Here is a 139,712-nt window from a genome sequence, read left to right on the forward strand (position 1 = left end):
TCGCGCTGGAGCCTCATTGTAGTAGAAACAGCTTATCAAAGAGCCAAAGACAGCGAATTTTCAAGTGGCAGCACTCAGCAAACGTCTACGCTGCAGGCTTTCATGCGAACACCGTGAGAACAGGAGCCCCATTTCTCTAGCTGGAGATTACTCGATGCACAGATTACTCGATGCGCCAGAAACCGGATCTAGTCGCCGGGCGTCGTGTAATCCCGCCTGGTGAAAGGATATCCAGCGACCAAAGCTGCAGGCAATTTCGGAGTTCGAAGCCTGCAACTTTGGTCGCTGGAAATCCTTTCACCAGTCAGGTTGCCCGACGTCCCGCAATCTCCATACATGACCACTTCGAAGACAACGCCACAACCGCGCCTCAGCACAGTATGCTGCCCTCGATCCTGTCCAGCGGTGTCCATTGTACCCACAATACAGTTTCCGTCCTCTCTTTATGTGCCACGACGGAGCGGCAAGAAGCACGTGTGGAATGCGATTGCCTCTGTCCAAGAAATATCTTGCCTTTATTATGCTTTGCAATGCGTTTGTCGTTTTCACCTAGTGTTTTGCCCGAGTTATAATATCTGGCGCCCGATATAGAAACAGATGGAACCAAGTTATTTTCACCAGCCTCGATATCGATCTCGATTTACGCTATCTGTGGTCGAATTGCCGATCCAAAAACGCAATTCGGGCCGATTTATTTTAAATCGCGATGGCTGTGTACGGATTATAATGCCGTGCTTTATATATATAAAATATGCAATTGGACACTTACATCTGGACACTTGACGAGTGGTCGGCAGATCGCGCTGCCGATCTGTCGAAGCACCGCAGTTTCCGAAAACCTTCATCGTGCACAAGTGCAGCATGCACTCTCCCGACTACCGTTGACGAGCTGTTTTTCTTATGCATGTGTATGGAATCTGTATGCAGTATGTTAGCGATATATTTTGGCCTAACGTGCGAACACTGCAACATTGGTACAAGTTGTTTTTGACCGATGGTGTGGTTGATGAAGGAGATCGAACTAACAGCTCGTCGCGTTGGCCGAGTGCCGTGGTTACCCGTGTTCGAAAGTACGTGAAAGCCCACCCTACATTTTATTTAGAGGAGCTACAGTGGTTCATACGAAACGCTTTTCCTAAAGTAAATGGTAGCGTAGTATCAACATGTGGTCTTACATCGCGGGGAGCTGCTCGCGCCACAGAGAAGCGGAAAGCCCAGTGTTGCAGGAGCCGCTCGTGCACTCACAGACGGAGCTAACGAGCCGTTAAACACGTCCAACAGAGCCGTACCGGAGTAGCAGTAGCCGGCGGCGTTACCTCGGTGTCTTGAGAACCAACGATGCGCCCGTTCTGTTAAGTAGGAAGAGGTGGTGCGACTTACCTACGGCTGGAGGTCGATTTACTACCGTCTCGCATTTTTATGTCTTCGAATTATTTTATCTCAGAGATCGATCTAAGCCTAAATCCGAGCGACAAAATATCTGCAAACCACAATAGTATGTGCGCGAACACATGCTTGGCACTACACTATAATTTCTGGTAAGTGCGATTATTGACGTATAAACCTATACCGACGACCCTTATGTAATTATAAAGGCTATCAGCTTACCTGTCAGAGGATGGCTACGTATAACACGTCGTCCGTCGGCGTGCTTTGTGTCTTGCTGGTCGTCTTAGACATTTGTTGCTTCCGCGACTTTTCCTAGGCGCATGGCTGGTGTCGAACATCTCACGTGTCAGTGTTCTGCCGGCTTCGGTTGTTGTCTTTCTCTTCCTTGCCGAGCTGGTGGTAGCGTGAGAATATCTTGTTGAACTACTTCGTCTGCGCTGGCTCGTACACGTGGCAAGGACAATGCACGCGGAGACGGAGGGCTACTACACCTTCTCGTTCGCGCGTGCATCCCGAAGTGGGAGAACCACACGAATCCGGACTACGGTTCGATCTTCGCTACCGGCACGTTCAGCATTAACGGAACCGAGGTTGGCGAAGGCCACCGTCTGTATGGCGACGGTGGCTTCAAGCCGTGGAGTAACTCGATCGCCACGCGCGACAACTGGGAGATCATCAAGTCGTACATGTACCTGGAGGATGACCTGGAGGCGTACATCGTGCGTCTCATTGATGAGCCGACGTCCGAGCGTCTGAGCTGGGTGACCCTACGCAGCGCTCGGCCAACATCCAGCTAGCTGTCGATGTCGCCAAGGAGGTCGACATGCCCACCGTGTTCGCGTTCGCTAACAGCCCCGCCGAGACGCGAACCCGAACATCGTCGTGGTGCTGAACAACGCGGAGCTCGTGCTGATGCTGTGGTTGGACGACGTGGCCGCCGTGCTGGAGATGCTGTACCCGAGCCAGGAGGGCGGATGGACCACGGCCGACCTGCTGCTCGGCAACAGCGTGCCTCTAGACCGCCTGTCCGTGACGTACCCGGCGAGCCTGGACTCGACCATGACCAGCAACCCGGACTACCCGGAGCGTGTGGCCACGGACAGCGGCAACGAGACGTTCAGCGAGAGCCTGAACAACGGATACCGCTGGTCCGTGCACACGAACACGAGCGTGCTGTTCCCGTTCGGCTATTGTGAACAACAGCAACCGCTTCTCGCTTCTCGGACACCGTGTTGGTCTTGCGTTCCTCGGCCACTCTGGTAATGAGATCTTAAGGCGCTTGAAGTTGATAAGACTTCGAAGGTTCCATTCCAAAACATATGAAAACCTATTATAGCCAACAGAAGTGCTCTATTCTTATCCCGAGCTCACGATTGGATGTATATGTGCGGCCTTAAATACGTACATTGGCCTTAAACTCATGACTTACCTTATGCGCCGAGGTGTATCGGCCAGTTGGACGAGATGGCGTCCATCTGGTAGTTAAATGGGCTATGGCGCTCGACTTGGGCGTTGAAGAACTCCGAGGACTCGCACACTTCGAGTTCGTGTTGTCGGGGTCACACAGATAAGCACCCATGTACGAGTTGGTCACAGGGAGCGGGTTAGAGACACTATCGAGAAGGAGTACCGTAGTTTATGAAGGGGGGCAAAATGGCTGCCTGGATGGGGAATTATGTTAATTTTGTATACCATATAGATTCAAGTCAATAAACTCTGTTCACGAAAGGGTTAATAAACTTTTCCTTTTGGAAACACCCCGGGTTTCGCAACACTGTTGCAGCCGCCTAAGAAAGAAAGATATTATTTCTATTTTCCGATATACTAATCCCTCAAGTGATCGCAATTGACGGCGGGGGCGATTGGTATGTGATTAATAAATATATATCGGGAATGAAGTCGTATCGTTAGCTCGCACCTCGGTGGTGGTGGGTCTCGAGTAGAACTATTTACTACTTTTGACATATTACGTGAAGAGTATCATTAATAATACATGTAGAAGAGTACTTGATAGTTCGATTCGGGTGTATGACCGAAGAACGTATTAGTACAAGCTAAACTTATGCACAGGCCTCTTGCATGATCAGTTAGACGCACCGCTGGCAGCGTAGGTCAGAGTGAATTCAGCTCCGTGAGCAACAATTACTTACTTAGTATTGCTTCGCAAACGTTTTGTCGATTTCACTTGGCGTTCTTCTCCAGTTATAATAAATCGAGGTCGATTTAATAAAACGAGGTCAATAGAAGGACAAATCGATCTATTTAGGCCGGCTAATAAATCGAGCTGCATCTGCACCAACAAATTGGACAGCATCGTACTGTTCATAGTACAATTCTGAGGAACTCTACCTTCTTACCTCTTCTTCTTCTCAGTTGATAAAACATGCTCAACGAGTGCAGCGCGTAGCAGATATTCGTCGCAACAAATGAATTTTAGTCTTCATTTGCTTTTGTGGAACCTCACTGATAACGACCTCCTTTCTCTCTCCAGGCTTTGCCGAAGTCAAGGTATAACTTGAACCCCGGTTGCGACTCAACTAGCGCTAGCTCTTTTCCTGTGTACCCGAGCTCCCTGTACACGTCCTTGGGGTTCATCCCTGCCTTTAGCCACGCCTTGATCTGCAGTTTGTTGGAGAAGCTTTTCAGTTTGACCGTCTTCATCAACTTGCTGAGAGCGGAGTAAAGAGTAGACTGAATTCCTCTTTCTTTAAACTTGGTGAGAGCGGAAGAAAGAGCAGGCGGAATTCCTCTTTCTTCGCCCGCAGCATCAGTCGTGTCGACAGTCCTCAGCGAGCGTTTGGCCAAGTTGTCGCTGTTATCGAGCTTGAGAGAGCGAGACCAGGGTGCAGCATGAAGCGAAGCTAGTTCAGTGCCCTCAACTTGATCGGCGGCCTTGGTCAAATGCGCGCCGGTGGTTGCCAGAAGGGCAACAGCACTCACAAGCAAAGCGCACAACCTTGTCATGCTTCCTGTCGGTGGCACGTACGGAGAATTTGAGAGCTGACGAGTCAAATTGCGCTGAATGGAGAAGGGAGGTGGCGTCGACTTTCATCCGGCAGGCGAAATCCGCGTATGGACGTGAAAAGCAAATCCCAAGATAAAAAACTCAACTGCGGCGTGCTTCTTCTCAATTACAACTGGCGAGTGAGGCCCGATCCGTCACGACAAATAAGGACGTTGCGTCACGCGAACCGGCAGCAGCAAAACACGATTACAAACAGTACTTACAGTTAGTTAGTGTGTTGTGAGATTCATGTTGGCGGAGTACACTACTTGAGGCATGACACCAAATTGCTGTGGGGTTTGACGCCTGGAGCTTGAGGGCCGTTCTTACCAGAGGTAGTTTGATAGATTTTGGTACAGCATCATCCCTGCGAGCATAATCGTTGCGGACAGGGCCAGGCGCAGAATAGCCAGTTACGAGGTGTCGCACGAAAGGAGCATATGCGAGGAATTTTATCAAAAGAATCACTAACGTGTTTTTGAGTTTGCTTTTGTAATTAGCCTTGAAAGTTGGTAAGTGGTGAGGAGTCCAGTTTCTGCGGAGCCGAAAAAACGAGCAAAAACAAAACGAACTCCTGTGAAAGCATGTCTGACAGCAGTGACGCAGACTGGATCGATGGCCCAGGAGGCGACAGCAGCTCGAGTGAAGATGAAACTGCGCCTCCCGTGTGTGCAGTTCATGCTCCTCCTGTCCCCGAGGGCGGTTCTCTTCTTGAGGAGCTGAAAGACGTCGCTGCTCACGCAGAGAAACTGAAATCTGTTGATTGGTAACATTTTCATAAAGGTAATCTAGGATCTTCTAGGAATATTTTTAGAATGTTATAGCTCGATTCAGAGGTCACTGATTGGTCTATCGGACAGCCCAGGATTTTAGCTTTCTGAAACACATGTTTTTAGGTTTTGGTCGCCGGGTCTTGTTGCCTCGGGCAATCGGCCGTAACTACTCTTCCACTTCGAGTTTAGATGTGGTGAATAGCGCTAGAGGAAGCCAAGACGCCGCGCTTTCGCCCTGTACTCGTCACAGAACACCTCAAAAACACGATAGTGATACTTTTGATAAGATTCCTCTCGGTGATACCGTTTCAGGCCCTGGTCCAAGTGAAGAACGTGTGCCAATGAAACGAGGGTTAGGTGAATAGTTGATATTCTTGGTCACGACTGGCACATGTGCTGTGGCTAGTCCAAGTGTGCACCGCCAACCACCACGGCTACCGTCCATCGTGCCGCCCTGAGCTAAGTACATCATCGTCAAGGCGACACCCTTGATTAGCTTGTGCTTGGCGTTGGTTCGGGATGGCGAGTGGTTACACTGTAGATTGCTCTGTAGATAAACAGAAATGAAGCCTTGCCACACCACAGCTTCTTGTGCCTGTGTGTATGGGTGGCATGCAAAGCCTGCTCGAAGGTCGTCGAGCTAAATGTTGAGGTGTGCGTTAGATCCCACGAAGGCTGCGCTGGTCCGCAACCGAGATGGTAGCAGCAGCACAGGCAATAACAATTGCACATATTGCAGCAGTTTCACTATCCATATTGCTAGCACAAAAATTCTCTGGCTGGCAAACGTCGTGTTGGCGTTCCAGGAAGTTGTGTTCCTGGTCCAAATGAGTATAGTGTACCAAAACTGTTAGCCAATTGAAAGGCTTGAAATTGCCCAGCTTGGAACACTTTCTTCACTTGGACCAGGGCCTCACGGTATCACGGAGGCAAAGCCGGAATTGTGTCGTTGAGTTCCCTCGATGCAGATCCCAGTACCGCCATCATTTCACGCGCTATCTAGTATGAACTCTTCTTCCGAAGCGCTGTCACTCCAGGGAAAGAGTTCGTCCTCTGAATGCCGCCACTCGTTGACGAGGTCACTATCACCACCAAAGAGCGTCTGCTCATCTGACGCAGCATCGCTATCCAGGCCCATGCTTGAGCGCGCGCGAGCGCAATGAGGGAGAGAAGTAGGGGGGGGGGGGGCTTGAGAGGTGAGAAGTAACCGGAAAATGACAACTGAAAAAATCAGGTGAACCAGTGAATTTCATTCTCATCAGAACTGTAGATCGGACACATGTACTCGTCTGTTTCTTGCACAATTGGGCCTTGGTATCACGATCTGCCTCAGTTAATAACGCCCCTGAAGCTCATACTCGTGCGTGCTTGAATTTCTTGGACACATGAGAGTCCACCTGCATCCCCCATGCAGTAAGTCCTTCCTTGTTTTCCTCTCCGCAAAAGCATTTTGAAGTCGACAAGAGCCTACTTTATCGACAACCGCCGCCATCTTCCAAGTTTTCGCCAATACGCCGCATGTAGTCGGTGGGATCGTTCGTGCCCAGGAGAGCGATATCCATGTAGGGGAATACGAGTTGTTCCACCTTTCCTGTTGACAACCGCTTCCGTCGATTGGACCAAACAAACGCGAACGCACTCCACACACACTGCGCTGTCGCCGGTGATGTCGGAGCCGTGAAAAGACAAGTACCGATTGGGGCCAACAGAGGAAACTCCGTGTCGCCGTGGCCCAGCCAGTACTATGACGACCAACCTCGCTGAAAAGCTCCAATTCAGCTTGATAACAAGAAATCTGCATCGCCGAGAACCCATTTGAACGCACTCGCTACCTACTGAGTAGCCATGCATGTGCTTCCGTTGCTGCACATTTGTGTGTACTTTGTCGCTCGGAAACACGTCGAAGCGGTGCCGGATGAACGCCAGCCCCAACGAGAGTTCTCGGGTTTCTTGCAGCACACCGCCACGAAAGACTGTCTTCGTAGACACAAAGCTTCAAGGGACGAGCGGTTGTGTTGGCAGCGAGAGATGTGGCGGGGCCTAGTTCGCCAGATTTGCAACACACTAGCAAACAGTTTGCAAACACTAGCGGTTGCAATAAAGCCAATGTCTGTGCGAACGCTAGCCTCAAGGCTATTCCAGAGAAAAAACAAAAAACAGTCAGTCGTGGCCAACTGCTAGTGTTAAGTACATGACGCGTCAGTCGGATTTAGTCGCTCGTCCGTGACGGGCGAACTTGGTGTAGACCGATATGGCCCCAGCTCGCTGTCCGAAGCTGGATGGTGATGTAAGCTATTCCGCACCAGCCGGCAAACTTCCTGCCGAGGTTGTTGAAGTTGCTGGGTCGGCATCATGCAGGCTGAAAGTCGAGTTACGTGTTACGATTACGCAATTAATCCGTTGCCCCCCCCCCCACACACACCGTTCTGTCATTTTAGACCAGGAAACCCTGAAGACGGACACGCAGCGCGTGTTTAGTTTGAGCCGGTTTAGTTGGTGTAGTGCGTCGCTGAAGTGCAGGTACTCGTCGGGCGTGGCGCTGTTGGTGGAGGCGCCGCTTGCCGCACTGGAGTTGGAGCTCCCGCAGATCGTGCAGCCTTTAGTGTGTCTAGGGCGTATGACCCGCCCTAAAACGATTGACAAACAGCATTCGAATGATGTTAGACTAGTAACACCTTAGGGAACAAGTTGAATTCCGCGTCGATTTCGATGAATTCTTAGTGGACACATTTCAAATAGAGGAATTCTGAGCGGGGACTTCATCACAAGTTTAGCTATCGTAGAAATGCGAAGAATTACATCCAAAGCTGAGGGTAGTGATCACGGAGATATACTGCTAGGGCTTCAACTGACCTCTCTAAGTTGTAAACTCGATAAGAGCGCTGCCGTCTTCTTGCAAATCATTTCGCCGCCTCCCACGTCAAACGTTTGAGCGGGTTGTGGCAGCGTACCAATAAATGGTGTGACCTAGAATTTGACCCGGCCAACTTTTGAATAAAGACATAGTTGAGCATAAATCTAATGGAAGCTCGGTGCAAGTACACTTATTGGAAATCCACTCAGGATTCGTCTTCTTGGCACTCAGGATTAAACCGCACTCATACCTTAGCATCGTGCAATCTGTACATGCAGGCTTTGCTATCCACATTCATTTGGCTCGAAGTTCACGGTACGACACCCTACTTTGTTAATGATTGTCCGCTTTGATACAGGAAAAAAGTCGATCCATGACCAGAAAATTTTATCGGGAACTACACGAAGTTCTGACGGTAGTTGTCTTTCAGCTGCAACTCGTTGCTATTGTGGCTCTGCGATTCTTGCGCTAGGTGCTGGCTGTGCTGCACTGCGGTGCTATTGCTGCTCGCATCCCCAACCGATTTCTCAGTCGACTTCACAGCGTTTTCTCTCTCGACCGCCATCATCTTTTCTCTTGCCATGTTGGTGTATACAGAAACACAGGACAATACGAACACCACCACGGCCACCGCAATTGAAAGCCCAGTCGGCGGACCGTATGAGTGGCGTGAAAAATAACTTCCGCTAGAGTTTGAAGAACTTGATACCGCCGTGGTACAGCGTGGCCCACCCCATGAACTCGGGTGTGAGCACACGCAGCGCGAGCTCCGACATTTGCCCGTTTTCAAAGCCGTCGTTCCAAAATGGCCACCAATCGTGCAGTCATCACTCGTGTTACAGAAAGCCTTTCCTGCTACTTCCTTCCACTTGTTGTCGTTGTCCTCGTACTCGTCGATGTGCCCTTCGATCCACTTCTTGGTCGGATGACTTTTGGATCGCACCCAACCTGCATGTAATTATCCGCGTCAAGGCCGTCCCCATGATCCTGGTACAGTCGGATATAGTCAACTTTCATGAACATCGGGAAGGAGTCACAAATTTTGTTCACTGCTTCATCTTTGCCGTCGCCACGGCATTCCTGTCCAGGGTTGGGAGGTTTCGCGCCCCAGGTAGCAGAGAGCGCCACGTTGAAAATCACATACATGGGTTCCTCCAGCATCAACTTTTCCGGATTGGTTTTGCCAGCGTTCTGTGGCACATCAATGATAGAAGTGGTCGAAACCTCAAAAGCGGGCTCCCGTGAAGCATCCAACGCACATAGCCCTTCTTTCCAGTAACCCATTCAAGTTGATAGACGACAAAATCCACGTATGCGCCGAGGTGTATCGGCCAGTTGGACGAGATGGCGTCCATCTGGTAGTTAAATGGGCTCATGGCGCTCGACTTGGGCGTTGAAGAACTCCGAGGACTCGCACACTTCGAGTTCGTGTTGTCGGGGTCACACAGGTAAGCACCCATGTACGAGTTGATCACAGGGAAGCAAGTTCCATTCGAATTGATCCCCCAGTGATCATTTTCGGTTCCGTCGATGAGACTGACGTCCGTGTGCACATCAAAGGAAGCCGGGCAGGTCTGGAGAGAGCACGAATTCTCCGTAATGCCAGCCTTCATCGACGAGGCAATTGTGTTGTAACTCTGCTTCAAACTGCTGCTTTGCATGCATTCGTTGTTGGAAGCGTAACGAAGGCCTTGGTACCACGACTTGTGACCGCGCTGTCGTTGGTAGTAGGCTGTTGGAACGTCGATATTGTTCGCGCCAGGGGTTTGGCACCCGTAGCTGTAAAAGCAAGAGTAGTAGTCCCCGTCGAGGTGTTCGCTGAAATCAGGCGATAGTCGTCGGGCATGCCAGGGGCAATCTGGAGGGAAGAGGATATGGCAAGGCCGCCACCTTCCAGCACGTCGATCTCCGGCGCACCGCGACCTTGGTTCGGGTTGAGGCCGTATCCTGGATTTGCATCGCAGGCACTGATGCGTTGGTTGCTCGAATTGAAGACATCAGGATCACACTTGTTGTATGAGAATGGCCACATGCGGTTGGTCGACGCCGAGAAGATAGCGCGCCCTAGGTTTCCTGGTAACATATTATGCTAAGTAATCCAAGCATTGTCATCTCAAACAAAAAGAAAAACTTACCCATCATCCAGATTCCTGGCCAGGTCGGATAGTAATTGGAGGTGGCAACCTTGCCTGACTTCCCAAGGGCGAGGTCGGGGTTGCCCGACGCCTTTGACACGGCCCCAGGGAGCTGAGCCCTCACCTCAAGCATTCCTCCTTGGTAGCAAAATTTATTCCACGACTGGACCATTGCTGAGCGATAGAAGAAGTTGGCGTCGGTGAAGCCGGGAGGGTGCGTGTACATGTTGTAGACGTGAATCACGTTGACTTCGTCCACAGACTTGATGTAGAAGTAGCAGGTGCCGTCGTCGTCACACTTGGTGGAGGTCATGTTGTGGGAATACAGCTCTAAAGCTCCGTTGACCCCGTCGGGTTTTTTCCAGCGACGTCCACATGTGGTCATCGCCAGGTCGGAAACTGCGGTTCGCCACGTTAAACTCATCACTCATGACGAGATCCCATTGTCTGCCACGGGAGCTCGTGTACGTCCGCCGGTCTGTCGGCGTGTCTGGGTCGACCCACGGCTTGATGCCCGACTTGGTCGGAAACGTCCTCCCCGACAAGGTGTTGTTCTTGCCCAAAGCGCTTGTGACGGCGATGGCTACCCAAAGCAGAACTAACAACGATTCGCGCTGGAGCCTCATTGTAGTAGAAACAGCTTATCAAAGAGCCAAAGACAGCGAATTTTCAAGTGGCAGCACTCAGCAAACGTCTACGCTGCAGGCTTTCATGCGAACACCGTGAGAACAGGAGCCCCATTTCTCTAGCTGGAGATTACTCGATGCACAGATTACTCGATGCGCCAGAAACCGGATCTAGTCGCCGGGCGTCGTGTAATCCCGCCTGGTGAAAGGATATCCAGCGACCAAAGCTGCAGGCAATTTCGGAGTTCGAAGCCTGCAACTTTGGTCGCTGGAAATCCTTTCACCAGTCAGGTTGCCCGACGTCCCGCAATCTCCATACATGACCACTTCGAAGACAACGCCACAACCACGCCTCAGCGCAGTATGCCGCCCTCGATCCTGTCCAGCGGTGTCCATTGTACCCACAATACAGTTTCCGTCCTCTCTTTATGTGCCACGACGGAGCGGCAAGAAGCACGTGTGGAATGCGATTGCCTGTGTCCAAGAAATATCTTGCCTTTATTATGCTTTGCAATGCGTTTGTCGTTTTCACCTAGTGTTTTGCCCGAGTTATAATATCTGGCGCCCGATATAGAAACAGATGGAACCAAGTTATTTTCACCAGCCTCGATATCGATCTCGATTTACGCTATCTGTGGTCGAATTGCCGATCCAAAAACGCAATTCGGGCCGATTTATTTTAAATCGCGATGGCTGTGTACGGATTATAATGCCGTGCTTTATATATATAAAATATGCAATTGGACACTTACATCTGGACACTTGACGAGTGGTCTGTCGAAGCACCGCAGTTTCCGAAAACCTTCATCGTGCACAAGTGCAGCATGCACTCTCCCGACTACCGTTGACGAGCTGTTTTTCTTATGCATGTGTATGGAATCTGTATGCAGTATGTTAGCGATATATTTTGGCCTAACGTGCGAACACTGCAACATTGGTACAAGTTGTTTTTGACCGATGGTGTGGTTGATGAAGGAGATCGAACTAACAGCTCGTCGCGTTGGCCGAGTGCCGTGGTTACCCGTGTTCGAAAGTACGTGAAAGCCCACCCTACATTTTATTTAGAGGAGCTACAGCGGTTCATACGAAACGCTTTTCCTAAAGTAAATGGTAGCGTAGTATCAACATGTGGTCTTACATCGCGGGGAGCTGCTCGCGCCACAGAGAAGCGGAAAGCCCAGTGTTGCAGGAGCCGCTCGTGCACTCACAGACGGAGCTAACGAGCCGTTAAACACGTCCAACAGAGCCGTACCGGAGTAGCAGTAGCCGGCGGCGTTACCTCGGTGTCTTGAGAACCAACGATGCGCCCGTTCTGTTAAGTAGGAAGAGGTGGTGCGACTTACCTACGGCTGGAGGTCGATTTACTACCGTCTCGCATTTTTATGTCTTCGAATTATTTTATCTCAGAGATCGATCTAAGCCTAAATCCGAGCGACAAAATATCTGCAAACCACAATAGTATGTGCGCGAACACATGCTTGGCACTACACTATAATTTCTGGTAAGTGCGATTATTGACGTATAAACCTATACCGACGACCCTTATGTAATTATAAAGGCTATCAGCTTACCTGTCAGAGGATGGCTACGTATAACACGTCGTCCGTCGGCGTGCTTTGTGTCTTGCTGGTCGTCTTAGACATTTGTTGCTTCCGCGACTTTTCCTAGGCGCATGGCTGGTGTCGAACATCTCACGTGTCAGTGTTCTGCCGGCTTCGGTTGTTGTCTTTCTCTTCCTTGCCGAGCTGGTGGTAGCGTGAGAATATCTTGTTGAACTACTTCGTCTGCGCTGGCTCGTACACGTGGCAAGGACAATGCACGCGGAGACGGAGGGCTACTACACCTTCTCGTTCGCGCGTGCATCCCGAAGTGGGAGAACCACACGAATCCGGACTACGGTTCGATCTTCGCTACCGGCACGTTCAGCATTAACGGAACCGAGGTTGGCGAAGGCCACCGTCTGTATGGCGACGGTGGCTTCAAGCCGTGGAGTAACTCGATCGCCACGCGCGACAACTGGGAGATCATCAAGTCGTACATGTACCTGGAGGATGACCTGGAGGCGTACATCGTGCGTCTCATTGATGAGCCGACGTCCGAGCGTCTGAGCTGGGTGACCCTACGCAGCGCTCGGCCAACATCCAGCTAGCTGTCGATGTCGCCAAGGAGGTCGACATGCCCACCGTGTTCGCGTTCGCTAACAGCCCCGCCGAGACGCGAACCCGAACATCGTCGTGGTGCTGAACAACGCGGAGCTCGTGCTGATGCTGTGGTTGGACGACGTGGCCGCCGTGCTGGAGATGCTGTACCCGAGCCAGGAGGGCGGATGGACCACGGCCGACCTGCTGCTCGGCAACAGCGTGCCTCTAGACCGCCTGTCCGTGACGTACCCGGCGAGCCTGGACTCGACCATGACCAGCAACCCGGACTACCCGGAGCGTGTGGCCACGGACAGCGGCAACGAGACGTTCAGCGAGAGCCTGAACAACGGATACCGCTGGTCCGTGCACACGAACACGAGCGTGCTGTTCCCGTTCGGCTATTGTGAACAACAGCAACCGCTTCTCGCTTCTCGGACACCGTGTTGGTCTTGCGTTCCTCGGCCACTCTGGTAATGAGATCTTAAGGCGCTTGAAGTTGATAAGACTTCGAAGGTTCCATTCCAAAACATATGAAAACCTATTATAGCCAACAGAAGTGCGCTATTCTTATCCCGAGCTCACGATTGGATGTATATGTGCGGCCTTAAATACGTACATTGGCCTTAAACTCATGACTTACCTTATGCGCCGAGGTGTATCGGCCAGTTGGACGAGATGGCGTCCATCTGGTAGTTAAATGGGCTATGGCGCTCGACTTGGGCGTTGAAGAACTCCGAGGACTCGCACACTTCGAGTTCGTGTTGTCGGGGTCACACAGATAAGCACCCATGTACGAGTTGGTCACAGGGAGCGGGTTAGAGACACCATCGAGAAGGAGTACCGTAGTTTATGAAGGGGGGCAAAATGGCTGCCTGGATGGGGAATTATGTTAATTTTGTATACCATATAGATTCAAGTCAATAAACTCTGTTCACGAAAGGGTTAATAAACTTTTCCTTTTGGAAACACCCCGGGTTTCGCAACACTGTTGCAGCCGCCTAAGAAAGAAAGATATTATTTCTATTTTCCGATATACTAATCCCTCAAGTGATCGCAATTGACGGCGGGGGCGATTGGTATGTGATTAATAAATATATATCGGGAATGAAGTCGTATCGTTAGCTCGCACCTCGGTGGTGGTGGGTCTCGAGTAGAACTATTTACTACTTTTGACATATTACGTGAAGAGTATCATTAATAATACATGTAGAAGAGTACTTGATAGTTCGATTCGGGTGTATGACCGAAGAACGTATTAGTACAAGCTAAACTTATGCACAGGCCTCTTGCATGATCAGTTAGACGCACCGCTGGCAGCGTAGGTCAGAGTGAATTCAGCTCCGTGAGCAACAATTACTTACTTAGTATTGCTTCGCAAACGTTTTGTCGATTTCACTTGGCGTTCTTCTCCAGTTATAATAAATCGAGGTCGATTTAATAAAACGAGGTCAATAGAAGGACAAATCGATCTATTTAGGCCGGCTAATAAATCGAGCTGCATCTGCACCCACAAATTGGACAGCATCGTACTGTTCATAGTACAATTCTTAGGAACTCAACCTTCTTGCCTCTTCTCCTTCTCAGTTGATAAAACATGCTCAACGAGTGCAGCGCGTAGCAGATATTCGTCGCAACAAATGAATTTTAGTCTTCATTTGCTTTTGTGGAACCTCACTGATAACGACCTCATTTCTCTCTCCAGGCTTTGCTGAAGTCAAGGTATAACTTGAACCCCGGTTGCGACTCAACTAGCGCTAGCTCTTTTCCTGTGTACCCGAGCTCCCTGTACACGTCCTTGGGGTTCATCCCTGCCTTTAGCCACGCCTTGATCTGCAATTTGTTGGAGAAGCTTTTCAGTTTGACCGTCTTCATCAACTTGCTGAGAGCGGAGTAAAGAGTAGACTGAATTCCTCTTTCTTTAAACTTGGTGAGAGCGGAAGAAAGAGCAGGCGGAATTCCTCTTTCTTCGCCCGCAGCATCAGTCGTGTCGACAGTCCTCAGCGAGCGTTTGGCCAAGTTGTCGCTGTTATCGAGCTTGAGAGAGCGAGACCAGGGTGCAGCATGAAGCGAAGCTAGTTCAGTGCCCTCAACTTGATCGGCGGCCTTGGTCAAATGCGCGCCGGTGGTTGCCAGAAGGGCAACAGCACTCACAAGCAAAGCGCACAACCTTGTCATGCTTCCTGTCGGTGGCACGTACGGAGAATTTGAGAACTGACGAGTCAAATTGCGCTGAATGGAGAAGGGAGGTGGCGTCGACTTTCATCCGGCAGGCGAAATCCGCGTATGGACGTGAAAAGCAAATCCCAAGATAAAAAACTCAACTGCGGCGTGCTTCTTCTCAATTACAACTGGCGAGTGAGGCCCGATCCGTCACGACAAATAAGGACGTTGCGTCACGCGAACCGGCAGCAGCAAAACACGATTACAAACAGTACTTACAGCTAGTTAGTGTGTTGTGAGATTCATGTTGGCGGAGTACACTACTTGAGGCATGACACCAAATTGCTGTGGGGTTTGACGCCTGGAGCTTGAGGGCCGTTCTTACCAGAGGTAGTTTGATAGATTTTGGTACAGCATCATCCCTGCGAGCATAATCGTTGCGGACAGGGCCAGGCGCAGAATAGCCAGTAACGAGGTGTCGCACGACAGGAGCATATGCGAGGAATTTTATCAAAAGTATCACTAACGTGTTTTTGAGGTTTTTCAACGTAGGACACAGGGCGGAAGCACGGCGTATTGGCTTCCTCTAGCGCTATTTAGCTCCTCTAAACTCGAAGAGGAAGCGAAGTTATGGCCGAGTGCCAGAGGCAACAAGTCCCGACGACCAAAAATTCGAAAAACAAATTTTTGTAGTTTCAGAAAGCTAAGATCCTGGGCTATCCGATAGACCAATCAACAACCTTCGAATTGAGCCAGAACACTCTGAAAACATTTCTAAGAGATGCTGGATTGACTTTATGAAAATGTTCTCAATAAAACATAAGTATCACAGATTATGTAGCCATGTCCTAGAGAATAGCCTGCTTACCCTCGTCGTCGTCGTCTTCTCTCTGCTTCCGTTTCTTATCTGCTTTTTTACGTCTTGCACGCTTTATTTCCAGCGCAGTTTCGGTCAACTGCTCAGACGGTTTCTGGTAGATCGAATCGTCGCGAAATCGAGCTGGAACAAAGGGCAGCACTTTCTTGTAGATGTCTGAAACTTTTTCTGCGTTGAGAGGCAAAACCTCAGCCTTCGGTATGGTATTCCAGGCACTTGAAAAGTCAGCAAGTACTCTAGGCACCGTTTTTTTTCTTTGTGCAGCTTGATCCAGTCGCCAGATGACGTAGGGGTCTGCTTGCACTCCACATATCCCGGTCTTTCCCGAGTGAACCGGAACATGTGGTATTGTTGAATTCCCACTAATTTTCTGTACCTCGATGCAAAGAAATCTTTAGATGCCCAGAACGGGTTCTTTTCTTCCTCCAAATTGACAACACTAACGCTTTCTGTGGCCCGGTTCACAGCTTCCTCGAGCGTGGGTATTGTCCAGCAGGACTTGCGCCTCATGTGGCGTTTTATAATTCCAAATCCCTGATCACATGCATTTTTTGTATGGCCTTTCGCAAAGAACTTTGGATGCGCTTCACTTAGCACTCCAAATTCAACTAGAAACATAAGATACCATACCACTTGAGAATTCTTATTCCGCCCGCCGCAATTGTCAGCCCACACAGTGACACGACCAGGAGATTCAGTTTTCTCCACGACATCGGCAGTGGCAGCGCTAAGAACTCCACAGAGATCGAGCGTATGATGCAGCATGCTTGTTACCTCGTTTGCTCTTTTGCCACCTTTTCTCTCTGAGTACGTGAAGTGGTTGTAACTGGAGTCGTTGGCGCAAAACACACCAAATAACGAAACCGAGATCAGGGATAAAAAGTACCAGCTAAGTTTTGGGCGTAGTCCATAATCAAAACAATGTTATCTTTGTCGCTTTTGCAAACATCCAGTTGATACGCAACTCTGGTCAACACGTAGTAGAAAATTAGCATAGGATACGTCAGCAACTATTCAAAAGTATCACTACTCACCTCATGGCTTTTGCTGTCGTGTGATGCTCACCAAACGTCTCTGTCTCGATAGCATCCGTGTCGGCGCCCATCCTGTTGTGGTAAATAGCACAGACATCACAGACTTGGTCTCTACCGGAGCGGATTCTTATAGTCGGGCATCGTTTGTGTAGGATCCGCAAGAATGCACTTTGTGAAGGACGCGGCGTGTCTTCATAAAGATCATCAAGGTGTTTCTTGTACTCTTCACATAGCATTTCCCACGTGAAAACTGGTGGCAACAAAGTATGGTTGGCGTAGGAAAAGTAGCGACGCTGTTTAGCTTCACCCTTTGGTTTCCTCTTGTAGTGGGTCTAACTTGACTCACTACTTTAGCTTACACGTTGCGCAACGTGTATGAGGAAGCGTAAGTACTTAGTAATTACTTAGGTTAATTATATTTGAATACACAAATATAATTTAAATCAGATAAGACTCCAAGTGACTTAGATTAGGTAAAATGAGAACTGTATTGTTTGTAAATTGATCTTCCTCTAAAATCTGCTAAAAACTGTTTATCATCTATGAAAGGGTTGGCAGCGGCTGGCTGTCAGAGCCCCGCTAATATGCATGTCTCTGATTGGTAGAAAGATGCTGCTTTCTACCAATAAGATCTTTGGGTATGTGTGGACCACTCACTGTGGTGGTTCACTTCAATGTATCCATCGGTGTGTCTTACACCAATGTGAGGAAGTATCCAAAACGTTTAACAGATAACCTATCTGTTAAATTCACAAGTGGCTTGCAGCCACTTGTACGTGTAACCCCGTTACACCATCCCCCCCTTAAGGTTAGACGCGCGGGGTCCCCGCACGTCAATCTTTTGGAATTGACCGTTCGTCAATTCTCCGCGTTTGGAGAAGAAACCCGCGCTCATTCAACGATGAGCGCGCCTCAGAAGAAGTCCGCAAAGTCGGTGGGGAGTCATCTCTCCATCGACGACTACTTCGAACGCCAGAAGGCGAAGTACGGCGACGTCGTCGACTTCGACGACGACGATGAAGACATGGAGGGCGAGGAGGACTCGCCCTCAAAGCGTAAAGACTCAGTGTCGAGCGAATCGCTCGACCCTCACGCCAAGAACGTTCGCCCGCGTGAAGGGGACGAATCGGACGCTTCGAGTTCGAAGCGTTCGCGTACTGAGAGCGATACCCCACTCGCTTCAGCTGGGGCTCTCAGTACTCCGCGCGCTGCACCTGCAGCGCGTGATGTTAAAGCTCAAGGCTCTCCGCGCGCTGCGCCTGCAGCGCGCGATCCATGGATGCCGTCCGCGTCCGAGATCGCGGACCGATTTGGGAACTCGGTACCTCCGAATGAGGTGCCGCTGTACGTATGCAGCGCCATCAAAGATGACGCTGTGGCTGCCGAGCTGCACTTTGATGCGGAAACGCATCAAAGGCGCGATTACTACATCGGACTCTTTCATGAGCTCCGATGGTTTCAAAGCAAGAAGACCTCTTCTCGCAGCAAAGTGCCCGAATGGCAGGCACTTTGTCAAAGCTGGAATGCCTTTGTTGAGAACTTCAACAAGAGGCCGAGTGCTTACCGTGATCGGATTAAGCAAGCGCGTGATCGCTTCGAGACGTACTCGAAGCGTGGAAAGCTGGAGCAACTCCACGTTGCTGCTGAGGAGGCAAATGTGCCGTGCGCTGTGCCCGAGGGCTTTCAGTGCACGAAGTGCTTTCCAGGCGCGGTCCGCTTGAGCGACCGCGACCTGAACGGGTACACGTCGTTCCGTGTGCCCGAGAGTCTCAAGAGCTCCGTGCTAAGTTCTTAGCACGTGAGGGTTCGGGCGCTAGCGATGATCGCAGCGCTCGTGTTACTTCCGCTGCGCCAGCGCGTACTGCTCCTCGTACGCCCTCACCATTTCCGGAACGTCCTCCAGCAAGACGTTCCGCGGCTCCTATGTATCTCGATGGGGAGGAAATCCTCTCCAACGAATACGAAAACGAGCCCCTTGAGGGTTCGTTCTCGGGATACTATGGTCAACAATCCGCTCAACAATCCAGCGGGTTGAGCCGCGGGCGTCACGGATCGGCGGTGGCGGGGGTGGGAACACGCCCGGGTATGATCAGTCCCGGGCTGATCTAGTATGCGCCTCTCCACGACCGGGTGACCGTCGTGGAGCGTCTTCAGGGCGCTGAGTTCGCCGCCCTGAAACAGGAGCTGGCGAACCAGAAGGCCCAAGTCGCGGCGGTCTCGCAGACCGCCTCGAACATCCAGGTCGAGCTGGGGACCCAGATGAAGGGGTTGCTCCAGCGCGTCCGCGCGCTGGAGGAGAGGTTGCTCGTCGCCGAGGCCAAGTCCTCCGCTTCTGCCTCGGCTCCTGCCGAGTTTCGGGTCAGCCGAGCTAGATGGTTCGTGCTGCCGGTATGGCTTCAGCCGTCCGACGTAAAAGGTCGGATGGAGGCGCATGCTAGACGGTATGTCTAGCGTGTATGCGTTGCCGTGCCGTGCCAACACCGTGAACGGCCCGATGAAGCGCGGAGCAAGCTTGCTTGCTCCGAAATCCGAAACTGCATGTCTAGGCAGGTTTTGTGTAGCTAACAAAACTAATGAACAAACTTTGAATTCATTTGTGTTGCCTCTGCCCGCATTGTCTGCGTTCAGCTTCTGTTGATCAACAGAAGCTGCTATAGTGTCTTGGACAAACCGAATCACGGCTTGTCTTTTGGTGATGAAACTGATTGCATCCGAGCTGAAGTCATTCAGCTCGCTCTCCGCTAGAGGCCCGGCCTCTGCGTGGTTCTTGCGGTGTCTGCGCCCTGCGCAGACCCGTGGTCGTTAAGCCATGTTGTTGGGGGAGTCTGCGCCCTGCGCAGACTCATATGGTTTGTCCATTGTTGCAGCTGACACTGTGCAAGTGTCAGCGGTTTTCTGCGGCTGCTGTATTGCAGTCGTAGATCCTCCCCCACTTAAAGTGGGAGTCATCACTCCGAGTAAACTCGGTAGACGTGGATGCCGCATGGCATTCACGTAGAACGGTGTATGCCCGGTCGAGGCATGCACTGAGTTATTGATGGCAAACTCTGCCATCGATAAGCACTCGCTCCAGTATTGGAACGAGTGAGCGTAGCTCTTCAACATATCGACGAGCACGCGATTCACGCGCTTGGTTTGACCGTCCGTCTGCGGATGATCCGCAGTCGACATGGAAAGCTGGCTCCCAAGAAGTGTAAACACTTCTTGCCACAGGTGCGCTGTGAAGCGCGGGTCTCTGTCCGACACGATGTCGGACGGCATGCCATGGTGTTTGAACACCATGTCGACGAGCAGACGGGCCGTCTGCTTCGCGGTCACCTCTGCTGGCACCGCAGCAAGATGTACCATCTTGCTGAAACGGTCTACAAAGACCACAACACCGGTGTTCCCTCCGCTGTCCGGGGGAAGACCAAAGATGAAGTCCAAAGACATGGACTTCCAACACTCCGACGGAGTCGGTAGTGATTGCAGTGGAGCTTGCGCGAATGGCGCAGGCTTCACGCGTTGGCATACCTCGCAAGCACGGATGTACTTGCGCACCCACTTATGCTGGTGGTGCCAGTAGAAGTCGCGCGTGAGAAGGACGTAAGTCTTCTCACGTCCGAGATGTCCCGCAGTCGGGGCATCATGATACTCGTACATGATCCTGAGTCGCAGGTCATGGTCATTTGGCACGACAACGCGATCCGCGTTGTCGTCGACTGCGTTGTAAAGTAGCAGTCCTTCGTGCACACGAAAACGGTGTGCACGCGCTCGAAGGTGCTTGGGCAGCTTCTGACGGGACTTGTCAGAAGGCGCTGTGCCATAAGCCAGCAAGAGCTTCGCGTCCGCGTCGTGCGCGTACGCGGCCTTCACATCATCCAACAGAGATGATGTGGGTTTGCTCGATCGCATGGCGTCAATGGCATTGACGTCAACAGCTTCTGCATAGTCCGGCCGACGTGATAACGCGTCGGCCACCACGTTCAATCTTCCGGGTTTGTATTCGACCCGGAAGTTATACTCCGCAAAGAATGAGAGCCATCTCGCCATTCTTTGTGAAATGTGTGGCGACTTCACTGCGGTGCGCAGTGAAGCATGGTCGGTGTAGACCACAAATGGTCTACTCCCAAACAAGTACACTCGGAACTTTGCGAGTGCATACTTCATGGCAAGGAGTTCCTTGTCATGCACCGGATAGTTGCGCTCAGCTGGCTTCAGCTGACGCGATTGGTAGTAGACGACACGATCACGGCCCTCGTGATCGTGCTGCATTAACGCGCATCCGATCGCGAAATCGGATGCGTCACACACTACGTGAAATGGCGATCTTGGTCAGCCACTGCCAAGCTCGGCGCCTCAGTCAAGCCCCGCTTGACTGCATCGAATGCCTTTTGGCAATCGGGTGCCCAATTCCACACAGCTTCTTTCTTAAGAAGCTGTGACAGCGGGCGGATCTTGCCCGCACAATCCTCCACGTACTTGCACAAGTACGTGGCCAAGCCAAGGAACTGCCTCAGTTCCTTGACACTTGAAGGCGTTGGCCATTCGTTAATCACTCTGACCTTTTCTGGGTCAGGGCGAACACCATTCTTCCCTACGAGACACCCGAGGACGGGTATCTCGCTCGCCCCGAAGATACACTTCTTCAGGTTCGCGTAGAGCTTATGCTTTCGCATAAGCTCAAGTAGCTTCCGGAGATGCACCCTGTGCATCTCTACGTCGGTATTTCCGTCCACAGCCCGGCTGTGGATGAATACATCATCGAAGTAGCTCGGTGCGAAGTCGCTCACCGATCGCAACAAGTGCGTCACGCACCTGTTGAAAGTCGCAGGGGCATTTTTAAGCCCCTGTGGCATTACTAGCCATTCCCAGAGCATGCCGCTTGGCGTGCTCACTGCCGTGAGAGGGATATCGCTCTCACGCATTAGGATTTGATAAAATCCATCTCGCAAGTCGAGAGCACTGTAAACGGTGCTCCCGGCCATCGAATCGATGATAACATCTTTTCGCGGTATCGGCGTCTGCGCCGGTACCGTCGCATCGTTCAGCTTGTTGTAGGCATGAACGATGCGCCATCCGCCCTGTGGCTTCTTGACACAGAACGTCGGAGCACTGTGCGGGGACTTTGATTCCCGCACTTGTCCTGCTTTACGACGACTTTCAAAGAAGTCGTCGATCGCTTTCACTTGCTCTCGCGGCAGTGGCCACTGCCGCGTGACACAGTACTTCGTGCCCGGCACGAGATCAATCTCGTGCTGAATGCCCTTATCCTGCGGAAGCTCCGCAGGAATGTCTTCCGGGAGTACGTCTTTGTACTCCCTCAACAATTCGTAATAGGGACTCGACTTCAGCGAGTCCCAACCTTGTTCCTCGAAGCGCTCTCGCTTCGTCTTCGCACTGAGAGTGTCTTCACTCTCAGTGGTACTTCCCATGAAGAGCTGCCTCAGCTCTTCGCTCTCGCTCTCCGTTCTTTCGCTGTCCGAAAGAACGCAGACTTGCTCGATGCGTCCATCGTGCAAGTCGCGCGTGAAGCGATTCCAGCTCATGGCTGGAAGCGAAGTCAACTCCGACGCCGTCGTCGGAGGACTAGCGAGTTCCATGTCACGATACTGGAATCCAGTATCGGTGCGCGTCAAGACGCTTAGCGTCTTGACATTCGGCGTCACCGCCGCAGTCTGCCCAGCAGACTGCTCTTGTTGCGTCTCGGTCCCGGACCGAGACTTGCGCAGCGTTTTCCGCTTGCGCCGTCTTCTTGTTGTGCGGAGCCCGGCTCCGCACAGTTGTTCTTCTGGTCCAGGCCCGGCCGTGGACTGTCGTTCGCCGGCGGACCCTGTCTGCGGGCGCGCGATATCAAGCCCGGCTTGATCGCATGGCGCTTCGTCGTGCAGCCCGGCTGCACGACAGCATGCAAATTGCGTCAGTGCGGTACGTTTGCAACCGTCCGCACTGTTTGCAGCGTCAACTCCCGGAGTTGACACGCCTTCGTCACCTCGACGCCATTCATTGGCGGAGCCCCTCATGACCGAGGGTGTGTCGGCTCCCGGAGCCGATGCGTCGTTGTCGACCTGACCGCTTCGGGTCAGGGACTGTCCCTTACACGCTTGAACGTGGGTGTTGGTTCCCGGAACCAACACATCTTTTTCTTCCGACGTCTGCAGCATTACCGACGTGGGTCTCACTTGTGCGCGCCCTCGCGCACTTCTTGGGCACTCCGGGACAGCAGCATAAAGCGCTGTCTCGACTGGTGAGCCGCGCGCACCTGCTGGTGCGCGCGCTGCGGTAACAGGGCCATCGCTCTCTGTTCCGCTGTCGCGTCCGAAGCGCACGAGCGTGCGCTTCTTCCAGTCTATCACCGGGTCATGCCGTGCAAGCCACGGCATGCCCATTACTACGTCGAACTTATCGTCCAGGTCCAGGACGATAAAGTGTTCGACAAACACTCGTTGTTTGTACGAGAAGCGCACGTTCACGACGCGCTTCTCGGTCTTCACGATGGCACCTGTTGCCAGTCGTACCTCCAGAAGACTTCGAGGTGTATCTACCTCCTCGAAGTCAAGTCTCGGCAGGCTTCGTAGTCGAACAAAGTTGTTCGACGCGCCTGAATCTACCAAAGCTCGAAGAGAGTCACTCGCTCTCTTCGAGTAAACCTCCAAGATGACTAGGTTCGGCCTGTCATCTTGTTTCTTGCAGTGAGAGCTGGTCTCACTGGGGGCTGCAGTCCTCAGTGTCGCGTGCCCGATGTCGGCACGCGCGACTGCATTACCAGTAGGGCGCCCCGCGCCTACTGGATGTTCGCGTTTTTTGCTGGTCCGCGGCGATGCCTACCATCGCCACGACGGCCACCTCCAGGGGGCATGGGAGCTGTGCACTCCCGTGCAAAGTGACCGATCCTTCCGCAACGGAAGCATCGCACGTTACCTCCCTGCTGCTGGTAACCAGCAGTTGTTGCGCTCGAGAGGTCCATTGGTTCCGGACCTCCCGTCCTCGCTACCGGGCGTGGTTGCGGCCTCGGCACGTTCACATGCAGTTTAGCCTGCCGCAGGCTAAACTCTTCTTGCATGGCAAGAGTGATCGCAGCTTCGAGAGTACTCGGGTACTCTCGGAAGAGATAGGTCTTCACAGGCCCATCTCTAAGCTCCTTTCATGAACGTGACGACCTTGGTCGCCTCGTCAATCGGAGTTAGTCACGATATTTGATACCAAATATCGTGCGCGCTGCGCGTAAGAATGGACGTCATGCTTACCCTGCTGAAGGTCGAGGAACTCCGCCCTCGACCGGAACTCGTTTTGCGGGGGCTCAAACGCTTGTTTGAGCTCCTCTTTGAACACTTCGTACGTGCTGAAGCACGTAGGATCGGAGAGTCGGCGTCCATACGCCCAACTCCTTGCGCGTCCGCCAAGGCAGGACATGGCGAACGCGACCTTCGACAGCGGGTCGACGATGCGTCGAGCCGCTATGGCTGTCTCGAGTTCGACAAGCCATCGGAGGAGAGGCTCGCCCTCTCTTCCCACGTAATTGCTTACGCTCAACTTAATGGTTGAGCACGCGGTGTCGTCCCTGACGACGCCGTCACTGAGGAAGCAGCGTCACGCTGCTCCTTCATGATGAACCCCAGAGCAACACCATGTTGCTCCGTCGGCGATAGTGTACGCAGCATTGTAGCTATCGCCGCTTCTCCAATGACTGTTGACAGTCGTTGGAGGGCCTCCCACTCTGGGTCAGACAGGTGGGGGCAGTCAGCGCGTGCAACATGCGTTGCAGGCGTGTTGGAGCTCTCCATGGGCACCTCCGTGCTCATGTGGTTCTCGGCTCCGCGTTCGTACACCGCGTACGAACGTCAAGCAGTCGGTCGTTGGACGGACTACAAAGTGCTACCAGGTGTAGTGGGTCTAACTTGACTCACTACTTTAGCTTACACGTTGCGCAACGTGTATGAGGAAGCGTAAGTACTTAGTAATTACTTAGGTTAATTATATTTGAATACACAAATATAAGTTAACTTAGACAGGACTCCAAGTAGCTAGTTTAGGTAAATTGAGAACTGTATTGTTTGTAAATTGATCTTCCTCTAAAATCTGCTAAAAACTGTTTATCATCTATGAAAGGGTTGGCAGCGGCTGGCTGTCAGAGCCCCGCTAATATGCATGTCTCTGATTGGTAGAAAGATGCTGCTTTCTACCAATAAGATCTTTTGGGTATGTGTGGACCACTCACTGTGGTGGTCCACTTCAATGTATCCATCGGTGTGTCTTACACCAATGTGAGGAAGTATCCAAAACGTTTAACAGATAACCTATCTGTTAAATTCACAAGTGGCTTGCAGCCACTTGTACGTGTAACCCCGTTACACCTCTGCACGCGAACAGGAACAACTTCTCCGAATAATTCTGCTATCGATTCAAACCAAGCCGCAAGCAAGTCTTCGTCAATTACTGCCGCATGCTTGTTCTCGCTGTTTCCATGCTCCTTCGCGGAAATCCAGCCTTCTCTCAGCCTTTTGCGATAGATGTGAAGCGTCCTATGACTGACGCCATAGGCATTTTCAAACGCAAACTTGCACACCTTACCAATAAATGGTAAATAATACGAGAAGCGTTCGCGCTCACTCTCGCTGTAGTCTTTGCTGGCGAATGCTGCCGACATCCCCAGAGCAGTCAACAACGACACCTGGCGCACGCTCCTGGTCATCCTTGACAATCACATGAAGAAACTGATTGCAGCATCTCGTTTTCCTGTGAAGCAATGTTTCGTACAGCATGCAACAGCTTCCACTTTCTTCACGTGAGCAGCGACGTCTATCAGCTCCTCAAGAAGAAGACCGCCCTCCGGGATAGGAGGAGCGTCACCAACTCTTTCGGGAGGCGCGGTTCCGTCTTCGCTCGAGCTGCTGCCGCCTCCTGGGTCATCAATCCAGTCTTCGTTGCTGCTGTCAGACATGCTTTCGCAGGAGTTCGTTTTGTTTTTGCTTGTTTTCTCAGCTCCTAGAAAACTGGACTCCTCACCACTCACCAACTTTCAAGGCCAATTACAAAAAAACTCAAAAACACGTTAGTGATACTTTTGATAAGATTCCTCTCGGTGATACCGTTTCAGGCCCTGGTCCAAGTGAAGAACGTGTGCCAATGAAACGAGGGTTAGGTGAATAGTTGATATTCTTGGTCACGACTGGCACATGTGCTGTGGCTAGTCCAAGTGTGCACCGCCAACCACCACGGCTACCGTCCATCGTGCCGCCCTGAGCTAAGTACATCATCGTCAAGGCGACACCCTTGATTAGCTTGTGCTTGGCGTTGGTTCGGGATGGCGAGTGGTTACACTGTAGATTGCTCTGTAGATAAACAGAAATGAAGCCTTGCCACACCACAGCTTCTTGTGCCTGTGTGTATGGGTGGCATGCAAAGCCTGCTCGAAGGTCGTCGAGCTAAATGTTGAGGTGTGCGTTAGATCCCACGAAGGCTGCGCTGGTCCGCAACCGAGATGGTAGCAGCAGCGGCACAGGCAATAACAATTGCACATATTGCAGCAGTTTCACTATCCATATTGCTAGCACAAAAATTCTCTGGCTGGCAAACGTCGTGTTGGCGTTCCAGGAAGTTGTGTTCCTGGTCCAAATGAGTATAGTGTACCAAAACTGTTAGCCAATTGAAAGGCTTGAAATTGCCCAGCTTGGAACACGTTCTTCACTTGGACCAGGGCCTCACGGTATCACGGAGGCAAAGCCGGAATTGTGTCGTTGAGTTCCCTCGATGCAGATCCCAGTACCGCCATCATTTCACGCGCTATCTAGTATGAACTCTTCTTCCGAAGCGCTGTCACTCCAGGGAAAGAGTTCGTCCTCTGAATGCCGCCACTCGTTGACGAGGTCACTATCACCACCAAAGAGCGTCTGCTCATCTGACGCAGCATCGCTATCCAGGCCCATGCTTGAGCGCGCGCGAGCGCAATGAGGGAGAGAAGTAGGGGGGGGGCTTGAGAGGTGAGAAGTAACCGGAAAATGACAACTGAAAAAATCAGGTGAACCAGTGAATTTCATTCTCATCAGAACTGTAGATCGGACACATGTACTCGTCTGTTTCTTGCACAATTGGGCCTTGGTATCACGATCTGCCTCAGTTAATAACGCCCCTGAAGCTCATACTCGTGCGTGCTTGAATTTCTTGGACACATGAGAGTCCACCTGCATCCCCCATGCAGTAAGTCCTTCCTTGTTTTCCTCTCCGCAAAAGCATTTTGAAGTCGACAAGAGCCTACTTTATCGACAACCGCCGCCATCTTCCAAGTTTTCGCCAATACGCCGCATGTAGTCGGTGGGATCGTTCGTGCCCAGGAGAGCGATATCCATGTAGGGGAATACGAGTTGTTCCACCTTTCCTGTTGACAACCGCTTCCGTCGATTGGACCAAACAAACGCGAACGCACTCCACACACACTGCGCTGTCGCCGGTGATGTCGGAGCCGTGAAAAGACAAGTACCGATTGGGGCCAACAGAGGAAACTCCGTGTCGCCGTGGCCCAGCCAGTACTATGACGACCAACCTCGCTGAAAAGCTCCAATTCAGCTTGATAACAAGAAATCTGCATCGCCGAGAACCCATTTGAACGCACTCGCTACCTACTGAGTAGCCATGCATGTGCTTCCGTTGCTGCACATTTGTGTGTACTTTGTCGCTCGGAAACACGTCGAAGCGGTGCCGGATGAACGCCAGCCCCAACGAGAGTTCTCGGGTTTCTTGCAGCACACCGCCACGAAAGACTGTCTTCGTAGACACAAAGCTTCAAGGGACGAGCGGTTGTGTTGGCAGCGAGAGATGTGGCGGGGCCTAGTTCGCCAGATTTGCAACACACTAGCAAACAGTTTGCAAACACTAGCGGTTGCAATAAAGCCAATGTCTGTGCGAACGCTAGCCTCAAGGCTATTCCAGAGAAAAAACAAAAAACAGTCAGTCGTGGCCAACTGCTAGTGTTAAGTACATGACGCGTCAGTCGGATTTAGTCGCTCGTCCGTGACGGGCGAACTTGGTGTAGACCGATATGGCCCCAGCTCGCTGTCCGAAGCTGGATGGTGATGTAAGCTATTCCGCACCAGCCGGCAAACTTCCTGCCGATGTTGTTGAAGTTGCTGGGTCGGCATCATGCAGGCTGAAAGTCGAGTTACGTGTTACGATTACGCAATTAATCCGTTGCCCCCCCCCACACACACACCGTTCTGTCATTTTTGGCGTTAGCACAAGGTGAATCAAATATATAATGCCTCATAAATTATAAGTCGCCACCAGGAGTGTGAGCTCGAAGCGATAGCACGAGACGCAGAAAAACACTGCATTGAAATAGACCAGGAAACCCTGAAGACGGACACGCAGTGCGTGTTTAGTTTGAGCCGGTTTAGTTGGTGTAGTGCGTCGCTGAAGTGCAGGTACTCGTCGGGCGTGGCGCTGTTGGTGAAGGCGCCGCTTGCCGCACTGGAGTTGGAGCTCCCGCAGATCGTGCAGCCTTTAGTGTGTCTAGGACGTATGACCCGCCCTAAAACGATTGACAAACAGCATTCGAATGATGTTAGATTAGTAACACCTTAGGGAACAAGTTGAATTCCGCGTCGATTTCGATGAATTCTTAGTGGACACATTTCAAATAGAGGAATTCTGAGCGGGGAGTTCATCACACGTTTAGCTATCGTGGAAACGCGAAGAATTACATCCAAAGCTGAGGGTAGTGATCACGGAGATATACTGCTAGGGCTTCAACTGACCTCTCTAAGTTGTAAACTCGATAAGAGCGCTGCCGTCTTCGTGCAAATCATTTCGCCGCCTCCCACGTCAAACGTTTGAGCGGGTTGTGGCAGCGTACCAATAAATGGTGTGACCTAGAATTTGACCCGGCCAACTTTTGAATAAAGACATAGTTGAGCATAAATCTAATGGAAGCTCGGTGCAAGTACACTTATTGGAAATCCACTCAGGATTCGTCTTCTTGGCACTCAGGATTAAACCGCACTCATACCTTAGCATCGTGCAATCTGTACATGCAGGCTTTGCTATCCACATTCATTTGGCTCGAAGTTCACGGTACGACACCCTACTTTGTTAATGATTGTCCGCTTTGATACAGGAAAAAGTCGATCCATGACCAGAAAATTTTATCGGGAACTACACGAAGTTCTGACGGTAGTTGTCTTTCAGCTGCAACTCGTTGCTATTGTGGCTCTGCGATTCTTGCGCTAGGTGCTGGCTGTGCTGCACTGCGGTGCTATTGCTGCTCGCATCCCCAACCGATTTCTCAGTCGACTTCACAGCGTTTTCTCTCTCGACCGCCATCATCTTTTCTCTTGCCATGTTGGTGTATACAGAAACACAGGACAATACGAACACCACCACGGCCACCGCAATTGAAAGCCCAGTCGGCGGACCGTATGAGTGGCGTGAAAAATAACTTCCGCTAGAGTTTGAAGAACTTGATACCGCCGTGGTACAGCGTGGCCCACCCCATGAACTCGGGTGTGAGCACACGCAGCGCGAGCTCCGACATTTGCCCGTTTTCAAAGCCGTCGTTCCAAAATGGCCACCAATCGTGCAGTCATCACTCGTGTTACAGAAAGCCTTTCCTGCTACTTCCTTCCACTTGTTGTCGTTGTCCTCGTACTCGTCGATGTGCCCTTCGATCCACTTCTTGGTCGGATGACTTTTTGGATCGCACCCAACCTGCATGTAATTATCCGCGTCAAGGCCGTCCCCATGATCCTGGTACAGTCGGATATAGTCAACTTTCATGAACATCGGGAAGGAGTCACAAATTTTGTTCACTGCTTCATCTTTGCCGTCGCCACGGCATTCCTGTCCAGGGTTGGGAGGTTTCGCGCCCCAGGTAGCAGAGAGCGCCACGTTGAAAATCACATACATGGGTTCCTCCAGCATCAACTTTTCCGGATTGGTTTTGCCAGCGTTCTGTGGCACATCAATGATAGAAGTGGTCGAAACCTCAAAAAGCGGGCTCCCGTGAAGCATCCAACGCACATAGCCCTTCTTTCCAGTAACCCATTCAAGTTGATAGACGACAAAATCCACGTATGCGCCGAGGTGTATCGGCCAGTTGGACGAGATGGCGTCCATCTGGTAGTTAAATGGGCTCATGGCGCTCGACTTGGGCGTTGAAGAACTCCGAGGACTCGCACACTTCGAGTTCGTGTTGTCGGGGTCACACAGGTAAGCACCCATGTACGAGTTGATCACAGGGAAGCAAGTTCCATTCGAATTGATCCCCCAGTGATCATTTTCGGTTCCGTCGATGAGACTGACGTCCGTGTGCACATCAAAGGAAGCCGGGCAGGTCTGGAGAGAGCACGAATTCTCCGTAATGCCAGCCTTCATCGACGAGGCAATTGTGTTGTAACTCTGCTTCAAACTGCTGCTTTGCATGCATTCGTTGTTGGAAGCGTAACGAAGGCCTTGGTACCACGACTTGTGACCGCGCTGTCGTTGGTAGTAGGCTGTTGGAACGTCGATATTGTTCGCGCCAGGGGTTTGGCACCCGTAGCTGTAAAAGCAAGAGTAGTAGTCCCCCGTCGAGGTGTTCGCTGAAATCAGGCGATAGTCGTCGGGCATGCCAGGGGCAATCTGGAGGGAAGAGGATATGGCAAGGCCGCCACCTTCCAGCACGTCGATCTCCGGCGCACCGCGACCTTGGTTCGGGTTGAGGCCGTATCCTGGATTTGCATCGCAGGCACTGATGCGTTGGTTGCTCGAATTGAAGACATCAGGATCACACTTGTTGTATGAGAATGGCCACATGCGGTTGGTCGACGCCGAGAAGATAGCGCGCCCTAGGTTTCCTGGTAACATATTATGCTAAGTAATCCAAGCATTGTCATCTCAAACAAAAAGAAAAACTTACCCATCATCCAGATTCCTGGCCAGGTCGGATAGTAATTGGAGGTGGCAACCTTGCCTGACTTCCCAAGGGCGAGGTCGGGGTTGCCCGACGCCTTTGACACGGCCCCAGGGAGCTGAGCCCTCACCTCAAGCATTCCTCCTTGGTAGCAAAATTTATTCCACGACTGGACCATTGCTGAGCGATAGAAGAAGTTGGCGTCGGTGAAGCCGGGAGGGTGCGTGTACATGTTGTAGACGTGAATCACGTTGACTTCGTCCACAGACTTGATGTAGAAGTAGCAGGTGCCGTCGTCGTCACACTTGGTGGAGGTCATGTTGTGGGAATACAGCTCTAAAGCTCCGTTGACCCCGTCGGGTTTTTCCAGCGACGTCCACATGTGGTCATCGCCAGGTCGGAAACTGCGGTTCGCCACGTTAAACTCATCACTCATGACGAGATCCCATTGTCTGCCACGGGAGCTCGTGTACGTCCGCCGGTCTGTCGGCGTGTCTGGGTCGACCCACGGCTTGATGCCCGACTTGGTCGGAAACGTCCTCCCCGACAAGGTGTTGTTCTTGCCCAAAGCGCTTGTGACGGCGATGGCTACCCAAAGCAGAACTAACAACGATTCGCGCTGGAGCCTCATTGTAGTAGAAACAGCTTATCAAAGAGCCAAAGACAGCGAATTTTCAAGTGGCAGCACTCAGCAAACGTCTACGCTGCAGGCTTTCATGCGAACACCGTGAGAACAGGAGCCCCATTTCTCTAGCTGGAGATTACTCGATGCACAGATTACTCGATGCGCCAGAAACCGGATCTAGTCGCCGGGCGTCGTGTAATCCCGCCTGGTGAAAGGATATCCAGCGACCAAAGCTGCAGGCAATTTCGGAGTTCGAAGCCTGCAGCTTTGGTCGCTGGAAATCCTTTCACCAGTCAGGTTGCCCGACGTCCCGCAATCTCCATACATGACCACTTCGAAGACAATGCCACAACCGCGCCTCAGCACAGTATGCCGCCCTCGATCCTGTCCAGCGGTGTCCATTGTACCCACAATACAGTTTCCGTCCTCTCTTTATGTGCCACGACGGAGCGGCAGCAAGCACGTGTGGAATGCGATTGCCTCTGTCCGTGGAGTCCACCGCCTTCAGACGCCTTACGCCAAGTGGAGACATGCCCACCCGACGGCGCGTAGTCCAAGTTCAGTTGATCACGCGCCCACTGCGACTGGCTCGTCCTCGTCCTCGTCCGCTCCCCGCTTACGTCCGAATGTTAAAACCCTTCATCCTCCATCATATAAATTCCGCTCCATATTCAGCTTCCACAGTCATCTTTCCCCGCCCATCCATCCACATACAAACTCTCTGCGACCGTGATTCACCCGTCTCAGCTGGACCTCCTCGCCGTCGCAGGTTCAACGGCGACATAGAGCTCCTCCACATACAAAGTCCAAGTCATTCGTCGATCTGCTCCCAGGAGCTCATTTCGCCGTAATGGAGAGCTTGTTCGCGCTGCCCGAGGCGGCGGTGGGCGCCGCTGCGTCTCCCCCGCGCAGCTTCTCCTTCGCTCCGGCCTACACGTGCGCGTCTCCTCCCCCTCCGTCCGCCTCGCAGGCCTGGAGCTCGCCGTCCGCCTGCAGCAGCGAAGGCGCGGCGTCGCCCGCGTCCGACGACGCGTCGGCGCGACTGTCGGCCGCTGCGCCGCCTCTGGACCGCGACTGGGAGATCCTGAGCGACCTGCTGATCGACGAGGCGCTGAGCGCGCTGCCGGGCGTCGGTCTGAGCCCCAGCGCGGCCCCGAACTCGGCGCAGAGCGCGCAGCTGCGGCAGAGCGAGGCGTCGCCGGCCTCGCCCTTCGCCGGCGCGCTGCCCGCGGGCTACAGCAGCTCCAGCAGCAGCGTGGGCGTGGCCAAGACGCAGACAGCCAAGAAGGCGCCCAGAGGACGCGGCAGGGGCAGGAAAGTGGCCGACGCCGGCGTCAAGAAGGAGCCGCTCACGCTGGAGGAGCAGAAGAAGCAGCGCCGCAGGTCCCAGATCGCCTCCAGCGTGCAGCGCCACCGCGAGAAGAAGAAGTGCCTCGTGGAGTCGCTGCAGGCCGACATGGGGCGGCTCTCGGCCCAGCTGGCCCAGCTGCGCGCGCAGCGGAGGGCGCAGCTGGCCGACAACGACCAGCTCGTGGCCTACGAGGAGGAGGCCATGACCCAGCGCCGCAAGCGGAAGCAGGCCGAGCACAAGAACCAGGTGCTCAAGCAGGCGCTGTTCCAGCAGACGGCCTTCCTGGGCGGCATGCGCGCGCTCATGGGCGGCAGCGGCATGCCCCACGCCCGCACCATGGAGTTCCACGACTGGGTGCACTCGTACACGGCGCTGGCGTCCAGGGACGCGCTGGCCCGGAGGAAGGAGTACGTGGCCCACTTCCCGCAGAGCAAGATGGAGCTGGCCAACAAGCTCGTGCTCAAGGACACGGAGGAGGACACCCAGAGACTGCTGGCCACGGGCCGGGTGTTCTCGGGCAAGGTCAAGATGCTGCACGACGGGACGAGGGACGCCCTGGAGCTGGACGGCGGGTACACGGACGTCGTGATGCGGGAGCTCTTCGGACAACCGAATGGCGACTGCAACACGGACGATGCCGGCGACGGCCGTGTGATCAAGGAGTTTTCGTCCGTGTTCCTGTTCCGCGAGTCGCCCGAGTGCACGCTGGACACTCTGACGGACCTGGTGTTCACGAGCATGAGGTCCATCGGCGTGTACTATCCGGGCTCTGTGTACCAATCTCGCTCCGTGGACGAGGTGTACCAAGACGAGGAGGATGGAGTGACCAAGTCGCGCGTGTTCTACACGGACCTGGCCGCCTCGATGGAGCCGATTCTGGAGATCGTGGACGAAACGCGTGAAGCTGACGATATCAAGGTGGAGGCCCGAGTGCTCACCCGCGAGTCACGCAGCAAGGACGAGGGTATGATCTTGTGGGACTACGTGGACGACGACTCGCTGCACCCGATGCCAGTGGACACCGGTTCCAGGACGATCCGCCGTAATGTATGCGGCGGCATGGTAATTCGGCGCGAGCCTGGCACTGGCATGCTGTCCGTCCGACATGTGTCCATCAAGGGCTACTGTCCTCTGGACAAAGCGAAGGACGCGACAATGATGCCCAGCTCCTCCGACGCGGAGGAAGCAAGACGCGCCGTGTCGCGGCGCATCGGCCTGCAGGCGACAGAGTATGAGCGCACCAAGGACCGATGCGTGCGCTACGTGTTCAACGACATTACGCGTCGGCTGGGCGATCTCCACGTGTCGTGATCGGCTTGATCTGTGCGCGCTAAGTGTATCCCCTCTGCGTGTTTGCCGTATCAAATGCTCTAGCTGTCCTCCACGCATTAGTTTTTGAAATATATCAACAAGGATTACCTTGCTCTTGAAACCTCATCTGTGGTTCCAGCCCTCCAGTAGCAAGTTCTTAGTCTTCACAGCACTGGAACCAGATGCAACAAGGACTACCGTCGCTGGGTCTCATTTGGAAACCATTCGCGCCATGATGGGCATCCTCTTCTCAAAAAAGTTCAGCATACACGATCACCTCGAAACTGCAACGATACGACCTGGACACGAAAATGCCTTCCACGTAGCGAAAGCGTGCTTGTGCTTTTTGATAACATAATACCGGACGCGGTTTAGCCGGTAGCTTCTCTCTCTCTCTTACTACTCCCCTCTCCTCTCTTTCTACTCTCCTCTCGGGCTTAGTTCATGGCAACCACGAGAGCCATAGCGACGATAGCCGACACGATGGCGGCGATGTTGGCCTGGGGAACAGCCGAGGCGGCGCTGGAGCCAGCAGCGCCGCTGCTCTTGCCACTGCTCGACGAGGTGGAGGTGGAGTTGGACTGGGCCGAGCCAGCGGACGACGCCGTGAGCGAGTACGAGTCGGCGATGCCGACGCCGGCGGCGTTGCGCTCGGCCACCGTGTCGAGGATCTCCTGCGGGCAGATGGCCGAGCAGTTGAAGCGCTTGACGCCCGCGAGCTGCTTGTCGGCGGCGTCGTTCTGGGCGATGCACGACATGCACGTGTGGCAGATGGAGGCGGGCTCCGTGGCCGTCGTGTTGACCTCCTGCACGCAGTGGAGCTTCTCGGCGCAGATCGGGCCCTCCTCCGTGGACGTGGCGATGTAGCCGTACGAGTCGACGCACTGCAGCTGGTCGCTGCACTCGCCGAACTGCGGCACCGAGCCGGACGTGGCGTTCGGGCTCACCGAGTTCTGGCACACGTTGGCGTCCTCGGCCTTGCACTCGCACATCTTCTTCTCCTTGCCGTCCTGCTTGCCCTTGGACACGCACTCGAGCTCGTAGCCGTTCAGCTCGGCGCAGTTGTCGTTGCACTCGAGGCTCAGGAACTGCAGCACGCACTTGCTCGGGTTGTACTCCGTGCCCTCGAACTCCGTCGTGCCGCCCTCGGCCTGCACCGTCGTGCCGTTCGTGCCCACGGCCATCGTCAGGCTGCCGCTCTCGTCGCTGGCGGCCAGCGCGCCGGGGGAAGCGGCGCTCAGCGCCAGCAGGGCCGCCAGCTGGAGCACGGACGTGAAGGCCATCGTAGAGTAGGGTACACTAGTACTGACAGCAGTGGAGACTTGCGCTCGGCTGGCGTCGAATCGAGGAATGAGCATTTTGGTGGAGGGGGCACGAGCCCGAGCCTGAGCCCAAGCCCGAGCCCGAGCCTGAGCTTGTGACTGGTTGCACTTTGCCGCCAGCTGGGTGCGTGGCCTCTGGACCGACTCTATGTCTTTTCTGCTTTGTTGCCGGATGTGGGTGATACGCGGAACGTTTTACGGAGATTTTAGTGTGGACTTTTGTATGTGGTGGGGGAAAGTTGCGGAGTTGGGATCTGAATCTTTTTTTGCTGTTTGGGTGTTTTTGCTGTGCGGGCGATAGGAATGGAGCGGCAAAGCGTGCGGAGGATCCTGCGCGTTCCCCGGACTTGTGCGGCTGAGTGTTTCCTGCGCCTCGCGAGGCAAAGCGAGAGGAACCTTTTCACTATTTTACGGGCACATTTCGACACTTTTACATTGAGATCGGGGAAGAGCGTTGCAGTGTGGGTGCCACAGGCCGGTCTCTGACGAGTCCGGCGTGGCGACCCAGAGCTCCTGCTGCAGAGGAAGCTTCTCGGTGACCTTCGCGGCGTTAGCTATGCTATCAGCAGGCATGACCTTCAAGAGCTCCGCGCTGAAAGAGTCTCTGCAATCTTAGGTCTGGTATCTCTCACGACTCACGTCGATGGACGATTTTACCGCCAAGTTGAGGGTCACAATGCACCTGCACATCAATCAAAGTTGGGCGGAGACACGCTTGGCACCGTGGCACGAGCGTCGCTGACGCATGCGCTTCAAAGCATTCCGAAAGCCCCCCAGGAAATTCCTCAGGAATGCTGATTGACACTCGAAGTTTGGCTCGGCAAGTTCAAATTTCCGCCGGCGATGGTGAAGGTGCAGCGAGCTGTAACGTTCGCTAGCGTCGTGCGCAGTGCACGCCATATCATGTGGGGGCACCGCCGAATCGGGTCCCGATGGCATTGATTCAGGCCAGCACTTTTTGAGGCCGCATCAGTGTTGCACATGTGTCCTGGTTGGTGATTTTTACACAGATGGAGACGTCTCCCTTTTGTCTTACAGCTCCTCAAGAACCTACGGACCAGTTGAGCTGGTTTCCGGCGCCTCCAACTTGTGGAGCTCGCAGCGGATGCTGCAGCACCACCACAAAAGCTCGCGCGTTGGTAGCGCCCGCCTGAACGGGGAACCGAGCGACTCATCGAGCTTTAGGCAATATAATGTCCTGGAGTAATTCGGTGGGGAAGGCTCACCGGCCTTCGGCCGCGTTCCGGAGGAAGCATCGCGGACTGACACGACGCACCCATGAATATTTGTGCGCGGCTCTATGCGTGTTGCGGTGGCTGAGTTGTAAGCATGCACCTGGATAGCGACGCTGATACGGAGATATCTGTGCACGATTCGTTCCAAACCTGTTTGCGTGCTTCCCCTTCCTTTTCGGTTATGCAATCGACCGCAGACTTAAGACCAAGGACGTCGGTCTTCTTAGTGCTATCAATATCTGATTAAGTCATTTTCAAGAAAGGTTAGCTGTTCGTTCATATTTCCGCAGCAACTACTAAGTTGTATGCCGCTCTCTTCAACGTGAAAAAAAAAACGCTGCTCTTCTCCGTGTGTCGGGAGCTCGCTGGCTGGAGTGGGGCTCGCAATAACAAGTACAGTGTAGTATCAATAAATGGTGCAGTGAGGCATACGTTCGTCGAAATTCACGTATCGAGGTGGGAAACAGATCAGATGATAATAAAATGCGTGTCGTATTTCGTTTTCATCGTAGGTTTCACGCTGTCGGCAATTTTTATCGCTCGGCGATGGTCTGGCCGTAGAAAAAAATTTCCTGCCTGGGGAGAAGGCTGGACAATTCGGGCGAAGTTGCCACCGCCAATTACTATCCGACGTGGCTAGAAATCTGGCTACTGCGGTATTTGCGATGGATGAACGTACTTTGAAGTGACGTGAATGTGTTATTGAGTTATCAACACGAACTGAAGGCCCACATGTACGTATGTATAGTGCTGTCAAAAACAATGAGCTTGGTCTTGAAAAAAATATATATACAAGGCAACCGGTTCACCGCGTATGAACGCCGCAAAGCTGGAAATCCTGGCTGCTTGAGTCGACTCAGTGACTGGCACTTGTTGTCAAAGAATTGGTTTGCGTGAAGGAGCGTTGCCACGAACGCCCAACAGTACTGCGGTCTCTAGCATTTAGAACACAGTGACCATAGGTGGTTGCGTGGTTTGTGCTGGTTCCTCAGTTCCCCCCGGGATCTTCGAGTACTTGGAAGGTGCATTCGTAGATCCTTGAGTAGGGTAGCCCTTCGGGGCATCCGTTCCTGCCGGCGCCTCCGTAGCTGCGTATCCCTTGGGGGCATCGGTGCCTGCAGGTGCTTTCGTCGATTGGTATCCCTTCGGTGCATTAGTCCCATCAGGTGCCTCCGTAGATTCGTGAGTGGGGTATCCCTTCGGCGCATTAGTACCTTCAGGCGCCTCCGTGGATACCGGATATCCCTTCGGGGCCTCAGTTTCTTCAGGTGCCTCCGTGGCCGCCGGGTATCCCTTTGGGGCCTCAGTGCTCTCCGGTGCCTCTGTAGGTGTCGGGTATCCTTTTGGGGCGTCAGTTCCTTCAGGTGCCTCTGTGGACTCGTGAGCAGGGTATCCCTTCGGAGCATCGGTGCCTTCGGGTGCCTCCGTAGATTCCTGAGCAGGATATCCCTTGGGGGCCGCAGTGCTTTCGGGCGTAGTTTCTTTAGAGCCCTCAGTGGTGCCATAGTCAGCCTCCATCTTTCCCCCCTTGGTGTAGCTGCCTTCAGTGGCTGGGGTAGTCTCGTCCGCTCCTGACGTGCTGGTTTCGTAGTTGGTGGTCGTCTTGCTACCCTCACTCGCTGAGGTAGATCCACAGCCCTCTTCAGAGTTGCTACCTTGAGTCACAGCCGATCCTGTCGAGCTGGTGCCATAGTCTTCCGTCGTCTGGCTGCCCTTAGACGCACTGGTCGACTTGTCGGTGCCGGAAGTGCTGGAGCCATAGTCAATTGTCGTCTTTCCACCTTCGGTCTTGCCACTTCCCGACGAACCAGTACTGTAGTCCACCGCTGTTTGCTCACCCTCTGAAACACTGGTCGTGTAGGTAGCACTGTCAGTGCTGCCTTCCGTACTGGTTGAACCGGTCGTGTAGGTAGAACTTCCGGTGCTTGAGGTCTCATAGTCCACAGTCGCCTTGCTTCCAGTAGATGATTCGCCAGTCGTGTAGGTGGCGCTGCCAGTGCTGTAGTCCTCGGTGGTTTGGCTTCCTTCCGCGCTAGTTGACGCAGACGTGTAGGTCGCGCTTCCGGTGCCTGAGGTTCTGTAATCCACGGTCGTTTTGCCTCCTTCGGTGGACGACTGAGTGGTGTAGGTGGCGCTGCCAGTGGTGTAGTCCTCGGTGGTTTGGCTTCCTTCCTCACTGGTTGATTGAGTCGTGTAGGTTGCACTTCCGGTGCTGCAGTCTTCAGTCGCCGACGACCCGGTAGTGTAAGTCGCGCTTCCAGTGCTGGACGTCCCGTAGTCGACATAAGCCTTGCCACCTCCGGTAGTAGTCATCTCAGTCGTGTACGCAGCACTTCCGGTGCCTGCCGAGCCGTAGGTCACAGTAGTTTCACCGCCCTCCGTGGTCTCAGTGGTGACGGTGGTGTAGTCGCCAGAGTTCTGGGTAGTCTCGGTTGTGCCATAGTCCACGCTCGACTCGCCACTCTGGGCAGGGGAGTAGTAGTAGTCCTCAGTACCGGTCGGTGCTGGTGTCGGGGTGGTGTCGTAGTAGTCTCCGCCCTCCGTCGACTCGGTAGTGCCCGTGGGCGCGGGCGTTGGAGAATAGTCACCAGTAGTTTCATCCGTATCAACCTCGCACTTGACAGTGAGAGGCGCATCCGCGGTCGTGTCGTAGCCGATTTGTTGGCCGTATGCAGCGTACCCAGCTTCCTCGTCGCCAGCTTGGACACCTTCGCCGTAACTGGTTCCCCATCCAGAGCTCTCTCCGTCGTACGAGCCAATGGTCTCAGCTTCAGCAGCAGAAGTGTACCCCGTCGTCGGGAACGCGCAGCCCCACGTGTCCTCATTCACGTGAACACATTCGGCATCCACGGGAGCCACGCACCCACCTCCGTTGTAAGACAGCAGGTACGGGTGGCAGTCGGCGATGGCAACGTCGCCAGCCTTGGGGCACGTGCGACCAACGGGTTCCACACCGTCACCGGAACACGGAAAGCCGCGAGACTCGGGCAGCGCGTAGGTAGCATCGTACTGCACGGAGATCGGGACGTCGGCAGATGCGAGCCCTACGGCGATGATGCCGGCGAGGACCGCAGCAGCAGGCTTTATCGAGGACATCGGTCGAATTGAAGGGAAGGTCGATGTCGTCGCCAAAGGGGAAATTGGGGAATGAGAGTTCGTCGGCGCTGCGTTCGCTGGGAGAGGTGGACACCAGGAGAGCTGGGTCCCTGGGCTTCACTGCTTTGCTTTGCTGCGAAACGAACTTGATGCGCTTCAAAGGGCCCTCCTCATGGATCTATAGACTATGAACCATAGTAAAACCCGAGGCTTTCTCGAAACGGATGATATGATAGCGACGGCTTGGCCCGACGCGGAGCCTCTCGTGGCTGCATACGGTCGAGGCTTTCCTGCTGCTTCGGCTAGCACACGGTAGTGGAGGTCTCTCCATCAGAGGGGAAAGGGGGCGAAGTTAGTGTTGATAGTCCGAGCTGTTTGAAGATTAGGAAACCGGTAGGATGAGTGTTTTTGTTTTTTGTTTTTTCAAACAAAGTTTTCGCTTTTGTCGCTATACTAGTGCAGGTGCTTTTGCGTTTCATCATGACCGAACTGCTTCTATTCAAACGCAGTGCCTGCCTCTACGCATCGCTGCCAGTTAAATGCTGGACACGGCGCCCGATGTTGTATTGCTGCTTACAACTTGCTTTGGGGAGAAACCTAAATCAGCTGCGGTTTCAGTCGACTATAACGAACGAGATGAGATGGCTACACGCTACTAAAAATCGTCAGGGTCTAGAAGCAAGACGACGTCTAGCTTCTAGTACATACCATTCACAGCTCTGCTGTTTTGCATTATGGAAGATGCATCCAGAATCGGCAGAAGCACTGGCCAGCAGATCGGGCACACGGGTTAACGAGCGGGTACCCGACCAGCAACAAAGTGCAGAAAACTCAACGTTGAAAGTCTGTCGGCGATTCTACACACATGGGTGCACACCTGCTAGCGTGCGTCTAGCATCACCGGCATGCCTCTAGCCCGAACAGCGAGCGTATTTCATCAACGGGACTTCTCCAGCGTTTCACCCGAAAGACGAACGGTAGTGACGTGCGAGACTCCACCAAGCAGTCGTGAAAGGCGCCAGCCTCTCAGTCTCCAATTTGCCCACCTCCACGACGATGCTGCTGCGATTCGTGACTTGTGCTGCTGCATTGCTTGCATTAGCAGCGGCGGAGAGCGACGTCGCCAGCCCAGCCGACAACTACCAAGCCGAAACCAGCCAAATCGATGGCAACCAAGCCGAAACCAGCCTGGTCGACGAGACCAGCCAGACGGAGGTCAGCCAAGCCGAGACGAGCGAGTCGACCATCCAATGGGACAACTGGACCAAGTCGGCCAAGCTCAACCCAAGGGTGCAGCACATTCCGCTGGACCCGACGCAAAGCAACCTGCGACCGCCTCCCGCTCGAATCCCCGACACCTTCGACATGTTCGTGGGCTCGTCGGTCTTTCGGGACGGGTACCGGTGTGGCAAGACTTTGTTCACGGCGCTGAAGCGAGCGACACACCCGGAGCGACTGCACTTCGGTATCCTGGAGCAGATCTACGAAGGCGACCCGACGTGCCTGGACGAGTACTGCAAGATGGCTGCGGAGGAGTGGCCCGAAGACCAAGAGTGCCGGCACAAGACCCAGATCACGGTCGACACTCGGGACGCTGGCGAGTCTGCCGGTTGCACGACGGCACGTCACCAGCAGCAGAAGTTGGTGGGCGACCAGGAGTTTTGTCTGCAAGTGGACGGCCACAGCGTCTTCACGAACCGGTGGGATGAAAACATCCTGGCGGACTGGGCCTCGATTGACAACGAGATGGCGGTGATGACCATGTATCCTCATCACACGCATGTGGGCATGATCGAGGAGAACGGAGATAACGCGATAACGAACTCGATCCCTCACCTGTGCACCACTATCCGTGGTGGCAATGGTTTGACGCGAATTGTCGGTGCCAGCTTGATCAGCGACTCGTTCATGCCGCAAATGGCAGCGCTTTGGGGAGGTGGCTACTCGTTCAGCAAATGTCACGCGGAACGCAAGGTGCTGATCGATTCGCACACACCGTGGCTCTGGGACGGCGAGGAGTTCATGCGGTCTGCGAATTACTGGACGTACGGCTACGACTTGTACTCTCCGAGCATGTTAGGCAACGTTTTGTACCACAACTACTCGGAGAAGCCGGCGAGCTTCTGGGCATCGCCGATGGACCCTGTGAAGAAGGAGCTGGATACCGAGATGGGCGCCAACCGCGTTCGTCTCCGCATTGGGATGCCGTTCAAGGGGCCAGTTGATACGTTCGAGTACGAGAAGTACGGGTTCGGCAAGGTGCGGTCGTTCGAGAACTACCTCAAGTTCGCCAACATCTCGTTCGAAGGCTGGATGAACGACACGAACTCTTGCGGACAGCTGCACTGGGTCCCGTACGAGAATGCGACGGAGGTGGAAGAGACCGTGGGTGGTGGGTGGAAGCTGTACCCCGACGACGACGAAGAAGGCGACCCCGAGGCCCCAGACGTTGCCGAAGACTGGGCAAACGACACCAAAACCGAGGCGGAAGGCAACGCGGAGGACGAGAACGTTCCGGCTGAGTTGAACGAGGAGTCGGGTCACCACGTGGCCGCAGCTGCCCAGAACGCTGAAGCTGCGGACGACCACCGCGCAGCTCACATGGCAGTGAAACTTCGACATGGCGTACCAAGTCCAGTGGAAAAGAGCGTCGGAACTTCGTCGACGAGTTTCCTCGTGGTTGTCGTTCTGGCGGCGATGTTCGTCACCGTCTCCAGCGACGCTGGCTCACGGGCGATTCGCCGGCGAGTTTGCGGCACCATGCCCAGCAGAACACACCGCAGCATTTAGTAACATTATAACAATGAATCATGCCTAGTATATGCATTGATTCTTACACAGCATCCATAGCAACGGTCAGTAGAGTCCACAAATTTCTTTGAATTGAAGGTGTTCGGGGCAAAATTCGTCTTTTGGTTGGGATCAAACTCCTTTGCGTGTTCAGTGTTGCATGTTGAAACCCAAAACCCGAACAACATCGATTTTGATCCGAACCTAGCACGAAGTGCTTCAATTCAAAGAAACTTGGACTCTGTTGATGGATGCTGTGTAAGAATCAATGATATACTAGGGATCACAAACCATGATTCATTGATATAATGTTACTAAATGCTGTGGTGTGTTCTGCTGGGCATGGTGCCGCAAACTCGCCGACGAATCGCCCGTGAGCCAGCGTCGCTGGAGACGGTGACGAACATCGCCGCCAGAACGACAACCACGAGGAAACTCGTCGACGAAGTTCCGACGCTCTTTTCCACTGGACTTGGTACGCCATGTCGAAGTTTCACTGCCATGTGAGCTGCGCGGTGGTCGTCCGCAGCTTCAGCGTTCTGGGCAGCTGCGGCCACGTGGTGACCCGACTCCTCGTTCAACTCAGCCGGAACGTTCTCGTCCTCCGCGTTGCCTTCCGCCTCGGTTTTGGTGTCGTTTGCCCAGTCTTCGGCAACGTCTGGGGCCTCGGGGTCGCCTTCTTCGTCGTCGTCGGGGTACAGCTTCCACCCACCACCCACGGTCTCTTCCACCTCCGTCGCATTCTCGTACGGGACCCAGTGCAGCTGTCCGCAAGAGTTCGTGTCGTTCATCCAGCCTTCGAACGAGATGTTGGCGAACTTGAGGTAGTTCTCGAACGACCGCACCTTGCCGAACCCGTACTTCTCGTACTCGAACGTATCAACTGGCCCCTTGAACGGCATCCCAATGCGGAGACGAACGCGGTTGGCGCCCATCTCGGTATCCAGCTCCTTCTTCACAGGGTCCATCGGCGATGCCCAGAAGCTCGCCGGCTTCTCCGAGTAGTTGTGGTACAAAACGTTGCCTAACATGCTCGGAGAGTACAAGTCGTAGCCGTACGTCCAGTAATTCGCAGACCGCATGAACTCCTCGCCGTCCCAGAGCCACGGTGTGTGCGAATCGATCAGCACCTTACGTTCCGCGTGACATTTGCTGAACGAGTAGCCACCTCCCCAAAGCGCTGCCATTTGCGGCATGAACGAGTCGCTGATCATGCTGGCACCGACAATTCGCGTCAAACCATTGCCACCACGGATAGTGGTGCACAGATGAGGGATCGAGTTGATGACAGCATTGTCTCCGTTCTCCTCCATCATATAATCATGTGTGTGATGAGGATACATGGTCATCACCGCCATCTCGTTGTCAATCGAGGCCCAGTCCGCCAGGATGTTTTCATCCCAGCGGTTCGTGAACACACTGTGGCCGTCCACTTGCAGACAAAACTCCTGGTCGCCCACCAACTTCTGCTGCTGGTGACGTGCCGTCGTGCAACCGGCAGACTCGCCAGCGTCCCGAGTGTCGACCGTGATCTGGGTCTTGTGCCGGCACTCTTGGTCTTCGGGCCACTCCTCCGCAGCCATCTTGCAGTACTCGTCCAGGCACGTCGGGTCGCCTTCGTAGATCTGCTCCAGGATACCGAAGTGCAGTCGCTCCGGGTGTGTCGCTCGCTTCAGCGCCGTGAACAAAGTCTTGCCACACCGGTACCCGTCCCGAAAGACCGACGAGCCCACGAACATGTCGAAGGTGTCGGGGATTCGAGCGGGAGGCGGTCGCAGGTTGCTTTGCGTCGGGTCCAGCGGAATGTGCTGCACCCTTGGGTTGAGCTTGGCCGACTTGGTCCAGTTGTCCCATTGGATGGTCGACTCGCTCGTCTCGGCTTGGCTGACCTCCGTCTGGCTGGTCTCGTCGACCAGGCTGGTTTCGGCTTGGTTGCCATCGATTTGGCTGGTTTCGGCTTGGTAGTTGTCGGCTGGGCTGGCGACGTCGCTCTCCGCCGCTGCTAATGCAAGCAACACAGCAGCACAAGTCACGAATCGCAGCAGCATCGTCGTGGAGGTGGGCAAATTGGAGACTGAGAGGCCTGGCCTCATGCACCTAGGTTGGTGCCTTTCACGACCGCTCCGTGGGGTCGCATACGTCAGCCGCCCGTCGGGTGAAACGTTAGACAAGTCCAGAAACGAACTCGAACTCTTGGCTGGAAAGGTTTTAGAAACTACGGAGTGAAGCTTTGGCGGCACTAATACCTCGTTTTTCTGCGTTTTGTTACTTCGTGCAAAAATTCACGGTCAATTACTAGTATACCCGTCCCAAGGCCGAGACGAATGCGATGCAATAAACCCAGTGTTTCCCAACATCGCCACAAGTTGTCTAGCTAGTGTAATCCACAGATTAACTCAGTCAAGAACTGCTCATGTTTCCATACAAGTTGAGCGTATAGTTCAGCTCAATCGTAATGCAGGACAACCCTGTGTGTTGTTTGAAGCTGGGAGTGTCCTTCGTGGCTTAAGCTTTTGTCTGGGCTGGTTATCATTTGCTCACCTCGTCCGCTCGTGAGTGTAGCCTGGGTCTTTGTGTCGTCTTTCTATTTCTTGAACAAAAATTGCATTTCTTACCGCTATACATGGGTAGGGGGTTGTTTTAGGAGTGAAGTTCTGGGTATCGACAATTTTTTTTACTGAATAGTTGCCTTTCCTAGCATCGAGGACCAGTCTCTCACAGATGTACCGAACGCTTCGTAGACTGGAGCGCTTCGTATGCACATAGAATCGTAAATTATGATAGCAATCCGCGACATCGGAACGACGTCTTTTACTTCGTATTAAGTAAGTAAACCGAATTGAGTTCACCCAAACACCTTTAATTTGTATTCATCAGAATTAGAGTGGAAAACAGCAGCAGAAGAAGATTGCCTTTGTATTCTCTTCACTACTCGAAAGAATCGTCAGCTCGACTCGATACACAACAACGGATAATTGTGGATTGTGCAGTGTGAAAGGCTTAGGTTGAGGAACTGGTCGCGTCCAAGTAACGTTAACCACTAAAGCCCAAAACCAGGGGCATAGTGCGTTTTAAATGCTCATAGCAGTCAAGCTCTCACCTCTGTTCGCTCTTAGCTGTAAACATACGAGGTGTGATTGACACTCAATACGACAAACCTGGACAAAAACACGATTTCACCGAAGGCGATAGTTCTAGACTTCTTACTCTGTATTTGAATCTGAAAAGCAAGTTTTTACCGTTCGTACGATTACCAGTTCGGCACTCGTGTCAAAGGAATGCCACAGAGTACCCCTAAGCTCACAGGCACAGACTAAGACGACGCAATGGAACGTCGTGTTGAAAGGGTAGTCAAGCACACTTGACTGGACTACACTCCGTGGAATCCACCGAATAGATCAGCTGACTGCACCAGCTGACTTTCCAAGACGAGTGCGTGAAAAGCTAGCGGGTTGAAGACTACCCTACGAAATAGCTCGCGGCCTGAGCGAGATGCAATCGAGGATTATCATCAACAGCCTGGTGCCGGTGTTGCTCGCAGCAGCACAGACACAGCTTAGCATTTGTCTGAATCCGCACCAAGCTCTAACAGCGAAAAGTTTGAAATTTTTCTGGACGTATCACCGGCGCCAACCAGTAGGTAGGTGCGCCCGAGGTTCCATGAGACGTCGAGGTTCGAGTCGAACCCAAGGCCCCAGCCATGTGCCTTCCACGTTCGAACGCACCCAAATCCGTTCGTTCCCTAATGGCGATCCTTACGCCCGACCGTTGGAAGGATCGCCTGTCCTTTTGAGGCGCCGGTAGGGTTTCAGCGGAGGTCATTCCCGGACTTCCGATCGCCCACGTACACGTAGACGTAGACGCACCTCCGATGAAAAGCTTGCTGTATGTCGGGCTGGCACTGGTGCTGGCGGGTGTGAGCGCCAACGACGACGAAAACCCCATCATCAATGTCCTGGGCACGTCGACCTTCCTGGACCTCGACCCGACGGTGCAGCACGTTCCGCTGGACCCGTACGACAAGAGTCTGCGGCCTCCTCCTGCTAAGGTCCCCACCGCCTTCGAGATCCACATCGGGTCGTCGGTGTTTCGAGACGGCCATCGCTGCGGCAAGACCCTCTTCACTGCTCTGAAGAGGGCGGTATACCCGGAGAGACTCCGGTTCGGGATCCTGGAACAGTTGGTGGAGGGGGACCCCACCTGTGTCGACGAATACTGCAAGATGGCGCTGCAGGAGTGGCCGGACTACCCGGAGTGCCGCTACAAGGATCGGATTCAAGTGAACCCCCGGCCGGCGGGCGAAGCTTCGGGCTGCACGACCGCCCGGCACCAACAGCAGAAGATGATCGGGGACGAGGAGTTCTGTCTCCAAGTGGACGGCCACAGCATCTTCACGAACGGGTGGGACGAGGTCATGCTCGACGAGTGGAAGGGCATCGACAACGAGATGGCCGTCCTGACGGTGTACCCGCACGATCTCCACGAGTTCATCAAGGAAAACGGAGACAACAACGCTCCGGACTGGATCCCGCACCTCTGCACGACCATCAAGGGCGGCAACGGACTGACGAGAATTGTCGGCGCCAGCATCAAGCGCAACGCCAAGATCCCCCAAATGGCGGCGCTCTGGGGAGGAGGACTGTCGTTCAGCAAGTGTCACGCCGAACGCAACGTTCCGGTGGACTCGCACACGCCGTGGCTTTGGGACGGCGAGGAGTTCCTGCGCTCTGCGGACTATTGGACGCACGGCTACGACTTGTACTCGCCGAGTCGCATTGGCAACGTACTGTACCACAACTACTCCAAGAAGCCGGCCAGCTTCTGGGAATCACCGTATGACCCCGCTCAGAAGGCGCTGGAGACGGAGATGACCCACAACCGAGTGCGTCTCCGCGTTGGGCTGGACTTTAAGGGCCAAGTGGACGGCTATGAGCTCAACAAGTACAAGTTCGGCACTGCGCGCTCGTTCGAGCAGTACATGAAGTTCGCCAACATGAGCTTCGACGGCTGGATGAATGAGACCAACTCGTGCGGACAGCTGCACTGGGTGCCGTACGCTAACGCTACGGAAGTGGAGGAGATTGTGGGCGGCGGCTGGAAGATGCGGTCGGCAGAAGCGCTTGCTCCGGTCGAAGGCTACGCGCCGACGCCGAAGCAACACGTTCCATCGCAGTGGCAAGACTACAACGAGAGCCCACAGCTGGCTAAGCGCATAGCGCGCGATATGCAGGAGGAGGAAGCGGAAGATGTCGTCAAGCAACGTGCTCTCAGTGCTCACGAGAAGAACGGCGCTGGCATTGGTGACGTGGTGCAGTTGAGGAAGGGCACGATTCAGTCTTCCAGGCAAAGCTCGCCTAACATGTCAGCCTGGGGACTGCTTGGAGTCGTTCTGGTAGCTCTTTTCGTTACGCTCTCGAACGACAGCAAGTCCCGAGCCATCCGACGAAGCTGCGTATCGAGAGCACACCATCTAAGTCACGACTAGAACTGGTCGCCGCTAATCATAAACTCAACTGTCGTGGTGACTCAATATATTGCAAGTACACTGAAAAATTCGTGGTCCATGCATTCAGTTTGAATATGGTTTCAAGCCAGACAGTGCGTTCCAGTGGTTCATGCGAGACGGGCCAGACCTTTATAGGAGCATCTCCACATAAGAAAAAAACTTTGTCTGTCGTCGGGACTTCTATTATAAGAACTTCAAGACTTCAAGACTAGAGATCGTATCAAGAAGTACAACATAGTTCTAGTTTCGGCTCGTGCATGGTTTCCTGAATATGGATATGAAGCCGCTAAATGGAAACCCAAGCGCTTCGTAGCTTCTTCATCGATCAGACTGGGAATCTTCAGGTCATATATTTGCCCCGCCGCTTACGTTATAGGCATAAAGCAAAAGATGATGATTCTACGGCAATGGATCAGCGATTCAACGTCAGCTATTACAACTGCAATCAAGTTGCTCAGCAAGGCGAAGCGGCGGATAAAGGTTAAACTGGCCTCCCTTTAGTGTTTTTATACGAATAGTGTTCTATTGGTTCGCTTCGATGTTTGGACTCCACTCCGGAATGGAGGTAGTTGAAGTTGTTCCTTGCCATGGGCCCAAAACTTCGTCCTTGCTCCACGGAATCAAAGGCTGGATTTGTGTTTGGGTTTTTCGAGGTGGAGATGCAGCCGGATTTCTCCCCAACGAGCTGTGGTGAAGCTGTTGGTACCTTCTTTTCGTTGGGCTGCTCTGTTTCGTATTGGAACTGATGAAGTTGAATTGGTTGGTAGCCATTGCAAGGAGCTGAGGGCTTAGAGGAGCTTGAGCAGTTTGTGGTGCCGGAGCAACTTTGGCCTTTGGTGATCCCAGCCACTCCATGCCTCCAGCATCTACAGCCGCGACTACATGTGCGAATACACGGCGTTTTTGTTTCGTCGAGGACGGACTGGTGCTTGAACAGCTACTGTTTGAGATTGGAGGCAACTCAACGCCTAATTGGCGCTCAAGCAACTGCTTCATGGGGCTGGTAGCATTTGACACCGAGCCCGAGTTGGGATAGATCGCAGAAATCCGAACTTGATACAGGCGGAGTTTTTCCAGTAAGAAAAGAAGGACTTCGTGTGCATCTGTTGATGACAACTCATCCAGCGCTGGTCGTTGCGCCAAGACACGCCGACCAAAGGCTTCCATGGTCGTCGTGCTAGGCGCTTGCTGGATCAATTCTTCTACGCGCTTTTTCGCTTCGATGGCACATGTCGGGTTCGTTTCTGGGTCAGCATACAGCGGCAAAGCTGGCTCGTCACTTTTACGAAGGCGTTGTGCTTCTGTGGCTTCGTCAAGCGAGCGATATAGGAACTGGATGATCTCGTCCTGCTGCGCTAAGATAAATTGGCGCTCCCGCTGAAACACACGGAGCCACTCGAGCGCACGCTGTAGTTGAGCTTCGAGTTCAAGTCTCTTCTGCTTCTCTGCTTTAAGAGCTTCGCACGACGGAGCCTCCCCGCTTTCATCAGCCGTAGCATCCTTTAACGCAGTCTCTCCTGAAGAAATAGGGCTACCAAGCTCAAGCTGAAGTGCTGTGGTGTCCTCACCAGGCTTCGGGTGCTGCAGCTTGGCGAGAATTTTCTGGTAGTAGCGGTTCTTCTTCGCCATCAACTGCTCATTCGCTTCCAAGACAGTGTTCTTGGCTCGTAACGTTGCAGCCTCCTTCTGCGCAGCATCCAGCTTCTCCAGCAAGCGTTCAGTCTCGCGACTCTGGAAGGCTAGCTCTTGTGTGAAATGCTCGTTCTCCAGCAACGTTCGCTGAGTGGTTGACGCAACCTGGTCATTGGTCCGCATCATCAATTCTGCTTTGGCAGCTTGCATCCTGCCCATAAGCTCCTGCTTGGTGCGAGCCTGCTCGACCAAATTGCTTCGTTCCAAGTCCTGCATTTGCGTCTGGAACGCAGCACGTTGAGCATCCAACTGCGTCTCGAGCGCGTGCGTATGCGCCTCCAATTCGCGTTTAGCGACTGCAAACGCGTGTACCTGCCGCAGTTCCTCCTTTAGCGCCGCAACTTCTTCCTGAGCTTTGTCCTGCTCTGCGGATCGTTCGATCTGCTCCATCTCCAGCGTCTCCTGCGCCACAGCCGCAGCCTTTTCATTCTCTGCCTGCGAATCGCTCAACGCCTTCTCGAGTTCGGCCATGCGAGCCATGTGCTCGTCCGTCTTGTCGTGGAAGTAGTGGAACATCTCGCTCTGCTCGAGCGTCTGCTTGGCTAGCGTCTGCTTCAAGAACGCCACCTCCTCCTTCAGCGAGCGGTTGGCCGCGTCTTGGGACGTGAGGTGCTCGTTCACCAGCATCATGTCGAACGCCGTCTTGGCGTCCGTGTGGCCGATCGCATCCAGCACGGCTTGCGACAGAATCGAATTGGTCAACGGCGTCACGCCGCCATTATCGCCCGAAGCCCCGCCGTCCCCAGCATTGAGCTCACCCTTAGCGACGAACTCCATTCGGACTTCCTCGTGTCCGTGACCAATGCTAAGAATGCCGTCGAGGGCTCATGTCGGACAAGTCTCCACTATTCTTGGTCTCGATCTCAACTTGTCCTCGTCCTCACATAACTTTTCTTGCTAAGACGAGACTTTGACAGCATTACCATTACCAGCGCAATGTACACATGGGTCGCGGTGGGTGCCTAGCGACCGCTCGATCCGCCTGTCGACAAATGTCGGTGTTTCTGCGGACGGGGCTCTAGATTTGGGCTGTCCCCTTCGGATCTCGCAGCAACGGCCGCCGCGACTCGTGCGTGGCGCTGTTCATTCCGGAATCGGCCAAATAGCACCAGCCATGCCGACGTCCAAGCGCTCGGTCGCAGCTTTGGTGGTGGCGAGCACTGCACGGTTGGCGACTGCAGAGCTGAATGTCACGGTGCATCTCGACGCCACGTACGCTATGGATTCGAGTCGTGGGCCAATTTGCTCGGGCGTCGGCGATCTGCCGACCGGAGCTGCGTGTCCGCTCAAGGGCGACGTCGCGATTGCAGACTGCATCGACAACCTACCATCGTACAACGGCAGCGATTGCGTGGCACCGACGGACGCGGTGTGTGTCATTGACGCAGAGTCCAAGTGGAGCTGTGCCTTCCCGCTTGGTGACGCTGAAGAGGAGGATCAGACAAGTACACTAACGATTTCGAGCGAATTCTCGTCCGATGAGTCGCCGTGGGGGGATCTCCCATGGAGAGCACCACCACCCGTGAACTTTGTGGTGAATAGACCCGAGGACGGAGACATTTCGCAGACAAACGCCCTGCTGCAGATCAAGTAACTGAACATGTACAACAGATTTCGCTGCTTCCCTTTCGAATTCATTTCAACTGTACGGTCTTGTTGGTGCAACACCAATACTTCCCTTTAACCTTCACGGCAGCTATTGCGAGTAGTCTGCCCCGAGAACGGCCAGGCGTCCTGGAGTTTCTTCTTGAAGTTGGCGTCGCTGATCGGCACCTTGGCGTTGCCGAAGTCGGTGGTATTCAGGGCCGTCCTCGCCGCAGCAGGAAGTTGTTCCCACATTATGAGCGGCTGGAAGTCGCCTGTTGCATCTGTGGTGGTCAAGTACGCGTCTCCGCAGTCGACCTGGAGCTCGTGCGAGAGTTTGGGCGTGGTACCGTCGGAGATACCGGAAGTCGCGGGTGCTTGCGTCTCGTACTGCCAATCTGCTGTCGAGAGTGAAAGACCCGAAATCTTCGGAGAGGGTGAGTCCGGGTTGTTGGTCCACACCACTGCGCTGGCCCAGTCGTGGCGGCGTGTGGGATAGGCGTTATAGAATCCTTTGGGGAAGTACCAGGCGTACACAATGGCGAACTTGCTCTTGTACCAGGCAGCGCGACCGTACACTTGCGAGCCGAGGGGGGCATTGAGACAGCCGATGCTGCCTTTGTATTCCTCGCTGAGCCCACTGCTCGTTTCTCCGGCGGAATTTACAGCGGGGAAGGAGACGCACCCGCCAGCTCCGATAGAGAGACGCGGTTTGAACCTGATAGCAGTTTTCTGGGCAGAGGTTGAAGGTGTTGGTTGGGCAATGGGGGACACTTTGTTGAGGTCAATAGAGCTGGCAGCAGCCATTTTGAGCAGCGTGACGAAGGCGACAAAGAGTAGCAAGAAGTTCATCTTGACTTGTCGAGAGAAAATTGAAAAGTGGCTTTGGCGGAGTATGAGTTGAATGCTGCTCCAGTTGCATCAGTAGATGTGGATATTGCTTACCCAATGATTATGGAATGGTGTTCGCAGACGACCTAGGCATCCGCCAGATAAACAGACGAGCAAGATCAGGTAACCCTGAATTATAACAGGGTATTATTATAGGATGCATGAAAATTCATTAGTTTTAGTATCTCGCACGTTTGGGTATTAACGCCACGATGCGAGGGAATTTAGTCGCTGCTGTTGTGTCGCCCCTTGGTCTGACGAAGTCCACTCGAGAACGAGTTCTTCGAGACTGCTACGTACAAAACTGCAACGGCAAGCACGATGTAGATAGACAGTGGTGAAGTTGGTAAATCGACGTTCACGCTGTCAGTCACGCCTTGTCGGAGTCTCCCTTCCGTTTCCTGACCGCTTTGCTGCGCGCTCGCTGCTCCAAAACTTTGAGGTGCCGATCCGTAGAGCTTCCATCCTCCGCCGACAATCTCTTCTACCTCTGTAGCGTTCGTGTAGGGCACCCAGTGTCTCTGCTCGCACGATTCGGCGTCTTTCTTGCCTTCCTCGAAAGTGACGCCAGAAAATTCCAAGTACTGCTTGAACGAGCGCACGTTGCCGAAGCCGTACTTGTCCAGCTCGATGGTGCTGACCCGCCCCTCGAATGGCGCTCCCATCAGCACCTTAAACCGGTTTATGCCCATCTCTTCTTCCTTGTCCTTAATTTTCTGGTCCATCGGGATGCCTTCGAACCGCGCTGGCACCGACGTGTAGTTGTGGTAGACCACCGACCCAAGCTTGCTGGGTGAGTACATGTCGTACCCGTGGGTCCACAGTCTCGAGGCCCGCAAAAATTCTTCCCCATCAAAGACCCACAGTGTGTGTGAATCCACGGGCACCCTCCTCTCCGCGTGACACTTGTTGTACGAAAAGCCTGCACCCCACAGAGCTTGGAGCTGCGGGATTTTAGATTTTCCGATCATGCTCGCGCCGACAGTTCTCACCAGCCCATTAAACCCCCTCATGGTGGTGCATAAGTGCGGCAAGTCCAGGTTCTTGGGTGGTACATTATCTCCATTGTCCGCCACAAAGTTGTGGATGTGGTGGATGTACGTCGTGATGACGGCCATCTCGTTGCCGATACCTTTCCACTCCTGCAGCAAATTTTGGTCCCACCCATTCGTGAAGATGCTGTGGCCGTCCAATTGCAGACAAAACTCCTCGTCGCGGATGAGTTTCTGCTGCTGGTGTCGGGCCAAAGTAGGTCCTCTGGACTCGTAGGCCGAGCGCTCGTCGACGCGGATTTGGTCCCGGTAGCGGCACTCGCCCCACTTCTGTGTAGCCATGACACAAAATTCGTCCACACATTTTTGGTCCGATGGGTACACTTGGTCCACCACGCCGAAGACTATATTTTGGGGCTGGGCGGCGCGCGTGAAGCCCGTGAGGATGGTCTTGGCGCAGCGGTGGCCATCCCGGAAGACCGAGAGCCCCACGAAGAGCTTGGCGTCGCTCGGCACGCGTGGCGGCGGCGGCCGCAGATGGCGCAGCGAAGGAGCCAGCGGCACGTGCTGCACGCTCGGGTCCAGATTCACGGAGCGGTTGGTGTCCACGATGCCCATGGTGGACTCAACGCCACTCGAGGCCATGGCGAGCGGCAACAATTGCTGCAACACGGCGGAGAGGAGGAAGAGCAGCGCTCGCATGAGGACACAGTTCTGAACTGTAGTGACCATTTGCGATGATACGCGTGGAACTATTTTAGGCCCAGATCTGTACAGTATGCAAAAATATAATTTTTTTTAGAACGTGCTGCCCGTCAGATTTAACCTTTACATATTGGGAGAAGCGTATGTGGTGAGCGTCCAGTTGGGTATGTTAACCAAGCTGGTCACAACGCCGAAGTGGAATTCAGCTTGAAAGCTGGCAGTGCTAGGATTAGCTACCTACAATATTGTACGTATTCTGAAGGAGGAAGTGTACATCTTCACAAGTAGCAATTTGCCACGGATCGCTTTGTCCGGAATGTCGGCGGGCTCGTTCACGTCAGTACTTTGTACTGCAGTAGTATGAAATAGGAAGCGCGGAGAGTGTATGCAGAAGTACGAAGCAAAACCGCCAGCTTTTTAGCAGTTCTTGCGGCTCAACTGAAAGATTAAGCCGAATGGCGCCTACAGCAAATTCGCGTTCAACAACGTCAATCTTTCTAGAAAGGCTACTTAATTTTCAGTATTATAAAAATATATTCGGTGGTTCTTACGTAAATCCCGATTCCTCGACTTCAGCTAGCACGACCTCAAGTAGCAACTAAGCCGAATGCACTCATTCACGTGGTGTCGACATAGCCACGACCGTGTTGATGTATCCGAAAACTTGCTCTTCGAAAGCCAACTCTGTACTCTGTAGGCAATATTGTATCAATCACAGCGTTTGAACAGCAACGCGGTCGAAATCGCAAAAGAAACGCTTTGAGCCTATCACCATCGTTCGGAGTAACCACAGGAGCAGTTAAGCTTTGGCAACTATATGGTCCACGATAATTGATTGGTTGCGTAGTGAGGAGAATTATACCCACAGCATAGGCCACAACGTTGCTATGTTGCTCGAGGAACTAGCACTAGTGAGGGAACGTAGCGCGGTGCCCATGCTCTTGAAGACTTGCATTCGTCAATGCTGTTTAGAGGTACAACACCAAAGCCAGAACAAATGATCGCGCGCCAATCATTTCTTATTTGCGCATCTAATGTGATCAACTACCCTCACACTAATGTCATTTTAACAGATAAAGATTAATAATAATAAATGGACTGCCAAATGAATCATTTGAAATGATTGACCTTGTTCCTCTCTCAGGTAATTATCAAAGGTAGCATAATGCTTGTCATAAAACGGCGTATTTTCCACTCGAGAAGTGCAGGTAGATGTACTACACGCATAGAAACACATAACATCTAGGCTATCATTGTTCACTGCACCGTATTTTACAATATTTTATTATCAAAATCATGCGACCACCATTATCATGGAGGAGGAACAAAATTGATTAACTAGTTTAAGGACTACTCGCCTGCTACTACGGAATTGTTTTGAGCTAATTATGAGGAATCCAGACTCGATGTTGAGGAGATGGTAAGTTCCGCTGTGTTGGTAAATCGAAACTCAGACGTTCCAGAACTTGCACCACAGGTGCCTGAGCAATATTCAATTCTGACGCGGGAACGGATGGCCTCATTGTTGAATATTCCAAGATTACCCAATCCCTCCACGAGCTACTCATCGTTCTCGCTGCAGCACTTACCACTGTCGACGCCAACGCAATCGACCACGACAAAGTCAAGCCTCTTCCGCAGCCTGAACCAGTCACTGTGTCGGAGAAGGCCTGCGTCAAGTTCAAGCCTCGGATGTTTATTCGAACTGAATGTGTATCATGCCCGGCGGTGACAGTGGCGGACTCAAAGGGAGCGGAGAAACCTCAGGGTGTGAAGGGTCCGCATTTGATTCCTATACGAACGAGCAGTGTGGCACAACGTTCTTTACGCCATCGTGTACAGTTGGTATTTTCCAAAGGGTTTCAGGGTGGTGGGGGCATTTCCGTCTAGACGCCCAACGTTGTTATCTAGATAGACAATCCAGACGTGGGTTCGGTGAATATTATGGGGCTGACGCTGGCAACGATTGACGATAAAAACGAGAAGGACCCGGCTGCAAGTATTCCCACCTATGCCTTAACCGGCTCGACCACGAAACTGGTCCAAAGCTTATCTCTGTTGGGCGGATCCCCCTACATGGCTGGGTTCGGACTGACGCTGGTGGCCAGGGTACTTCTGTCTGACAAAAAGGTCATGATATCATCGACATTAATGTAGTACAGCAGTCTAGTATGATGACAATGCTTACCGCGTTCTCTCGCTACCACACGAGGATGCCATGGTTATCCGTTCATTGGCAGTACTGCCCTGCAAAGCCTAAACGGCCACCCTAGATCGAGTTTCTCAACAAAGTTGGCTTCGGCAAAGGGAGCTTTCGCATCAGCAAGGTCGCCGTGTTGAGCGCCGTCCTCACTGCCTCTGAGAGTTGGTCTCACATTATCAGATCGAAAGATCGCTGAAGCTGTCTCGTTATCGCTGACCCCCTCAGAACGACGCCACCTCCTAGTAACAAATTTGTGAATGTAACCCGCTTCGGTTGCTGTCGCATCCAAGGAATAACGTTGTAATCGCAATGAAGTCAGGATTCGCTCAAAACTAGAGTATTAGGCTGGTAGTGCTCAGTAAAACCAGTAGATCCTCCAGATAGTTTGTCCGACAAGGCGCAAAACCGAGACATCCGGGGAGTGGACGTGCAGCCGGCATACGCGGCACATGACGGACCTGAAGGCGCCTCCAACCTTTGTCGTCACGTTACATCGTAGCCTACGACTCGTAGGGTTAGAGCTGAATGCGCGTTAGCTAGTATTGTAGCGACCCCTTTGCAGCACTTCAACCATGCACCCGCTATCATCGCATTGCTACACCACGGCAACCACCGCGCTGTCAGGCCGCATTATCGCTCAGGGGCCGACGCGTCGTACTTACCGTTCACCACAATTCTCAGGAAGGTATATCCTATTCAAACAGTTTGCTACTCCACTTAAAACCACTCGTGGATTTCAAGAAACACCTGGGATATTAAACGACATTTAGTTCATGTGTGTCAGGTATCATGCGCCTCGAATTAATCCCGTTTGGCCGTTCACGAAGCACTACTAGCAAAAGGATCATCATTATGTGACTACCCCTCTCTTCATTGATCTACGCCATCGTTGTGACATCTAGATGAAGCAGATCCCTCCATGCAATCGTAGTTGGGTACACTAACATCGATGTCTCCTTCACCGTATTCTTTTCCATTTCGTGGACGAAGATGTTCGTGAATCGGACTCGAGTGAGTTTCATGAAGATCAGTGGTAGCAGATCTTGCGCGCCGATGAGAAACTTTCCATTGACAACAAGAAATCCATTGCAGTATACTGCATCGATCGTTGCGGTGAGCTGGTTATCACGGATGTCGTAATTATTGTAACTAGAAATCACACCAAACCGATTGGTCAGTGCTGCTCCAGTGGCCAATTCGAAGGAGGTGAGATTCTGTGACCCTTCCCTGTATGCACTCGACCGCCGCCGAGCAGCCATTGTATTTAGATCAACGGGCTCAGTGGCTTGTCGCGTTGACTTCCGACCAACTACGTACACCACCATGAACACAATGGGACTGCAAATCGAGACCACCGCTGAGAACACCACCGGTTTTCGGTCACTATGGAGCGGGTATGCCGTCATGAGTTCCATCGGAGACAAGTTGCCCAAGCCTGAACTCACGTCCAGTAGGCCTAAAGTTATGTCAGCTGTCGCGAAGTCTGCAATATGTTTCGCCAAAGTGGGGAATAAATTCGCTAGCCGCAGTCGGTAGGTCCATCCCAATTCGAATGTCAAATATGCTACCAGTGGGTCAACTCGCTCACGAGCGAGATAGCTCAAGACGCTCGCCAAATTCAAGTATACCGACAACAAATCCGCGCGCACGAGCTCTGGCCGATAATAAATGACGTGTTGGTCTGTGATGGAGTCTCCAATAGAAATGCACATCTTGGTAATGGTCCAGTAGCTGTTCAAGTGACTGCAAATGATCACGATCACACCTCGGTACAACAGCGAATTCGAGGCCGTGGCGAACGCGTCTCCCACCCAAACGTGACCCATGCGAAAACGCCGATAGATTACGAATGCCAGCACGCTGAGGTTGAAAATATCGTAAACGGCGAAGACACCGTGGACAGTGTGCGTCCATGCCCAAGTATCGTGCAGAACAGCACGGCTAAACCACCTCCATTCTCGTAGTTCGGTAGCAGCATCGCTAGGTAAATCCCAATGCGCCGTCTCGATGTTTGACTGCGCGGTTGGATCACTTTTGTATCGTCCAAAGAGTCGAGCCACGCGTATATTTTTCGCCGGATCCAAGTTGCGTTGATTCGGTAGCGTCTTCAAAAGCCAATAGTTATCCCCATCGGTCCCTTCCAGCTCGGAGTACGCAAATTCTGGCTCAGCCACGTACGGATAGTTGAGAGCAACGGCGATGAGATGATTCACGGTTGTGGCCTGTGTTTCATTGATGGCTGCGACCAGGAGTATCGTGGCGGCTCCTTTCTGGAATTGCTGGGCCACTTGGTAGTCCTGAGCCGATAGCGATGTCGACAGCAGCAACACTTGTTCGGGGTCAGTTTTGTTCCGCACGAGGTAGTACACCTTCAGTACCATTGGGTTGCCTAGTACGAGAAAGTCAAATGTGCAATCCACAACCGGTACTACCAGCTCCATTTCTGCCAAATAGGACATGTTGTAGGCTGCATACGTTTGCATCCTTGAGAAGATGAAGCGCAAAAACTCGTTGTTGTAAAGTTCGCGGTTGTAGTTTGGCACATTGGAGCAGCCCGTGTGTGACTGAGCGGATGGCGTCTCGAGGTAGACGGAGTAGGTTTTCGGACTGGTGGATCCATCGAGCACTTGTTGGACTAGCGGGCTTGCCTTGATCGTCGTGGTACCAGCGTATGCAGTGATGAGGTTGGCAGTAAATGTTTCGAGCGGCAAGTTGCGTGACACTTTGCCACGCATGATAAGGATGGCAGTCGATAGTGATTCCAGTGATATGATTACGCACATCACTGCGACTGCGAACACTGCCAGTCGGTGTATGAGGTGGAAACCGTGTCTTTCTTTTGTGCCATCGTGTCGTTGTACGGGTTTATCTGTTGACCTAAGAGTCTCCTGGGAGTGAAAAGCACCCAGCCTGGGTGGGTCAGAAATGTCGGTGAGGTCGAAGTACCCCATTAACTACTGTAGACTTGAGCTTGTTTCTCGAACGTTGCGAAATGAAGTGTCCTTGGTGGTTGTTGGTGTCTTGGGAACGATTTGAATATAGTTTTTCTGTAACGCAAGATCTACACAGGCAGGAGTTATTGACTAACAATAGAGTCTACTGCTTTATCATGTTATTTCCTGCTTAGGCTTCTTGTCTTGCAACCTACTTCGGACGCGATATGCTCCAACGGCACTTCTCTCAAAATAGTGTTGGAATACTCGTTCACAATAACGTTAGTTCTCGTAAGTGTATTCCTGGATAGACGGGATAGATATGAATAGGAACTAAACTTCACTTAGTGCTGGCACCAGCGCATCCAGTCAATCAGAATGCCATCGAGCACTTACCCGAGCTAATAAAAGTAGGATGTCCCAAGATTCAGTACTGCTGTATGTAGCTACATGTCAGTCCTTATCTGGTTATTTTGGCGATGCCGACGATTTGTCGGCAATTACCCCCCTTAATTATAGCAGAGAAACTGGAGTGAGCTGAAGGCCTGTCTTGACATGAAGTACTTGCTACTTTAGCATAATAGCTGCAACTTATACCCGTCCGTGGGAAACAAGTATAATACATGTACTTGTATACAGGTAACGATATTATAGACAGCCACATACACTAGACATTTTTAATTATGGTACTGAAGGCCTCGACGGAAGATCGTTTTGTAGAGAAAAAAATCTTAGGCAAGATGCTCGCGAGGAAAGTGCCACTCACAAGCACTTCAGCAACATGCTGGTAGAACTCAGCCATGCAGCCGCTGTTTTGAGTGTCACTGAAACGCCAAGACAGCTTCAACAGCTTACGTTTGCATAATACCTATCACGACAAGAAACCTAATCGAAATAGCAGCCACTCAGTGATCAGGACACAACCGTTGACCAATTCCATTCTAACCGTCGAAGTTCCTAAGTTACGACTAATGATAGACTGGTCTCTACTTTTCATTTCGCGACTTTCGAGGCTCAAGCTCACAATTGGAAATGGGGGAAATTGGATTCACTGATGTCGGCGAGCCGCCAAAGCTCGGCTCTTGTCCCTCCCAGAAGGCTCTTCATAAGGCTGTGCAACCGGAGATGAGGGGTTTCCGCCTCGCACATCGGCTGGCAGTGTTCGCAGTCGCAGTGGTGTGCGTAATCATATCACTGGAATCACTATCGACTGCCATCCTCATCATGCGTGGCAAAGTGTCACGCAACTTGCCGCTCGAAACATTTACTGCCAACCTCATCACTGCATACGCTGGTACCACGACGATCAAGGCAAGCCCGCTAGTCCAACAAGTGCTCGATGGATCCACCAGTCCGAAAACCTACTCCGTCTACCTCGAGACGCCATCCGCTCAGTCACACACGGGCTGCTCCAATGTGCCAAACTACAACCGCGAACTTTACAACAACGAGTTTTTGCGCTTCATCTTCTCAAGGATGCAAACGTATGCAGCCTACAACATGTCCTATTTGGCAGAAATGGAGCTGGTAGTACCGGTTGTGGATTGTACATTTGACTTTCTCGTACTAGGCTACCCAATGGTACTGAAGGTGTACTACCTCGTGCGGAACAAAACTGACCCCGAACAAGTGTTGCTGCTGTCGACATCGTTATCGGCTCAGGACTACCAAGTGGCCCAGCAATTCCAGAAAGGAGCCGCCACGATACTCCTGGTCGCAGCCATCAATGAAACGCAGGCCACAACAGTGAATCATCTCATCGCCGTTGCTCTCAACTATCCGTACGTGGCCGAACCAGAATTTGCGTACTCCGAGCTGGAAGGGACCGATGGAGACAACTATTGGCTTTTGAAGACGCTACCGAATCAACGCAACTTGGACCCGGCGAAAAATATACGCGTGGCTCGACTCTTTGGACGATACAAAAGTGATCCAACCGCGCAGTCAAATATCGAGACGGCGCATTGGGATTTACCTAGCGATGCTGCTACCGAACTACGAGAATGGAGGTGGTCTAATCGCGCTGTTCTGCACGATACTTGGGCATGGACACACACTGTCCACGGTATCTTCGCCGTTTACGATATTTTCAACCTCAGCGTGCTGGCATTCGTAATCTATCGGCGTTTTCGCATGGGTCACGTTTGGGTGGGAGACGCGTTCGCCACGGTCTCGAATTCGCTGTTGTACCGAGGTGTGATCGTGATCATTTGCAGTCACTTGAACAGCTACTGGACCATTACCAAGATGTGCATTTCTATTGGAGACTCCATCACAGACCAACACGTCATTTATTATCGGCCAGAGCTCGTGCGCGCGGATTTGTTGTCGGTATACTTGAATTTGGCGAGCGTCTTGAGCTATCTCGCTCGTGAGCGAGTTGACCCACTGGTAGCATATTTGACATTCGAATTGGGATGGACCTACCGACTGCGGCTAGCGAATTTATTCCCCACTTTGGCGAAACATATCGCAGACTTCGCGACGGCTGATTCCATTTCAGGCCTGCTGGACGTGAGTTCAGGCTTGGGCAACTTGTCTCCAATGGAACTCATGACGGCATACCCGCTCCATAGTGACCGAAAACCGGTGGTGTTCTCAGCGGTGGTCTCGATTTGTAGCCCCATTGTGTTCATGCTGGCGTACGTAGTTGGTCGGAAGTCAACTCGCGAAGCTAGAGTACCGGCCGTGATGACGGGAGATCAAGATAAAATGGCTGTTCGGCGACGGTCGAGTGCGTACAGGAAAGGGTCGCAGAATCTCACCTCGTTCGAATTGGCCACTGGAGCAGCACTGACCAATCGGTTTGGTGTGATCTCGAGCTACGACAACTATGAAGTCCATGATAACCAGCTCACCGCAACGATCGATGCGGTATACTGCAATGGGTTCCTTGTTGTCAACGGGAAGTTTCTCATCGGCGCGCAAGATCTACTCCCGTTGATTGTCATGAAGCTCACTCGAGTCCGATTCACGAACATCTTCGTCCACGAAATGGAAAAGAATGCGGTGAAGGAGACATCGATGCTAGTGTACCCGACTACTATTGCTTGGAGTGATCTGCTCCATCTAGATGTCACAATGCTCACCTAGACCAACCGGGGGGGGGATTTTTTATAACAAGTACTATTTGCCGATCCTTACTTTATTGTAATTGGAAGTGCCTCAGGGCTCCGCTGTGCGGCGCGTCATTTGTCCCTTAAAGCTTTTGTAGCAAGGTGAGTTACCCCAATACGCTACAATAATCCACGCACTGCGTAGGTGGCGCATAACGCACAGAGCTGCTTGACATTGTGTTCGCGATAACGTGCACGTTCGATAACTGGGAAGCATGAGCAGACTTGTTTTGTCCTTTTGGCGCAGCACTTACTCTAACCAGTCTCTAACTGTTGTGTTCGCCTATACCTCGAAAACCATAATTCACAAAATGTGAAATGACTTTCAGTGATTCCTCCCAGCTAGTCCAAGTAAGAGAGCAATCGAATCTGTTCCCCCCTTTGTGTGCAACTGTATGATGAATTTTGTGGAATGAGCTCATCATTTCAAATCTAAGTTTTCAGGTACAGCTATCTTCAATGCCGTAGCTGACTGCAGCGAGATAAAATAGCCAAGGCAAAGGAAATAATACGCGTGGTTTGTATTCGATGATCGCATTAGATGGTCAATAACGTCAATGTGATGCCAGAGTCGCCAATTCTCTCAAAAATGCTCTATTCAGATTAAGCTCTCGCCACATAATAATAGTGAAGAAGAGGGAGGTGACCCGTTTGGTTCTTATAGCAAACATCTGCATTTGCATTTCACGTATAGTACGAGATAACCTCTACTAGCGAGATCCACTCGACTGCATGTACAGAGTGGTAACAGTTCGATATCATGTGGAACCAGCGTGATTCATTTGGTGACGCACGCCAATCTCTCTGTTGCTCTTCCCGGCTCGTAGATGCTTGCTAATGTCGATACACTCTTCAGCTGTCAATTGCGTGCCCGGTGGCATGATGCCTCCACTCGAAGGGTAGCTTTGGAACTGGCTTTCAAAGGGCTATTCGAAGGTATCGTTTATTACTGCAATAAACGCGTTATTTCCTGCTAATTTTTGATTTTGAACACAGAACCCCCGAGTGCGGCTATAATTTTGACCCGACCTAGAACCAGTTTTCTGTCATTTGCTCTAAGGCTAGCGAAGCTTTTTCGTTTCTGCTATTTCTGCTTTTTGCTATCGTTTTCTATTACTTTACGACGGTCTCAGGGCGTTTTTATCGTAGGAAAAACTGAAGTGCTCAATCAAGAGGTTAAATTTTCAAGCGCGGCTATAATTTCGACGCGCACTGTAAAACTGGGTGATTCATCGATAGCATTATAGCGGATCTAACGCGATCACGGATTTGTGAGTATCAATGCTGTCCGAGATCCTGCTTCGTTAAGTGGCTCAGCCGGCAGCGAGTGCCCTTGGCCGTCCAAGCATTAAATTTGTTCTCGCGGCTATGATCCTGCTCGTAGCCGATACTGCTCGGGCCTATCGTATTCGACGTCGGACACGAAGTACAAGAAGGAGGCGCCGCGAGTGGTGATAATGTTTGTTAACGGCGGCCTGTACGTGGCTATGGTACCGGAACATACAGTTGCGTTCCTACCCGGCCCCATGTATTTGCGTTGCAGCAGTGGTGGTGGTGAGCTGAACCTCATCATGTGGGAGCAGCTAACGGATACGACGAGGATGGCTCGGATACGATGGACGTTGGGGAAGCAGAAGTGCCGTTGAATGCCGTCCACTTCAAGAAGAGACTCGAGAAAGCGTGGCCGTATTACATGTAGCATGGTATCACCAAGACTTTACTTTGAATCTACAGATCTTTGACCGACTTTTTTGCCATCACCTGATGGTTCTACTTCTTTTTTCTCAGAGGGCCATCCAGGAAGCAAAGACAGCCAAGCAGGGGGTTTATTTTCGTGCCACGTGAACACACAGATCTGTCTACCATGACATCAAGTCTATAACCAACATGTTACTTCACAGACGCGGATGAAAACGCGACAGGTTGCCGTAGAAGTCTTCCAAGAAAGAAAATTACTGCTGGCGCTTTCGCTGTAGTCAGTCCTAGATGGGTTCAATTTGCTGTTCGTACACCTCTGCTGGGCGGTTTCACAGTCACGCGTGTATTACTACGGAGCGTCTACCATGACCCTTTAATGCCAGCACGTGCAGCTCAGTCTTCAATTCGCTATTTGAGCCTGATACAGCTTCCCGAGAGCACCATGTCAAGTCTGCAGTTACAATTTTGGTGCTTGCAACCAAGCTAGTGGCTGCAGAACTGACTGCCACCGTGCTGCTCGATGCAACTTACGCCATTGATTCATCTCGTGGGCCACTTTGCTCCGGACTTGGCGACATTCCAATTGGAACAGGCTGTCCTCTCAAGGGAGATGTCGCCGTAGCCGACTGCCACCCCGATCTTCAAACGTACAATGGGATTGACTACGTTGCGCCGGTGGACGCGAAGTGTGTCGCGGTAGATTCTACGTGGAGCTGCGTCTTTCCTCGCGAGGACTCGTCAAGCACGCTCATCGTTTCGCGCGATTTATATTTAGAGGAATCGCCATGGGGTAGCGAGCGCCACCACGAGCAGATAGAGCGTCGACACCAATCTCTGTTCAAACAAACGATGTAGCGACAGAATAAAGATCGACGTTCACCTAAGGTTCACTTTCGGAGGATAAACTGCATCCAAAATCCCCATACATGTATCTGACTTCATCCCTGAAAATTTCAAGTGAGAAAAGAGTTATCTAATCTAATCCAGTCTGACCATGAACCTTCACACCTTGTTTGTCGTTTTCGCAGCCACATTTCTCGCTGTCAACGGTAACTCAATCGACCACGATAAAGTCAAACCACTCGCTCAGCTTGAGCCAGTTACTACATCGGAGAAGGCCGCCGTAAAATTCAAACCGCAAAATGTCGATTTGTCTCGCACGATTGGGCCAGTGCCGTTGTCTGGATCAACAACTCCGACTCCAAGTCGCCGAAGATCAAGGTGCTATCGCTGTTAAAGTCCTACAAAATATACGAGAAAGTTCCGATCGCGCAGTTGTTGAGGAATGTCATTAGTGGAGGGACGACCGCGAAGTTGTTCCGCACCTTGGTTCCGCTGTACATGTTTTACCCAACGCGTCGTAATACTAGAAGGTGCGACGATGGAAAGCGATAACGCGACACCTTTTCAAGATCTCATCATGTGGGACCAACTTCCGGAGACAGCGAGAGCGGCGCTCATCACGGCGGATTTTGGTAAAGCGAAGGTACCCGTTGCCGACACTAACTTTGCTGCGAAATTTGAGCGAGATTAGCCGTTTTAGCACCAAAGCAAGATGCCCAGTGTTTGTATAAAGAAACAATAAACTTCAGAGGGAGTTTATTCACAAAATGTATGCGCACGTCTTAACCAGGAGTTTATTGCTTCGAAGTCTAAATCTTGAGCTTATAAAGATCATACAATCACCATAAAGTAGCTGCGTCCCGCACCCTCATAAGTATGTATGCATATCAGCAGATAAGCACACGGCCTTCATGCCGGCAGGCGTCATCCACACCCGCAGAACAAGTTCCGAACCACACAAGTCCACAATCCTCCACCTCCTACACCAGGACTTCCAGTGACGAGAACGCCACCTTTGCCAAGATGTGTCGGATGACGGAACCGACGGGCAAGCTCACGGTCCTTCGACCTGCCGGATGGTCTCCCTCCACCACGGCCACGTGAAGACACAGCGGAAGAGAAGAACCGCTTTTGTCGCTTCGACTTTGGGTACCGGGGGTGCAACCCTGACATCGCAGGCGACGAGTCTGTAGCGTACGAAGTCGAATCCGAGTGATCCTCTTCGTCTTCGTCAGCATCTTCATCTTCGTCTTCGTCTCCACTCTCTAGCCGAGAGTCCTCCCGCTCGGTCCAGTCGGCGGTAGCTGTGTCTCCAAAGGCTTCACTGACTGTGACCGACGTGGAGAAGGTGTTCCGCTCCTCCGTGATCCTGTTGGTCGACTTCTTGATCGCTCCTCCAAACGGCATCTCGTACCTAGGCGCAGCCGTTCCACCTGGTTTGTACTGTTCATTGATACTGCGGAGTCCAAGCCACCGACAGACCTCATTGCACCTGTGACTTTCAAGAAACTTCTCCATCCCGAAAGTGCCGAGATTGCCCACACCGAACCCCCGCCCATCTGCCGAATGGATCTGCGGGTCCGTGTAGCTATCCGCGACTCCTTGGATATCGACGATCATAAGTCGGAAATCCGAGGCGACAAATGAAAAGTGAGAAAAAGCTTGTGGGGTGTTGCGTTCCCGCTCCTCGGTGGTGCTGGTCTCTCGGCCCACATAGCCGCTGTTGTTGCTGTACTTGACGTACGCTCCAGGCAGAAACTCCTCCACGGAGCAAACCAGCGTGCCTCGCTCCCGATCCCGCAACTTAAGCAGCCACGACCTCGCGTAGCAAACTTTCAGCGGAGGCTCGTGCTCGTTATACAGCGCCGCGTAGTGGGCACACACCGCCTGCATCTCCACGTCACTGAGATAGGTGCTCGGCTCTGCAGGCCGAAGACTCACTTTTGCCACCAGAAGTCTGGACGGACTTCCATCTGCACCGAGTTCCTACAGCAACATATCAAAACAAACAAACAAAACTTTAAGGTTAGCCTAACCAACTTTAAACTAAACACCACTTAAACTTTTTAACACCACTTAAAGTTCGTACCTGCAGATAATACGCATTTCTCAGTTGCCCCGTGGCGAACGGCACGAGGTCCAGCTTGACACGCACGGGCGTCGAGTGCCACTCCAAAGTGTCCACGTCGAAGCTGAGCTTGTCCGCGCGCTCGCGCCGGATGCGCGAGAAGTCGGGCGGCCCGTGCGGCACCACCGTCTTGAGCAGTGGCTGCAGCGGCGGCGGGGGAGCCTGGTTGCCGCCGCCCGAACCGGCTCTCCGGGACCTGGGAGAGGGCTTCTTCCTCTCGGTGGAGGTGCCGGTCATCTCGTTGATGATCTGCGTCTTACGCTCCTGGTACTCGTCAGCGGTGAGGTGGCCGCAGTCCAGCAGCAACTTAAGCGTGTTGAGCTTCTCGAACGGGCTCTGGTGGCTCGAAGGCGGCGCGCCCGGCAGCGGCGCCGGGTACGCCACGGCCACGGCCAGCGGCGCGTCCCGCTCGAACGGGGGCAGCGGCTTGGAGGCGCGGCGGCGGCCCGAGCCGGAGCCGCTGGCGCTCATGGCCGCGTGTTGCAACTTTTAAGTGAAGAGAGAGAAAGGGGGGGCTGGTTAGCCACTCACTGGTTTTAGAGAGTTCGTTGGCGGAAACTGCGCGCCGTTACCTGCTGTTGCTGTTGCTGTTGCCAGTGCTGCTGGGCGGAGGAAGTGGGTGTGGGCTGTCCGCGCGACGCCGAGCGGCTCATTGCCTCGGCGATGCGACGCTTCTATATCGGGCCAATGGGCGCTTCCTGCGAAACCCTCTCAAAAGTGGCAGGGAACTCGTCAAAGCTGATAGCGACGGCCGTTTCACGTTGAAGTGCCCGTTGAAACGCGCCTTCAACGCCAGTCGTTGTTGAAGCGAGTCAAAGGCAACCCAGACGCAAGGGCGTCATGCTCAGCTGGGGGCAACATGACCAACACTAACAGGCTCCGGTGAGCTGCGATCCCAGCGCTAGTTCAAGCGACTAAGATAGCGGCAGCCGTGCCGTTGCCGGCGTTAGTGGTGCTCAATTTTTCGGCGCGTTACCCCCACGTTGAACATGAACATGCTCCGCTATCAATATCAATGTGGCGAGGCCGCCGTCGTGTTCAGCAATTGACCGCATTGCCTCCTATCCTATACAGCCTATTCAGCTTCGTCGCCTTCGTCCTTCTCGCGAATGGCGCCAATCTCCACCAACTTGCGGGCGAGCTACAGTCATCAGCGACGGTCGGTTAGTGCCGTGTTAAAATGAAGAAACAGTTATAACTCAACGTACGGCAGCGGTGGGGAAGGTGTCGCTGGACGTGGCGTGGTGGTTCGACCGGGACCCGAAGTTTGCCAGCTCGGCCTCCTCCTCGTCCTCGGTGAGGCCGTCAAAGCCAATGACGCGCTCCGGGAACGCAACACCGTTCGTGAAGCACACCACGGTCGGCAGCACTCGGATCACCAGCTTCTCCACGAAGAACGGGGCCTTCTCCGCGTTCAGCTTGAGGAACTTGCACTCGATGTGGCTGCGCGCCAGCTTGGCCAGATGCATGTCCATGATCTTGCAGCGCTCGAAGTCGCGGTGGTAGAAGTGCACGGCAACCAAGGGACTGCCCGTGACCTCCTTCAAGAACTCGTCCTGCGTGATCTCGCGGTACTCTCCGTGGCCCTTGGCCAACAGCGTCTGCTTCTCCTCGAACTCGTTCTTGAGCTGCTTCAGCCTTGCCGCGCGTATCCTACAAGCAGGCAACAACTCCAGTTAGCCACTTTAAACACACGTTTAACACTAGCTTAAAATTGTGTCTAGAGTGTCTAACCGCTCCAGCTCCGGGTCCTCGTCCAGCTCGTCCAGCATGGCCTCGTCGTCCGAGTCCAGCTCATCGCCTTCCTCCTGCTGCTTCTGCCCGCCCACATAGGACCGATCCTCCTTCTGCTGCGCGGCCTTGGCGGCCAGCGCCTCCTCCACCCGTCGCGCGCGCTGCTGCTCCTGTCGCTCCTCCTGCTCCTGTTGCTGCGCGCGGACTTTCTCTTGCCGCTCATTTTTCACCTTGAGCTCCTCCATGGCGCCCTGCATGCGGTCCGAGGCCTCCACGTGGGCCGCCGAGTCGAACAGCCCGGAGGTGTTGGCCATGGAAAACTTGGCCGCCATGGTTAGCACTCTCTAACCGGCGTGCAAGCAAAATGGAAAATGGGTACACCACATACAGACAGATGTGTGCACCACAGCACATTACGTACTGAACACAGATTCGGGATATGGAGCATGAAGGGACGCGAGCTGATCCGCTCGTGTGCAAAAGGGCAACAAGACGAGATGCAGCGCGTTGTGCTGGTGCTCGCGATGGCTTTTGCGCTGGTTGCGGTGGTTTTGGCAGGAGATTCCTCTGGCAGCTCCGGCAATGCTGGAGAAACTGCAACAGTCAACGTGGACGATACGCACAACTCGACTGTGGTGGAGCCGGCGGCAGCCTTCGTCCCCAGACCGAACGAAAACGGCGACGCGTCGAGCGCGGTGAAGACTCCGAGCGACGGCAATGGCGATGGTCAGACCAAACTGGCGGTGGCGGTGGTCGTCGGTGTGAGTGTGGCGGGACTGTTGCTGGGCCTCACGCTGATCATGTTTGCGTGGAGGGCGTCGAAACGACAAGAGGAAGCCATGTTCCTGGACGTGGGGGACGAGCGCAACTACGTGTACGGGCAGTTCGGCGACTACGCGGCGATGTAGAGCAGGAGAGGCAATCAATAGAACGCTTGGGGTGATGAGGATTTTTGGCGGCTTTGATCTGCAGCTTAGGCCTCGTTGAAAAGAGGACTTTCGTGGTGCCGACGCATAACGAGTGCGGCTTTTGTTCGTAGGCGATGTCTGTGTGATGTCGTTTTCATGCAACTAGATCGAGCATGTGAAACATCGAAAGTAGGTCACGAAATACAGCACGAGCAGTACGGTCTTCGCAACGACCACATTTGGGCACAAAAGTTGCTCTGGAATAGCTGATTGTTTAATACATTTCCGGTCCACCTTAGTGTTGTGTGGGCGGCAGAAACGTTGTAAAGAGCTCCTCTTATCGAATGCGAAGCGCGCAAGATTATCAACTTGCTTCATACCACGAGAGACATCGTGTACCCAAGCTTGTGGGCTGGATAGCTGAAGCTGCCTGAATTTCTTCAATTCTATCGCGAAAACGAACACTATATGAAACGTGATCAACAATGTACCATAAACTGCGAGCTCAATACTCGCTAGACGCGTGAAAATAGCGAACATGTTGGTAGTGCATTTTAGTGGCATTTTGATGATGTCAAACTTCGGCAACTGATGTCGAGCGGCAAACAGCCTCTAGAAATCATGGAATATAGTAGCATGAGTTACTAAACCAGATCGCACTTTGACCAGTTCGAACTGTCGTATTTTCAGCCCACGGATGCTTGGTGCATCCAGTAGGTAGTTCACTAGACAGCGGCTTCAGACATACATGTAAGACGGAATGCAGCCTCACTTCACACAATAAAGCTATCGCAAATCGGATTTGCCTGTGTTTATGCCGCAATGTGGCCATCGAGTCGTCCGTGACCTGATTCCAAAATACGCGGCCTCATTCGCGCAGAGGTAGTCGGTCTCATTTCGCGTCTTGCCACCGACGGAGCAACAAGCACTTCAAAGAGCATTCTACAGTAGCCACCATGCCAATGCAAGTTCCTGGCTACCACACGAACACGCCGCTGGACCCGTCGTTCGACAAGGACATCCGTGACCTACACCTTGTGTACGACTACGACGTGAAGGAGGAGGACGGCCAAGTGCGCAAGTGGCGCTACGAGTTGTGGTACATGTCGCCCACGCGCATCGTGTACTCGATTCACGGCGGTCCCATGGCCGGCCGTCTCAACTACCAGACCGTGGCCTTCCAGTGCATTCGTCCTGGCGAGCTCTGGCAGTGCAATTGGCTCGAAGAAACCGGCACCATCGTGAGCCAGGTGTACGACATCCAGAAGCAGGTGATCACCACCATGTGCGCGTTTTCCAAGGGCCACTGGGAGCACAGCGATGAAGCGCATGGCGACAAGCGCAACCCGGAGGACTTTGCTCGTTGGCGCAAGCTTGCCGAGTATGGCAACCACCGCGACCGCCTTGTGCTCTGCGAACAGGCCAAGATCCTGGAGAACTACCGTGGCCCGGGTGACCTCGTGCCCATTGCCCCGGACGCCGAGACGCTGTAAGCTGAAATTACTGTACGTACGCCGAGGAAACACAGGTTGAACAAGCTTCTACAGCAACTGTTGCAGCGTAGCAGAAAATCAAAGTAATATAGCCCACATGGTTGTGTCTAGGTTGGGTTTCGTGCGTTTCGTCATGGTGTAGCGTTGGCGATTCCATGTGATGAAGCTCATCGAGTCCATGCACAAGTCAGACGCATGCACGAACCTGCTGGCTGTGTTGCCCCTCGATGAGTGCGTCGAGCAGCTCATCACTTTTTTCACACCAGCGCGATTGACGCGTGAAGTATAATGCAAAGGTTTCTCAAGATTCTATCGTCGGGTACATGTAGGGCTCGGCACTCGTGAACGTACTTGCGGATTGTTAGATCTACAAGCTATACAGCTAAAATGTACGGCAATATGTATACTTGATTTGTTGCCCGGTATAGCCGTCCTGGGCCCCGAAGAAGAATGCTAAATTGTATTATAAGAAAAAAGCGAAGGACACTAGATGGACAACACAATGTCGAGCTCGAGCATCACCCAGACCAAGAATTTCTTTAGCGACCAGTGCTGCAAGGGAGCGTGGTGCGATCCAACGCGGGCAGGTTGTCGAGAGGAGTTTGGCGTCATCGACCGCGGATAACACAGCTCACCTCTCAATCAGCCGAGTCGATTGCATACATGTATTTAAAGCAGCAGAGTTCATTTCGGTGACATGGCTTCAAGTCAAGCACAGCGTCGAGTTGAATCGGTTCCTCATTTCTTGCTGGGAACTCATCGATTAATCCTTTGGCGACTACCAAATGATCAGTGCTGTCCGTTGTGCATCGCAGCTTCAGCGATCTTCGCCTGCGCCAAAGGCTGCCAGAAGCCTTCATTTCCGCCTGCATCTCGGTCGAGTGCCACCTCCCTCGCCAGCGAGTCCTGCGCTTGGCTGGCTGTCGCAAATCAAACGTGCTCGCCGCTCCCATCCAGGAGGCTTCCACTCGTGGCAGCTGACGGCAGAAAAGGAGCTTGGCGCGGGGGTTCAAGGCGCTGGCGCGGATCTGTGCGCGACCAATCTGTAGAGAAGAAGCGTTGGGGTGCAACGTGGACCTCGGCAGCACTGCTTTGAGCAGTTTTCCTCTTGCCGACGGCGATCGCACACGCGGGCAACAGCGGCAGGATACTTTTGCAGGCTGCATGCACTTCACGATGCTCTCCATGACGTACAGTGTTCGTCAAGATTATAGGACCACCCCTACCATAACTCGAACAATTTTTATCATTTTGAGGTGAAATTTTGACCGTCGTTGTGAAAGACGCTGAGAAAGACTGCTACATTGCGCTAACACTCCGCGTTTTTGCACTTTGTCGGGTGCTTTCAGTGAAACCGCTGTCGAAACCTTACCTCAAAATGATAAAAATTGTTTGACTGATGAGGCCGCACAGGGGTCCCATAATTTTGACGCGCACTGTACCGTATGCCGCTCCCTAATGCAGTGTTCCGAAGATGTGGTTAGCGCGCCACCCCTACGCTGTTTGCGCGCCGTCAGCGACAACTCCACCGTCTGGTGCCTGCAGGGTAGGCTATCGCTTCGGCTTGACTCGGATTCACACAGGGGCCCCGTTGAAGGCACGAAGGCACCCAGGAGCTCCCCGATTACGTCCGGGTTTTCACGTCCACGCCCCCGAGGTACTGGTGCCGCAAAACAGGACAACGCTCCCAAGGGGGAGGCCACGACATCAGTCGGGATGGATGACCCATGCCGCTCGGCCACGTGCCAAGGGCTCCGGTGCTCCTCACTTTTCATCTTGCCGTCTCGGAAGCACCTCCAGCCCCCAAAAAGTCTCAAGCACCATGCCGATGCAAGTGCCCGGATACCACACCAACACGCCGCTGCACCCGTCGTTCGACGAGGACATCCGCGACCTCCACCTGCTGTACGACTACGACGCCGAGGGCGCGGACGGCAAGCCGGAGAAGTGGCGCTACGAGATGTGGTTCTTCTCGGAGAACCGCATCGTGTACTCGATCCACGGCGGCCCCATGGCCGGCCGTCTCAACTACCAGACCGTGGCCTTCCAGTGCATCCGCCCCGGTGAGCTGTGGCAGTGCAACTGGCTCGAGGAGACCGGCACCATCGTGTCGCTCGTGTACGACATCAAGAACCAGAAGATCACCACCATGATCGGCTTCTCCAAGGGCCACTGGGAGAACCCCGACGAGGCTCACGGCGACAAGCGCAACCCGGAGGACTACGCTCGCTGGCGCAAGCTTGCTGAGTATGGCAACAACCGCGACCGCCTCATCCTGAGCGAGCAGGCCAACATCCTCGAGACCTTCAAGGGCGCCGGCAACCTCGTGCCCATTGCCCCGGACGCCGAGACCCTGTAAGTAGCTGGCTAACCAGCAGCATGGTCGGCGTGTGGAGGGACCTCGAAGGTCTCTTCTCTCTGTCATAAGCGCTGCGCCAGTGCTTCGCATTGCGCCGCAGTTCGCACTAAATAAACTCACGATTTTGCAGCGTTCACCTGTCTGGCCCCTTGTTGACAACAGTAGCCCTCGTGGCAACTCATGCTGCTTGGTGGCGGTGCCACGCTGACGTCACTCACTTCAAGCTGGTCGTTTCGGGGCAGTCATTATATTCGTATTTGTACGTGGCTGATACTACTTTGACTACCTGCTCTGCATTTTTCGGCCGCAGCGCTCCCTCGGGCGGCTCTCGTTCTCTCTCACACTGCGATTGTACATGGGCGGCAGCTTCGTTCGCTTAGTTTTGCCATGCTCCTCGCCCTTCAGTCTTGCGCACCTCACTCGCGCTTTACTTCTTGGCCTTCGTTGGCGCACCATCCTTTGGAGCGCTAGCCACTTCGATCTCCCAGCCCGCATGAAGCTCCACCTGCAACTTCTGTAGCAACGCGTGCTTCGTATCGGCACCCAGCGTCTTCAGCACCTCGAGGAATCGTGGCACCCTCTCGCGCTTAAGCGGGAGGGACAAGAGCAGTGGAACCGAGTCGGTAGCGTAGCCTGCACAGACCAACGCAGCCAATGCCGGCGTCAGCGGGACACGATGCTGGGTCGGCGCCTGCTTCTCCTTGGTGACTTGCGCTGGCTGCTGCTTCGAACTGGAATTGGTTTGGGGACGCTGCACGCAAGCGACCCAGTTGACACAGAAGTCGGAGAACGCAGTCGGCGACGACGCGCTGCACTCGGCCATCCACAACATCAAACAACGTCGGACAGCGGGGTTCATGGCCACTAAGGTGACACCTGCAAGATTCTTAACCTCACGAAAGAGAAGCGCATCGCTAGAAAACAGCGACGCACCGAGATTCTCGAGCTGGGCAACTTTGGCACGCCTTTCACTCGGCGAACCAGCCGTAGATGCCGTGGTAGCAAGATACAGCGGCGTCAAACCTTGAGCACTCGCTACATTAACCTCCGTGGAGCCTCGCTTGCCTAACAGCGACAACACCAACTGCAAATCCGACGGAGTTCCGTAGCGCACAGCATAATGAAGCACCGACTCACCCTTGCCCTGCGTTCGGGCAGTGAGCAGAAGCTCTGCAGACTTGGACTTACACAGCATCTCAATGAGTGCCTTGCGTTGCTTCGCGATGGCCAGGTGCAGCGTTGTCTCGCCTCGAGCATTGACGACATCGATGCTCGAGTACTTGCCGTCCAGCAAGAAGCGGACAACGTCCACGACCCCCAGCTCAGCCGCTTGTAGCAACACGGCGCCCGAAAAATCCTGCCTCGCAGGTGTAGCTACGAGGGAGTGGTGGTTCAGCAGCAACTGCAGTGCTGTGATGTCCCCGTGCCGAACAACAATCGTGAACGGCGTCTCGCCGGCATTATCCGGGAGATCAATTGGCGCGCCGCATGAAACCAGTAAATTCGTCACCAGCACGCTCTGCTCCGGGGAAGCTCGCAAGCACGCGTGCAGCGGGGACCTACCAATCGAGTCCTGCGCGTCCAGGTGTGCTCCGTTCTCCAAAAGAAGCTTTGCGACCTCAAAAAGCTCGTCATTCGTCGCGAGGAATAGCGCCGTTTTGCCGTCGTTGTCACGTGCTTCCGTCTTCGCACCGTGACGCAACAGTAGCTTCACCACACTCAGAGTGTGCTTGAGGCGCTCCTCGTCCTCCTTGCGGCACTATCAGATACCAGCAAAACCACAGACAGACAACCAACCGTCAGTCTCAATCTCAGCAAGTCAACCAGAGCTCAGGCGACTTACATCCACGACCGTGTTGAGCTGCACGACAGCGGTTCCTTGGAAGACAGCACGCAGAGCTTGCACGTTGTGCCTCATGAGCGTGGCCATGAGCGCCGTGACGCCGCGCCGGCCTCGCTCGTCCACCTGCTGGCCTTCCTTGAGCAAGAACTCGAGCACCTCGTACTCGCCGTCCCAGGCCGCAGCATGGAGCGCCGATGCCCCCACCGTCGGCAGGTGGAACTTCTCCCAGTCGCAGAAGGACGGCGCTTCATCTCCGTCGTCGAGATTCTTGGGACTGGACTCGGCCGCGACAACCTGCCATGGCCATCAGCGCAGGAACACAGGACGATGTGCATAAGTGACCGGCAGCCGCGTCTGCAGCAGGCAAATCGCTTTAATCGGACGAGCCAAAGCGCGCAAGAGTAGTACCCGCTCGTCCGAGCGTCGGAATGGGACGGAGATGGCTACCTACGTACGTACGCGGTCGAGCGCGAGCCACTCGGGGTGCTCTTTGCGGAGACCTTGCATGACCTTGACGTCTCCTCGTCGCCCGGCGTCGAGCCACGCCTGCTCCACTTCGGAGCAGCTGGCAGCGGGCATGACCGACCTCGTTCGTGCTCTTGACGCGCCCGTGTTCAATTCCGCGGGCAGGTCGGCAGTCGGTCGGCGTGTTCACGAATGACCCTCAGCGGAGACTTCGCTCGACTCGGATCTAGTCCGCGACGGACGTGCAGCTTGTCGACGTGTACTGGGTGCTGCACTGCAAGGCTCGGCCGAGTCGCTTGTGGCGGAGCGCATCCTGCCTGAAAAAAAGCGACTTGAGCGCTCTGGTGACGCAGGCAGGCCGGCGGCGAGCGCGAAGGCGGAGAGAAGCCGCGCAGCAGGCGCTGCGGCTATGGCTGGCTGGCTGGCAGCAGGCTGCAGCCGCGAGGAATCAAACTTTGGACAGTGCTGCGCGTGGCCCAGAAAAGGCGAGGAAGGCATTGGTACTGAGCCTGCAGGCGTGACCAGCAGCGCGAAAGACGGTCTTTCGCGTCCCATACCCGGGATTTTTGGATCGATTGGGACAGCTCGATAATCCAGTAAAAAAAGCAGTGCTCGTACATGTGAGTTCGGGCGGTAGTGAAGGCTCCGTGTAAGTTTGACTGGCTTCCGAAGTGAGTGTAGAAGAGTTGATGCAGCTATTAATTGTTGAGAATCTACTTTCCGGAAGAGGAGTAAACGAGCTAGACATGCTCCGCATACTTATCGTCAATGCTAGTCTACAATTCAGCCACTGGCACAGGCAATCGACGCATGCACATAATATTATTAACCTCACTCAACAACTGGCGTTCGTGTGTATTAATAGACTTCTCCTGTACAGCGTTCCCGATTTTACGAGAAGATGACTTTACCAAAGTAAAGTAAAGTCAACCCAGGCAACATTGCCCGCTCTAGCTTTTTTTTTATCTCGAATAAGCATCAGCCTCCTGCCTCGCCGGTCACAACGAACTTCGATTGTCTTGAGGAGAAGGTGGTCCAGTGTTTTATTTTACTACTGGATTACCGTAATTCGTCCGCGAGCTGCCGGGTGAACACCCGGCAGCGTTTACGTCTGCTGCAGCCATCGCTTGCCTCGTTTCTGAGCCTGCGCTGATTTACATCCGCAGTCTCTGCACCGTACAAGGCATTCTCGGGCAGCGCTGGCAAATGCTCGCGCCTGAAAATGCTGCTCACCTCCGCCGCCGGCCGGGAACGCGGTCCAACCTCTTATGAGATGGAAATCTCAGCCAGCGGCGTGACGAACACGCAATACCACTGCAACGTGGCGCTGCTTGGTCGTGTTGACACGGACGCAGAAATGCAAAACTCGGGATCGGGTGGCTTGGAGCGAGTACCGAAAGCGTGGTGAGCTCGCTACGTACACAATGCCCGGAGCTCCGGCTGATGATGAGTCAAGCAGGGGCTTAGTGGTGGCCGAGCTGAGTCAGCCCGGCCGCACCCATCCTGAGTTTTGTGCGCGAAGCAGGCGACAAGAATCAGCAACACGGCTCCGTTGAAGCAGGCGGCGGCATGCAGGGCGCAATGCAGTGAGTGCGCGTCGCAGTCATTTGCATGCCCAAAAATCAGCGACGACTCGTTTGCTAGCACCGACACAAGCCAGTCGATGCCCTAAAGGGTGGACCTCGCTGCCGGACGAACGGGCAGGAGAATGCGCGCACGCAGCGGCAGCTTCGCAGAGAAGTCGCTGCTGATCTGACAGCGATAAATGAATCTCCACTGTTGAGTGTTGAACCCGTACAAGCACGGTGCAGCCGTGTCTTGCTTCACGCAATCTGTCACGCTCCATCGAGTCGATGATCGACGTCCGTCACGTTGTTGAGCGGCCGACGAGGTGAACATCTGAGATGGTGGTTGCCAACCCTGGTTGGGAGTGCCAACTTGGGACTATATCCAGATTCATGGCAGCCCTCAAAGGGCCAAACTGCTTGTCGGCGAAAGTACTTCAAGCACGCTCAAGCTACGGTACCGCTTTGGCATCTCGCCTTGTTAAGGACGTACCTCACGTTGAACAAGCGGTTGATCCAGAGACAAGTGGTTTGTATCTCAGCAAGCCAAGACAATAAACTTGCTGCTGTCAGTTGTTCGAGCAGAGAATGCTGGTCATGCTTAGTTTCTGTGTGTTAAACGCAAGAAATGGCCTGCACCGCCCCAGAAGCTGTCAAGGAGAGTTGTCTGGTCACTTTGTTTTCGCTTCGACCTGCCGCTCTCTCAACAATAGAATAAGCATTTTTCGCTGCATATCCTCTGTATCGGTGTCCGCACAATTGCAAACTGTTTGTTAGTGTGCAGCAAAAGGTACTAACATGATGGTGGAGTTAGACGCGTTTACGCTGAAGCCCTCTCTAGGTTAAGACGAGAACTTGTTGGGTGGTATATCGTCATGTTTGTATCAATTTCGCTGCGCGACTGCCTGCATAAGAACGGATTTCAAATCAAGGAACTAGTGATCGCTAGCAACGAATTCGTAGCAAACTTCAATTTATGATAGGGTACAAACAGACACACACGCGTAAACACCACTTACAGTTAGTTAGTGAATGATAAAAAAATCACAAACATGTCTGCAGAGTACAATACGCTGAATTCCACCTCGAACCAAAAACATGGAATAGGCCTAGAAGATGCAACCAGTGTAAGGAGATTACTTCTGTTTGCAGTGAAAAATCACTAATGCTTAGTGGTAAACTTCGTGGGGAGTTCTAATAAATAAAACCCGGCTACAGAAAACAAATACCGTACTGACAAGCGAGGGCTGCCGAAATGTAAAACTATAACCTGCACTCGAAGTACACACTATTAATTTGCTGCTTCGTACAAATTTATGTCTTTAGTTTTTTTTCCCTTCGTGTGTGCCTAGCTAGTTTTTTTTACAGCCTGTACTAAAGAGCAACCCCCTGCTCAGGCAACTATATCCAAGCAGTATTCAATTCGTTTGTCAGCGAGCGAAATTGCAACCCGGTCCGACTTCTCTCATAGCCTCCCAGGCTTTGCAAAAAATCTGCAACTGCTTCACACTCCTGTGGTAACATCAGAAGAAGTGGCAAAACTTCAACGCTGTAGCCCATGCAAACGCTCAGCTGCAGTGCAGACATTACGGCAGTAGTGGTTTTGCTTGCGGGGACGCTGGTGATCCATTTCGTGCAAAATTCTCGCAATAAGACTCCGTCACTTTCCTCCTGGCACTCAGATAGCCACTGATTCAGGCATCGTCGTACCAACGTACACAGAGTAATGCTTCCTTTTGGTATTCGGCGGAATGGCGAGCCTCCTGGTAAACTCGATGCAGCGAGAAGTTTGGCGCCATTCGCAAGCAACAGTTCCATTTTGGCGTCTCGATCAGAGAATTGGGTGTCATTGTCGCCGGATATGCGTGCTTCCGTGGTCGTGGCCGCAACAAATAATGGCGTGGCTCCATCTGCATCGAGTTGGTTGATCAGCCCACTCTTTTCATCGTCAGTCAGTTCCTCCAGGAATTTGAGCAGCACTTTCAACTCAGTTATCGAAGCTATTCGAGCGGCAAAGTGAAGGCAAGACTCCCCACGAGTCGTAACGACGCGAAGGCTTCGGGCCCCGGTGCCCAATGTATGCAGAGTTTCCATCATATGAGTGCTGCCGTGGGCTATGGCACGATGCATCGCTGTCTCCCCTCCCGAATTCTGGTAGTCCACCGCCACGTATTCACTTCTCACCAACAACTTTACAATATTGGCAGAATCCTCTTCGACAGCTTGAAGAAGCACATTGCCAGCAAAATCTAATCGTTCGCGCGTTGCCACGAGCGAATAGTGGTTCAGGAAAAGTTGCATAATGTCGACGTATCCCTTTTGAATTGCCAGTGCAAGCGGAGATACGCCGCGGTTGTCTTGAAGGTCAATGGAAGCACCGTTGCTCAGCAACAGATTCGTTACCAAAAGACCGTGCTCTTGTACTGCACAATACAGCGGCGATTGGCCGTCCTGAACGATACGAAAACAGATCATACTGGTTAAACCAACATTTTACCCATGACAGCAACAGCGAATTATGGCGGGCGAAACCTTGTCTTGTGCGTCTATCGATGCTCCAGCATCTAGAAGAATTTTAGCAGCTTCATACAGTCCGTCGTTCGTTGCATAATGCAAGGCTGTTTTTCCTCGCTGATCAACAACACAAAAAAAAATTAGCCACTCTTTGTCACTTTGAGGTGATCAATAAAGCTTCAATTGTTGCCACATGCGTACATCACTACGAGCGTCCGGGTCGGCTCCGTGTTGAAGAAGCAACATCAGCACTGCACTTGTCGTGGCCTCGCGCTCCGCGTCTTCCTCTCGGCACTACACAGTCGCCACACAGCAACCTCCCGTTACGTTAGTGACAATTCTATCCACTTTATCGCCAACAAGTGCACCTACATCTACGACGAGGTTCCTCTGGATGGTATCTCTGCCTCGGAAGACGCAGCGCGTGTCCTGCAGACTGTGCCGCATGAACATCGACATGATCGGCGTCAGGTTCCACTCGTCGCCGACGTTGGGGTTCTCGCCTCGCTCGAGTAACTGGGTGAGCGCGCTGGTGTCGCCCTCCCACGCCGCCGCGTGCAGCGCTGGGCAGCGTCTTTGGGTCCTATGCGGCACTGCACGAACAGCCGTGGGCGAGTCTACCAGCGGTTGGTTCGCATCCGCATTCCGAGTCGGCGTCTGCATTTGGTCGGCACTGGCACGACGTCGAGGTACGACGGGGTTGGTGGCGACTGGCGCTCGGCTTTGCGTCCGTGAGTCTCTTGGGTCCGTGGCCACTTGAGAAATGCTGGTCATTGTCTTGAGCTTGAAGTTGAGCCCGCGAAAAGCTCTATGCAGCCCAACCGGCACAGGGTATCGACCGTTACGTCTTTGGAGAGCTCGATGCGTGGACACTTGCGTTGGTCCACGCATCACGGATAACGCAACGTGTCGGCGACCTCGGTGTCGAAGGGACTGCGTTGAGGGCGGAGTTCCACCACCAAACAAACGAGAAGTACCACTAAAATTAATTCTCGAAACACCAGAAGTACCTTTGTAAAGCACCTTTGCACCGATTTGGAGTGTCACCCGTGAGGAGGGGTAGACCCACTGAAATGTCACCTACAGTCACCGTATCATGCACGTCGAGCGTGTCACACTTTGTGCGGCAACTAGGTAGTCTGCGCCTTGGCTGGGAACACCAGTGTTGTGAAGAGCAGCTGCTGGCATCGATCAGATTGCCGTGAGATGGGCGAGCTTGATTCATACAAAAAGCCCTGCGTGGTCTAAGCAAAAGTTCTGAGATTCGTTCCGAACGAGTTTCCATTTTCATTGGCTAAAATTGCATACATGTATTGCACTCAGAACCTTTGGACCCGTTCTGTATGGCGTTCCCAGAACGACTTCGCGAGGCGTTCCCAGAACGACTTCGCGAGGCGTTCTGAGCTCGAAACGAGGTTTGCTGTCTACCTACCTCGTCTCTGCCGAATCGTGCGCGGGTAACAAAACACACCGCTTGAAGCGTCTGGCGACGACCAAAACACCTGGAGCTCGCAAATCCTATTAAGATGCATAACAATTCAGATGAAAATACGTAGGTGTCCGAACTAAGTACCAGGCACAGTCGACTTGGCTGCCGCGGTCTTTTCATTAGTCCCGTGGTGGATGTTGTGACTGTCTGCTTGGCTGAGTCGCTTCAGTGCTTCAGATGCATCGTGTAACGGGGTTACATGGAATAGTGACCCTGGCACTATTCAGGGATGGCTACAAAAGGTCACTCCCCTGAGTAGTGACACAATAGGCTTGAGAGCCAACCGATACATTTTATATAGGATAAACTATAGGGAACTTCGGATTTGTATGCAGGCCAAATCAGTACTAACCTATAAATACATATAGTCTTAGATCTACCGTACTTCTGGTCAATCAGTCCGCTTAGGCCAGGGACACGTGAACTGCCGTTCACTGAGAGTTCGTATACTCTCGTTAGCACACTTTCTCTGTGCAAGGTGCTCGTGTGGCCCCGTCACACTTGGTAGCACTTGTAGTCAATCCTACACCTACGCGGGTAGATTGGACTACCTGAATCTTCCTCAATGACTGAGCCCAGGTGGATAGAAGTGAGTTTCCTCACTTGAACGATTCGCAGTTTGAGTCAGTTCGGAAGATGGCAGGCATCTTTGGAATAGATGATCTGCGTAGCTTAGCGGCAGCGACGCCAGCTGAGCAGGTCGAGCGCATCAGCGCGTTCGACACCTACGAGCAAGGGCTCATTGCCCATGTTCAGGGGCTGCAGGCTCCGGCAGCCGCGCTGAAGCCGGTGCAAGCGAAGCCGTTGAGGCTGAAGGTTCACTCCTTTGAAGGGAAGGAGGGTGATGTAACGGGGTTACACGTACAAGTGGCTGCAAACCACTTGTGAATTTAACAGATAGGTTATCTGTTAAACGTTTTGGATACTTCCTCACATTGGTGTAAGACACACCGATGGATACATTGAAGTGGACCACCACAGTGAGTGGTCCACACATACCCAAAGATCCTATTGGTAGAAAGCAGCATCTTTCTACCAATCAGAGACATGCATATTAGCGGGGCTCTGACAGCCAGCCGCTGCCAACCCTTTCATAGATGATAAACAGTTTTAGCAGATTTTAGAGGACGATCAATTTACAAGCAGTACAGTTCTCATTTTACCTAATCTAAGTCACTTGGAATCCTATCTTACTTAACTTATATTTGTGTATTCAAATATAATTAACCTAAGTAATTACTAAGTACTTACGCTTCCTCATACACGTTGCGCAACGTGTAAGCTAAAGTAGTGAGTCAAGTTAGACCCACTACACCTGGTAGCACTTTGTAGTCCGTCCAACGACCGACTGCTTGACGTTCGTACGCGGTGTACGAACGCGGAGCCGAGAACCACATGAGCACGGAGGTGCCCATGGAGAGCTCCAACACGCCTGCAACGCATGTTGCACGCGCTGACTGCCCCCACCTGTCTGACCCAGAGTGGGAGGCACTCCAACGACTGTCAACAGTCATCGGAGAAGCGGCGATAGCTACAATGCTGCGTACGCTATCGCCGACGGAGCAACATGGTGTTGCTCTGGGGTTCATCATGAAGGAGCAGCGTGACGCTGCTTCCTCAGTGACGGCGTCGTCAGGGACGACACCGCGTGCTCAACCATTAAAGTTGAGCGTAAGCAATTACGTGGGAAGAGAGGGCGAGCCTCTCCTCCGATGGCTCGTCGAACTCGACACAGCCATAGCGGCTCGACGCATCGTCGATCCGCTGTCGAAGGTCGCGTTCGCCATGTCCTGCCTTGGCGGACGCGCAAGGAGTTGGGCGTATGGACGCCGACTCTCCGATCCTACGTGCTTCAGCACGTACGAAGTGTTCAAAGAGGAGCTCAAACAAGCGTTTGAGCCCCCGCAAAACGAGTTCCGGTCGAGGGCGGAGTTCCTCGACCTTCAGCAGGGTAAGCATGACGTTCATGCTTACGCGCAGCGCGCACGATACTTGGTCTCAAATAACGTGACTAATCCAATTGACGAGGCGACCAAGGTCGTTACGTTCATGAAAGGACTTAGAGATGGGCCCGTGAAGACCTATCTCTTCCGAGAGTACCCGAGTACTCTCGAAGCTGCGATTACTCTTGCCATGCAAGAAGAGTTTAGCCTGCGGCAGGTGTAAACGTACCGAGGCCGCAACCGCGCCCGGTAGCGAGGACGGGAGGTCCGGAACCAATGGACCTCTCGAACGCAACAACTGCCGGCTACCAGCAGCAGGGAGGCAGTGTGAGATGCTTCCGTTGCGGAAGGATCGGTCACTTTGCACGGGAGTGCACAGCTCCCATGCCCCCTGGAGGTGGTCGTCGTGGCGATGCTAGGCATCGCCGCGGACCAACAAAAAAAACGCGAACAGCCAGTAGGCGCGGGGCGCCCTACTGGTAATGCAGTCGCGCGTGCCGACATCGGGCACGCGACACTGAGGACTGCAGCCCCCAGTGAGACCAACTCTCACTACAAGAAACAAGATGACATGCCAAACCTAGTCATCTTGAAGGTTTACTCGAAGAGAGCGAGTGACTCTCTTCGAGCATTGGTAGATTCAGGCGCGTCGAACAACTTTGTTCGACTACGAAGCCTGTCGAGACTTGACTTCGAGGAGGTAGATACACCTCGAAGTCTTCTGGAGGTACGACTGGCAACAGGTGCCATCGTGAAGACCGAGAAGCGCGTCGTGAACGTGCGCTTCTCGTACAAACAACGAGTGTTTGTCGAACACTTTATCGTCCTGGACCTGGACGATAAGTTCGACGTAGTAATGGGCATGCCGTGGCTTGCACGGCATGATCCGGTAATAGACTGGAAGAAGCGCACGCTCGTGCGCTTCGGACGCGACAGCGGAACAGAGAGCGATGGCCCTGTTACCGCAGCGCACGCACCAGCAGGTGCGCGCGGCTCACCAGTCGAGACAGCGCTTTATGCTGCTGTCCCGGAGTGCCCAAGAAGTGCGCGAGGGCGCGCACAAGTGAGACCCACGTCGGCAATGCTGCCGACGTCGGAAGAAAAAGATGTGTTGGTTCCGGGAACCAACACCCACGTTCAAGCGTGTAAGGGACAGTCCCTGACCCGAAGCGGTCAGGTCGACAACGACGCGTCGGCTCCGGGAGCCGACGCACCCTCGGTCATGAGGGGCTCCGCCAATGAATGGCGTCGAGGTGAAGAAGGCGTCTCAACTCCGGGAGTTGACGCTGCAAACAGTGCGGACGGTTGCAAACGTACCGCACTGACGCAATTTGCATGCTGTCGTGCAGCCGGGCTGCACGACGAAGCGCCATGCGATCAAGCCGGGCTTGATATCGCGCGCCCGCAGACAGGGTCTGCCGGCGAAGGGACACGTTACCGTGCAGCCGGGCTGCACGAAGGAAAATGCGGTCAAGCAGGGCTTGATACCGCGCGCCCGCGGACAGGGTCCGCCGGCGAACAACTGTCCACGGCCGGGCCTGGACCAGAAGAACAACTGTGCGGAGCCGGGCTCCGCACAACAAGAAGACGGCGCAAGCGAAGAATGCTGCGCAAGGCTCGGTCCGGGACCGAGACGCAACAAGAACAGTCTGCTGGGTAGACTGGGGCAGTGATGCCGGACGTCGAGACGCTAAGCGTCTTGACGCGCACCGATACTGGATTCCAGTATCGTGAGATGGAACTCGCTAGTCCTCCGACGACGGCGTCGGAGTTGACTTCGCTTCCAGCCATGAGCTGGAAGCGCTTCACACACGACTTGCACGATGGACGCATCGAGCAGGTCTGCGTTCTTTCGAACAGCGAAAGAACGGAGAGCGAGAGCGAAGAGCTGAGGCAGCTCTTCATGGGAAGTACCACTGAGAGTGAAGACACTCTCAGTGCGAAGACGAAGCGAGAGCGCTTCGAGGAACAAGGTTGGGACTCGCTGAAGTCGAGTCCCTATTACGAATTGTTGAGGGAGTACAAAGACGTACTCCCGGAAGAGATTCCTGCGGAGCTTCCGCAGGATAAGGGTATTCAGCACGAGATTGATCTCGTGCCGGGCACGAAGTACTGTGTCACGCGGCAGTGGCCACTGCCGCGAGAGCAAGTAAAAGCAATCGACGACTTCTTTGAAAGTCGTCGCAAAGCAGGACAAGTGCGGGAATCAAAGTCCCCGCACAGTGCTCCGACGTTCTGTGTCAAGAAGCCACAGGGCGGATGGCGCATCGTTCATGCGTATAATAAGCTGAACGATGCGACGGTACCGGTGCAGACGCCGACACCACGAAAAGATGTCATCATCGATTCGATGGCCGGGAGCACCGTTTACAGTGCTCTCGACTTGCGAGATGGATTTTATCAAATCCTAACGCGTGAGAGCGATATCCCTCTCACGGCAGTGAGCACGCCAAGCGGCATGCTCTGGGAATGGCTAGTAATGCCACAGGGGCTTAAGAACGCCCCTGCGACTTTCAACAGGTGCGTGACGCACTTGTTGCGCTCGGTGCGCGACTTCGCACCGAGCTATTTCGATGATGTGTCCATCCCCAGCCGAGCTGTGGACGGGAAGACCGAGGTCGAGATGCACAGGGTGCATCTCCGAAAGCTACTTGAGCTTATGCGAAAACATAAGCTCTACGCGAACCTGAAGAAGTGTATCTTCGGGGCGAGCAAGATACCCGTCCTCGGGTGTCTCGTACGGAAGAATGGTGTCCGGAAAAGGTCAGAGTGATCAATGAATGGCGAACGCCTTCAAGTGTCAAGGAACTGAGGCAGTTCCTTGGCTTGGCCACGTACTTGTGCAAGTACGTGGAGGGTTACGCAGGCAAGATTCGCCCGCTGTCACAACTTCTTAAGAAAGAAGCCGTGTGGAAGTGGACACCCGATTGCCAAAAGGCATTCGATGCAGTCAAGCGGGGCTTGACTGAGGCGCCGATCCTGGCAGTGGCCGACCAAGATCGCCCATTTCACGTAGTGTGTGACGCATCCGATTTCGCGATCGGATGCGCGTTGATGCAGCACAATCACGAGGGCCGTGATCGTGTCGTCTACTACCAATCGCGTCAGCTGAAGCCAGCTGAGCGCAACTATCCGGTGCATGACAAGGAACCCCTTGCCATGAAGTATGCACTCGCAAAGTTCCGAGTGCATTTGCTTGGAAGTAGACCATTTGTGGTCTACACCGACCATGCTTCACTACGCACCGCAGTGAAGTCGCCACACATATCACAAAGAATGGCGAGATGGCTCTCATTCTTTGCGGAGTATAACTTCCGGGTCGAATACAAACCCGGAAGATTGAACGTGGTGGCCGACGCGTTATCACGTCGGACGGACTATGCAGAAGCTGTTGACGTCAATGCCATTGACGCCATGCGAACGAGCAAACCCACATCATCTCTGTTGGATGATGTGAAGGCCGCGTGCGCGCACGACGCGGACGCGAAACTCTTGCTGGCCTATGGCACAGCGCCTTCTGACAAGTCCCGTCAGAAGCTGCCCAAGCACCTTCGAGCGCGTGCACACCGCTTTCGTGTGCACGACGGACTATTGCTTTACAATGCAGTCGACGACAACGCGGATCGCGTTGTCGTGCCAAATGACCATGACCTGCGACTCAGGATCATGTACGAGTATCATGATGCTCCGACTGCTGGACATCTCGGACGCGAGAAGACATACGTCCTTCTCACGCGTGACTTCTACTGGCACCACCAGTACAAGTGGGTGCGCAAGTACGTCCGTGCTTGCGAGGTATGTCAACGCGTAAAGCCTGCGCCATTCGCGCAGGCTCCGTTACAATCACTACCGACTCCGTCGGAGTGTTGGAAGTCCATGTCTTTGGACTTCATCTTTGGCCTTCCCCCGGATAGCGGAGGGAACACCGGTGTTGTGGTCTTTGTAGACCGCTTCAGCAAGATGGTACATCTTGCTGCGGTGCCGGCAGAAGTGACCGCGAAACAGGCGGCCCGTCTGTTCGTCGACATGGTGTTCAAACACCATGGCATGCCGACCGACATCGTGTCGGACAGAGACCCGCGCTTCACAGCGCACCTGTGGCAAGAAGTGTTTACACTTCTTGGGAGTCAGCTTTCCATGTCGACTGCGGATCATCCGCAGACGGACGGTCAAACCGAGCGCGTGAATCGCGTGCTCGTCGATATGTTGAAGAGCTACGCTCACTCGTTCCAACACTGGAGCGAGTGCTTATCGATGGCAGAGTTTGCCATCAATAACTCGGTGCATGCCTCGACCGGGCATGCACCGTTCTACGTGAATGCCATGCGGCATCCACGCCTACCGAGTTTACTCGGAGTGATGGCTCCCACCTTAAGTGGGGGAGGATCTACGACTGCAATACAGCAGCCGCAGAAAACCGCTGACACTTGCACAGTGTCAGCTGCAACAATGGACAAACCACATGAGTCTGCGCAGGGCGCAGACCCCTTCACCAACAAGACCAACAACCACGGGTCTGCGCAGGGCGCAGACAACGCAAAGAACCACGCAGAGGCCGGGCCTCTAGCGGAGAGCGAGCTGAATGACTTCAGCTCGGATGCAATTAGTTTCATCACCAAAAGACAAGCCGTAATTCGGTTTGTCCAAGACACTATAGCAGCTTCTGTTGATCAACAGAAGCTGAACGCAGACAATGCGGGCAGAGGCAACACAAATGAATTTAAAGTTGGTTCATTAGTTTTGTTAGCTACACAAAACCTGCCTAGACATGCAGTTTCGGATTTCGGAGCAAGCAAGCTTGCTCCGCGCTTCATCGGGCCGTTCACTGTGTTGGCACGGCACGGCAACGCATACACGCTAGACATACCGTCTAGCATGCGCCTCCATCCGACCTTTTACGTCGGACGGCTGAAGCCATACCTGCAGCACGAGCCATCTAGCTCGGCTGACCCGAAGCCTCGGCAGGAGCCGAGGCAGAAGCGGAGGACTTGGCCTCGGCGACGAGCAGCCTCTCCTCCAGTGCGTCCGCGCGCTGAAGCAACCCCTTCATCTGGGTCCCCAGCTCGACCTGGATATTCGAGGCGGTCTGCGAGACCGCCGCGACTTGAGCCTTCTGGTTCGCCAGCTCCTGTTTCAGGGCGGCGAACTCAGCGCCCTGCAGACGCTCCACGGCGGTCATCCGGTCGTGGAGAGGCGCATAATGATCAGCCCGGGGCTGATCATACCCGGGGCGTGTTCCCACCCCCGCCACCGCCGATCCGTGACGCCCGCGGCTCAACCCGCTGGATTGTTGAGCGGATTGTTGACCATAGTATCCCGAAAACGAACCCTCAAGGGGCTCGTTTTCGTATTCGTTGGAGAGGATTTCCTCCCCATCGAGATACATGGGAGCCGCGGAACGTCTTGCTGGAGGACGTTCCGGAAATGGTGAGGGCGTACGAGGAGCAGTACGCGCTGGCGCAGCGGAAGTAACACGAGCGCTGCGATCATCGCTAGCGCCCGAACCCTCACGTGCTAAAACCTTAGCACGGAGCTCTTTGAGACTCTCGGGCACACGGAACGACGTGTACCCGTTCAGGTCGCAGTCGCTCAAGCGGACCGCGCCTGGGAAGCCCTTCGTGCACTGAAAGCCCTCGGGCACAGCACACGGTACATTTGCCTCCTCAGCAGCAACATGAAGTTGCTCCAGCTTTCCACGCTTCGAGTACGTCTCGAAGCGATCACGCGCTTGCTTAATCCGATCACGGTAAGCACTCGGCCTCTTGTTGAAGTTCTCAACAAAGGCGTTCCAGCTTTGACAAAGTGCCTGCCATTCGGGCACTTTGCTGCGAGAAGATGTCTTCTTGCTTTGAAACCATCGGAGCTCATGAAAGAGTCCGATGTAATAATCGCGCCTTTGATGCGTTTCCGCATCAAAGTGCAGCTCGGCAGCCACAGCGTCATCTTTGATGGCGCTGCATACGTACAGCGGCACCTCATTCGGAGGTACCGAGTTCCCATACCGGTCCGCGATCTCGGACGCGGACGGCATCCATGGATCGCGCGCTGCAGGCGCAGCGCGCGGAGAACCTTGAGCTTTGGAATCACGCGCTGCAGCAGCAGCGCGCGGAGTACTGAGAGCCCCAGCAGAAGCGAGTGGGGTATCGCTCTCAGTACGCGAACGCTTCGAACTCGAAGCGTCCGATTCGTCCCCTTCATGCGGGCGAACGTTCTTGGCGTGAGGGTCGAGCGATTCGCTCGACACTGAGTCTTTACGCTTTGAGGGCGAGTCCTCCTCGCCCTCCATGTCTCCATCGTCGTCGTCGAAGTCGACGACGTCACCGTACTTCGCCTTCTGGCGTTCGAAGTAGTCGTCGATGGAGAGATGACTCCCCATCGACTTTGCGGACTTCTCTTGAGGCGCGCTCATCGTTGAATGAGCGCGGATTTCTTCTCCAAACGCGGAGAATTGACGAATGGTCAATTCCGAAGATTGACGTGCGGAGACCCCGCGCGTCTAACCTTAAGGGGGGATGGTGTAACGGGGTTACACGTACAAGTGGCTGCAAGCCACTTGTGAATTTAACAGATAGGTTATCTGTTAAACGTTTTGGATACTTCCTCACATTGGTGTAAGACACACCGATGGATACATTGAAGTGGACCACCACAGTGAGTGGTCCACACATACCCAAAAGATCCTATTGGTAGAAAGCAGCATCTTTCTACCAATCAGAGACATGCATATTAGCGGGGCTCTGACAGCCAGCCGCTGCCAACCCTTTCATAGATGATAAACAGTTTTAGCAGCTTTTAGAGGAAGATCAATTTACAAACAATACAGTTCTCATTTTACCTAATCTAAGTCACTTGGAATCCTTTTGTTACTTAACTTATATTTGTGTATTCGAATATAATTAACCTAAGTAATTACTAAGTACTTACGCTTCCTCATACACGTTGCGCAACGTGTAAGCAAAAGTAGTGAGTCAAGTTAGACCCACTACAGGTGAGAACCTCCACTTATGGGTCCGAGAGGTCGAGCTCGCGATGGACGCGGCTCTCGTCTCGGACGAGCGACTCCGTGTCGCTTTTGCGCTGTCCAACCTTAGTGGTCGCGCTAAGCGTTGGGCGTATACGCGCGAGACGACCACGCCTGGATGCTTTGCATCATGGTCCCAGTTCTGTGAGCAGCTGCGGGCCACGTTCCTTCCGGCGAACTATGAGTATCGCCAGCGCTCGCGCTTCCTCACCCGCAAACAAGGAAGGCGCGAGCTGCACGAGTACATACAGGAAATGAGAGTACTCACAGCCTCGCTGGCGGGAACGCCCCTGCTCGAACACGTCAAGGTGACCGTGTTCATGGACGGTCGGCGTGTTGGCCCAGCCCGCACGCAGCAGTTCCGGGTGCAAGCAAGCACTACGGAGGAGGCGATACAGATCGCCCTCCAGGAGGAGTATAGCCACAAACAGGCTCGTACCCCTGCCACGGTATGGCAAAGCAACCCTGTACCGGATGGTGCACCGAATGGTGGTTCCGGCAATGGAACCTCCAATGGGCCAGTTCCCATGGATTTGGGAATGGCCGAGCAGCACGACATTCGCTGCCTCGACTGTGGCAAGCTAGGGCACATGAAACGTGCCTGTCCTGCGGCAGGACAAAAGAAGGGTTACTCTTCGAAGCCCTTTGGGTCTAAGGGTCGCGGGCAGAAACCGCGACCCAGGGACCAGGGAAACGCAGGACACCAGTAGGGGCGGGGCGCCCTACTGGGGAGTTCCTAAGTCTTCATGAGGGGCGTGCGGGTGGCGCGCGCCATGGGGACTTTGCCCCTGAGAGTCTATGCACTCTCGAAGCGGAGAAGGTCAGCGGTGGGCTGCTCGTGGTACACGCGAGTGTACCGGGATACGATCATCCCTTGAGAATCTTGATCGATTCTGGGGCGTCAAAGAATTTTGCGGGCCGCCAGACAGTCGCGCGCAACCGCGACAGGTATGCCGACGCTCTACGTGGCAGCAAAGGCAACGGGCTGGTCTCCGTAAGGCTAGCCGACGGTACGGTGGTAGAAGTGCCTCGGGTCCACATGGATGTGGCTGTCAAGTTCGAAGACTTTGACAGCAAGGAGCCGTTTTTGGTCCTAGACATGGACAAGTACAACTTGATCCTTGGCATGCCGTGGTTAGAGAAACACGAACCTTGGATCGATTGGCGCGGCAAGGCCATTGGGGCAAGCCGTCCCCCGCGCTCTGACAGAGCTTTGGTGAGTCATGTTCCCACCTCTGGCAGAAGCCGGGGCGCCCGTGAGCGCCGCCAGGGCGCAGTAGCGTCCAAAATGTTAATTGGGGTCGTCGAGACTGACGGCGACCTTGACGATAACCGGGCCGACCAGGTTCTGGGTGTGGGGGTGCCAGACGCACCTACCAGGTGAGTAACTTAGGTCCACATGCGGGTAACAGAGTTCCGCGGGCAGCAAGTGCTGCAAGAGAAGGCGCTGTCGGCGCTGGCGTGGGTAACTTAGTTCCACGTCCGGTCACGCAGACCTTAACTGATGAGGAAGCCACCACAGGCGCTTCCTGTGTGGGTAACGTAGTTCCATACGAGGTCGTTCAGACCATAACTGATGAGGAAGACACTATAGGTGCTTCCTGTGCGGGTAACACAGTTCCACGCGAGGTCACGCAGACCATAACTGATGCGGGAGTCGCTGGGAGTGCTCCTGGAGTGGGAAACTAAGTTCCACACGTCAAGGCGGGTAACATAGTTCCACCCAAGAACAAGGCGGGTGACATAGTTCCGCACGAGATCAAGCCGATCCGTGGTGCCGTCAAGTCGACACCACCAGACGTAGACACCAGAGTGTCACGTCGTAAGCCAGGCCTAGCCGCCCGTTCGGCGACTTCCGTCACCAACGAGTTGGAGCCATCCGTCTGGGCTCCAGCCGCCGAAGAATGCTATCACATCTTCGACGGCGTGACCGGTTGCCAGGTCAAGGCAGGTGCCGTTCAGCTTACGGCCCAGCCCGAGGTTGCAGAGTTACTGAACCTCGAAGTGCTCGCAATGGAGGACTTCTTGGCCGAGTTGAAGACCGGGGAGATCTCAGAGTTGGTCCTCCTAAGGCCGGCTCCAACGTCAGTGGAGTTAAACTCCTCCTCTGTTGTGGACAAGGACGTCCTGGAGGAGTTCCAGAGACAGCGTGTGTCGCGCATGGGCTCTGAGATTCTCAAGAACCCACGGGATCCGGTGTATCCATTAGTGAAGGAGATTGAGGACGTAGTGTCGAAGGACCCTCCGTCCCAACTCCCACCAGACAGGGGAATCAGGCACGAGATTGACCTCGTGCCGGGCACAAAGCACTGTGTCACGAGGCAATGACCTCTTCCCCGGGAGCAATGCGAAGTCATTGATGACTTCTTTGCCGCCAAGGCGAAGGCAGGCATAGTGCGGGAGTCGAAGTCTCCGCACTCGACGCCCACCTTCTGTGTTCGTAAACCGAACGGAGAGTGGCGTCTGGTTCATGCTTATAACAAGCTGAACAGCGCGACGGTGCCAGCGCAGACACCGATCCCGCGGAAGGACGTGTTGCTCAACAACATGGCCGGGTGCACATTGTACAGTGCACTGGATCTGGTGGATGGGTACTACCAGATCCTGATGCGCGAGGGCGACATTACGCTCACGGCTGTGAGCACGCCTAGCAGTATGCTCTGGGAATGGCTGGTAATGCCACAGGGGCTCTCGAATGCCCCAGCAACGTTCAACCGCATGGTCACACAACTGTCCCGACCTTTGCGTGCGTTCGCATAGACGTACGTTGACGTCATATTCGTCCACAGCCGTGCCGAGGCAGGCCAGACGGCCATGGAGGTGCATCTCCAGCACCTCCGACGTGTGTTTGAAGTCATGAGGGTGAACAAGCTGTTCGCCAACATCGACAAGTGCGTGTTTGCAGCTGAGAAGATTAAGGTCCTTGGCTGCTTAGTTAGCAGCGCTGGGGTCCGTGCGGCCGGAGAAGGTGAAAGCCATTGCGGCTTGGCCGCCACCCCGATCACAGATAGACCTACGCCAGTGGTTGGGCCTCGCCAACTACCTGCACAAGTACAGTGCTGCCTATGCCGGTCTGGCACAGCAGCTGTCGGGTCTCCTGAAGAAGGATGCCGACTGGAGTTGGGAGCGTCGCCACCAGGATGCTTTGACGACATCAGAGCGAGCTTACAGCGCGCCCCAGTCCTGGCCCTGTGACGGGGTTACACGTACAAGTGGCTGCAAAGATCCTATTGGTAGAAAGCAGCATCTTTCTACCAATCAGAGACATGCATATTAGCGGGGCTCTGACAGCCAGCCGCTGCCAACCCCTTTTATAGATGATAAACAGATTTTAGCAGATTTTAGAGGACGATCAATTTGCAAACAATACAGTTCTCATTTTACCTAATCTAAGTCACTTGGAATCCTATCTTACTTAACTTATATTTGTGTATTCAAATATAATTAACCGAAGTAATTACTAAGTACTTACGCTTCCTCATACACGTTGCGCAACGTGTAAGCTAAAGTAGTGAGTCAAGTTAGACCCACTACACCTGGTAGCACTTTGTAGTCCGTCCAACGACCGACTGCTTGACGTTCGTACGCGGTGTACGAACGCGGAGCCGAGAACCACATGAGCACGGAGGTGCCCATGGAGAGCTCCAACACGCCTGCAACGCATGTTGCACGCGCTGACTGCCCCCACCTGTCCGACCCAGAGTGGGAGGCACTCCAACGACTGTCAACAGTCATTGGAGAAGCGGCGATATCTACGATGCTGCGTACGCTATCGCCGACGGAGCAACATGGTGTTGCTCTGGGCTTCATCATGAAGGAGCAGCGTGATGCTGCTTCCTCAGTGACGGCGTCGTCAGGGACGACACCGCGTGCTCAACCATTAAAGTTGAGCGTAAGCAATTACGTGGGAAGAGAGGGCGAGCCTCTCCTCCGATGGCTTGTCGAGCTCGACACAGCCATAGCGGCTCGACGCATCGTCGACCCGCTGTCGAAGATCGCGTTCGCCATGTCCTGCCTTGGCGGACGCGCAAGGAGTTGGGCGTATGGGCGCCGACTCTCCGATCCTACGTGCTTCAGCACGTACGAAGTGTTCAAAGAGGAGCTCAAACAAGCGTTTGAGCCCCCGCAAAACGAGTTCCGGTCGAGGGCGGAGTTCCTCGACCTTCAGCAGGGTAAGCATGACGTTCATGCTTACGCGCAGCGCGCACGATACTTGGTCTCAAATAACGTGACTAATCCAATTGACGAGGCGACCAAGGTCGTCACGTTCATGAAAGGACTTAGAGATGGGCCTGTGAAGACCTATCTCTTCCGAGAGTACCCGAGTACTCTCGAAGCTGCGATTACTCTTGCCATGCAAGAAGAGTTTAGCCTGCGGCAGGCTAAACTCCATGCGAACGTGCCGAGGCCGCAACCGCGCCCGGTAGTGAGGATGGGAGGTCCGGAACCAATGGACCTCTCGAACGCAACAACTGCCGGCTACCAGCAGCAGGGAGGCAGTGTGAGATGCTTCCGTTGCGGAAGGATCGGTCACTTTGCACGGGAGTGCACAGCTCCCATGCCCCCTGGAGGTGGTCGTCGTGGCGATGCTAGGCATCGCCGCGGACCAACAAAAAAAACGCGAACAGCCAGTAGGCGCGGGGCGCCCTACTGGTAATGCAGTCGCGCGTGCCGACATCGGGCACGCGACACTGAGGACTGCAGCCCCCAGTGAGACCAGCTCTCACTGCAAGAAACAAGATGACATGCCGAACCTAGTCATCTTGAAGGTTTACTCGAAGAGAGCGAGTGACTCTCTTCGAGCTTTGGTAGATTCAGGCGCGTCGAACAACTTTGTTCGACTACGAAGCCTGTCGAGACTTGACTTCGAGGAAGTAAATGTACCTCGAAGTCTTCTGGAGGTACGACTGGCAACAGGTGCCATCGTGAAGACCGAGAAGCGCGTCGTGAACGTGCGCTTCTCGTACAAACAACGAGTGTTTGTCGAACGCTTTATCGTCCTGGACGTGGACGATAAGTTCGACGTAGTAATGGGCATGCCGTGGCTTGCACGGCATGATCCGGTGATAGACTGGAAGAAGCGCACGCTCGTGCGCTTCGGACGCGACAGCGGAACAGAGAGCGATGGCCCTGTTACCGCAGCGCACGCACCAGCAGGTGCGCGCGGCTCACCAGTCGAGACAGCGCTTCATGCTGCTGTCCCGGAGTGCCCAGGAAGTGCGCGAGGGCGCGCACAAGTGAGACCCACGTCGGCAATGCTGCCGACGTCGGAAGAAAAAGATATGTTGGTTCCGGGAACCAACACCCACGTTCAAGCGTGTAAGGGACAGTCCCTGACCCGAAGCGGTCAGGTCGACAACGACGCGTCGGCTCCGGGAGCCGACGCACCCTCGGTCATGAGGGGCTCCGCCAATGAATGGCGTCGAGGTGACGAAGGCGTGTCAACTCCGGGAGTTGACGCTGCAAACAGTGCGGACGGTTGCAAACGTACCGCACTGACGCAATTACATGCTGTCGTGCAGCCGGGCTGCACGAAGGAAAATACATACCGTGCAGCCGGGCGCGGTCAAGCCCGGCTTGATATCGCGCGCCCGCGGACAGGGTCCGCCGGCGAACGACTGACCATGGCCGGACCTGGACCAGAAGAACAACTGTGCGGAGCCGGGCTCCGCACAACAAGAAGACGGCGCAAGCGAAGAATGCTGCGCAAGTCTCGGTCCGGGACCGAGACGCAACAAGAGCAGTCTGCTGGGTAGACTGGGGCAGTGATGCCGGACGTCGAGACGCTAAGCGTCTTGACGCGCACCGATACTGGATTCCAGTATCGTGAGATGGAACTCGCTAGTCCTCCGACGACGGCGTCGGAGTTGACTTCGCTTCCAGCCATGAGCTGGAAGCGCTTCTACGACTTGCACGATGGACGCATCGAGCAGGTCTGCGTTCTTTCGAACAGCGAAAGAACGAAGGCGAGAGCGAAGAGCTGAGGCAGCTCTTCATGGGAAGTACCACTGAGAGTGAAGACACTCTCAGTGCGAAGACGAAGCGAGAGCGCTTCGAGGAACAAGGTTGGGACTCGCTGAAGTCGAGTCCCTATTACGAATTGCTGAGGGAGTACAAAGACGTACTCCCGGAAGACATTCCTGCGGAGCTTCCGCAGGATAAGGGCATTCAGCACGAGATTGATCTCGTGCCGGGCACAAAGTACTGTGTCACGCGGCAGTGGCCACTGCCGCGAGAGCAAGTAAAAGCAATCGACGACTTCTTTGAAAGTCGTCGCAAAGCAGGACAAGTGCGGGAATCAAAGTCCCCGCACAGTGCTCCGACGTTCTGTGTCAAGAAGCCACAGGGCGGATGGCGCATCGTTCATGCGTATAATAAGCTGAACGATGCGACGGTACCGGCGCAGACGCCGACACCACGAAAAGATGTTATCATCGATTCGATGGCCGGGAGCACCGTTTACAGTGCTCTCGACTTGCGAGATGGATTTTATCAAATCCTAATGCGTGAGAGCGATATCCCTCTCACGGCAGTGAGCACGCCAAGCGGCATGCTCTGGGAATGGCTAGTAATGCCACAGGGGCTTAAGAACGCCCCTGCGACTTTCAACAGGTGCGTGACGCACTTGTTGCGCTCGGTGCGCGACTTCGCACCGAGCTACTTCGATGATGTATTCATCCACAGCCGGGCTGTGGATGGGAAGACCGACGTAGAGATGCACAAGGTGCATCTCCGAAAGCTACTTGAGCTTATGCGAAAGCATAAGCTCTACGCGAACCTGAAGAAGTGTATCTTCGGGGCGAGCAAGATACCCGTCCTCGGGTGTCTCGTACGGAAGAATGGTGTCCGCCCTGACCCGGAAAAGGTCAGAGTGATCAATGAATGGCGAACGCCTTCAAGTGTCAAGGAACTGAGGCAGTTCCTTGGCTTGGCCACGTACTTGTGCAAGTACGTGGAGGGTTACGCAGGCAAGATTCGCCCGCTGTCACAACTTCTTAAGAAAGAAGCCGTGTGGAAGTGGACACCCGATTGCCAAAAGGCATTCGATGCAGTCAAGCGGGGCTTGACTGAGGCACCGATCTTGGCAGTAGCCGACCAAGATCGCCCATTTCACGTAGTGTGTGACGCATCCGATTTCGCGATCGGATGCGCGTTGATGCAGCACGATCACGAGGGCCGTGATCGTGTCGTCTACTACCAATCGCGTCAGCTGAAGCCAGCTGAGCGCAACTATCCGGTGCATGACAAGGAACTCCTTGCCATGAAGTATGCACTCGCAAAGTTCCGAGTGTACTTGCTTGGGAGTAGACCATTTGTGGTCTACACCGATCATGCCTCACTGCGCACCGCAGTGAAGTCGCCACACATTTCACAAAGAATGGCGAGATGGCTCTCATTCTTTGCGGAGTATAACTTCCGGGTCGAATACAAACCCGGAAGATTGAACGTGGTGGCCGACGCGTTATCACGTCGGCCGGACTATGCAGAAGCTGTTGACGTCAATGCCATTGACGCCATGCGATCGAGAAAACCCACATCATCTCTGTTGGATGATGTGAAGGCCGCGTACGCGCACGACGCGGACGCGAAGCTCTTGCTGGCCTATGGCACAACACCTACTGACAAGGCTCGTCAGAAGCTGCCCAAACATCTACGAGCGTGTGCAAACAGCTATCGGGTGCACGACGGACTACTGCTTTATAATGCAGTCGACGACAACGCGATCCGCGTTGTCGTGCCGAATGACCATGACCTGCGACTCAGGATCATGTACGAATATCATGATGCCCCGACTGCGGGACATCTCGGACGTGAGAAGACATACGTCCTTCTCACGCGCGACTTCTACTGACACCACCAGCACAAGTGGGTGCGCAAGTACATCCGTGCTTGCGAGGTATGCCAACGCGTAAAGCCTGCGCCATTCGCGCAGGCTCCGTTACAATCACTACCGACTCCGTCGGAGTGTTGGAAGTCCATGTCATTGGACTTCATCTTTGGTCTTCCCGCGGACAGCGGAGGGAATACTGGTGTTGTGGTCTTCGTCGACCGCTTCAGCAAGATGGTACATCTTGCTGCGGTGCCGGCAGAAGTGACCGCGAAACAGGCGGCCCGTCTGTTCGTCGACATGGTGTTCAAACACCATGGCATGCCGACCGACATCGTGTCGGACAGAGACCCGCGCTTCACAGCGCACCTGTGGCAAGAAGTGTTTACACTTCTTGGGAGTCAGCTTTCCATGTCGACTGCGGATCATCCGCAGACGGACGGTCAAACCGAGCGCGTGAATCGCGTGCTCGTCGATATGTTGAAGAGCTACGCTCACTCGTTCCAATACTGGAGCGAGTGCTTATCGATGGCAGAGTTTGCCATCAATAACTCGGTGCATGCCTCGACCGGGCATGCACCGTTCTACGTGAATGCCATGCGGCATCCACGTCTACCGAGTTTACTCGGAGTGATGGCTCCCACTTTAAGTGGGGGAGGATCTACGACTACAACACAGCAGTCGCAACAAGCCGCTGTAGTGGGTCTAACTTGACTCACTACTTTAGCTTACACGTTGCGCAACGTGTATGAGGAAGCGTAAGTACTTAGTAATTACTTAGGTTAATTATATTTGAATACACAAATATAAGTTAAGTAACAAAAGGATTCCAAGTGACTTAGATTAGGTAAAATGAGAACTGTATTGTTTGTAAATTGATCTTCCTCTAAAAGCTGCTAAAACTGTTTATCATCTATGAAAGGGTTGGCAGCGGCTGGCTGTCAGAGCCCCGCTAATATGCATGTCTCTGATTGGTAGAAAGATGCTGCTTTCTACCAATAGGATCTTTTGGGTATGTGTGGACCACTCACTGTGGTTGTCCTCTTCAATGTATCCATCGGTGTGTCTTACACCAATGTGAGGAAGTATCCAAAACGTTTAACAGATAACCTATCTGTTAAATTCACAAGTGGCTTGCAGCCACTTGTGCGTGTAACCCCGTTACACCATCCCCCCTTTAAGGTTAGACGCGCGGGGTCCCCGCACGTCAATCTTTGGAATTGACCATTCGTCAATTCTCCGCGTTTGGAGAAGAAATCCGCGCTCATTCAACGATGAGCGCGCCTCAGAAGAAGTCCGCAAAGTCGATGGGGAGTCATCTCTCCATCGACGACTACTTCGAACGCCAGAAGGCGAAGTACGGTGACGTCGTCGACTTCGACGACGACGATGAAGACATGGAGGGCGAGGAGGACTCCCCTCAAAGCGTAAAGACTCAGTGTCGAGCGAATCGCTCGACCCTCACGCCAAGAACGTTCGCCCGCATGAAGGGGACGAATCGGACGCTTCGAGTTCGAAGCGTTCGCGTACTGAGAGCGATACCCCACTCGCTTCTGCTGGGGCTCTCAGTACTCCGCGCGCTGCTGCTGCAGCGCGTGATTCCAAAGCTCAAGGTTCTCCGCGCGCTGCGCCTGCAGCGCGCGATCCATGGATGCCGTCCGCGTCCGAGATCGCGGACCGGTTTGGGAACTCGGTACCTCCGAATGAGGTACCGCTGTACGTATGCAGCGCCATCAAAGATGACGCTGTGGCTGCCGAGCTGCACTTTGATGCGGAAACGCATCAAAGGCGCGATTACTACATCGGACTCTTTCATGAGCTCCGATGGTTTCAAAGCAAGAAGACCTCTTCTCGCAGCAAAGTGCCCGAATGGCAGGCACTTTGTCAAGCTGGAACGCCTTTGTTGAGAACTTCAACAAGAGGCCGAGTGCTTACCGTGATCGGATTAAGCAAGCGCGTGATCGCTTCGAGACGTACTCGAAGCGTGGAAAGCTGGAGCAACTTCATGTTGCTGCTGAGGAGGCAAATGTGCCGTGCGCTGTGCCCGAGGGCTTTCAGTGCACGAAGTGCTTTCCAGGCGCGGTCCGCTTGAGCGACCGCGACCTGAACGGGTACACGTCGTTCCGTGTGCCCGAGAGTCTCTAAAGAGCTCCGTGCTAAGTTCTTAGCACGTGAGGGTTCGGGCGCTAGCGATGATCGCAGCGCTCGTGTTACTTCCGCTGCGCCAGCGCGTACTGCTCTTCGTACGCCCTCACCATTTCCGGAACGTCCTCCAGCAAGACGTTCCGCGGCTCCCATGTATCTCGATGGGGAGGAAATCCTCTCCAACGAATACGAAAACGAGCCCCTTGAGGGTTCGTTTTCGGGATACTGTGGTCAACAATCCGCTCAACAATCCAGCGGGTTGAGCCGCGGGCGTCACGGATCGGCGGTGGCGGGGGTGGGAACACGCCCCGGGTATGATCAGCCCCGGGCTGATCAGTATGCGCCTCTCCACGACCGGGTGACCGTCGTGGAGCGTCTGCAGGGCGCTGAGTTCGCCGCCCTAAAACAGGAGCTGGCGAACCAGAAGGCCCAAGTCGCGGCGGTCTCGCAGACCGCCTCGAATATCCAGGTCGAGCTGGGGACCCAGATGAAGGGGTTGCTCCAGCGCGTCCGCGCGCTGGAGGAGAGATTGCTCGTCGCCGAGGCCAAGTCCTCCGTTTCTGCCTCGGCTCCTGCCGAGGCTTCGGGTCAGCCGAGCTAGATGGCTCGTGCTGCCGGTATGGCTTCAGCCGTCCGACGTAAAAGGTCGGATGGAGGCGCATGCTAGACGGTATGTCTAGTGTGTATGCGTTGCCGTGCCGTGCCAACACAGTGAACGGCCCGATGAAGCGCGGAGCAAGCTTGCTTGCTCCGAAATCCGAAACTGCATGTCTAGGCAGGTTTTGTGTAGCTAACAAAACTAATGAACCAACTTTAAATTCATTTGTGTTGCCTCTGCCCGCATTGTCTGCGTTCAGCTTCTGTTGATCAACAGAAGCTGCTATAGTGTCTTGGACAAACCGAATCACGGCTTGTCTTTTGGTGATGAAACTGATTGCATCCGAGCTGAAGTCATTCAGCTCGCTCTCCGCTAGAGGCCCGGCCTCTGCGTGGTTCTTTGCGTTGTCTGCGCCCTGCGCAGACCCGTGGTTGTTGGTCTTGTTGGTGAAGGGGTCTGCGCCCTGCGCAGACTCATGTGGTTTGTCCATTGTTGCAGCTGACACTGTGCAAGTGTCAGCGGTTTTCTGCGGCTGCTGTATTGCAGTCGTAGATCCTCCCCCACTTAAAGTGGGAGCCATCACTCCGAGTAAACTCGGTAGACGTGGATGCCGCATGGCATTCACGTAGAACGGTGTATGCCCTGTTGAGGCATGCACTGAGTTATTGATGGCAAACTCTGCCATCGATAGGCACTCGCTCCAGTATTGGAACGAGTGAGCGTAGCTCTTCAACATATCGACGAGCACGCGATTCACGCGCTCCGTTTGACCGTCCGTCTGCGGATGATCCGCAGTCGACATGGAAAGCTGGCTCCCAAGAAGTGTAAACACTTCTTGCCACAGGTGCGCTGTGAAGCGCGGGTCTCTGTCCGACACAATGTCGGACGGCATGCCATGGTGTTTGAACACCATGTCGATGAGCAGACGGGCCGCCTGTTTCGCGGTCACCTCTGCCGGCACCGCAGCAAGATGTACCATCTTGCTGAAGCGGTCGACGAAGACCACAACACCGGTATTCCCTCCGCTGTCCGCGGGAAGACCAAAGATGAAGTCCAATGACATGGACTTCCAACACTCCGACGGAGTCGGTAGTGATTGTAACGGAGCCTGCGCGAATGGCGCAGGCTTTACGCGTTGGCATACCTCGCAAGCACGGATGTACTTGCGCACCTACTTATACTGGTGGTGCCAGTAGAAGTCGCGCGTGAGAAGGACGTATGTCTTCTCACGTCCGAGATGTCCCGCAGTCGGGGCATCATGATATTCGTACATGATCCTGAGTCGCAGGTCATGGTCATTCGGCACGACAACGCGGATCGCGTTGTCGTCGACTGCATTATAAAGCAGTAGTCCGTCGTGCACCCGATAGCTGTTTGCACACGCTCGTAGATGTTTGGGCAGCTTCTGACGAGCCTTGTCAGTAGGTGTTGTGCCATAGGCCAGCAAGAGCTTCGCGTCCGCGTCGTGCGCGTACGCGGCCTTCACATCATCCAACAGAGATGATGTGGGTTTGCTCGATCGCATGGCGTCAATGGCATTGACGTCAACAGCTTCTGCATAGTCCGGCCGACGTGATAACGCGTCGGCCACCACGTTCAATCTTCCGGGTTTGTATTCGACCCGGAAGTTATACTCCGCAAAGAATGAGAGCCATCTCGCCATTCTTTGTGAAATGTGTGGCGACTTCACTGCGGTGCGCAGTGAGGCATGGTCGGTGTAGACCACAAATGGTCTACTCCCAAGCAAGTACACTCGGAACTTTGCGAGTGCATACTTCATGGCAAGGAGTTCCTTGTCATGCACCGGATAGTTGCGCTCAGCTGGCTTCAGCTGACGCGATTGGTAGACGACACGATCACGGCCCTCGTGATCGTGCTGCATTAACGCGCATCCGATCGCGAAATCGGATGCGTCACACACTACGTGAAATGGGCGATCTTGGTCAGCCACTGCCAAGATCGGCGCCTCAGTCAAGCCCCGCTTGACTGTATCGAATGCCTTTTGGCAATCGGGTGTCCAATTCCACACAGCTTCTTTCTTAAGAAGTTGTGACAGCGGGCGGATCTTGCCCGCATAGTCCTCCACGTACTTGCACAAGTACGTGGCTGGCCAAGGAACTGCCTCAGTTCCTTGACACTTGAAGGCGTTGGCCATTCGTTAATCACTCTGACCTTTTCTGGGTCAGGGCGGACACCATTCTTCCCTACGAGACACCCGAGGACGGGTATCTCGCTCGCCCCGAAGATACACTTCTTCAGGTTCGCGTAGAGCTTATGCTTTCGCATAAGCTCAAGTAGCTTCCGGAGATGCACCTTGTGCATCTCTACGTCGGTCTTCCCATCCACAGCCCGGCTGTGGATGAATACATCATCGAAGTAGCTCGGTGCGAAGTCGCGCACCGAGCGCAACAAGTGCGTCACGCACCTGTTGAAAGTCGCAGGAGCGTACTTAAGCCCCTGTGGCATTACTAGCCATTCCCAGAGCATGCCGCTTGGCGTGCTCACTGCCGTGAGAGGGATATCGCTCTCACGCGTTAGGATTTGATAAAATCCATCTCGCAAGTCGAGAGCACTGTAAACGGTGCTCCCGGCCATCGAATCGATGATAACATCTTTTCGTGGTGTCGGCGTCTGCGCCGGTACCGTCGCATCGTTCAGCTTGTTGTAGGCATGAACGATGCGCCATCCGCCCTGTGGCTTTTTGACACAGAACGTCGGAGCACTGTGCGGGGACTTTGATTCCCGCACTTGTCCTGCTTTGCGACGACTTTCAAAGAAGTCGTCGATCGCTTTCACTTGCTCTCGCGGCAGTGGCCACTGCCGCGTGACACAGTACTTTGTGCCCGGCACGAGATCAATCTCGTGCTGAATGCCCTTATCCTGCGGAAGCTCCGCAGGAATGTCTTCCGGGAGTACGTCTTTGTACTCCCTCAGCAATTCGTAATAGGGACTCGACTTCAGCGAGTCCCAACCTTGTTCCTCGAAGCGCTCTCGCTTCGTCTTCGCACTGAGAGTGTCTTCACTCTCAGTGGTACTTCCCATGAAGAGCTGCCTCAGCTCTTCGCTCTCGCCCTCCGTTCTTTCGCTGTTCGAAGAACGCAGACCTGCTCGATGCGTCCATCGTGCAAGTCACGTGTGAAGCGCTTCCAGCTCATGGCTGGAAGCGAAGTCAACTCCGACGCCGTCGTCGGAGGACTAGCGAGTTCCATCTCACGATACTGGAATCCAGTATCGGTGCGCGTCAAGACGCTTAGCGTCTTGACATTCGGCGTCACCGCCGCAGTCTGCCCAGCAGACTGCTCTTGTTGCGTCTCGGTCCCGGACCGAGACTTGCGCAGCATTCTTCGCTTGCGCCGTCTTCTTGTTGTGCGGAGCCCGGCTCCGCACAGTTGTTCTTCTGGTCCAGGCCCGGCCGTGGACAGTCGTTCGCCGGCGGACCCTGTCCGCGGGCGCGCGGTATCAAGCCCGGCTTGACCGCATTTTCCTTCGTGCAGCCCGGCTGCACGGTAATGTGTCCCTTCGCCGGCAGACCCTGTCTGCGGGCGCGCGATATCAAGCCCGGCTTGATCGCATGGCGCTTCGTCGTGCAGCCCGGCTGCACGACAGCATGCAAATTGCGTCAGTGCGGTACGTTTGCAACCGTCCGCACTGTTTGCAGCGTCAACTCCCGGAGTTGACACGCCTTCGTCACCTCGACGCCATTCATTGGCGGAGCCCCTCATGACCGAGGGTGCGTCGGCTCCCGGAGCCGACGCGTCGTTGTCGACCTGACCGCTTCGGGTCAGGGACTGTCCCTTACACGCTTGAACGTGGGTGTTGGTTCCCGGAACCAACATATCTTTTTCTTCCGACGTCGGCAGCATTGCCGACGTGGGTCTCACTTGTGCGCGCCCTCGCGCACTTCCTGGGCACTCCGGGACAGCAGCATGAAGCGCTGTCTCGACTGGTGAGCCGCGCGCACCTGCTGGTGCGTGCGCTGCGGTAACAGGGCCATCGCTCTCTGTTCCGCTGTCGCGTCCGAAGCGCACGAGCGTGCGCTTCTTCCAGTCTATTACCGGATCATGCCGTGCAAGCCACGGCATGCCCATTACTACGTCGAACTTATCGTCCAGGTCCAGGACGATAAAGTGTTCGACAAACACTCGTTGTTTGTACGAGAAGCGCACGTTCACGACGCGCTTCTCGGTCTTCACGATGGCACCTGTTGCCAGTCGTACCTCCAGAAGACTTCGAGGTACATTTACCTCCTCGAAGTCAAGTCTCGACAGGCTTCGTAGTCGAACAAAGTTGTTCGACGCGCCTGAATCTACCAATGCTCGAAGAGAGTCACTCGCTCTCTTCGCGTAAACCTTCAAGATGACTAGGTTCGGCTTGTCATCTTGTTTCTTGTAGTGAGAGTTGGTCTCACTGGGGGCTGCAGTCCTCAGTGTCGCGTGCCCGATGTCGGCACGCGCGACTGCATTACCAGTAGGGCGCCCCGCGCCTACTGGCTGTTCGCGTTTTTTTTGTTGGTCCGCGGCGATGCCTAGCATCGCCACGACGGCCACCTCCAGGGGGCATGGGAGCTGTACACTCCCGTGCAAAGTGACCGATCCTTCCGCAGCGGAAGCATCGCACGTTACCTCCCTGCTGCTGGTAACCAGCAGTTGTTACATTCGAGAGGTCCATTGGCTCCGGACCTCCCGTCCTCGCTACCGGGCGCGGTTGCGGCCTCGGTACGTTTACATGGAGTTTAGCCTGCCGCAGGCTAAACTCTTCTTGCATGGCAAGAGTGATTGCAGCTTCGAGAGTACTCGGGTACTCTCGGAAGAGATAGGTCTTCACAGGCCCATCTCTAAGCCCCTTCATGAACGTGACGACCTTGGTCGCCTCGTCAATTGGTTAGTCACGATATTTGATACCAAATATCGTGCGCGCTGCGCGTAAGCATGGACGTCATGCTTACCCTGCTGAAGGTCGAGGAACTCCGCCCTCGACCGGAACTCGTTTGCGGGGGGCTCAAACGCTTGTTTGAGCTCCTCTTTGAACACTTCGTACGTGCTGAAGCACGTAGGATCGGAGAGTCGGCGTCCATACGCCCAACTCCTTGCGCGTCCGCCAAGGCAGGACATGGCGAACGCGACCTTCGACAGCGGGTCGACGATGCGTCGAGCCGCTATGGCTGTGTCGAGTTCGACAAGCCATCGGAGGAGAGGCTCGCCCTCTCTTCCCACATAATTGCTTACGCTCAACTTTAATGGTTGAGCACGCGGTGTCGTCCCTGACGACGCCGTCACTGAGGAAGCAGCATCACGCTGCTCCTTCATGATGAAGCCCAGAGCAACACCATGTTGCTCCGTCGGCGATAGCGTACGCAGCATTGTAGCTATCGCCGCTTCTCCGATGACTGTTGACAGTCGTTGGAGTGCCTCCCACTCTGGGTCAGACAGGTGGGGGCAGTCAGCGCGTGCAACATGCGTTGCAGGCGTGTTGGAGCTCTCCATGGGCACCTCCGTGCTCATGTGGTTCTCGGCTCCGCGTTCGTACGCCGCGTACGAACGTCAAGCAGTCGGTCGTTGGACGGACTACAAAGTGCTACCAGGTGTAGTGGGTCTAACTTGACTCACTACTTTAGCTTACACGTTGCGCAACGTGTATGAGGAAGCGTAAGTACTTAGTAATTACTTCGGTTAATTATATTTGAATACACAAATATAAGTTAAGTAACAAAAGGATTCGAAGTGACTTAGATTAGGTAAAATGAGAACTGTATTGTTTGTAAATTGATCTTCCTCTAAAAAGCTGCTAAAACTGTTTATCATCTATGAAAGGGTTGGCAGCGGCTGGCTGTCAGAGCCCCGCTAATATGCATGTCTCTGATTGGTAGAAAGATGCTGCTTTCTACCAATAGGATCTTTTGGGTATGTGTGGACCACTCACTGTGGTGGGCCACTTCAATGTATCCATCGGTGTGTCTTACACCAAGGTGAGGAAGTATCCAAAACGTTTAACAGATAACCTATCTGTTAAATTCACAAGTGGCTTGCAGCCACTTGTGCGTGTAACCCCGTTACAGCCGCGACAACAAGCAACAAGACAACCAGGTCTGTGCGGACCTTGCCGGGAAGAACCAAGGGTCAACGCAGCGCGCCGACACCCAGAACAAGGAAAACGAGTCTGTGCAGGGCACAGACTCCACAAGGAGCAAGGACCACGGGTCTGCGCAGGGCACAGACACCGCGAAGAACCACGCAGAAGCCGAGTATCTTGCGGAGAGCGAGCTGAACGAGTTCAGCTTGGATGCGATTAACTTTATCCATCGCAGACAAGCCGTAATTCGGTTTGTCCAGGACGCGATTGCAACTTCTGTGGATAGACAGATGCTGAACGCCGATAATGTTGGCAGAGGCAACACAAATGAATTCAAAGTGGATTCATTGGTTTTGTTAGCTACTCAAAACCTCCCTAAAGATGCAGTTTCGGATTTCGGAGCAAGCTTACTTGCTCCGCGCTTCATCGGGCCATTTACGGTGATGGTACGCCACGGTAACGCATACACGCTAGACATACCGTCTAGCATGCGGCTCCACCCGACAATTTATATCGGGCGGCTAAAGCCATACCTTCAGCACGAGCCATATGGCTCGTCTGACCCGAAGAGAAAGACTCAGCAGAGGAAATCCTCCTCTCCAGCGCGTAGTCGCGCTGGAGCAGTTGATATAGTCGGACATACAGCCCGACCAAAACGTTCAAGGCGGTCTGGGAGACCGCCACAGCCGGGGCACGATGGTCCTGACACAGAGCGCCAACATCCGCGCTCTAAAGGTACTCCACGACCGTCACCCGGTCATGGAGCGACACGAGATGAAGGTCAATACGACGTTGGCCATTCTCCAGGCGTGTTCCCACCACCTCCGCCACCGCTGCGAGACGCACGCGGAGAAATTCGCTGGATCGTCCAGCGAATTGTTGATCATAGGAAAACAATCCGAGGTCCGGATTGTTTTCGCATTTGCTGGAGAGGTTTCCCTCCCTAACACGACACATGGGAACCACGGAACGTCCTGATGGAAGACGTTCCGGACATGGTGAAGGAATACGAAGCCCAACACGCACTACCAGCGAGAAGGTAGTGCGAGCGCTGTAGTAATCTACAGCGCCTGACGGCTCGCGTGCTAGATAATTAGCACGGAGATCATTGAAGCTTTCAGGTATATACCTGTTGAGGTCGCGGTTGCTAATACGCACCGCCACCTGGACGGACAGTGCGTACAGCGCACGGACATCAGCCTCCATCGCAACAGCGTGGAGTTGATAACACTTGCCTCGCTTCGAGAAGGACTCGAAGTGCTTTGCCGCTTGCTTACCCGATCACGGTAAGCAACATGAATTCGTTTAGAGATGTCGACGCACAGACGCGGTCGACATCGAAGAATCGGACGCAGATACTGTGTTGTATGTTCCTGTGGTAGCGGCACACCTCGCCCTGCCGCGCATGGTACTCAGCAACAGAGAGCTTACTCTCTGTTGCAATGACGGTCATCAACTTGAACGTGCTCATTGTGGATGAGCACGGATCTCCCCAACACAAACAATTGACAAGCAGTCAATATTAATAGACGTGTCGGTCTCGACACGTCTAAGCTTAACGGGGGGGGGGGGGGGGGTTACGGGGTTACACACAAATGACAATTGTCACTTGTGCATGACAACGGTCACAAGTGACAACTGTCAATTATGCGTGACAATAGTCACTAGTGGTTCTAACAGACGGATATCTATTAGAAGATAGATACTTCCTCACATTCGTGTAAGTTACACCAATAGCTACACTTTCGGCCACCAGAACGAGTGGCCTGCATATAACCAATAATCATATTGGTAGAAAGCAGCATATTTCTACCAATCAGAGACGTACATGTTAACGAGGCTCTGACAGCCAGCTGCTGTCAACCCTTTCATAGATAATAAAACAGTTTAGCAGATTTAGGAGGAAGATCAATTTAGAAACAATACAGTTCTCATTTTACCTTAACTAAGCTACTATATTTCATTTATATTATACTTGTGTACTCAAGTATAATTAACACAAGTTATTACTGAGTGCTAACGCTTCCTCGTACACGTGGCGCAACGTGTAAGCTAAAGTAGTGAGTCACGTTAGACCCACTACAATTGGTAGTAGACGACACGATCACGCCCTCGGGATCGTGCTGCATCAACGCACATCCGATCGCGAAATCGGATGCGTCACACACTACGTGAAATGGGCGATCTTGGTCAGCCACTGCCAAGATCGGCACCTCAGTCAAGCCCCGCTTGATTGCATCGAATGCCTTTTGGTAATCGGGTGTCCACTTCCACACGGCTTCTTTCTTAAGAAGTTGTGACAGCGGGCGAATCTTGCCTGCGTAACCCTCCACGTACTTGCACAAGTACGTGGCCAAGCCAAGGAACTGCCTCAGTTCCTTGACACTTGAAGGCGTTCGCCATTCATTGATCACTCTGACCTTTTCCGGGTCAGGGCGAACACCATTCTTCCGTACGAGACACCCGAGGACGGGTATCTTGCTCGCCCCGAAGATACACTTCTTCAGGTTCGCGTAGAGCTTATGTTTTCGCATAAGCTCAAGTAGCTTTCGGAGATGCACCCTGTGCATCTCGACCTCGGTCTTCCCGTCCACAGCTCGGCTGGGGATGAACACATCATCGAAATAGCTCGGTGCGAAGTCGCGCACCGAGCGCAACAAGTGCGTCACGCACCTGTTGAAAGTCGCAGGGGAATTCTTAAGCCCCTGTGGCATTACTAGCCATTCCCAGAGCATGCCGCTTGGCGTGCTCACTGCCGTGAGAGGGATATCGCTCTCACGCGTTAGGATTTGATAAAATCCATCTCGCAAGTCGAGAGCACTGTAAACGGTGCTCCCGGCCATCGAATCGATGATGACATCTTTTCGTGGTGTCGGCGTCTGCGCCGGTATCGTCGCATCGTTCAGCTTGTTGTAGGCATGAACGATGCGCCATCTGCCCTGTGGCTTTTTGACACAGAACGTCGGAGCACTGTGCGGGGACTTTGATTCCCGCATTTGTCCTGTTTTGCGACAACTTTCGTCGATCGCCGTCACTTGATCTCGCGGCAGTGGTCACTGCCGTGTGTCGCAGTACTTTGTGCCCGGCACGAGATCGATATCGTGCTCAATTCCCGTATACTTCGGAAGGTCCGCAGGAATTCTACTGGGTATTGGTCCTTGTACTCCATCAGCAATCCGTAATAGGGACTCGATTTTAGCGAGCTACTCTCAGAGGTACTTCCCATAAAGGGCTGCATCAGCTCGCTCTTCGTTCATTCGCGGTAGAGAATGAAGATCTGCTCTATGGGTTCTACGTGCTCGTCGCGCGCGAAGCGCTTCCAACTCATGACTGGAAGCGAAGTCAACTCCGACGCCTCGTCGAGAGATTATCGAGGTCCATCTCGTGGTACTGGAATCCAGTATCGGTACGTGTCAAGACGTTCGACGTCTCGATGTCCGACGTTGTCGACTCTGTCTTCCCGGTAGACATACCTTGTAATGTGTCGCGACTTGCGCAGCGATCTTCGCCTGCGCCGTCTTCTTGTTGCGCGGGGCCCGGCTCCGCACGGGGGTTCTTCCTGTCTAGGCCGGCCGCTAACAGTTGTGTCTTGTAATCACCGGCGGACCTTGTCCGCGTGCGCTATATCAAGCCCGGCTTGGCCGCATCTTTCCTCGTGCATTCCGATTGCTCAGTGATGTATTATCCGCTGGCGGACCCTGACCGCGCGATTTCAAGCCCGGCTTGATCGCATTACGCTTCGTCATGAAGCCCGGCTGCATGAAAGCGTGCAAATTCCGTCGGAACGGGACGTTTGCAACTGCCCGTAGCACCAACTCCCGGAGTTGACACGTCTTTTTCACCTCGACACCAATCATTGGTGGGAAAAAAATCTTTCTTCAATGTGCCGACTCCCGGAGTCGACACAGCCTTGTCACATTGACCCCAACCATTGGAAGAGCCTCTCATTACCGAGGGTGCTTCGACTCCCGGAGCCGACTCGCTTGATTTGTCGTCTCGCTCTACCGACAAAGTTGTCTCGTCGACTCTCTGAGTCGACGCACTGTCGTCGACCTGACCCCTTCGGGTCGGCGTCTGTCCATACAGACTTGAACGCCAGTGTCGGTTCCCCGATCCGACCCATCTTCATCTTCCGACGTCGGTGGCGTGTTCCACTCGTGAATGCCCTCGCGCACGTCTTGGGCACTATGAGACGTTTTTAGCACTCCGAGACAGCAGCATTAAATGCTGTCTCGTCTGGCGAGTTGCGCGCGCCCACCGGTGCATGCGCTGCGATAACAGGGCCATCGTTATCCGTTCTGCCGTCGTGACCGAAGCGCACGATCGTTCGCTTCTTCCAGTCAATGACGAATCATGGAAGCCACGGCATGCCCATTACGATGTCGAACTTATCGTCTAGATCCAGAACGATAAACCGCTCGGCATGTTACTTGATCTACCGTAGATTTCAAATGTGAAGTGATCTTAGCTACTGGAGCCCTGTAGGACTTATCAAGAGGCTATGCAGCTATCGCTAGTGACGCCAGCTTGCTTGCTCGCGCTGCACTGTCTCTGCCAACACCTCCTCACAAGCAAGCATCAGGGTCGTCACCCATTTTAGATGTTACGGAGACCACAGAGTTCACGCTTGTGGGCGAGCGGGGCCTTGGTGAGAGCATTAGTGAGCAGGTCGGCCGGGCTATCTCCGGTGGGGACATACCGTATCGTCGTCAGTTTAGTCTTGAGGGCGTTCTTGATGTAGTGGAATTGAACTTCCAGTGCTTTCTGGGCATTTGACGAACCATCCCGTTTGATCCGGTGGATTGCCGGCAGACTGTCTACGTCTTCCACGATAGTTGAAGTTAACTAGTTCCCTTCGAGCTCTTCCACTACAAGTGTATCCATTTCGCTTGTTGCAGACCCTCGCACGCAGCGACGAATTCAGCAGTTGCGCTGGAGAGGGTTATGACGGATTGCTTGAGGCTTCCCCAGTGAGCCGGACACCCGCATAGGTAGACTATAAAGCCTGACACGGACTTTTGATCGTTAGTCTGAGTCGGTCGCCAACCGCAGACCGCCTTTGCTGGGCTTGAGCACCAGCTTGGCTTCTCGGGTTGAGTGTAGGTACCGTAGAGCATACTTAGTGGCATCCCATGTAGTTTTCCCCGGCCTCGAGCAGTGTTGGGCGAGCTGGTCGACGACGAACGACAAATCGGGACGTGAGATTCTGGCGCGGTAGAGGAGACTCCCGACGACCTGTCGGTAAGGCATCTTGCTGATCTCGGCTGCTTCAACGTTGGAAATGATGTTCGGCGAGAGTTGAGTCTAGTATTAGGCACCATCGGGGTATCCGCTTTCCGAGTAGGGAGCATAGCGAAGCGGTACAGAATTTCCTCGGCGTACGTCTTCTGCGAAATCTCGACGCGTTCATCACTTCTGCTGATACTCATGCCTAGGAATTTTGACGGAGTTCCCAAATCTTTTACTTGATATCGCAACGCCAGAGCAGCCATCAGCCTCATCACCTTCTCGTGTCGGGGGTGTGCAATCAGGATGTCATCTACGTAAAGGCACACGAGTACGAGATCCAATGAGTCTTTCATATTAAGCCCATATTGCTTCAGGAATCCATCGATCTCCAAGTTCCACTGGCGGACGGCCTACTTAAGGCCGTACAGGGCCTTTTTGAGGCGCCACGCTTTATGTTCTTGGCCTTTCTTTTCAAAACCGCGAACTTGACGAACTTACACCTCTTCATTCAACGTTGCCTTCAGGTAAGCCACCGGCACGTCACCTTGACGGACAGCCATGTGGGGTTTTACCACCAGCACGAGGAATATTTAACACATACAAAGTCGATGACTGGTGTGTGCGTATCGACGCAGTCGTGAAGGTACACTTGTCGGTTGCCACAGGCTCAGACTCTAGCCTTATATCTTTCCACCTGGCTGTCTGTACCGACTTTGAGCCGGAATTGCACGGTGTTCTGCAAAGCCTTGGCACCCGACGGGAGATCGACTAGCTCGAAGGTATCAGTTTCTTCCAGGGATCGAATCTCTTCTTCAATGGCGACGCGTCACTTTGGCCATTGCGGAGACTTCCTTGCTTCAGATAGATTCAGCGGCTCCTTCAGAGTCTCGGTCATTAGAATAAAGGCTGAAGTTATTTCTCTAGCCGATATTCGTTCTGAGCGTTGTACACGGGTCAGAGCAGATGTTCCGTTTGTTGCTTCTACTGCTTCACGAGGACAGTCGTGTCCAGTATGGTGCTGCTGTCCTCATGCCGGTGCGCACGCTGGTTATCGTCCTGTGTCGGGGTCGCGGTTTCATCTTTGGCGATACCGCTGGCCTTATCCTCCCCATGTTCTTCTGGTTCGGCGTCGTCGTCAGGAAGAACAGCCTCCTCGTAGGACATTCGTTCGAGTACCATGACGTCAGCTGAGGGTCGGATTAGACGCGAGTCGCCTAAAGTGTAGACACGGTATCCTTTAACAGATTCGGAAAACCCCACGAATGCACCGAGTATACCCCGACCCCCAAACCGGAGACGCTTCTGGCGTAATGTGCATGACTACAGCCCGTCCAAAAATGGGAAATGAACCCAATCTAGGGCGAACACCAAAAAGGTGCTCATGTGGAGTCGACCGGAGCTGGCGCGTTGGTATCCGATTCCGTATGTAGGCGGCGTGATTCAACGTATCTTCCCACAGGTAATGAGGCAGCCTGGAGTCGATGAGCATAGCAGAAGCCATTTCGGTGAGCGTTCGGATTTCACGCTCGGCCACACAATTTTGACTGGATCGGTAGGGAGCAGTGTGTTGATGGCGAACGCCGTTGGTGGCGATCAGTTTGCGAAAATCGCGATTGGTGAATTCATCTCCGCCGTCGGTGCGGATGGTGGCGAGTTCGTTAACCGGAATTCGTGCCTGGCGAGCAATGAACTGGGGAAAAGTGGTAGCTGATGCCATCGCCTGGTCCTTGGATCTGAGCCCGTACACTTTGACGTAGCCTCGCCACACGGTCACCAAAACATACAAGTTGCCGTGGTAGGATCGATTGATCGGTCCAGCCAAATCGATATGGTATACGCAGTCTGCCGCTGAATGGGACGAACTGCGCTATTGAGGCGGCAATGTAGGCGATAATCCGGCGAGAGCGCATGAGTTGCATCGAGGAGCAGTGGCAGTCTGGAGAAACCTCGAGACACCGTCGGCAGCAGCGCTACGGTGCAATGATCGGCACACATTGAAATGGAGGTGGCCGAGTCGGCGGTGCCACTCCAAGAGAGAGGCGCTGCCGTTAGGCAAGACGTGTTGCGATCGGCGCGAGCAGGTGTGCGCTGGTCTTGAAGGGCGACCACGTACACTCCGTTCACTTCTGTGGCTTGCATGGTAGTTCTCGAACTGCGGGAGGCTGTAACATGCCACGAGCGACCGCCGAACGTCACGTGGTGCTGCTATCGCACTAAGGTTGATACAGAAAGGAGAGTCACGGATAAATCTGGCACGAGATAAATCCGAGAAACGGTGGTCGTCGTTGGATATGTTCGTCAATTTCGGTTGACTCTTGTGCGGAGGTGACGCTTCCCGACAGTGTTGATAGATATTGTACGCCCGTCAGCCACGGTGTCCCGAACCAGGATATCAAGTGGTGTAGGCTCCAAAAGGCGCCGGTTAGGTGGAAGGAGGCTCCGGAACCAAGGAGAACTCGGTCCGACCTAACGCCAGCACTTCATTCTCGGTCCTCTGCTAAGGCAGCAGCAGCGTTGCCGGTCAGACGCTTGGCGGGGCAGTCTGCCGAAACATAGCCGTATCCATTGCAGTCATAGCAACGGGTTTTGGCAGCGATGCGCCATGTGCGAGGGGATTTCTCCGGCTTGGAGGATGTGGCATGTTTGCGATCAACAAGAACAGCATGAGCTTCCTCTTGTTTCATCATCGTGGTTCCGTGGGCAAGCTTGGTACGCTTGTTCTAGGTCGGTCGCCCGAGCCGGAGGAAGCCACTTTAGAGGTTTTGAGAGGCACTGGTCGAGCGGGGTCAACTTGACCGTTGTTTTTCGCGAGTTGCACAATTTCGTTGACAACGACGGAGAGTACGTCGCGCGCTCGGGCACCCTTGGCGACCTGTTTGCGCGCGGGTCGTTTGAGGTCCTGCTCGTACTTGGGATGCGCGTGCTCAGCAAAGGAGTACACGGCTTGGCGAGTTGGCGGCATCCAGCGAACCACCAGGCAGTGAGTCGGTAATGTTGAGGAGACGAGCAGCATATTCTGCAAAAAGGAAGTTGGGCTACGAGCTGTAGAGCTTGAAACACTTAAAGACGGCTTCGGGCCGAGATTGGAAAACCAAAAGTGAGATTGATTGAGTGAGGTTTAGCTTCTAGCCTGCCTAGTATGCTCTCTTGTTGGCAAAAAGAAAAGCAAACATCTGTGGGAATCGAACCTACGACCTTCGAGCCAAAGATCCGGTACTAACCCACTAAACAATATAGACACGTGCAAAGTGATGTGCACCTACTCCTACATATGCAAATCCTATGCACCCACACGCGCATCCACGCAGCTTGAACATCCAGATGCGCTCCCATGCGCTCGTCCTCGTGCACACGCAACCTGCGCGTCTCATCTTGAGTATTGGACGCCGCCACAAAGCCTCGCACACGCGTATAGGCACGCACTCACACGCACGCACACACAATGTTGCGCCAAGTGTGAAGCCACGCGCACGCATCACCCTCTAACACTGCATAGGTCTCCACACGGCGTTTTCGAGTATCTATAAGAGTTCGCTGAAGAGTGTTCTCGCTGAGAGGCGAGCTGCACTGGGATACTAGCAGCCGTCCAGCTGTTTCAATGGGCATGGTGGGCTCGTGGTCCTTAGCGTGGATGAACAAGTCGGCGGCTAGATCAGTTAACGAGCCCGAGAGGACACTGCCATGCTGCATCGACGTCCTGCGATGGTCGTCGAAGACTTGAGCCTCTATGAGTTGGTCGTAGAACCGGCGCCACCATTTTCGAACGCCGGAGTCGAGGGCCCCTGGGGAGACCCGACCAATAAACGGAGCGATGGTGATATTCTTGCGACTGGGTTTGCCACCAAGAGGTAGGCCCCGTAGTCGAGGAGGATAACTAGGCTCCGTGGGATTGAGCGGTCGAGGCGATGAGGCAGTCTCGACAATTTCATGATCGACGGAGGCTACCCGAACAGAGGGAACACGTTGGTTCGCGTCTTGACCAGTGGACTCGGGACCGAGATCCGCTTCTCTTGTGCTCACAGAGCAAGGTTGAGGCACAGCTTCACCGCTGGTCCGTCGCTGCTGAGAGCTTCGGTGGGGCGGAGACAGCGGTGATAAAGGCGAACGACCGGCGAGGTGCGGAGAAGTGCGCATACTGAATGCGGTGGTAGAGAACGAGTGCGGCTGTTAACCTGTTACTTGATCTAACGTAGATTTCAAAACTGAAGTGATCTAAGCTACTGGAGTCCTGTAGGACTCATCAAGGGTCTACGCAGCTACCGCTAGTGACGCTAGCTTGCTTGCTCGTGCTGCACTGGGTCTGCCAACAGAGACAGCAACATTAAATGCTATCTCGTCTGGCGAGTTGCGCGCAGCCACCGGTGCATGCACTGCGATAACAGGGCCATCGCTATCCGTTCTGCTGTCGTGACCGAAGCGCACGATCGTTCGCTTCTTCCAGTCAATGACGAATCATGGAAGCCACGGTATGCCCATTACGATGTCGAACTTGCCGAATCTGGACATCTTGAAGATTTCGTCGAAGACAGCGAACGACTCTCTTCGTGCTCTACACAGTAAATTCGGGCGCGTCGAAAACCTTTGTTCGACAGCGGAGCTTACTGAGTCTTCACTGCGAGGAGGTAAAGGTACCTCGAAGGCTTTTGGGATTCGATTGGCAACGAGTGCAACCGTGCAGACAGAGAAGCGCGTTGTAAGCGTGTACTGGGAACCCACGTATTGTTGTTTGTCCGCCCAGTATCGCCACGACGGCCACCATGGTGGAACGCGGGGGCTGTGCACTCCCTGGTACAGTGACCGATCCTTCAGCAACGGAAGCATCGTACATTACCTTCTTGTTGCTGGTGACCAGCAGTCGGTGTATTCGAGGGGTCCTTTGGTTCTTAACATCCCGTTCTCACTACGGATTTCCGACCCTGAGGGTGAAGGTACACGACAGGAGGAGTTCCTTCCAAGACATCGCTTGACACCGTTGCTGTGTGTGTGTGTGTGTGTGTGTGTGTGTGTGTGTGTGTGTGTGTGTGTGTGTGTGTGTGTGTGTGTGTGTGTGTGTGTGTGTGTGTGTGTGTGTGTGTGTGTGTGTGTGTGTGTGTGTGTGTGTGTGTGTGTGTGTGTGTGTGTGTGTGTGTGTGTGTGTGTGTGTGTGTGTGTGTGTGTGTGTGTGTGTGTGTGTGTGTGTGCCATCGTCGACACCTGAAGATGTGGATCAAGAGTCTCTGGGGAACAGGGTTTTTCGGCTGGGGCCTAAATCAACATGTGCTTGACATGGCTTACACCAGCAACTGACCGTTCGCCATATTTGTGAGGATCAGCATTCCGTCCATAGAAATAAGCGCGGCTGGCGCAATGGATAGCGTATCAGACTTCGAATCTGGGGGTTGCGGGTTCGAGTCCCGCGTCGCGTATAGTTTTCTTTTATTCAGATTTGGGGGGGGGGGGGTAGCGTGTGTATTAGCACGACCTTCACTCTCAAATATGTGCTTACTTTTTCCTTCGGGCATTCAGGCAGAGCACATTAGGTGGAACTCGCAAATGAACGGACTCCGTTCCTCTACCATCACATTGAGGTCAGTTAACAGGACACATCCACCATTGCATGACAGAGTCAACGAAGCGCATGAATTTCCCGGCTGTCGAAGACGTGATGATGCGCATGCAAACGCTTGCTGATGAGTCTTACTGCCAAGGGTGGGTCAAGGCAATGGAAAAGTGGAATGGCCGTACCACCTCGCAGATTGGGTCACCACCACCATCTGACTGGAAAGGTGGTTCAAAATCGCATCAACGCATTGCTGGGTTAGTAGTAGCTCTGTGACTATTCGCTCTGCTTTCTATAACCTACTTGCATATTAGCATGTTGTTGTTGTTTTCTAGATACCGCACAGCAGGAGAACCGAGCTGCAACTAGGCTATCGGGGATAACAGAGTCACACACGGAGAAAGATGTTCTCCTTGGCGAGCCCTTATCCAAAATAGAGGACAGCAACCACGAGATAGGGGTAAGAAGAAAATCAAAGCGGAGACGACGGTTGAAAAAATGCGCAGGCGAGGCGATCCGCAAGCTCGCAATCGAGCGCCCCAACCACCAGCTCACTGATGATAGCGAGCACTCACGGTTGCCCACCTAACGCACAGAAGTTTCCCAGATCTTAGTTTTTCTTCGCGAACAGAAGGAGAAGGAGGTTGAGACCGAGAAAAATAATGGGAGTAGGGGCATCTAGAATGTCAAGCCATTGCACAATGTTACATGCAGTACTGAAATCGCTAGCTATACGTCTGTAGAGCAAAAGAGCAAGCGGCTAAAGTTCGATGAACCTTGTTTAGGCTACCCTCGAATATTTTCCAGCGAGTTCTAATACGCTTGCAGTGACGGAGGTGCGAAGCTATTGCTAATCAGATTTTCGCCATGGGTGCAGCACATACAGTTAGTCAACGGCATCGCTACACGGAAAATTTTACTGACAGGGCTGAGTCGAAGGTTCATGTTCATTTCATGATGTTAAAGTCCCACTCCACAGCATACTCATTTCCTTGTTTAAAAAAACCGTTCATGTGTCATTTGGACAACACCTAAAAGCGCATCACAACGTACTTGCTGATAACAAGCTGGATCACCGAAAACTATCTTCCCTTAGAAGGCAAGGTAGCGGTCGACGTAGCAGAGTACCTCGCTCTCTGCACTGCTGTGGTGTCGTGGTGGCGGTTCTTGCACGGCAAAAATATGAATGCAAAGACCGTTGGGCGCTTCCAACCCTGCGATAGCCAAGCAAACAACGTTAGCCATCGTCAGCTGCGCATCGGTCAAGCGATATGGTTATACCTTGGAAGAGCAATTAGCGCACATGCCTGTGTCCACTATAAACTTGCCGCTGTAAATCTTCACCTCTGTGACTTCGCCGAGGTGATCAGTGATTCCTAATAATATATGGCGGTTTCCATGAATGTCATATTTTGATGCATATAACGGTTTTCCTTGAATTGAGATGAACCCTCGATAATTGATCGATCATAACAATTTAAATACATAATATATTCCATATATTTGCCTTGAAGCGCCAAAAGACGGCGGCCAATCAAGCTTCCAGGTATGTTTACTGCAAGGCACTCACTTTTGGTTATTTTGACTGCTATTTCCCCGGTGTCCAATCATTCTGATGTGACAGTACATTAGCGCTTCGTATCGATCATCTACATGTTCGACTCGGAGGCGCCACGGCAGTAAGTTTAAGATGATAATGAGCTGCTTGGTGGTGGCAATTTTATTCGGTAGTGACAAAGACCACAAAAATGTTTTATTGTCAGCATTCAGCGTTTTGGACTCTTTTTTGTTTCTTAGCGGGGTTTCCTGTTAAAAGTACAAGCAATGAAATCTATTGCTGCATGACCAGCGTAGTGTAGTGGTTATCACGTCTGCTTTACACGCAAAAGGTCGCCGGTTCGAACCCGGCCGTTGATACGTGTTATGACGGTCTAAACAAGGCTGTCTAATCAATTCAACAAACCTATGTCCGAGGTCATTTCATCAACCACTCACCACAACCGCATGCATACACCCTAATGTGAAATTAGATAGTATTCATCCGAATCATCGTTCCCAGGTCCGAAGTAAATGTGAAACGTCTATTTTTCACACACACACACACACACACAAGTCCAACAAATTGTTTTTCTTGTGACGCCATCATACTGTTTGTACGATGGTGGTGGTAGGGGTCCAGCTACCACATTGGATTCATCTTTATATCATCGATACACACCAGGCTTAAATGTGAAAAAAAATCAATTTAACTAGTCAGGTCATTCAAACAAGAGCAATAAGCCTCTAAATCAGATATCGGTCTCGAACGCTACCGTTTTATTGCTGATCAAGCAAGGCTGTCTACTAAGGTGCCGTTTATCCAATCAGATAGCTTGTGAGATGGTGCGATCCACGAAATATAGTATTACGGATATGCAGTAGAGGAATTGTAGCGCTGTTTGCTAAGCAAACTAGAATCTGAGCGACATGCGTGCACTACAGCGAACCAATTCTATCTCTACACTATTGCCCGGGCAAGTTGAAAATAACGGCCAAGCAAAGTGAGACAAAGTAATTTTAGGCATTGTCAAATATTAGATTGGACATTTACTACAATGCAAATATCCATGTAAAGTGATAAAATCCCCAACCAAAGTGAGAATTCGCACGCGCGGGAAAATATTGGCGGCCGTGCTCCACACGCAGCGCGTGCCCCTCAGTCTCTCTCATTCTTCCTTTTGCGCGCTTCAGCGCAATGCCCAGCCCGACCCCCAAAAAGTACACGCCCGCGGAGCGACAACGCATCCTCGCCGCCTTCCATGCCCAGCGCAGCGACTGGCCTACGGGAGCTGCGCACAAAGGTGTGCCACGCCCTACTGCGTACCGCTGGGCCAATGAGGACCGCGGCCAGGAGCTGCCGCGAGGAGGAGCCCGGGCAGCGCCAACCAAAGTGACACCTGAGATCAAGGCCGCGCTGGAGCAGTACTTAAACGAAAACTGCCAGTACGCCCTCAGCTACATGAAGAGCATGGTCTTCGCGGACTTCCACGTCACGCTGTCTACGTCGACTATTAGCCGTCATCTTCTGGGGATGTCGCACACTGTAAAACAGGTGGGGGTGTACCTCCATTTCCCTGTTATGCTTGTATGAGTAGTCTAATGTATGTTATGCGTTGTTTTATGTAGACTAGGATTGAACCAAACACATGCAATAACGACAAGAACAAGAAAAAGCGCGCGGACTTTGCTAAGAAGCTTCTAGCGCATCAACAAACAGGTAACTGTATTATATATATATATATTACTAATTTCAACGTGTATTGTAGGCGGGAACGGGCCGCGTCAAGCTAGGAGAGCATGCCATAACTGTGCTTCCTCTCTCGCAAGGGCCAACCTACAGATACAATGTGCCGTAAACGCAATCACGGGGTTGGTGCTGCACCGCTTTCAGCGCGACAGCATTCAATGGATTACAACGCCGAGTTCGTCCAGGAAATCTACCAAGCGGTCAAGGCATCGCCTACCTACCACGAAAACTACCGACGCAAGAAAAATATCATTGTATTTGACAATGCGTCATGCCACAGTCAGACGGAAAGTCGGGTTATTGAACGTCCTGACATGGTGCTGCTGCGTTTAGCGCCCTACTCACCAATGTGTAACCCCATCGACGGGTGCTTCATCGTGCTGAAGTCTCGCATCAAGGATCACCTTGCTCTGGAGAGGAGCGCTGTAAATTCTCGGCCTACTGGAAAAGATGCAAACGTCAACAGCCTCAACATTGCAGGGCATCAAATGTAGCTACTGGAGAGTGCCGCGCGTGACTACATGGGCTGCATGACGCCGCAGCTAGTGGTGACTTTGGAACTTCGCTGTCGTGACGCTGTTAACGCTGCTAAGAAAGGCGACAACATGCAGTACGGAAAGCAATTGATTCTCACTTTGGTCAGGGATTTTGTCGCTTTGCGTGGTTATTTGCATTGTAGTAGGTGCCCAATCTAATATTTGACAATGCCTAAAATTAATTTGTCTCACTTTTCTTGGCCGCTAGTCTCAACTTGCCCGAGCAATGGTGTAGTAAACTCGGCACTGTACTTCGTCATCGCATAGCTGCCGCTGCTGTCCTCTTCGTCGACAGGCGGCACTTTCGTGGCAAGGCGGAGCAGTCGGCGCTCGCGAGCACGCCGATTGGCCTCGCGCTTCGCGTCCATTCTCCTAGTTCCAATGTGGTTTAGACGACGCACATAGTTTTTGTGTGCTCTCCGTCGTCAGCGCGGAGCGGGTGGGCACGTACTTGCTCATTCGTTGTAGTGCTACACAGCGTGAAAGTACATCTCGCACTTCAGCTCTTGCCACCGGTACTTGTCGCTGCAAAAGGCCCACAGCGCGCATAGCCTTCCGAAGCCGTAATTCGATCAGACGGTATGCTGCGGTTGGTTGCCGCCTTCTCCACCGTTTGCGGCACGGTGGGACGACGACGCGATGGATGGTCGACGCGGCACGTGTCGGCAAGTCTCTGGTAGCCTTTATCTGCGAGGGTGACCCACGAAGAGGGGAAGCGCTCGAGGAGCGGGCCGTCATCCGACATACCCTCTTCCTGGACCTTATTAGTTGCTGCAGCCTCGTGGAACGCCTTATTGTCGCGGAAGATCGAGGTGTCCGCGACGGATCAGCACCGATAGTGAGAGCAGTTGGTAACCAAACCCGTAGAAATGACAGTGACCTCTGTTTTATAGGTGTTTGGCACTGCAGTACTCCGCCGGTCCCGTCTCTGTGTCTCTGTGCGTGTTGCTTTGCTGAAACGTAAAATACACAACGTAGTGTGTAGCAGAGTAGTGGCTAAACGCATAACCAGTCAATACTACCTTCTTCACCGTGTCGGAACGCGCGGCTTGCTTCACGTACAACCGGTGTAGGTGCAGGGAGAGCACTATCATCATCTCGAATGTAGGTGCCTTAATGCCAAACGAGTTAGCCAGAACGGCCCAGTCGCTTCCGTTCTTCAAGACACTGAGCGTCATGAAGAACACGTCCACACCAGTATGCTTGCACTTTTTGTCGCGGCCGACATTCCATCTCGTCGCCATGTAGTCAGTCACCCACGTAGCCGTAAATCCTAACGATCTCGATGGGAGCGAAGTTGGCCATGGTCAGCAAGCGGGTGCTGTCAATGCTCTCGCGAACATATCGAGGGACCGGGTGCAGTGTCCTCCTCCCCATCGCTCAACGGCAGCGGGTCGTGGAGGTAACGCGTGCGTGCACTGACATGGTCAGCCTCACGCTCCAGCAGTTGCAAAGACGCACGCCGAACATTTTGGCCGTCAAACCCTCAATGCGCACCCTGCGATGAGCGTTCCAGTACGACGGGATTAAACAGGAGTACTTAATGCTAGGCGATACAATTATTGACACGAAACGCTGGTTGCGTTCGGAGCAGCGTGCACTAGGTGCTCGGGGGTCTCGACTTTCGACATGGCTAGCCGACGACGCAGGAAGCAAGGCCGCGTCGTGGTCTGGCGGTGCTCGGAGGAGGTGATGTGGTCGAGCGTGTGAAGCAGGTAGGTGGGTGCGGCGACTGCGACGGGGTGGTTCGTGTGGCGAAGAGCACAGGGTGAATCCGTTTGTGCGTGTGTTTGTTGGTAGGAGCGTGCAGGGCTTGTTTTGTGTTGTTTGTGGGTTGATGTTGGTGGAACGTGTCAGTGTCGTCTAGTGGTTAGGACGCGAGCTTCACACGCTCGAGATCGAGGGTTCGATCCCCTCCTCTGATATCTTCTTTGCCCCTTTTGCATCTGCGCACGCTGTCACGCCGCGGCGCCGATTCCAGCGTCGCCAGCCGCCATCGGGACTCTCTCTTGTCGCTGCTCGCGTCCACACGTGCGCACGGACCGATCCAAGCACTGGGTCGCTGTCCCGGGCCGACACTATGGAGGCCCGCCCGGACTCGGCTTCGAGGCCGGTCGATGTCATCCCGGTCGGCTCGATGTTTATATCGAAGTGAAACGCTGGCTGCGTTCGGAGCAGCGTGCACAAGGTGCTCGGGGTCTCGACTTTCGACATGGCTAGCCGACGACGCAGGAAGCAAGGCCGCGTCGTGGTCTGGCGGTGCTCGGAGGAGGTGATGTGGTCGAGCGTGTGAAGCAGGTAGGTGGGTGCGGCGACTGCGACGGGGTGGTTCGTGTGGCGAAGAGCACAGGGTGAATCCGTTTGTGCGTGTGTTTGTTGGTAGGAGCGTGCAGGGCTTGTTTTGTGTTGTTTGTGGGTTGATGTTGGTGGAACGTGTCAGTGTCGTCTAGTGGTTAGGACGCGAGCTTCACACGCTCGAGATCGAGGGTTCGATCCCCTCCTCTGATATCTTCTTTGCCCCTTTTGCATCTGCGCACGCTGTCACGCCGCGGCGCCGATTCCAGCGTCGCCAGCCGCCATCGGGACTCTCTCTTGTCGCTGCTCGCGTCCACACGTGCGCACGGACCGATCCAAGCACTGGGTCGCTGTCCCGGGCCGACACTATGGAGGCCCGCCCGGACTCGGCTTCGAGGCCGGTCGATGTCATCCCGGTCGGCTCGATGTTTATATCGAAGTGAAACGCTGGTTGCGTTCGGAGCAGCGTGCACTAGGTGCTCGGGGGTCTCGACTTTCGACATGGCTAGCCGACGACGCAGGAAGCAAGGCCGCGTCGTGGTCTGGCGGTGCTCGGAGGAGGTGATGTGGTCGAGCGTGTGAAGCAGGTAGGTGGGTGCGGCGACTGCGACGGGGTGGTTCGTGTGGCGAAGAGCACAGGGTGAATCCGTTTGTGCGTGTGTTTGTTGGTAGGAGCGTGCAGGGCTTGTTTTGTGTTGTTTGTGGGTTGATGTTGGTGGAACGTGTCAGTGTCGTCTAGTGGTTAGGACGCGAGCTTCACACGCTCGAGATCGAGGGTTCGATCCCCTCCTCTGATATCTTCTTTGCCCCTTTTGCATCTGCGCACGCTGTCACGCCGCGGCGCCGATTCCAGCGTCGCCAGCCGCCATCGGGACTCTCTCTTGTCGCTGCTCGCGTCCACACGTGCGCACGGACCGATCCAAGCACTGGGTCGCTGTCCCGGGCCGACACTATGGAGGCCCGCCCGGACTCGGCTTCGAGGCCGGTCGATGTCATCCCGGTCGGCTCGATGTTTATATCGAAGTGAAACGCTGGTTGCGTTCGGAACAGCGTGCACTAGGTGCTCGGGGGTCTCGACTTTCGACATGGCTAGCCGACGACGCAGGAAGCAAGGCCGCGTCGTGGTCTGGCGGTGCTCGGAGGAGGTGATGTGGTCGAGCGTGTGAAGCAGGTAGGTGGGTGCGGCGACTGCGACGGGGTGGTTCGTGTGGCGAAGAGCACAGGGTGAATCCGTTTGTGCGTGTGTTTGTTGGTAGGAGCGTGCAGGGCTTGTTTTGTGTTGTTTGTGGGTTGATGTTGGTGGAACGTGTCAGTGTCGTCTAGTGGTTAGGACGCGAGCTTCACACGCTCGAGATCGAGGGTTCGATCCCCTCCTCTGATATCTTCTTTGCCCCTTTTGCATCTGCGCACGCTGTCACGCCGCGGCGCCGATTCCAGCGTCGCCAGCCGCCATCGGGACTCTCTCTCTTGTCGCTGCTCGCGTCCACACGTGCGCACGGACCGATCCAAGCACTGGGTCGCTGTCCCGGGCCGACACTATGGAGGCCCGCCCGGACTCGGCTTCGAGGCCGGTCGATGTCATCCCGGTCGGCTCGATGTTTATATCGAAGTGAAACGCTGGTTGCGTTCGGAACAGCGTGCACTAGGTGCTCGGGGGTCTCGACTTTCGACATGGCTAGCCGACGACGCAGGAAGCAAGGCCGCGTCGTGGTCTGGCGGTGCTCGGAGGAGGTGATGTGGTCGAGCGTGTGAAGCAGGTAGGTGGGTGCGGCGACTGCGACGGGGTGGTTCGTGTGGCGAAGAGCACAGGGTGAATCCGTTTGTGCGTGTGTTTGTTGGTAGGAGCGTGCAGGGCTTGTTTTGTGTTGTTTGTGGGTTGATGTTGGTGGAACGTGTCAGTGTCGTCTAGTGGTTAGGACGCGAGCTTCACACGCTCGAGATCGAGGGTTCGATCCCCTCCTCTGATATCTTCTTTGCCCCTTTTGCATCTGCGCACGCTGTCACGCCGCGGCGCCGATTCCAGCGTCGCCAGCCGCCATCGGGACTCTCTCTCTCTCTTGTCGCTGCTCGCGTCCACACGTGCGCACGGACCGATCCAAGTACTGGGTCGCTGTCCCGGGCCGACACTATGGAGGCCCGCCCGGACTCGGCTTCGAGGCCGGTCGATGTCATCCCGGTCGGCTCGATGTTTATATCGAAGTGAAACGCTGGTTGCGTTCGGAACAGCGTGCACTAGGTGCTCGGGGGTCTCGACTTTCGACATGGCTAGCCGACGACGCAGGAAGCAAGGCCGCGTCGTGGTCTGGCGGTGCTCGGAGGAGGTGATGTGGTCGAGCGTGTGAAGCAGGTAGGTGGGTGCGGCGACTGCGACGGGGTGGTTCGTATGGCGAAGAGCACAGGGTGAATCCGTTTGTGCGTGTGTTTGTTGGTAGGAGCGTGCAGGGCTTGTTTTGTGTTGTTTGTCGGTTGATGTTGGTGGAACGTGTCAGTGTCGTCTAGTGGTTAGGACGCGAGCTTCACACGCTCGAGATCGAGGGTTCGATCCCCTCCTCTGATATCTTCTTTGCCCCTTTTGCATCTGCGCACGCTGTCACGCCGCGGCGCCGATTCCAGCGTCGCCAGCCGCCATCGGGACTCTCTCTCTCTTGTCGCTGCTCGCGTCCACACGTGCGCACGGACCGATCCTAGCACTGGGTCGCTGTCCCGGGTCGACACTATGGAGGCCCGCCCGGACTCGGCTTCGAGGCCGGTCGATGTCATCCCGGCCGGCTCGATGTTTATATCGCTGGCTGCGTTCGGAGCAGCGTGCACAAGGTGCCCGGGGGTCTCGACTTTCGGCATGGCTAGCCGACGACACAAAAAGCAAGGCCGCGTCGTGGTCTGGCGGTGCTCGGAGGAGGTGATGTGGTCGAGCGTGTGAAGCAGGTAGGTGGGTGCGGCGACTGCGACGGGGTGGTTCGTGTGGCGAAGAGCATAGTGTGAATCCGTTTGTGCGTGTGTTTGTTGGTAGGAGCGCGCAGGGCTTGTTTTGTGTTGTTTGTCGGTTGATGTTGGTGGAACGTGTCAGTGTCGTCTAGTGGTTAGGACGCGAGCTTCACACGCTCGAGATCGAGGGTTCGATCCCCTCCTCTGATATCTTCTTTGCCCCTTTTGCATCTGCGCACGCTGTCACGCCGCGGCGCCGATTCCAGCGTCGCCAGCCGCCATCGGGACTCTCTCTTGTCGCTGCTCGCGTCCACACGTGCGCACGGACCGATCCAAGTACTGGGTCGCTGTCCCGGGCCGACACTATGGAGGCCCGCCCGGACTCGGCTTCGAGGCCGGTCGATGTCATCCCGGTCGGCTCGATGTTTATATCGAAGTGAAACGCTGGTTGCGTTCGGAACAGCGTGCACTAGGTGCTCGGGGTCTCGACTTTCGACATGGCTAGCCGACGACGCAGGAAGCAAGGCCGCGTCGTGGTCTGGCGGTGCTCGGAGGAGGTGATGTGGTCGAGCGTGTGAAGCAGGTAGGTGGGTGCGGCGACTGCGACGGGGTGGTTCGTGTGGCGAAGAGCACAGGGTGAATCCGTTTGTGCGTGTGTTTGTTGGTAGGAGCGTGCAGGGCTTGTTTTGTGTTGTTTGTCGGTTGATGTTGGTGGAACGTGTCAGTGTCGTCTAGTGGTTAGGACGCGAGCTTCACACGCTCGAGATCGAGGGTTCGATCCCCTCCTCTGATATCTTCTTTGCCCCTTTTGCATCTGCGCACGCTGTCACGCCGCGGCGCCGATTCCAGCGTCGCCAGCCGCCATCGGGACTCTCTCTTGTCGCTGCTCGCGTCCACACGTGCGCACGGACCGATCCAAGTACTGGGTCGCTGTCCCGGGCCGACACTATGGAGGCCCGCCCGGACTCGGCTTCGAGGCCGGTCGATGTCATCCCGGTCGGCTCGATGTTTATATCGAAGTGAAACGCTGGCTGCGTTCGGAGCAGCGTGCACAAGGTGCTCGGGGGTCTCGACTTTCGACATGGCTAGCCGACGACGCAGGAAGCAAGGCCGCGTCGTGGTCTGGCGGTGCTCGGAGGAGGTGATGTGGTCGAGCGTGTGAAGCAGGTAGGTGGGTGCGGCGACTGCGACGGGGTGGTTCGTATGGCGAAGAGCACAGGGTGAATCCGTTTGTGCGTGTGTTTGTTGGTAGGAGCGTGCAGGGCTTGTTTTGTGTTGTTTGTCGGTTGATGTTGGTGGAACGTGTCAGTGTCGTCTAGTGGTTAGGACGCGAGCTTCACACGCTCGAGATCGAGGGTTCGATCCCCTCCTCTGATATCTTCTTTGCCCCTTTTGCATCTGCGCACGCTGTCACGCCGCGGCGCCGATTCCAGCGTCGCCAGCCGCCATCGGGACTCTCTCTTGTCGCTGCTCGCGTCCACACGTGCGCACGGACCGATCCAAGTACTGGGTCGCTGTCCCGGGCCGACACTATGGAGGCCCGCCCGGACTCGGCTTCGAGGCCGGTCGATGTCATCCCGGTCGGCTCGATGTTTATATCGAAGTGAAACGCTGGTTGCGTTCGGAGCAGCGTGCACTAGGTGCTCGGGGGTCTCGACTTTCGACATGGCTAGCCGACGACGCAGGAAGCAAGGCCGCGTCGTGGTCTGGCGGTGCTCGGAGGAGGTGATGTGGTCGAGCGTGTGAAGCAGGTAGGTGGGTGCGGCGACTGCGACGGGGTGGTTCGTATGGCGAAGAGCACAGGGTGAATCCGTTTGTGCGTGTGTTTGTTGGTAGGAGCGTGCAGGGCTTGTTTTGTGTTGTTTGTCGGTTGATGTTGGTGGAACGTGTCAGTGTCGTCTAGTGGTTAGGACGCGAGCTTCACACGCTCGAGATCGAGGGTTCGATCCCCTCCTCTGATATCTTCTTTGCCCCTTTTGCATCTGCGCACGCTGTCACGCCGCGGCGCCGATTCCAGCGTCGCCAGCCGCCATCGGGACTCTCTCTTGTCGCTGCTCGCGTCCACACGTGCGCACGGACCGATCCAAGTACTGGGTCGCTGTCCCGGGCCGACACTATGGAGGCCCGCCCGGACTCGGCTTCGAGGCCGGTCGATGTCATCCCGGTCGGCTCGATGTTTATATCGAAGTGAAACGCTGGCTGCGTTCGGGGCAGCGTGCACTAGGTGCTCGGGGGTCTCGACTTTCGACATGGCTAGCCGACGACGCAGGAAGCAAGGCCGCGTCGTGGTCTGGCGGTGCTCGGAGGAGGTGATGTGGTCGAGCGTGTGAAGCAGGTAGGTGGGTGCGGCGACTGCGACGGGGTGGTTCGTATGGCGAAGAGCACAGGGTGAATCCGTTTGTGCGTGTGTTTGTTGGTAGGAGCGTGCAGGGCTTGTTTTGTGTTGTTTGTCGGTTGATGTTGGTGGAACGTGTCAGTGTCGTCTAGTGGTTAGGACGCGAGCTTCACACGCTCGAGATCGAGGGTTCGATCCCCTCCTCTGATATCTTCTTTGCCCCTTTTGCATCTGCGCACGCTGTCACGCCGCGGCGCCGATTCCAGCGTCGCCAGCCGCCATCGGGACTCTCTCTCTTGTCGCTGCTCGCGTCCACACGTGCGCACGGACCGATCCAAGCACTGGGTCGCTGTCCCGGGCCGACACTATGGAGGCCCGCCCGGACTCGGCTTCGAGGCCGGTCGATGCCATCCCGGTCGGCTCGATGTTTATATCAAAGTGAAACGCTGGTTGCGTTCGGAAAAGGAAGTTGGACTACGAGCTGTAAAGCTTGAAACACTTAAAGACGGCTTCGGGCCGAGATTGCAAAACCAAAAGTAAGATTGATTGAGTGAGTTTTAGCTTCTAGCCTGCCTACTATGCTCTCTTGTTGGCAAAAAGAAAAGCAAACATCTGTGGGAATCGAACCCACGACCTTCGAGTCAAAAACCCGGTACTAACCCACTAAGCAATACAGACTTGTGCAAAGTCATGGACACCCTACTCCTACATATGCAAATACTATGCACCCACCCGCGCATCCACGCAGCTTGAACATCCAGACGCGCTCCCACGCGCTCGTCCTCATGCACACGCAGCCTGCGCGTCTCATCTTGAGCATTGGACGCCGCCACAAAGCCTCGCACACGCGCACACACACACGCACGCACACGCACGCACGCACACACGCACGCACACGCACACGCACGCACACACAATGGCGCGCCAAGTGTGAAGCCACGCGCACGCATCACCCTTTAACACTCTCCCTTGATGCGCTGTGCCTGGCGTCTTAGTCGTCCATGCCGAGTCCAATGGTAAACTGGCGGTGCTTGGGTCGTGCCAGCGCCTTGGTAAACCCGTCCGCGACCATCTCGTCTGTCGGCTTGTACTCAAGCACGATGATCTTGTCTTCCACCTTCTCGCGCAAGGAGTGATACTTCAGGTGGATGTGCTTCGTACGTGAGTGGTAAGCTGGGTTCTTGGCCAGCGCAATGCATCCTTGGTTGTCCTGGAATATTGTAGTAGCACCCACACACTCAGCCCCCACGTCCTTTAGTAGCTGACGCAGCCATACTGCCTCTTGGGTGGCATTGTATAAGCTGCCTCCGTGCTCGATGTTGCCACTGTCGGTTGCCGCTTCGACTTCCACGAAATCGCACTCCCATTCAGGAAAAACACGTAGCCTGTAGTCGAGCGCCGAGTGTCCAGATCGCCTGCCCAGTTCGCATCCGCGTAGCCGAACAACTCTCCCTTGGTCCGGCCGTTGAACACAAGCCCCAAGTCTTGAGTCGTCTTCAAATACTTTAAAATCCTTTTTGCGGCCACCCAATGAGACTTGTTGTAGTACTCGCAAAACTTGGCCACTTCACCCACAGCTTGAGCAATGTCCGGACGGGTGCAAGTTGCGAGGTACATTAAAGCCCCCACCAACTCGCGGTACGGGTACTTAGGCGCGAAAACTTCGTCCTCCGAGGGTTTCACCAGTTTCGAGTTGCTATCCGCTGGTGTGTGCACTGCCTTGCAGTTTTCTACACCGAACTTTTCTGCGAGTCGCTGAATATACGCTCGTTGGTTCATGATAATGACCTTGCTCTCACGGTCGCGGTGGATCTCGATGCCGAGACAGTACTTTAGCTCACCGAGCTCCTTAATGCTGAACTCACGCTTCAGCGCCTCCTTGATCCCAGTAATATCTGCTTTCGTCTTGCTGAAGATCATGAGGTCGTCCACATAGACGACAATAATGCTGAACTTTGAGCCAGAACGCCGAACGTACACACACGGATCCGCCGCCGATCGACAAAAGCCTTGGCTTTCCAAGTGCTTATTCAGCTTGCTGTTCCATTGACGCGCCGCTTGCTTCGTGCCGTAAAGTGCTTGCATCAGCAAACACTTCTTAGTCTGGTTGCTTTGGTCCTCGAAACCATCTGGCTGGTCCATATAGAGTTCCTCGTCCACGTCACCGTATAGAAACGCGGTGTCAACATCCACGTTTTCAGCCTCCATGTCTTCCTCTGCAGCAATTGCCACAACCATGTTGATGGACTCCTTGCGTGCTACAGGAGCGAACGTCTCCGTGTAGTCAACTCCTGGGCGTTGTGTGAAGCCCTTTGCCACCAAACGAGCCTTGAACTTGATAATTTTCCCGCTCGGGTCTCGCTTGATGCGGAAAACCCACTTGCAGCCGATTGCCTTTTTGTCTGATGGCATATCCACCAAAGTCCAGGTGCGGTGATCCTCAAGCGACTTCATCTCGCTTTCCATGGCACGCAGCCACTCGTCCTTGTACTTGCTGCGCATAACTTCGTCGTATGAAACAGCACGCTCGCCGTCGTCGTCTTCAGTAAGTAGACAGTAGAGGGAATCGAACTCACCCTCAAAATCGTCCAAGTTGAACTCACCACGTCGAGTCCCGGGGTACTCGTCCTGGTAGCGCACAACTCCACGCCTTTTGCGTGCCGGACGCACCATCCACTCCTCCTCGCCATCTCTCCCCGGAGTGCTAGAGCCACGCGTCGGCACAGAGTCAGTCGGCCCGCTGTGATTATCAGGTTCCCGGCGTGGGTGAGTTGGGGGTGTGCGGAAACCTTCCTCAACGCTGGGTTCTTCCGTGCGCTCCTCTTCTTCGTCGTTGCCGATGATATCGATCACCTCCTGGCTGCCCTCCTTACGCGCCGTAGCGAGTGGGGCTTCAGCAAACGTCACACTCCTTGAAATCACGATTGATCCGTTAGTTGGATCCAGCAGTCGATATGCTTTGTGCTGTTTGGCGTAGCCGAGGAAAACGCACTTGATACCCGAGTCATCCAGCTTTTTGCGTTTTTGCTTGGTCACATGGGCATAGCACTCGGTCCCAAAAACGCGCATGTGCTCCAGACGTGGCTCCCTTTTGTAAACCAGTTGGAACGGACTTGAGTGTGGGTTTGAAGTGTTAAGCAACACGTTCCGAATGTCTGCTGCAGTCATCATAGCCTCACACCAGTACGATTTGTCAATCCCGCTCTCTTTCAGCATGCAGCGTGTCATTTCGACCAGAGTACGGTTCATTCGCTCTGCCATACCGTTTTGCTGCGGGTTGTATGGTACCGTAAACTCCTGCTTGACCATCTTGTCGTCGCAAAGAGTCTCCATTGCTGCGTTGCAATACTCACCACCATTATCACTGCGTAACACCTTAACCTTGATGCCCGCGCTTGTTTCTGCCTCTTTGAGAAATTTCTTGAACGCCTCACACACTTCGCTCTTCTTGCGCAGTGGATAGATCGTCACAAAACGGCTTTTCATCAAAATAAAGCTCACAATATACTTGTAGCCCGACTTGGATGCGGGGGTGACAGGCCCCAACAAATCAGAGCACACGGTGGTGTCATTGCGTGCACTCTCCCTGGCTTCGAGCTCCTTCTCGGTTGAACTGAATGGCTTGCGTGCTTGTTTCGCAGTCGCGCATACACCACACACGGTTCCAGGTGCAACTTGCGCACCACTGAGTTTTCCGTCCTTAACCATGGAGTTCAACGTGCTGAAAGACACGTGACCGAGTCGCCGATGCCACAGACCAACGTCGTTTTCAGCCACATGACACTCCTCACCACCATCAGTGTTGAGGTACATCAGCTTGCCTTGCTTCCTACCCGTCGCCACAACTTGGCTGCCGCGTTTCACAACGCACCGCTCGCTGTCCATAGTCACGGTCATACCGCGTGCTGTTGCAGCCGTCAGAGAGAACAGGTTCTTGTTTAAGTCTTCAACATGCAACGTGTTTTCCAGCCGCGCGTTTATCCACGAACTTCCAGTCCAGACACGCAAAACAACTGTTCCAAAGCCGAGATTCTTCAAGTTCGCACTGTTCTTTGCGCTCAATATGCTGCGCGCAGTCTTTATAGCCGAGTACTCGTGAAAGGCGTCGCGTGTCTTGCACATGTGTGCCGAAGCACCACTATCCATCACCCAGCTCTCGCTCGCAAAAGCGTCGGTCGCGTTAAACGCAACGTTTGACTGGTCTTGGATACCATCATCGGGACTTGCCCTAGAACGGCAATCCCTCGCGTAGTGGCCCATCTTGCCACAGTTGAAACACGCTCCGGAGAATCCCTTCTTGCGTCCCCCGCGTGTGTTCTTCTTCTTCTGTTGCTGCTTTCCATTGCCCTTACCGGCAAGAAGCGCGGTCGCCTCTTCGACGCGCGTCGAGTCCTTTTGACGCACTTCTTCCGCAATCAGCTTGCTCACGAGGTCTGCAAGCTTGAAATCGCTCACTGACATGCGAAATGCTTGAACCAGGCTCTCGTAGCTCGATGGTAGACTCCGCAACATCGTCGCACAGACGTCTTCTTCGCTTGGTTCACACCCCGCGTTCTTCATATCCATCACGAGCTTCTCTAACTCCGTTACGTGATTGCTGACGGAGGATGCTGTAAACTTGAACGCCGAGAACTTCTCCTTGAGCCACAGTCGGTTCGCCATGTCTTGAGTCTTGTGGAACGTTTTCAATGTGTCCCACGCTTCCTTCGCAGTCTTGGACGTCACCACGTGCATCAACTGCGAGTCGTTGAGGTTGAGCACAATCGCCGCGTGCGCTTGCTGCTCCTTCGCCGAGGCCACCTCGGCTTCTCCGCTGACCGCATCCCACAATCCCTTGGACATCAGGTACATCTTCATCTTGTAGCTCCACAGCGAGTAGTTCGAGCCGTCGAAAGGCTCGACTTTGAACTTGGTGTCGGTACTTGGGCTCATAACCAAAAGGAAGTTGGACTACGAGCTGTAAAGCTTGAAACACTTAAAGACGGCTTCGGGCCGAGATTGCAAAACCAAAAGTAAGATTGATTGAGTGAGTTTTAGCTTCTAGCCTGCCTACTATGCTCTCTTGTTGGCAAAAAGAAAAGCAAACATCTGTGGGAATCGAACCCACGACCTTCGAGTCAAAAACCCGGTACTAACCCACTAAGCAATACAGACTTGTGCAAAGTCATGGACACCCTACTCCTACATATGCAAATACTATGCACCCACCCGCGCATCCACGCAGCTTGAACATCCAGACGCGCTCCCACGCGCTCGTCCTCATGCACACGCAGCCTGCGCGTCTCATCTTGAGCATTGGACGCCGCCACAAAGCCTCGCACACGCGCACACACACACGCACGCACACGCACGCACGCACACACGCACGCACACGCACACGCACGCACACACAATGGCGCGCCAAGTGTGAAGCCACGCGCACGCATCTCCCTTTAACATTCGGAACAGCGTGCACTAGGTGCTCGGGGGTCTCGACTTTCGACATGGCTAGCCGACGACGCAGGAAGCAAGGCCGCGTCGTGGTCTGGCGGTGCTCGGAGGAGGTGATGTGGTCGAGCGTGTGAAGCAGGTAGGTGGGTGCGGCGACTGCGACGGGGTGGTTCGTGTGGCGAAGAGCATAGTGTGAATCCGTTTGTGCGTGTGTTTGTTGGTAGGAGCGCGCAGGGCTTGTTTTGTGTTGTTTGTCGGTTGATGTTGGTGGAACGTGTCAGTGTCGTCTAGTGGTTAGGACGCGAGCTTCACACGCTCGAGATCGAGGGTTCGATCCCCTCCTCTGATATCTTCTTTGCCCCTTTTGCATCTGCGCACGCTGTCACGCCGCGGCGCCGATTCCAGCGTCGCCAGCCGCCATCGGGACTCTCTCTTGTCGCTGCTCGCGTCCACACGTGCGCACGGACCGATCCTAGCACTGGGTCGCTGTCCCGGGTCGACACTATGGAGGCCCGCCCGGACTCGGCTTCGAGGCAGGGTTCCTCGATGCGCGCTCGCTTCGTCTTCGCACTGAGAGTGTCTTCACTCTCAGTGGTACTTCCCATGAAGAGCTGCCTCAGCTCTTCGCTCTCGCTCTCCGTTCTTTCGCTTTTCGAAAGAACGCAGACCTGCGCGATGCGTCCATCGTGCAAATCGCGCGTGAAGCGCTTCCAGCTCATGACTGGGAGCGAAATCAACTCCGACGCCATCGTCGGAGGATTAGCAAGTTCCATTTCGCGATACTGGAATCCAGTATCGGTACGCGTCAAGACGCTTAGCGTCTCGACGACCGGCGTCACCGCCCCAGTCTGCCCAGCAGACGGTTCTCGTGGCGTCTCGATCCCGGACCGAGACTTGCGCAGCGTTCTTCGCATGCGCCGTCTTCTTGTTGTGCGGAGCCGGGCTCCGCACAGTGGTTCTTCTGGTCCAGGCCCGGCCGTGGACAGTTGTTCGCAAGCGGACCCTGCCTGCGGACGCGCGATATCAAGCCCGGCTTGATCGCATGGCGCTTCGTCGTACAGCCCGGCTGCACGGAAATGTGTTCCTTCGCCGGCAGACCCTGTCTGCGGGCGCGCGATATCAAGCTCGGCTTGATCGCATGGCGCTTCGTCGTGCAGCCCGGCTGCACGACAGCATGCAAATTGCGTCAGTGCGGTACGTTTGCAACTGTCCGCACTGTTTGCAGCGTCAACTCCCGGAGTTGACACGCCTTCGTCACGTCGACACCATTCATTGGCGGAGCCGCTCATGACCGAGGGTGCGTCAGCTCCCGGAGTCGACGCGTCGTTGTCGACCTGACCTCTTCGGGTCAGGGACTGTCTCGTGCGTACTTGAACGCGAGTGTTGGTTCCCGGAACCGACACATCTTTTCCTTCTGACGTCGGCAGCATTGCCGACGTTGGTCTCACTTGTGCGCGCCCTCGCGCACTTCCTGGGCACTCCGGGACAGCAGCATTAAGCGCTGTCTCGACTGGTGAGCCGCGCGCACCTGCTGGTGCGTGCGCTGCGGTAACAGGGCCATCTCTCTCTGTTCCGCTGTCGCGGCCGAAGGGCACGAGCGTGCGCTTCTTCCAGTCTATTACCGCCCATTACCACGTCGAACATATCGTCCAGGTCCAGGACGATAAAGTGTTCGACAAACACTCGTTGTTTGTACGAGAAGCGCACGTTCACGACGCGCTTCTCGGTCTTCACGATGGCACCTGTTGCCAGTCGTACTTCCAGAAGACTTCGAGGTACCTTTACCTCCTCGAAGTCAAGTCTCGGCAGGCTCCGTAGCCGAACAAAGTTGTTCGGCGCGCCTGAATCTACCGGGGCTCGAAGAGAGTCACTCGCTCTCTTCGAGTAAACCTTCAGGATGACTAGGTTCGGCCTGTCATCTTGTTTCTTGCAGCGAGAGCTGGTCTCACTGGGGGCTGCAGTCCTCAGTGTCGCGTGCCCGATGCCGGCACGCGTGACTGCATTACCAGTAGGGCGCCCCGCGCCCGATGTCGGCACGCGTGACTGCATTACCAGTAGGGCGCCCCGCGCCTACTGGCTGTTCGCGTTTTTTGTTGGTCCGCGGCGATGCCTAGCATCGCCACGACGGCCACCTCCAGGGGGCATGGGAGCTGTGCACTCCCGTGCAAAGTGACCGATCCTTCCGCAACGGAAGCATCTCACACTGCCTCCCTGCTGCTGGTAGCCGGCAATTGTTGCGTTCGAGAGGTCCATTGGTTCCGGACCTCCCGTCCTCACTACCGGGCGCGGTTGCGGCCTCGGCACGTTCGCATGGAGTTTAGTCTGTCGCAGGCTAAACTCTTCTTGTATGGCAAGGGTGATGGCAGCTTCGAGAGTACTCGGGTACTCTCGGAGAGATAGGTCTTCACGGGCCCATCTCTAAGTCCCTTCATGAACGTGACGACCTTAGTCGCCTCGTCAATTGGATTAGTCACGATATTTGATACCAAGTATCGTGCGCGCTGCGCGTAAGCATGGACGTCATGCTTACCCTGCTGAAGATCGAGGAACTCCGCCCTCGACCGGAACTCGTTTTGCGGGGGCTCAAACGCTTGTCCGAGCTCCTCTTTGAATACTGCGTAGGTGCTGAAGCACGTAGGATCGGAGAGTCGGCGCCCATACGCCCAACTCCTTGCGCGTCCGCCAAGGCAGGACATGGCGAATGCGACCTTCGACAGCGGGTCGACGATGCGTCGAGCCGCTATGGCTGTCAAGCTCGACAAGCCACCGGAGGAGAGGTTCGCCCTCTCTTCCCACGTAATTGCTTACGCTCAATTTTAATGAGTGGGCACGCGGTGTCGTCCCTGACGACGCCGTCACTGAGGAAGCAGCATCGCGCGCTCCTTCGCGATGAATCCTAGAGCAACACCATGTTGCTCTGTCGGCGATAGCGTACGCAGCATCGTAGCTATCGCCGCCTCCCCAATGACTGTTGACAGTCGCTGGATGGCCTCCCACTCTGGGTCAGACAGGTGGGGGCGGTCAGCGCGTGCAACATGCGTTGCAGGTGTATTGGAGCTCTCCATGGGCACCTCCGTGCTCATGTGGTTCTCGGCTCCGCGTTCGTACACCTCGTACGAACGTCAAGCAGTCGGTCGTTGGACGGACTACAAAGTGCTGCCAGGTGTAGTGGGTCTAACTTGACTCACTACTTTTGCTTACACGTTGTGCCACGTGTATGAGGAAGCGTAAGTACTTCGTAATAGCATGAGTTTATTAAACTTGAGTACACAAGTATAATATAAATCAATTAAAGACTCCAAGTGACTTAGATTAGGTAAAATGAGAACTGTATTGTTTGTAAATTGATCTTCCTCCTAAATCTGCTCAAACTGTTTATCATCTATGAAAGGGGTTGACAGCGGCTGGCTGTCAGAGCCCCGCCAATATGCATGTCTCTGATTGGTAGAAAGATGCTGCTTTCTACCAATAGGAGCTTTGGGTAGGTGTGGACCACTCATTGTGGTGGCCCACTTCAATGTATCCATTGGTGTGACTTAAACCAAGGTGAAGAAGTATCTAAAACTTTTAACAGATATTTTATCTGTTAAAATCACAAGTGGCTTATGGGTGCCCCGTTGCAGGAGAAGCCTGACGCGGCTGAGGAACGGCGCTCGTTCTACCGAGCGGCACAAGGCGATGGCGACGCAGCAAGCCGGCACACACCAAGCCACCTCATCGGCGCACACGCCGATGCAGAGCACGTAGCCTGAAAAAGCGTCGGGACCGCGACGAATCCGCGCGACGCCGATGGAGGACGAGCTGGCGCCGTGAAACTTGTTCGACTTGTCGGGCGCGTGCGCCGATGAGGTGGCTTGGTGTGTACCGGCTTGCTGCGTCTCCATCGCCTTGTGCCGCTCGGTAGAGCGAGTGCCGTTCCTCAGCCGCGTCAGGCTTCTCCTGTAACGGGGCACCCATAAGCCACTTGTGATTTTAACAGATAAAATATCTGTTAAAAGTTTTAGATACTTCTTCACCTTGGTTTAAGTCACACCAATGGATACATTGAAGTGGGCCACCACAATGAGTGGTCCACACCTACCCAAAGCTCCTATTGGTAGAAAGCAGCATCTTTCTACCAATCAGAGACATGCATATTGGCGGGGCTCTGACAGCCAGCCGCTGTCAACCCCTTTCATAGATGATAAACAGTTTGAGCAGATTTAGGAGGAAGATCAATTTACAAACAATACAGTTCTCATTTTACCTAATCTAAGTCACTTGGAGTCTTTAATTGATTTATATTATACTTGTGTACTCAAGTTTAATAAACTCATGCTATTACTAAGTACTTACGCTTCCTCATACACGTGGCACAACGTGTAAGCAAAAGTAGTGAGTCAAGTTAGACCCACTACACCTGGCAGCACTTTGTAGTCCGTCCAACGACCGACTGCTTGACGTTCGTACGAGGTGTACTAACGCGGAGCCGAGAACCACATGAGCACGGAGGTGCCCATGGAGAGCTCCAATACACCTGCAACGCATGTTGCACGCGCTGACTGCCCCCACCTGTCTGACCCAGAGTGGGAGGCCCTCCAGCGACTGTCAACAGTCATTGGGGAGGCGGCGATAGCTACGATGCTGCGTACGCTATCGCCGACAGAGCAACATGGTGTTGCTCTAGGATTCATCGTGAAGGAGCGCGCGATGCTGCTTCCTCAGTGACGGCGTCGTCAGGGACGACACCGCGTGCCCAATCATTAAAATTGAGCGTAAGCAATTACGTGGGAAGAGAGGGCGAACCTCTCCTCCGGTGGCTTGTCGAGCTTGACACAGCCATAGCGGCTCGACGCATCGTCGACCCGCTGTCGAAGGTCGCATTCGCCATGTCCTGCCTTGGCGGACGCGCAAGGAGTTGGGCGTATGGGCGCCGACTCTCCGATCCTACGTGCTTCAGCACCTACGCAGTATTCAAAGAGGAGCTCGGACAAGCGTTTGAGCCCCCGCAAAACGAGTTCCGGTCGAGGGCGGAGTTCCTCGACCTTCAGCAAGGTAAGTATGACGTTCATGCTTACGCGCAGCGCGCACGATACTTGGTCTCAAATATCGTGACTATCCAATTGACGAGGCGACTAAGGTCGTCACGTTCATGAAGGGACTTAGAGATGGGTCCGTGAAGACCTATCTCTCCGAGAGTACCTGAGTACTCTCGAAGATGCCATCACCCTTGCCATACAAGAAGAGTTTAGCCTGCGACAGACTAAACTCCATGCGAACGTGCCGAGGCCGCAACCGCGCCCGGTAGT

At 54.1% G+C, this 139,712-nt stretch overlaps 21 protein-coding genes across 21 annotated transcripts; 10 read left to right on the forward strand and 11 right to left on the reverse strand.

Moving 5' to 3' along the window:
• Positions 1-12,570: 12,570 nt before the first annotated feature.
• IUM83_12188 (Family 3 glycoside hydrolase) lies at positions 12,571-13,396 on the forward strand (the record flags this gene model as incomplete). Its single annotated transcript, XM_067936795.1, has 2 exons — positions 12,571-12,852; positions 12,986-13,396. The coding sequence occupies 2 exons, from the start codon at positions 12,571-12,573 to the stop codon at positions 13,394-13,396; spliced, it is 693 nt and encodes a 230-aa protein (XP_067800119.1).
• A 3,432-nt stretch (positions 13,397-16,828) lies between these two features.
• On the reverse strand, positions 16,829-31,422 carry IUM83_12189 (Beta-glucan synthesis-associated protein SKN1; the record flags this gene model as incomplete). The annotated part of the gene is made up of 5 exons (XM_067936796.1): positions 16,829-16,925; positions 16,994-17,065; positions 29,667-29,914; positions 29,984-30,798; positions 30,861-31,422. The coding sequence occupies 5 exons, from the start codon at positions 31,420-31,422 to the stop codon at positions 16,829-16,831; spliced, it is 1,794 nt and encodes a 597-aa protein (XP_067800120.1).
• A 907-nt stretch (positions 31,423-32,329) lies between these two features.
• IUM83_12190 (serine/threonine-protein kinase drkB) lies at positions 32,330-34,141 on the forward strand (the record flags this gene model as incomplete). Its single annotated transcript, XM_067936797.1, has 1 exon — positions 32,330-34,141. The coding sequence occupies one exon, from the start codon at positions 32,330-32,332 to the stop codon at positions 34,139-34,141; it is 1,812 nt and encodes a 603-aa protein (XP_067800226.1).
• A 437-nt stretch (positions 34,142-34,578) lies between these two features.
• IUM83_12191 (Cysteine-rich protein) lies at positions 34,579-35,424 on the reverse strand (the record flags this gene model as incomplete). The annotated part of the gene is made up of 1 exon (XM_067936798.1): positions 34,579-35,424. One exon carries the CDS (start codon positions 35,422-35,424, stop codon positions 34,579-34,581), a length of 846 nt encoding a protein of 281 aa, XP_067800099.1.
• Positions 35,425-37,640: 2,216 nt separating this feature from the next.
• IUM83_12192 (Cyst germination specific acidic repeat protein) lies at positions 37,641-39,794 on the reverse strand (the record flags this gene model as incomplete). Its single annotated transcript, XM_067936799.1, has 1 exon — positions 37,641-39,794. The coding sequence occupies one exon, from the start codon at positions 39,792-39,794 to the stop codon at positions 37,641-37,643; it is 2,154 nt and encodes a 717-aa protein (XP_067800098.1).
• Positions 39,795-40,850: 1,056 nt separating this feature from the next.
• On the forward strand, positions 40,851-42,584 carry IUM83_12193 (hydroxyproline N-acetylglucosaminyltransferase; the record flags this gene model as incomplete). The annotated part of the gene is made up of 1 exon (XM_067936800.1): positions 40,851-42,584. The coding sequence occupies one exon, from the start codon at positions 40,851-40,853 to the stop codon at positions 42,582-42,584; it is 1,734 nt and encodes a 577-aa protein (XP_067800059.1).
• A 314-nt stretch (positions 42,585-42,898) lies between these two features.
• Positions 42,899-44,632, reverse strand: IUM83_12194 (hydroxyproline N-acetylglucosaminyltransferase; the record flags this gene model as incomplete). Its single annotated transcript, XM_067936801.1, has 1 exon — positions 42,899-44,632. One exon carries the CDS (start codon positions 44,630-44,632, stop codon positions 42,899-42,901), a length of 1,734 nt encoding a protein of 577 aa, XP_067800164.1.
• Positions 44,633-46,455: 1,823 nt separating this feature from the next.
• IUM83_12195 (hydroxyproline N-acetylglucosaminyltransferase) lies at positions 46,456-48,069 on the forward strand (the record flags this gene model as incomplete). Its single annotated transcript, XM_067936802.1, has 1 exon — positions 46,456-48,069. The coding sequence occupies one exon, from the start codon at positions 46,456-46,458 to the stop codon at positions 48,067-48,069; it is 1,614 nt and encodes a 537-aa protein (XP_067800058.1).
• A 1,198-nt stretch (positions 48,070-49,267) lies between these two features.
• Positions 49,268-50,559, reverse strand: IUM83_12196 (Flagellar associated protein; the record flags this gene model as incomplete). Its single annotated transcript, XM_067936803.1, has 2 exons — positions 49,268-49,334; positions 49,424-50,559. The coding sequence occupies 2 exons, from the start codon at positions 50,557-50,559 to the stop codon at positions 49,268-49,270; spliced, it is 1,203 nt and encodes a 400-aa protein (XP_067800163.1).
• A 337-nt stretch (positions 50,560-50,896) lies between these two features.
• Positions 50,897-51,376, forward strand: IUM83_12197 (uncharacterized protein; the record flags this gene model as incomplete). Its single annotated transcript, XM_067936804.1, has 1 exon — positions 50,897-51,376. One exon carries the CDS (start codon positions 50,897-50,899, stop codon positions 51,374-51,376), a length of 480 nt encoding a protein of 159 aa, XP_067800138.1.
• Positions 51,377-51,462: 86 nt separating this feature from the next.
• On the reverse strand, positions 51,463-52,218 carry IUM83_12198 (necrosis inducing-like protein NPP1 type; the record flags this gene model as incomplete). The annotated part of the gene is made up of 1 exon (XM_067936805.1): positions 51,463-52,218. One exon carries the CDS (start codon positions 52,216-52,218, stop codon positions 51,463-51,465), a length of 756 nt encoding a protein of 251 aa, XP_067800228.1.
• A 263-nt stretch (positions 52,219-52,481) lies between these two features.
• Positions 52,482-53,951, reverse strand: IUM83_12199 (putative secreted RxLR effector protein; the record flags this gene model as incomplete). The annotated part of the gene is made up of 1 exon (XM_067936806.1): positions 52,482-53,951. One exon carries the CDS (start codon positions 53,949-53,951, stop codon positions 52,482-52,484), a length of 1,470 nt encoding a protein of 489 aa, XP_067800227.1.
• Positions 53,952-60,215: 6,264 nt separating this feature from the next.
• IUM83_12200 (putative transmembrane protein) lies at positions 60,216-62,183 on the forward strand (the record flags this gene model as incomplete). Its single annotated transcript, XM_067936807.1, has 2 exons — positions 60,216-60,871; positions 61,712-62,183. 2 exons carry the CDS (start codon positions 60,216-60,218, stop codon positions 62,181-62,183), a joined length of 1,128 nt encoding a protein of 375 aa, XP_067800215.1.
• Positions 62,184-65,671: 3,488 nt separating this feature from the next.
• On the reverse strand, positions 65,672-67,528 carry IUM83_12201 (Alpha Kinase; the record flags this gene model as incomplete). Its single annotated transcript, XM_067936808.1, has 3 exons — positions 65,672-66,733; positions 66,837-67,361; positions 67,448-67,528. 3 exons carry the CDS (start codon positions 67,526-67,528, stop codon positions 65,672-65,674), a joined length of 1,668 nt encoding a protein of 555 aa, XP_067800214.1.
• Positions 67,529-67,950: 422 nt separating this feature from the next.
• IUM83_12202 (Thioredoxin-like protein) lies at positions 67,951-68,941 on the reverse strand (the record flags this gene model as incomplete). The annotated part of the gene is made up of 3 exons (XM_067936809.1): positions 67,951-68,016; positions 68,084-68,528; positions 68,610-68,941. The coding sequence occupies 3 exons, from the start codon at positions 68,939-68,941 to the stop codon at positions 67,951-67,953; spliced, it is 843 nt and encodes a 280-aa protein (XP_067800213.1).
• A 114-nt stretch (positions 68,942-69,055) lies between these two features.
• On the forward strand, positions 69,056-69,517 carry IUM83_12203 (Inactive leucine-rich repeat receptor-like protein kinase; the record flags this gene model as incomplete). Its single annotated transcript, XM_067936810.1, has 1 exon — positions 69,056-69,517. The coding sequence occupies one exon, from the start codon at positions 69,056-69,058 to the stop codon at positions 69,515-69,517; it is 462 nt and encodes a 153-aa protein (XP_067800212.1).
• Positions 69,518-70,473: 956 nt separating this feature from the next.
• Positions 70,474-71,010, forward strand: IUM83_12204 (Phenol acid carboxylase; the record flags this gene model as incomplete). The annotated part of the gene is made up of 1 exon (XM_067936811.1): positions 70,474-71,010. The coding sequence occupies one exon, from the start codon at positions 70,474-70,476 to the stop codon at positions 71,008-71,010; it is 537 nt and encodes a 178-aa protein (XP_067800211.1).
• A 1,822-nt stretch (positions 71,011-72,832) lies between these two features.
• IUM83_12205 (putative phenol acid carboxylase) lies at positions 72,833-73,369 on the forward strand (the record flags this gene model as incomplete). The annotated part of the gene is made up of 1 exon (XM_067936812.1): positions 72,833-73,369. The coding sequence occupies one exon, from the start codon at positions 72,833-72,835 to the stop codon at positions 73,367-73,369; it is 537 nt and encodes a 178-aa protein (XP_067800210.1).
• A 427-nt stretch (positions 73,370-73,796) lies between these two features.
• On the reverse strand, positions 73,797-75,791 carry IUM83_12206 (DNA polymerase; the record flags this gene model as incomplete). Its single annotated transcript, XM_067936813.1, has 3 exons — positions 73,797-75,128; positions 75,213-75,506; positions 75,672-75,791. 3 exons carry the CDS (start codon positions 75,789-75,791, stop codon positions 73,797-73,799), a joined length of 1,746 nt encoding a protein of 581 aa, XP_067800209.1.
• Positions 75,792-79,335: 3,544 nt separating this feature from the next.
• Positions 79,336-80,419, reverse strand: IUM83_12207 (Serine/threonine-protein phosphatase 6 regulatory ankyrin repeat subunit B; the record flags this gene model as incomplete). Its single annotated transcript, XM_067936814.1, has 5 exons — positions 79,336-79,356; positions 79,427-79,693; positions 79,775-79,873; positions 79,958-80,050; positions 80,129-80,419. 5 exons carry the CDS (start codon positions 80,417-80,419, stop codon positions 79,336-79,338), a joined length of 771 nt encoding a protein of 256 aa, XP_067800208.1.
• Positions 80,420-120,351: 39,932 nt separating this feature from the next.
• Positions 120,352-121,397, forward strand: IUM83_12208 (Carbonic anhydrase 2; the record flags this gene model as incomplete). The annotated part of the gene is made up of 3 exons (XM_067936815.1): positions 120,352-120,708; positions 120,783-120,873; positions 121,048-121,397. 3 exons carry the CDS (start codon positions 120,352-120,354, stop codon positions 121,395-121,397), a joined length of 798 nt encoding a protein of 265 aa, XP_067800217.1.
• Positions 121,398-139,712: the final 18,315 nt, after the last annotated feature.

The sequence above is a fragment of the Phytophthora cinnamomi genome, assembly GCF_018691715.1.
Source record: "Phytophthora cinnamomi strain GKB4 chromosome Unknown Contig2, whole genome shotgun sequence".
In the NCBI taxonomy this organism is placed as follows: Eukaryota; Oomycota; class Peronosporomycetes; order Peronosporales; family Peronosporaceae; genus Phytophthora; species Phytophthora cinnamomi.